At 48.7% G+C, this 144,179-nt stretch overlaps 2 protein-coding genes and 2 pseudogenes across 2 annotated transcripts; 1 reads left to right on the top strand and 3 right to left on the bottom strand.

Moving 5' to 3' along the window:
• Positions 1 to 37,407: 37,407 nt before the first annotated feature.
• Positions 37,408 to 85,653, bottom strand: LOC147118581 (uncharacterized; annotated as a pseudogene).
• A 6,625-nt stretch (positions 85,654 to 92,278) lies between these two features.
• Positions 92,279 to 98,351, bottom strand: LOC147118580 (uncharacterized). Its single transcript, XM_085984483.1, has one exon. It carries the CDS (start codon positions 98,241 to 98,243, stop codon positions 97,026 to 97,028), a length of 1,218 nt encoding a protein of 405 aa, XP_085840609.1. The 5' UTR covers positions 98,244 to 98,351; the 3' UTR covers positions 92,279 to 97,025.
• A 4,732-nt stretch (positions 98,352 to 103,083) lies between these two features.
• Positions 103,084 to 106,860, bottom strand: LOC147118579 (uncharacterized; annotated as a pseudogene).
• Positions 106,861 to 113,827: 6,967 nt separating this feature from the next.
• Positions 113,828 to 140,456, top strand: LOC147118578 (uncharacterized). Its single transcript, XM_085983938.1, has 3 exons — positions 113,828 to 113,920; positions 138,608 to 139,243; positions 140,433 to 140,456. The coding sequence occupies exons 1-3, from the start codon at positions 113,828 to 113,830 to the stop codon at positions 140,454 to 140,456; spliced, it is 753 nt and encodes a 250-aa protein (XP_085840064.1).
• Positions 140,457 to 144,179: the final 3,723 nt, after the last annotated feature.

Raw genomic sequence — 144,179 nt, 5'->3', positions numbered from 1 at the left:
CCCTGGGATTGTTTGATGGGACAATGTAGAGGGAGCTTTACTCTGTATCTAACCCGTGCTGTATCTGCCCTGGCAGCGTTTGATGGGAGAGTGTAGAGGGAGATTTACTCTGTATCTAACCCGTGCTGCCCCTGCCCTGGGAGTGTTTGATGGGAAAGTGTAAATGGAGCTTTACTCTGTATCGAACCCGTGCTGTACATGCCCCGGGAGTATTTGATGGGCCAGTGTAGAGGAAGCTTTACTCTGTATCTAACCCGTGCTGCACCTGCCCTGGGAATGTTTGATGGGAGAGTGTAGAGGGAGCTTTACTCTGTATCTAACCCGTGCTGTACCTGCCCCGGGAATATTTGATGGGACAATGTAGAGGAAGATTTACTCTGTATCTAACATTTGCTGTACCTGCCCTGGGATTGTTTGATGGGACAATGTCGAGGGAGCTTTAATTTGTATCTAACCCGTGCTGTACCAGCCCTGGGAGTCTTTGATGGGACAGTGTAGAGGGAGCTTTACTCTGTATCGAACCCATGCTGTACCTGCCCCGGGAGTATTTGATGGGACAGTGTAGCGGGAGCTTTACTCTGTATCTAACCTTTGCTGTACCTGCCCTGGGACTGTTTGATGGGTCAATGTAGAGGGAGCTTTACTCTGTATCTAACCCGTGCTGTACCTGCCCTGCGCGTGTTTAATGGGACAGTGTAGAGGGAGCTTTACTCTGTATCTAACCCTTGCTGTTCCTGCCCTGGGAGTGTTTGACGGGACAGTGTAGTGGGAGATTCACACTCTATCTAACCCGTGCTGTATCTGCCCTGGGAGCGTATAATGGGACAGTGTAGAGGGAGCTTTACTCTGTATCTAACCCGTGCTGTACCTGCCCCGGGAGTATTTGATGGGACAGTGTAGAGGGAGCTTTACTCTGTATCTAACCCATGCTGTACCTGCCCCGGGAGTGTTTGATGGGACAGTGCATAGGAAGCTTTACTCTGAATCTAATCCGTGCTGTACCTGCCCTGGGAGTGTTTGCTTGGACAGTGTCGAGGGAGCTTTACTCTGTATCTAACCCGTGCTGCACCTGCCCTGGGAGTGCTGATGGGACAGTGTAGAGGGAGCTTTACTCTGGATCTAACCCGTGCTGTACCTGCCCCGGGAGTATTGATGGAACAGTGTAGAGGGAGCTTTACTCTGTATCTAATCCGTGCTGTACCTGCCCCGGGAATGTTTGATGGGACAGTGTAGAGGAAGCTTCACTCTGTATCTAACCCGTGCTTTACCTGCCCTGGGATTGTTTAATGGGACAGTGTAGAGGGAGCTTTCTAACAATTGCTGTACCTGCCCTGGCATTGTTTGATGGGACAATGTAAAGGGAGCATTACTCAGTATCTAACCTGTGCTGTACCAGACCTGGGAGTCTTTGATGGGACTGTGTAGAGGGAGCTGTACTCTGTATCCAACCCGTGCTGTACCTGCCCTGGGAGTGTTTGATGGGACAGTGTAGAGGGAGCTTTACTCTGTATCTAACCCATGCTGTACCTGCCCCGGGAGTATTTGATGGGACAGTGTAGCGGGAGCTTTACTCTGTATCTAACCCGTGCTGTCCCTGCCCCGGGAGTGTTTGATGGGACAGTGTAGAGGAAGCTATACTCTGTATCTAACCTGTGCTTTACCTACCCTGGGAGTGTTTAATGGGACAGTGTAGAGGGAGATTTACTCTATATCTAACATTTGCTGTACCTGCCCTGGGATTGTTTGATGGGACAATGTAGAGGGAGCTTTACTCTCTATCTAACCTGTGCTATACTTGCCCTGGGAGTGTTTGATGGGACAGTGTAGAGGAACTTTTACTCTGTATCTAACCCGTGCTGCACCTTCCCTGGGAGTGTTTGATGGGACAGTGTAGAGGGAGTTTTACACTCTATCTAACCCGTGCTGTATCTGCCCTGGGAGCATTTGATGGGACAGTGTAGAGGGAGCTTTACTCTGTATCTAACCCATGCTGCACCTGCCCTGGGAGTGTTTGATGGGACAGTGTAGAGGTAGCTTTACTCTGTATCTAATCCGTGCTGTACATGCCCTGGGAATGTTTGATCGGACAGTGCAGAGGAAGCTTTATTCTGTATCTAACCCGTGCTTTACCTGCCCTGGGAGTGTTTAATGGGACAGTGTAGAGGGATCTTTACTCTGTATCTAACATTTGCTGTACCTGCCCTGGGAGTGTTTGATGGGACAGTTTAGAGGGAGCTTTACTCTGTATCTAACCCGTGCTGTACCTGCCTTGGGAGTGTTTGATGGGACTTTGTAGAGGGAGCTTTACTCTGTATCTAACCCGTGCTGTAGCTGCCCTGGGAGTGTTTGATGGGACAGTGTAGAGGGAGCTTTAATCTGTATCTAACCCGTGCTGTACCTGCCCTTGGAATCTTTGATGGGATGGTGTCGAGGGAGCTTTATTCTGTATCTAACCCATGCTGTACCTGCCATGGGAGTGTTTGATGGGACAGTTTAGAGGGAGCTTTACTCTGTATCTAACCCATGCTGTACCTGCCCTGGGTGTCTTTGATGGGACGGTGTCGAGGGATCTTTACTCTGTATCTAAGCCGTGCTGTACATGCCTGGGGAGTATTTGATGGGACAGTGTAGAGGGAACTTAACTTTGTATCTAACCCGTGCTGTCCCTGCCCTGCGAGTCTTTGATGGGACTGTGTAGAGGGAGCTTTACTCTGTATCGAACCCGTGCTGTACCTGCCCTGGGAGTGTTTGATGGGACAGTGTAGAGGGAGCTTTACTCTGTATCGAACCCGTGCTGCACCTGCCCTGGGAGTGTTTGATGGGACAGTGTAGAGGGAACTTTACTCTATCTAACCTGTGCTGTATCTGCCCTGGGTGCGTTTGTTGGGACAGTGTAGAGGGAGCTTTACTCTGTATCTAAACCGTGCTGTACCTGCCCCGGGAGTATTTGATGGGACAGTGTAGAGGGAGCTTAACTCTATTTCATCCGTGCTGTACCTGCCCCGGGAATGTTTGATGGGACAGTGTGGAGGAAGCTTTACTCTATATCTAACCCGTGCTTTACCTGTCCTGGGAGTGTTTAATGGGACAGTGTAGAGGTAGCTTTACTCTGTATCTAACACTTGCTGTATCTGCCCTGGGATTCTTTGATGGGACAATGTATAGGGAGCTTTACTCTGTATCGAACCGGTGCTGTACCATCCCTGGGAGTCTTTGATGGGACTGTGCAGAGGGAGCTTTACTCTGTATCTAACCCGTGCTGTACCTGCCCTGGGGGTGTTTGATGGGGCAGTGTAGAGGGAGCTTTACTCTGTATCTAACCGGTGCTGTACCTGCCCTGGGAGTGTTTGATGGGACAGTGTAGAGGGAGCTTTACTCTGTATCTAACCCATGCTGTACCTGCCCTCGGAGTGTTTAATGGGACAGTGTAAAGGGAGCTTTACTCTGTATCTAACCCATGCTGTACCTGCCCCGGGAGTATTTGATGGGACAATGTAGCGGGAGTTTTACTCTGTATCTAACCCGTGCTGTCCCTGCCCCAGGAGTGTTTGATGGGACAGTGTAGAGGAAGCTTTACTCTGTATCTAACCCGTGCTTTACCTGCCCTGGGAGTGTTAATGGGACAGTGTAGAGGGAGCTTTACTCTGTATCTAACCTTTGCTGTACCTGCCCTGGGATTGTTTGATGGGACAATGTAGAGGGAGCTTTACTCTGTATCTAACCCTTGCTGTTCCTGCCCTGGGAGTGTTTGACGGGACAGTGTAAAGGGAGCTTTACTCTGTATCTAACCCATGCTGTACCTGCCCCGGGAGTATTTGATGGGACAGTGTAGAGGGAGCTTTACTCTGTATCTAACCCGTGCTGTACCTGCCCATGGATTGTTTGATGGGACAGTGCAGAGGAAGCTTTACTTTGTATCTAACCCATGCTGTACCTGCCCTGGGAGGGTTTGATGGGACAGTGTAGAGGGAGCTTTACTCTATGTCTAACCCGTGCTGCACCTGCCCTGGGAGTGTTTGATGGGACAGTGTAGAGGGAGCTTTACTCTGTATCTAACCCGTGCTGTACCTGCCCCGGGAATATTTGATGGGACAGTGTAGAGGAAGATTTACTCTGCATCTCACATTTGCTGTACCTGCCCTGGGATGCTTTGATGGGACAATGTATAGGGAGCTTTACTCTGTATCTAACCCATGCTTTACCTGCCCTGGGAGTGTTAATGGGACAGTGTAGAGGAAGCTTTACTCTGTATCTAACCTTTGCTGTACCTGCCCTGGGATTGTTTGATGGGACAATGTAGAGGGAGCTTTACTCTGTATCTAACCCTTGCTGTTCCTGCCCTGGGAGTGTTTGACGGGACAGTGTAAAGGGAGCTTTACTCTGTATCTAACCCATGCTGTACCTGCCCCGGGAGTATTTGATGGGACAGTGTAGAGGGAGCTTTACTCTGTATCTAACCCGTGCTGTACCTGCCCATGGATTGTTTGATGGGACAGTGCAGAGGAAGCTTTACTTTGTATCTAACCCATGCTGTACCTGCCCTGGGAGGGTTTGATGGGACAGTGTAGAGGGAGCTTTACTCTATGTCTAACCCGTGCTGTACCTGCCCCGGGAATATTTGATGGGACAGTGTAGAGGAAGATTTACTCTGCATCTCACATTTGCTGTACCTGCCCTGGGATGCTTTGATGGGACAATGTAGAGGGAGCTTTACTCTGTATCTAACCCATGCTGTACCTGCCCCGGGAGTATTTGATGGGACAGTGTAGAGGGAACTTTACTCTGTATCTAACCCGTGCTGCACCTGCCCTGGGATTGTTTAATGGGACAGTGTAGAGGGAGCTATACTCTGTATCTAACATTTGCTGTACCTGCCCTGGGATGCTTTGATGGGACAATGTAGAGGGAGCTTTACTCTGTATCTAACCCATGCTGTACCTGCCCCGGGAGTATTTGATGGGACAGTGTAGAGGGAGCTTTACTCTGTATCTAACCCGTGCTGCACCTGCCCTGGGAGTGTTTGATGGGACAGTGTAGAGGGAGCTTTACTCTGTATCTAACTCGTGTTGTACCTGCCCCGGGAATATTTGATGGGACAGTGTAGAGGAAGATTTACTCTGCATCTCACATTTGCTGTACCTGCCCTGGGATTGTTTGATGGGACAATGTAGAGGGAGCTTTACTCTATATCAAACCCATGCTGTACCAGCCCTGGGTGTCATTGATGGGACAGTGTAGAGGGAGCTTTACTCTGTATCTAATCCGTGCTGTACCTGTCCCAGGAATGTTTGATGGGACAGTGTAGAGGAAGCTTCACTCTGTATCTAACCCGTGCTTTACCTGCCCTGGGATTGTTTAATGGGACAGTGCAGAGGAATCTTTACTCTGTATCTAAACCGTGCTGTACCTGCCCTGGGAGTCTTTGATGGAACGGTGTCGCGGGAGCTTTACTCTGTATCTAACCCATGCTGTACCTGCCCTGGGATTGTTTAATGGGACAGTGTAGAGGGAGCTATACTCTGTATCTAACATTTGCTGTACCTGCCTTGGGATGCTTTGATGGGACAATGTAGAGGGAGCTTTACTCTGTATCTAACCCATGCTGTACCTGCCCCGGGAGTATTTGATGGGACAGTGTAGAGGGAGCTTTACTCTGTATCTAACCCGTCCTGCGCCTGCCCTGGGATTGTTTAATGGGACAGTGTAGAGGGAGCTATACTCTGTATCTAACATTTGCTGTACCTGCCCTGGGATGCTTTGATGGGACAATGTAGAGGGAGCTTTACTCTGTATGTAACCCATGCTGTACCTGCCCCGGGAGTATTTGATGGGACAGTGTAGAGGGAGCTTTACTCTGTATCTCACCCGTGCTGCACCTGCCCTGGGAGTGTTTGATGGGACAGTGCAGAGGGAGCTTTACTCTGTATCTAACTCGTGTTGTACCTGCCCCGGGAATATTTGATGGGACAGTGTAGAGGAAGATTTGCTATGTATCTAACATTTGCTGTACTTGCCCTGGGATTGTTTGATGGGACAATGTAGAGGGAGCTTTAATCTGTATCTAAGCCGTGCTGTACTAGCCCTGGGAGTCTTTGATGGGACAGTGTAGAGGGAGCTTTACTCTGTATCGAACCCATGCTGTACTTGCCCTGGGAGTGATTGATGGGACAGTGTAGAGGAAGCTTTACTCTGTACCTAACCCGTGCTTTACCTGCCCTGGGAATTTCTAATGGGACAGTGTAGAGGGAGCTTTATTCTGTATCTAACCTTTGCTGTACCTGCCCTGGGACTGTTTGATGGGACAATGTAGAGGGAGCTTTGCTCTGGATCTAACCCATGCTGTACCTGCCCTGCGAGTGTTTAATGGGACAGTGTAGAGGGAGATTTACTCTGTATCTAACCCTTGCTGTTCCTGCCCTGGGAGTGTTTGACGTAACAGTGCAGTGGGAGCTTCACACTCTATCTAACCCGTGCTGTATCTGCCCTGGGAGCGTTTGATGGGACAGTGTAGAGGGAGCTTTACTCTGTATCTAACCCATGCTGCACCTGCCCTGGGAGTGTTTGATGGGACAGTGTAAAGGGAGCTTTACTCTGTATCTAACCCGTGCTGTACCTGCCCCGGGAGTATTTGATGGGACAGTGTAGAGGGAGCTTTACTCTGTATCTAACCCATGCTGTACCTGCCCCGGGAGTGTTTGATGGGACAGTGCAGAGGAAGCTTTACTCTGTATCAAATCCGTGCTGTACCTGCCCTGGAAGTATTGATGGGACGGTGTCGAGGGAGCTTTACTCTGTATCTAACCCGTGCTGCACCTGCCCTGGGAGTTTTTGATGGGACAGTGCAGAGGGAGCTTTACTCTGTATCTAACCCGTGCTGTACCTACCCCGGGAGTATTGATGGGACAGTGTAGAGGGAGCTTTACTCTGTATCTAATCCGTGCTGTACCTGCCCCAGGAATGTTTGATGGGACAGTGTAGAGGAAGCTTCACTCTGTATCTAACCCGTGCTTTACCTGCCCTGGGATTGTTTAATGGGACAGTGTAGAGGGAGCTATACTCTGTATCTAACATTTGCTGTACCTGCCCTGGGATGCTTTGATGGGACAATGTAGATGGAGCTTTACTCTGTATCTAACCCATGCTGTACCTGCCCCGGGAGTATTTGATGGGACAGTGTAGTGGGAGCTATACTCTGTATCTAACCCGTGCTGTCCCTGCCCCGGGAGTGTTTGTTGGGACAGTGCAGAGGAATCTTTACTCTGTATCTAAACCGTGCTGTACCTGCCCTGGGAGTCTTTGATGGAACGGTGTCGCGGGAGCTTTACTCTGTATCTAACCCATGCTGTACCTGCCCTGGGATTGTTTAATGGGACAGTGTAGAGGGAGCTATACTCTGTATCTAACATTTGCTGTACCTGCCCTGGGATGCTTTGATGGGACAATGTAGAGGGAGCTTTACTCTGTATCTAACCCATGCTGTACCTGCCCCGGGAGTATTTGATGGGACAGTGTAGAGGGAGCTTTACTCTGTATCTAACCCGTCCTGCGCCTGCCCTGGGATTGTTTAATGGGACAGTGTAGAGGGAGCTATACTCTGTATCTAACATTTGCTGTACCTGCCCTGGGATGCTTTGATGGGACAATGTAGAGGGAGCTTTACTCTGTATCTAACCCATGCTGTACCTGCCCCGGGAGTATTTGATGGGACAGTGTAGAGGGAGCTTTACTCTGTATCTCACCCGTGCTGCACCTGCCCTGGGAGTGTTTGATGGGACAGTGCAGAGGGAGCTTTACTCTGTATCTAACTCGTGTTGTACCTGCCCCGGGAATATTTGTAGGGACAGTGTAGAGGAAGATTTGCTATGTATCTAACATTTGCTGTACTTGCCCTGGGATTGTTTGATGGGACAATGTAGAGGGAGCTTTAATCTGTATCTAAGCCGTGCTGTACTAGCCCTGGGAGTCTTTGATGGGACAGTGTAGAGGGAGCTTTACTCTGTATCGAACCCATGCTGTACTTGCCCTGGGAGTGATTGATGGGACAGTGTAGAGGAAGCTTTACTCTGTACCTAACCCGTGCTTTACCTGCCCTGGGAATTTCTAATGGGACAGTGTAGAGGGAGCTTTGCTCTGGATCTAACCCATGCTGTACCTGCCCTGCGAGTGTTTAATGGGACAGTGTAGAGGGAGATTTACTCTGTATCTAACCCTTGCTGTTCCTGCCCTGGGAGTGTTTGACGGAACAGTGTAGTGGGAGCTTCACACTCCATCTAACCCGTGCTGTATCTGCCCTGGGAGCGTTTGATGGGACAGTGTAGAGGGAGCTTTACTCTGTATCTAACCCATGCTGCACCTGCCCTGGGAGTGTTTGATGGGACAGTGTAAAGGGAGCTTTACTCTGTATCTAACCCGTGCTGTACCTGCCCCGGGAGTATTTGATGGGACAGTGTAGAGGGAGCTTTACTCTGTATCTAACCCATGCTGTACCTGCCCCGGGAGTGTTTGATGGGACAGTGCAGAGGAAGCTTTACTCTGTATCAAATCCGTGCTGTACCTGCCCCGGAAGTATTGATGGGACGGTGTCGAGGGAGCTTAACTCTGTATCTAACCCGTGCTGCACCTGCCCTGGGAGTTTTTGATGGGACAGTGTAGAGGGAGCTTTACTCTGTATCTAACCCGTGCTGTACCTGCCCCTGGAGTATTGATGGGACAGTGTAAAGGGAGCTTTACTCTGTATCTAATCCGTGCTGTACCTGCCCCGGGAATGTTTGATGGGACAGTGTAGAGGAAGCTTCACTCTGTATCTAACCCGTGCTTTACCTGCCCTGGGATTGTTTAATGGGACAGTGCAGAGGGAGCTTTACACTGTATCTAACAATTGCTGCACCTGCCCTGGGATTGTTTGATGGGACAATGTAGAGGGAGCTTTACTCAGTATCTAACCTGTGCTGTACCAGACCTGGGAGTCTTTGATGGGACTGTGTAGAGGGAGCTTTACTCTTTATCTAACCCGTGCTGTACGTGCCCCTGGAGTGTTTGATGGGACAGTGTAGAGGAAGCATTACTCTGTATCTAACCCGTGCTTTACCTGCCCTGGGAGTGTTTAATGGGAGAGTGTAGAGGGAGCTTTACTCTGTATCTAAGCCGTGCTGTACCTGCCCTGGGAGTGTTTAATGGCACAGTGTAGAGGGAGCTTCACCCTGTATCTAACCCGTGCTGTATCTGCCCTGGGAGCATTTGATGGGACAGTGTAAAGGGAGCTTTACTCTGCTTCTAACCCGTGCTGCACGTGCCCTGGGAGTGTTTGATGGGACAGTATAAAGGGAGCTTTACTCTGTATCTATCCCGTGCTGTACCTGCCCCGGGAGTGTTGGATGGGACAGTGTAGAGGATGCTTTACTCTGCATCTAACCCGTGCTTTACCTGCCCTGTGAGTGTTTAATGGGACAGTGCAGAGGGAGCTTTAATCTGTATCTAACCTTTGCTGTACCTGCCCTGGGATTGTTTGATGGGACAATGTAGAGGGAGCTTTACTCTGCATCTAACCCGTGCTGTACTTGCCCTGGGAGTGTTTAATGTGACAGTGTAGAGGCAGTTTTACTCTGTATCTAACACGTGCTCGTCCTGCCCTGGGAGTGTTTGACGGGACAGTGTAGAGGGAGCTTTACTCTGTATCTAACCCGTGCTGTACCTGCCCCTGGAGTATTGATGGGACAGTGTAGAGGGAGCTTTACTCTGTATCTAATCCGTGCTGTACCTGCCCCGGGAATGTTTGATGGGACAGTGTAGAGGAAGCTTCACTCTGTATCTAACCCGTGCTTTACCTGCCCTGGGATTGTTTAATGGGACAGTGTAGAGGGAGCTTTACACTGTATCTAACAATTGCTGCACCTGCCCTGGGATTGTTTGATGGGACAATGTTGAGGGAGCTTTACTCAGTGTCTAACCTGTGCTGTACCAGACCTGGGAGTCTTTGATGGGACTGTGTAGAGGGAGCTGTACTCTGTATCCAACCCGTGCTGTACCTGCCCCGGGAGTATTTGATGGGACAGTGTAGAGGGAGCTTTACTCTGTATCTAACCCGTGCTGTACCTGCCCTGGGAGTGTTTGATGGGGCAGTGTAGAGGGAGCTTTACTCTGTATCTAACCCGTGTTGTACGTGCCCTGGGAGTGTTTGATGGGGCAGTGTAAAGGGAGCTTTACTCTGCTTCTAACCCGTGCTGCACGTGCCCTGGGAGTGTTTGATGGGACAGTATAAAGGGAGCTTTACTCTGTATCTAACTCGTGCTGTACCTGCCCCGGGAGTGTTGGATGGGACAGTGTAGAGGAAGCTTTACTCTGTATCTAACCCGTGCTTCACCTGCCCTGGGAGTGTTTAATGGGAGAGTGTAGAGGGAGCTTTACTCTGTATCTAACCCGTGCTGTACCTGCCCCGGGAGTGTTGGATGGGACAGTGTAGAGGAAGCTTTACTCTGCATCTAACCCGTGCTTTACCTGCCCTGTGAGTGTTTAATGGGACAGTGTAGAGGGAGCTTTAATCTGTATCTAACCTTTGCTGTACCTGCCCTGGGATTGTTTGATGGGACAATGTAGAGGGAGCTTTACTCTGCATCTAACCCGTGCTGTACTTGCCCTGGGAGTGTTTAATGTGACAGTGTAGAGGCAGTTTTACTCTGTATCTAACACGTGCTCTTCCTGCCCAGGGAGTGTTTGACGGGACAGTGTAGAGGGAGCTTTACACTTTATCTAACCCGTGCTATATCTGCCCTGGGAGCATTTGAGGGGACAGTGTAGAGGGAGCTTTACTCTGTACCTAACCCGTGCTGCACCTGCCCTGGGAGTGTTTGATGGGACAGAGTAAAGGGAGCTTTACACTCTATCTAACCCGTGCTGTACCTGCCCCGGGAGTATTTGATGGGACAGTGTAGAGGGAGCTTTACTCTGTATCTAACCCGTGCTGTACCTGCCCCGGGAGTGTTTGATGGGACAGTGTAGAAGAAGCTTTACTCTGTATCTAACCCGTGCTTTACCTGCCCTGGGAGGGTTTGATGGGGCAGTGTAGAGGGAGCTTTACTCTGTATCTAACCCGTGCTGTACCTGCCTGGGGAGTATTTCATGGGACAGTGTAGAGTGAGCTTTACACTGTATCTAACCCGTGCTGTACCTGCCCTGGGAGTCTTTGATGGGACAGCGTAGAGGGAGCTTTACACTCTATCTAACCCGTGCTTTATCTGCCCTGGGAGCGTTTGATGGGACAGTGTAGAGGGAGCTTTACTCTGTATCTAACCAGTGCTGTACCTGCCCTGGGAGTATGTGATGGGACAGTGTATAGGGAGTTTTACTCTGTATCTAATCCATGCTGTACCTGCCCCGGGAATGATTGATCAGACAGTGTAGAGGAAGCTTTACTCTGTATCTAACCCGTGCTTTACCTGCCCTGGGACTGTTTAATGGGACAGTGTAGAGGGAGCTTTACTCTGTACCTAACATTTCCTGTACCTGCCCTGGGATTGTTTGATGGGACAATGTAGCGGGAGCTTTACTCTGTATCTAACGCGTGCTGTACCTGCCCTGGGAGTGTTTGATGGGGCAGTGTAGAGGGAGCTTTACTCTGTATCTAACCCGTGCTGTACCTGCCCCTGGAGTGTTTGATGGGACAGTGTAGAGGAAGCATTACTCTGTATCTAACCCGTGCTTTACCTGCCCTGGGAGTGTTTAATGGGAGAGTGTAGAGGGAGATTTACTCTGAATCTAAGCCGTGCTGTACCTGCCCTGGGAGTGTTTAATGGCACAGTGTAGAGGGAGCTTCACCCTGTATCTAACCCGTGCTGTATCTGCCCTGGGAGCATTTGATGGGACAGTGTAAAGGAAGCTTTACTCTGCATCTAACCCGTGCTGCACGTGCCCTGGGAGTGTTTGATTGGACAGTATAAAGGGAGCTTTACTCTGTATCTAACCCGTGCTGTACCTGCCCCGGGAGTATTTGATGGGACAGTGTAGAGGGAGCTTTACTCTGTATCTAACCCGTGCTGTACCTGCCCTGGGAATGTTTGATGGGACAGTGTAGAGGGAGCTTCACTCTGTATCCATCCCGTTGTACCTGACCTGGGAGTCTTTGATGGAACAGTGTCGAGGGAGCTTTACTCTGTGTCTAACCCATGCTGTACCTGCCCTCAGAGTGTTTGATGGGACAGTGCAGAGGGATCTTTACTCTGTATCGAACCCGTGCTGTACCTGCCTGGGGAATATTTGATGGGACAGTGTAGAGGGAGCTTTACACTGTATCTAACCTGTGCTGTACCTGCCCTGGGAGTGTTTGATGGGACAGTGTAGAGGGAGCTTTACTCTGTATCTAACCCGTGCTGTCCCTGCCCTGGGAGCGTTTGATGGGACAGTGTAGAGGCAGCTTTACACTCTATCTAACCCGTGCTGTATCTGCCCTGGGAGCGTTTGATGGGACAGTGTAGAGGGAGCTTTACTCTGTATCTAACCTGTGCTGTACCTGCCCTGGGAGTGTTTGATGGGACAGTGTAGAGGGAGCTTTACTCTGCATCTAACCCGTGCTGTCCCTGCCCTGGGAGTGCTTGATGGGACAGTGTAGAGGGAGCTTTACATTCTATCTAACCGGTGCTGTACCAGCCCTGGGAGTCTTTGATGGGACAGTGTAGAGGGAGCTTTACTCTGTATCTAAGCCGGGCTGTACCTGCCCCAGGAGTGTTTGATGGGACAGTGTAGAGGAAGCTTTACTCTGTATCTAACCCGTGCTTTACCTGCCCTGGGAGTGTTTAATGGGAGAGTGTAGAGGGAGCTTTACTCTGTATCTAACACGTGCTGTACCTGCCCCAGGAGTATTTGCTGGGACTGTGTAGAGGGAGCTTTACTTTGTATCTAACCTTTGCTGTACCTGCCCCGGGAGTGTTTGATGGGACAGTGTAGAGGAAGCTTTACTCTGTATCTAACCTGTGCTGTACTTGCCCTGAGAGTCTTTGATGGGATGGTGTCGAGGGAGCTTTACTCTCTATCTAACCCATGCTGTACCTGCCCTGGGATTGTTTGATGGGACAATGCAGAGGTTGCTTTACTCTGTATCTAACCCGTGCTGTAGCTGCCCTGGGAGTGTTTGATGGGACAGTGTAGAGGGAGCTTCACTCTGTATCTAATCCGTGGTACCTGCCCTGGGAGTCTTTGATGGAACAGTGTCGAGGGAGCTTTACTCTGTGTCTAACCCATGCTGTACCTGCCCTCAGACCGTTTGATGGGACAGTGTAGAAGGAGCTTTACACTGTATCTAACCCGTGCTGTACCTGCCCTGGGAGTCTTTGATGGGACAGTGTAGAGGGAGCTTTACTCTGTATCTAACCCGTGCTGTACCTGCCCTGGGAGTGTTTGATGGGACAGTGTAGAGGGAGCTTTACTCTGTATCTAACCCATGCTGTACCTGCCCCGGGAGTATTTGATCGGACAGTGTAGCGGGAGCTTTGCTCTGTACCTAACCCGTGCTGTACCTGCCCCGGGAGTGTTGGATGGGACAGTGTAGAGGAAGCTTTACTCTGTATCTAACCCGTGCTGTACCTGCCCTGGGATTGTTTGATGGGACAATGTAGAGGGAGCTTTACTCTGCATCTAACCCGTGCTGTACTTGGCCTGGGAGTGTTTAATGCGACAGTGTAGAGGCAGTTTTACTCTGTATCTAACATGTGCTCTTCCTGCCCTGGGAGTGTTTAACGGGACAGTGTAGAGGGAGCTTTACACTCTATCTAACCTGTGCTATATCTGCCCTGGGAGCATTTGATGGGACAGTGTAGAGGGAGCTTTACTCTGTATCTAACCCATGCTGCACCTGCACTGTGAGTGTTTGATGGGACAGAGTAAAGGGAGCTTTACAATCTATCTAACCCGTGCTGTACCTGCCCCGGGAGTATTTGATGGGACAGTGTAGAGGGAGCTTTACTCTGTATCTAATCCGTGCTGTACCTGCCCCGGGAGTGTTTGATGGGACAGTGCAGAAGAAGCTTTACTCTGTATCTAACCCGTGCTGTACCTGCCTGGGGAGTACTTGATGGGACAGTGTAGAGGGAGCTTTGCACTGTATCTAACCCGTGCTGTACCTGCCCTGGGAGTCTTTGATGGGACAGTGTAGAGGGAGCTTTACTCTGTATCTAACCCGTGCTGCACCTGCCCTGGGAGTGTTTGATGGGACAGTGTAGAGGGAGCTTTACTCTGTATCTAACCCGTGCTTTACCTGCTGTGGGACTGTTTAATGGGACAGTGTAGAGGGAGCTTTACTCTGTATCTAACATTTGCTGTACCTGCCCTGGGATTGTTTGATGGGACAATGTAGAGGGAGCTTTACTCTGTATCTAACCAGTGCTGTACCTGCCCCGGGAGTGTTTGATGGGACAGTGTAGAGGAAGCTTTACTCTGTATCTAACCCGTGCTTTACCTGCCCTGGGAGTGTTTAATGGGACAGTGTAGAGGCAGCTTTACTCTGTACCTTACATTTCCTGCACCTGCCCTGTGATTGTTTGAAGGGACAATGTAGCGGGAGCTTTACTCTGTATCTAACACGTGCTGTACCAGCCCTGGGAGTCTTTGATGGGACTGTTTAGAGGGAGCTTTACTCTCTATCTAACCCGTGCTGTACCTGCCCTGGGAGTGTTTGATGGGACAGTGTAGAGGGAGCTTTACTCTGTATCTAACCCGGGCTGTACCTGCCCCTGGAGTGTTTGATGGGACAGTGTAGAGGAAGCTTTACTCTGTATCTAACCCGTGCTATATCTGCCCTGGGAGCATTTGATGGGACAGTGTAGAGGGAGCTTTACTCTGTATCTAACCCATGCTGCACCTGCACTGTGAGTGTTTGATGGGACAGAGTAAAGGGAGCTTTACAATCTATCTAACCCGTGCTGTACCTGCCCCGGGAGTATTTGATGGGACAGTGTAGAGGGAGCTTTACTCTGTATCTAACCCGTGCTGTACCTGCCCCGGGAGTGTTTGATGGGACAGTGTAGAAGAAGCTTTACTCTGTATCTAACCCGTGCTGTACCTGCCTGGGGAGTACTTGATGGGACAGTGTAGAGGGAGCTTTACACTGTATCTAACCCGTGCTGTACCTGCCCTGGGAGTCTTTGATGGGACAGTGTAGAGGGAGCTTTACTCTGTATCTAACCCGTGCTGCACCTGCCCTGGGAGTGTTTGATGGGACAGTGTAGAGGGAGCTTTACTCTGTATCTAACCCGTGCTTTACCTGCTCTGGGACTGTTTAATGGGACAGTGTAGAGGGAGCTTTACTCTGTATCTAACCCGTGCTTTACCTGCCCTGGGAGTGTTTAATGGGAGAGTGTAGAGGGAGCTTTACTCTGTATCTAAGCCGTGCTGTACCTGCCCTGGGAGTGTTTAATGGCACAGTGTAGAGGGAGCTTCACCCTGTATCTAACCCGTGCTGTACCTGCCCTGGGAGTCTTTGATGGGACAGTGTAGAGGGAGCTTTACTCTGTATCTAACCCGTGCTGCACCTGCCCTGGGAGTGTTTGATGGGACAGTGTAGAGGGAGCTTTACTCTGTATCTAACCCGTGCTTTACCTGCTGTGGGACTGTTTAATGGGACAGTGTAGAGGGAGCTTTACTCTGTATCTAACATTTGCTGTACCTGCCCTGGGATTGTTTGATGGGACAATGTAGCGGGAGCTTTACTCTGTATCTAACCCGTGCTGTACCTGCCCTGGGAGTGTTTGATGGGACAGCGTAGAGGGAGCTTTACTCTGTATCCAACCCGTGCTGTACCTGCCCCTGGAGTGTTTGATGGGACAATGTAGAGGAAGCATTACTCTGTATCTAACCCGTGCTTTACCTGCCCTGGGAGTGTTTAATGGGAGAGTGTAGAGGGAGCTTTACTCTGTATCTAAGCCGTGCTGTACCTGCCCTGGGAGTGTTTAATGGCACAGTGTAGAGGGAGCTTCACCCTGTATCTAACCCGTGCTGTATCTGCCCTGGGAGCATTTGATGGGACAGTGTAAAGGAAGCTTTACTCTGCATCTAACCCGTGCTGCACGTGCCCCGGGAGTGTTTGATTGGACAGTATAAAGAGAGCTTTACTCTGTATCTAACCCGTGCTGTACCTGCCCCGGGAGTATTTGATGGGACAGTGTAGAGGGAGCTTTACTCTGTATCTAACCCGTGCTGTACCTGCCCCGGGAGTGTTTGATGGAACAGTGTAGAGGAAGCTTTACTCTGTATCTTACATTTCCTGCACCTGCCCTGTGATTGTTTGAAGGGACAATGTAGCGGGAGCTTTACTCTGTATCTAACCCGTGCTGTGCCTGCCCTTGGGTTGTTTGATGGGACAATGTAGAGGGAGCTTCACTCTGTATCCATCCCGTTGTACCTGCCCTGGGAGTCTTTGATGGAACAGTGTCGAGGGAGCTTTACTCTGTGTCTAACCCATGCTGTACCTGCCTGGGGAGTATTTGATGGGACAGTGTAAAGGGAGCTTTACATTCTATCTAACCCGTGCTGTATCTGCCCTGGGAGCGTTTGATGGGACAGTGTAGAGGGAGCTTTACTCTGTATCTAACCAGTGCTGTACCTGCCCCGGGAGTGTTTGATGGGACAGTGTAGAGGAAGCTTTACTCTGTATCTAACCCGTGCTTTACCTGCCCTGGGAGTGTTTAATGGGACAGTGTAGAGGCAGCTTTACTCTGTACCTTACATTTCCTGCACCTGCCCTGTGATTGTTTGAAGGGACAATGTAGCGGGAGCTTTACTCTGTATCTAACACGTGCTGTACCAGCCCTGGGAGTCTTTGATGGGACTGTTTAGAGGGAGCTTTACTCTCTATCTAACCCGTGCTGTACCTGCCCTGGGAGTGTTTGATGGGACAGTGTAGAGGGAGCTTTACTCTGTATCTAACCCGGGCTGTACCTGCCCCGGGAGTGTTTGATGGGACAGTGTAGAGGAAGCTTTACTCTGTATCTAACCCGTGCTTTACCTGCCCTGGGAGTGTTTAATGGGAGAGTGTAGAGGGAGCTTTACTCTGTATCTAACACGTGCTGTACCTGCCCCAGGAGTATTTGATGGGTCAGTGTAGAGGGAGCTTTACTTTGTATCTAACCCGTGCTGTACCTGACCCGGGAGTGTTTGATGGGACAGTGTAGAGGAAGCTTTACTCTGTATCTAACCTGTGCTGTACTTGCCCTGAGAGTCTTTGATGGGACGGTGTCGAGGGCGTTTTACTCTCTATCTAACCCATGCTGTACCTGCCCTGGGATTGTTTGATGGGACAATGTAGAGGTGGCTTTACTCTGTATCTAACCCGTGCTTTAGCTGCCCTGGGAGTGTTTGATGGGACAGTGTAGAGGAAGCTTTACTCTGTATCTAACCCGTGCTGTACCTGCCTGGGGAGTACTTGATGGGACAGTGTAGAGGGAGCTTTACACTGTATCAAACCCGTGCTGTACCTGCCCTGGGAGTCTTTGATGGGACAGTGTAGAGGGAGCTTTACATTCTATCTAACCCGTGCTGTACCTGCCCTGGGAGCATTTGATGGGACAGTTTAGACGGAGCTTTACTCTGTATCTAACCCGTGCTGTACCTGCCCTGGGAGTGTTTGATGGGACAGTGTAGAGGGAGCTTTAATCTGTATCTAACCTTTGCTGTACCTGCCCTGGGATTGTTTGATGGGACAATGTAGAGGGAGCTTTACTCTGCATCTAACACGTGCTGTACTTGCCCTGGGAGTGTTTAATGTGACAGTGTAGAGGCAGTTTTACTCTGTATCTAACACTTGCTCTTCCTGCCCTGGGAGTGTTTGATGGGACAGTGTAGAGGGAGCTTTACTCTGTATCTAACCCGTGCTGCACCTGCGCTGGGAGCGTTTGATGGGACAGAGTAAAGGGAGCTTTACAATCCATCTAACCCGTGCTGTACCTGCCCCGGGAGTATTTGATGGGACAGCGTAGAGGGAGCTTTACTCTGTATCTAACCCGTGCTGTACCTGCCCCGGGAGTGTTTGATGGGACAGTGTAGAAGAAGCTTTACTCTGTATCTAACCCGTGCTGTACCTGCCTGGGGAGTACTTGATGGGACAGTGTAGAGGGAGCTTTACACTGTATCTAACCCGTGTTGTACCTGCCCTGGGAGTCTTTGATGGGACAGTGTAGAGGGAGCTTTACTCTGTATCTAACCCGTGCTGCACCTGCCCTGGGAGTGTTCGATGGGACAGAGTAAAGGGAGCTTTACAATCTATCTAACCCGTGCTGTACCTGCCCTTGGAATGTTTGATGGGGCAGTGTAGAGGGAGCTTTACTCTGTATCTAACCCATGCTGTACCTGCCCTGGGAATCTTTGATGGGATGGTGTCGAGGGAGCTTTACTCTCTATCTAACCCGTGCTGTACCTGCCTGGGGAGTATTTCATGGGACAGTGTAGAGTGAGCTTTACACTGTATCTAACCCGTGCTGCACCTGCCCTGGGAGTGTTTGATGGGACAGTGTAGAGGGAGCTTTACTCTGTATCTAACCAGTGCTGTACCTGCCCCGGGAGTATTTGATGGGACAGTGTATAGGGAGTTTTACTCTGTATCTAATCCATGCTGTACCTGCCCCGGGAATGATTGATCAGACAGTGTAGAGGAAGCTTTACTCTGTATCTAACCCGTGCTTTACCTGCCCTGGGACTGTTTAATGGGACAGTGTAGAGGGAGCTTTACTCTGTATCTAACATTTCCTGTACCTGCCCTGGGATTGTTTGATGGGACAATGTAGCGGGAGCTTTACTCTGTATCCACCCCATGCTGTACCAGCCCTGGGAGTCTTTGATGGGACTGTGTCGAGGGAGCTTTACTCTCTATCTAACCCGTGCTGTACCTAGCCTGGGAGTGTTTGATGGGACAGTGTAGAGGGAGCTTTACTCTGTACCTAACCCGTGCTGTACCTGCCCTGGGAGTGTTTAATGGCACAGTGTAGAGGGAGCTTCACCCTGTATCTAACCCGTGCTGTTCCTGCCCTGGGAGTGTTTGACGGGACAGTGTAGAGGGAGATTTACACTCTATCTAACCCGTGCTGCACCTGCCTTGAGAGTCTTTGATGGGACAGTGTAGAGGGAGCTTTCCTCTGTATCTAACCCGTGCTGTACCTGCCCTGGGAATGTTTGATGGGACAGTGTAGAGGGAGCTTCACTCTGTATCCATCCCGTTGTACCTGCCCTGGGAGTGTTTGATGGGACAGTGTAGAGGGAGCTTTACTCTGTATCTAACCCGTGCTGTACCTGCCTGGGGAGTATTTGATGGGTCTGTGTAGAGGGAGCTTTACTCTGTATCTAACCTGTGCTGTACCTGCCCTGGGAGTGATTGATGGGACAGTGTAGAGGGAGCTTTACATTCTATCTAACCCGTGCTGTATCTGCCCTGGGAGCGGTTGATGGGACAGTGTAGAGGCAGCTTTACACTCTATCTAACCCGTGCTGTATCTGCCCAGGGAGCGTTTGATGGGACAGTGTAGAGGGAGCTTTCATCTGTATCTAACCCATGCTGCACCTGCCCTGGAAGTGTTTGATGGAACAGTGTAGAGGGAGCTTTACTCTGTATCTAATCCATGCTGTACCTGCCCCGGGAGTGATTGATCGGACAGTGTAGAGGAAGCTTTACTCTGTATCTAACCCGTGCTTTACCTGCCCTGGGAGTGTTTAATGGGACAGTGTAGAGGCAGCTTTACTCTGTATCTAACATTTCCTGCACCTGCCCTGGGATTGTTTGATGGGACAATGTAGCGGGAGCTTTACTCTGTATCTAACATGTGCTGTACCAGCCCTGGGAGTTTTTGGTGGGACTGTGCAGAGGGAGCTTTACTCTCTATCTAACCCGTGCTGTACCTGCCCTGGGAGTGTTTGATGGGACAGTGTAGAGGGAGCTTTACTCTGTATCTAACCCGGGCTGTACCTGCCCCGGGAGTGTTTGATGGGACAGTGTAGAGGAAGCTTTACTCTGTATCTAACCCGTGCTGTACCTGCCCCGGGAGTATTTGATGGGACAGTGTAGAGGGAGCTTTACTTTGTATCTAACCCGTGCTGTACCTGCCCCGGGAGTGTTTGAAGGGACAGTGTAGAGGAAGCTTTACTCTGTATCTAACCTGTGCTGGACTTGCCCTGAGAGTCTTTCATGGGACGGTGTCGAGGGAGCTTTACTCTCTATCTAACCCATGCTGTACCTGCCCTGGGATTGTTTGATGGGACAATGTAGAGGTTGCTTTACTCTGTATCTAACCCGTGCTGTACCTGCCCTGGGAGTGTTTGATGGGACAGTGTAGAGGGAGCTTCACTGTGTATCTAACCCGTGGTACCGGCCCTGGGAGTCTTTGATGGAACAGTGTCGAGGGAGCTTTACTCTGTGTCTAACCCATGCTGTACCTGCCCCCAGACTGTTTGATGGGACAGTTTAGAGGGAGCTTTACTCTGTATCTAACCCGTGCTGTACCTGCCTGGGGAGTACTTGATGGAACAGTGTAGAGGGAGCTTTACACTATCTAACCCATGCTGTGCCTGCCCTGGGAGTCTTTGATGGGACAGTGTAGAGGGAGCTTTACTCTGTATCTAACCCGTGCTGCACCTGCCCTGGGAGTGTTTGATGGGACAGTGCAGAGGGAGCTTTACATTCTATCTAACCCGTGCTGTACCTGCCCTGGAAGCATTTGATGGGACAGTGTACAGGGAGCTTTACTCTGTATCTAACCCGTGCTGCACCTGCCCTGGGAGTGTTTGATGGGACAGTGTAGAGGGAGCTTTACTCTGTATCTAACCCGTGCTGTACCTGCCCCGGGAGTATTTGATGGGACAGTGTAGAGGGAGCTTTACTGTGTATCAAATACATGCTGTACCTGCCCCGGGAATGTTTGATGGGACAGTGTCGTGGAAGCTTTACTCTGTATCTAACCCGTGCTGCACCTGCCCTGGGAGTATTAAATGGGACAGTGTAGAGGGAGCTTTACTCTGTATCTAACCCGTGCTGTACCTGCATTGGGAGTCTTTGATGGGACTGTGTAGAGGGAGCTTTACTCTGTATCTAACCCATGCTGTACCTACCCTGGGAGTGTTTGATGGGACAGTGTAGAGGGAGCTTTACTCTGTATCTAACCCTTGCTGTGCTTGCCCTGGGAGTCTTTGATGGGATGGTGTCGAGGGAGCTTTACTCTGTATTTAACCCGTACTGAACCTGCCTGGGGAGTATTTGATGGGACAGTGCAGAGGGAGATTTACACTGTATCTATCCCGTGCTGTACTTGCCCTCGGAGTCTTTGATGGGACAGTGTAGAGGGAGCTTTACACTCTATCTAACCCGTGCTGCTCATTCCCTGGGAGTGTTTGATAGGACAGTGTAAAGGGAACTTTACTCTGTATCTAACCCGTGCTGTAACTGCCACGGGAGTATTTGATGGGACAGTGTAGAGGGAGCTTTACTCTGTATCTAACCTGTGCTGTACCTGCCCCGGGAGTGTTTGATGGGACAGTGTAGAGGAAGCTTTACTCTGTATCTAACCCGTGCTGTACCTGCCCTGGGAGTGTTTTGATGGGACAGTGTAGAGGGAGCATTACTCTGTATCTAACCCATGCTGTACCTGCCCTGGGAGTGTTTGATGGGACAGTGTAGAGGAATTTTTACTCTGTATCTAACCGATGCTGTACCTGCCTGGGGAGTATTTGAAGGGACAGTGTAGAGGGAGCTTTACACTGAATCTAACCCGTGCTGTACCTGCCCTGGGATTCTTTGATGGGACTGTGTAGAGGGAGCTTTACTCTGTGTCTAACCCGTGCTGTACCTGCCCTGGGAGTGTTTAATGGGACAGTGTAGAGGGAGTTTTACTCTGTATCTAACCCGTGCTGTATCTGCCCTGGGAGCGTTTGATGGGACAGTGTAGAGGGAGCTTTACTTTGTATCTAACCCGTTCTGCATCTGCCCTGGGAGTGTTTGATGGGACAGTGTAGAGGGAGCTTTACTCTATATCTAACCCGTGCTGTACCTGCCCCGGGAGCATTTGATGGGACAGTGCAGAGGGAGCTTTACTGTGTATCTAATCCGTGCTGTACCTGCCCCGGGAATGTTTTATGGGACAGTGTAGAGGAAGCTTTGCTCTGTATCTAACCCGTGCTTTACCTGCCCTTGGAGTATTTAATGGGACAGTGTCGAGGGAGCTTTACTCTGGATCTAACATTTGCTGTACCTGCCCTGGGATTGTTTGATGGGACAATGTAGAGGGAGCTTTACTCTGTATCTAACCCGTGCTGTACCAGCCCTGGGAGTCTTTGATGGGACTGTGTAGAGGGAGCTGTACTCTGCATCTAACCCATGCTGTACCTCCCCTGGGAGTGTTTGATGGGACACTGTAGAGGGAGCTTTACTCTGTATCTAACCCATGCTGTACCTGCCCTGGGAGTCTTTGATGGGACTGTGTAGAGGGAGCTTTACTCTGTATCGAACCCGTGCTGTACCTGCCCTGGGAGTATTTGATTGGACAGTGCAGAGGAAGCTTTACTCTGTATCTAACCCGTGCTTTACCTGCCCTGTGAGTGTTTAATGGGACAGTGTAGAGGGAGTTTTACTCTGTATCTAACCCGTGCTGTATCTGCCCTGGGAGCGTTTGATGGGACTGTGTAGAGGAAGCTTTACTCTGTGTCTAACCCGTGCTGTACCTGCCCTGGGAGTGTTTAATGGGACAGTGTAGAGGGAGTTTTACTCTGTATCTAACCCGTGCTGTATCTGCCCTGGGAGCGTTTGATGGGACAGTGTAGAGGGAGCTTTACTCTGTATCTAACCCGTTATGCATCTGCCCTGGGAGTGTTTGATGGGACAGTGTAGAGGGAGCTTTACTCTGTATCTAACCCGTGCTGTACCTGCCCCGGGAGCATTTGATGGGACAGTGTAGAGGGAGCTTTACTGTGTATCTAATCCGTGCTGTACCTGCCCCGGGAATGTTTTATGGGACAGTGTAGAGGAAGCTTTGCTCTGTATCTAACCCGTGCTTTACCTGCCCTTGGAGTATTTAATGGGACAGTGTCGAGGGAGCTTTACTCTGTATCTAACATTTGCTGTACCTGCCCTGGGATTGTTTGATGGGACAATGTAGAGGGAGCTTTACTCTGTATCTAACCCGTGCTGTACCAGCCCTGGGAGTCTTTGATGGGACTGTGTAGAGGGAGCTGTACTCTGCATCTAACCCATGCTGTACCTCCCCTGGGAGTGTTTGATGGGACACTGTAGAGGGAGCTTTACTCTGTATCTAACCCATGCTGTACCTGCCCTGGGAGTCTTTGATGGGACGGTGTCGAGGGAGATTTACTCTGTATTTAACCCGTGCTGTACCTGCCTGGGGAGTATTTGATGTGGCAGTGCAGAGGGAGCTTTGCACTGTATCTAACCCGTGCTGTACCTGCCCTGGGAGTCTTTGATGGGACTGTGTAGAGGGAGCTTTACTCTGTATCGAACCCGTGCTGTACCTGCCCTGGGAGTATTTGATTGGACAGTGCAGAGGAAGCTTTACTCTGTATCTAACCCGTGCTTTACCTGCCCTGTGAGTGTTTAATGGGACAGTGTAGAGGGAGCTTCACTCTATCTAACCTTTGCTCTACCTGCCCTGGGATTGTTTGATGGGACAATGCAGAGGGAGCTTTACTCTGTATCTAACCCGTGCTGTACCTACCCTGGGAGTGTTTGATGGGAAACTGTAGAGGGAGCATTAATCTGTATCTAACCCGTGCTGTACCTGCCCTGGGAGTGTTTGATGGGACAGTATAGAGGGAGCTTTACTCTGTACCTAACCTGTGCTGTACCTGCCCTGGGAGTGTTTGATGTGACAGTGTAAAGGGAGCTTTACTCTGTATCTAACCCCGTGCTGTAACTGCCCTGGGAGTGTTTGATGGGACAGTATAGAGGGAGCTTTACTCTGTACCTAACCTGTGCTGTACCTGCCCTGGGAGTGTTTGATGTGACAGTGTAAAGGGAGCTTTACTCTGTATCTAACCCCGTGCTGTACCTGCCCTGGGAGTGTTTGATGGGGCAGTGTAGATCAGGGGTTCTCTGAGGCCCCTCTTGTGTTATAAAAGTTCCCCGGACTCCCTGTAACACAACACAAGTATTTATTGGCTGTAAAGCGCTTTGGGACATCCTGAGATCACAGCAGCCTCTCTATCAATGCAAGTCTTTGCATTTCAAATCACTGTGCTTTATTTTTTGAAATAAATAGTTATTTGGCGATTAAGTGCGGTAATAGTATGTTTTAAACTCCCTCCTCCTTGATTCTCCAATACAAGAGGCCCAGTGACCTCACAAGCTGCCTTGTGGCCGCCTTCCTTCCAGCCCACGTGATCTGCTCACCTGAGCAAAGCCCAGCTCTCAGCCGGAGGCGGGGAGAGCACTAATTGGTCCTTTATCGCCCCGCCCACCCCGCACCCACCAATCGGAGAGTGAGCAGGGTGCAGTGGGCGGGGCTGACCTTTGATTGACAGTTTGAACTCCCGCTCGCGGCGTTTTGAATTTCGCCCCAACAATGGCCGGCGGTTGGAGGCGGGACTTGGGCCAAGCAGATTGGCTGCTGGCCTTTGATTGACGTTTGACAGGACCAATCCCCGGGGCCGCGGGCTGTCCTGCGCAGTGGCGCTCCCTGGTGTGAGGGCAAGCGGCGGCTGGAGCTGCGGGTCCCGCAAACTGCGCCTGCGCACTGCACCTGTTCCAGTGTGAGAAGGTGGTCAACGGGCTGGGCTCCTGGGATTGGGAATGGCCCCACCCTCCAATAAACCCCAGCCTGGATTTATAGGGGGGAAGGGGGGAGATGGGGGCAACAGGCTGGATGGAGATGATGGGAATCTGGATCAACCCAATTGGCAGCGAGCGAGTGAGGGGCGGCTTCCGCAGCCTTGGCCCCATCGCGCCCCACATCGCTTCCCCCGCGGCTGCTCAATGGGAACTGAGCCGGCGCCCGGTGTGAGGGCTGCTTGTGGGAGAAAGAATGAAAGAGGGAGAGAGTCATAACGGCACAGAAGGAGGCCATTCAGCCGATCGAGTCCGTGCCAGCTCTCTGGAGAACAATCCAGTCAGTCCCATTCCCCCGCTCTATCCCCGTAGCCCTGCAAGTTTATTTCCCTCAAGTGCCTATCCAGTCTCCCCTTGAAAACATCGCGTCTCTCCGCTTCCACCACTTCCGTCGGCAGCGAATTCCAGGTCATCACCACTCGCTGCGTAAAAAAGTTTTTCCTCACGTCCCCTCTGTATCTCTTGCCCAAACGTTAAATCTGTGTCTCCTAGTCCTTGTACCATCAACTAGTGGGAACAGCCTTTCCCCGTCTAGCCTATCCAAACCCGTCATAATCTTGTACACCTCCATCAAATCACCCCTCAACCTCCTTTGCTCTAATGAAAACAAATCCAGCTTCTCCAATCTGTCCTTGTAGCTAAGATCCCCCATCCCTGGAACCATTCTGGTCAATCTCCTCCGCACCCTCTCGAGGGCCTTCACATCCTTCCTAAAGTGTGGTGGCCAGAACTGGACGCAATCCTCCAGTTGTGGCCTAACCAGCACTTTATAAAGTTTCAGCATAATTTCTCTACTTTTGTCCTCAATACCTCTATTTATGAAGCCCAAGATACCATATGCTTTGTTAACCACTCTCTCAATATGTCCTGCCACCTTCAGGGACCTATGCACATTAACTCCCAGGTCCCTCTGTCCCTGCACACTCTTTAAAACTGTGCCATTAAGTGTATATTGCCTCTCCCTGTTCCTTCTGCCAGAATGCATCACCTCACTCTTCTCTGTATTAGATTCCATCTGCCACTTGTCTGCCCATTCTGCTAGCCTTTCTATGTCCCGTTGCAGTTGATTGGTATCATCATCACTGTTTGCCACACCCCCAAGTTTGATGTCATCAGCAAATTCCAATATCCAGGTCATTTATATATATCAAAAAGCAGTGGCCCCAGCACTGACCCTTGGGGAACACCACTGTCTGCCATCCTCCAGTCTGAAAAACAGCCATTTACCACAATTTGCTGTTTTCTGTCCTTAAACCAATTCCTTATCCAAGATGCCACTGACCCACCTACTCCAAGAGCCTCAATTTTGTTAGCGAGCCTTCTATGTGGTACTTTCTCAAACGCCTTCTGAAAATCCAAACAGACATTGCATTCCCTTCATCAATCCTCCCTGTTACTTCATCAAAAAATTCAATTAGATTAGTCAAACACGATCTTCCTTTTACAAATCTGTGCTGGCTCTCCTTAATTAGCTTAAACCTCTCCAAGTGCCCGTTAATTTTTTCTTGATTATTGTTTCTAAAACTTTACCCACCACTGATGTTAAACTGACCGACCTGTAGTTACTGGGATTGTTCTTACACCCTTTCTTGAACAATGGTGTCACATTTGCCACTTTCCAATTCTCAGGCACCTCCCCCCCCCCCCCCCCGCGCATCTCGGGAAGATTGGAAAATTATGGCAAGCCCTTCTGCTATCTCCTCCCCCAATTCCCTTAGCAACGTGGGATGCAAGCCATCTGGACCAGGCGACTTGTCCACTCTAAGCATACCGAGCCTTTCTAGTACATCCTGTTTATTAATTTTCACCCCTTCCATTGCTTCGACCTTTTCCACTTCTACCGATATTTTGTCAGCATCCACCTCCTTAGTAAACACCGATACAAAGTACTCATTGAGTATTCTAGACTTGCCCTGCGTCTCTAAGCATATATCACCTTCTTTGTCTCTAATAGGCCCCACCCCGCCTTACGACCCGCTTACTGTTTACATGCCGGTAGAAGATTTTTGGGTTCCCTTTTATGTCGACTGCCATTCTACTCTAATATTCTCTATTTGCCAATCTTATTTTCATCTTCACATCCCCTCTCAACTTATTGTATTTGGCCTGTTGAGGTGTAACCCATCCGGCTTGTACAGATCCCACCTTCCCCAGAAATGGTCCCAATGCCTCAGGAATCTAAAGCCCTCCCTCCTGCACCATCTCTCCAGCCACACATTCATCTGTTCTATCCTCCTATTCCTGAACTCACTAGCACATGGCTCCAGGAGTAATCCAGAGATTACTACCATTGAGGTTCTGCTTTTTAATCTCTCTCCTAGCTCCCTAAACTCTGCCTGCAGGACCTCATCCCTCTTTCTGCCTATGTCGTTGGTACCGATATGGACAACTTCTGGCTGTTCACCCTCCCCTCTCAGAGTGTCCTGCAGCTGCTCAGTGACATCCTTCACCCTGGCACCAGGGAGGTAACATACCATCCTGGAGTCACGTCTACGCCCGCAGACACACTGGTCTGCTCCCCTAACTATTGAATCCCCTACCACTATTGCTCTTCCACTCTTTTTCCTCCCCCCCCTGTGCAGCTGAGCTACCCGTGGTGCCGTGGACTTGACTCTGGCTGCACTCCCCAGAGGAACCATCACCCTCACCAGTACTCAGAACAAAATGCTGGTTGGAGAGTGAGATGCACTCCAGGGACTCCTGCACTACCTGCCTGGTCCTCCTCTTGTCTGGCGGTCACCCATTCCCTCTCTGCCTCCATACTCTTAAGCTGTGGGGTGACCACCTCTAGAAACGTGCTACCCGCGTAACTCTCAGCCTCGCGGGAGAGAATTTCAGGGCAGACCTCTTGAAACCTTCTCAAGGGCTCCCAGTTGCAACCCTCTGATCGACGAGATGCACTGCAGCAACTCACCAAGGCTTCTTCGGCAGCACCTCCCAAACCTGCCACCTAGAAGGACAAGGGCAGCAGGCGCATGGAACGTCATCACCTCCAAGTCACACACCATCCGGACATGGAAATTATCGCTGTTCCTTCATCGTCGCTGGGTCAAAATCCTGGAACTCCATCCCTAACAGCACATTTGTAGCTCTCGGCTTCATTCTCCTGATTTCAGCAATTCTCCCTATTTCATTCTACACTGGAGTTAAAGGATGTTCTTTGCAGGCAAAAGTGGCAGTCAGAGAAATCAACGGTTTAAATCAAATGTGGCCACAGTAAATAATAATTCTAATAGGTCTAAGAGCGTTAAAAAAACAAGCCTGAAGGCTTTGTGTCTTAATGCGAGGAGCATTTGTAATAAGGTGGACGAATTGGCTGCACAAATAGAGGTAAACAAATATGATTTGGTTGGGATTACGGAAACGTGGCTCAAGGATGGCCAAGACTGGGAACTCAACATCCAGGGGTATTCGATATTCAGGAAAGATAGGCAAAAAGGAAAGGGAGGTGGGGTAGCATTACTGGTTAAAGAAGGGATTAATACATTTGTAATGAAGGATATTAGCTCTGATGATGTGGAATCTGTATGGGTAGAATTGAGAAATACTAAGGGGAAAAAAACATTAGTGGGAGTGGTATATAGACCTCCAAACAGTAAGGCGGAGGTTGGGGATGGCATGAAAAGGGAAATTAAAGAAGCGTGCAATAAGGGCACACCAGTCATCATGGGTGACTTTAATCTACATATAGATTGGGCCAACCAAATTAGGAACAACACTGTGGAGGAGGAATTCCTGGAGTGTTTACGGGATGGTTTCCTGGACCAATATGTTGAGGAACCAACCAGAGATCAGGCCATCTTAGACTGGGTATTATGTAACGAGAAAGGATTAATTAGCAATCTTGTTGTAATAGGCCCCTTGGGTCTGAGTGATCATAATGTGATCGAATTCTTCATTAAGATGGAGAATGAAGTAGTTGACTCAGAGACTAGGGTCCTCAATTTAAATGGGACAGTGTCGAGGGAGCTTTACTCTGTATCTAACATTTGCTGTACCTGCCCTGGGATTGTTTGATGGGACAATGTAGAGGGAGCTTTACTCTGTATCTAACCCGTGCTGTACCAGCCCTGGGAGTCTTTGATGGGACTGTGTAGAGGGAGCTGTACTCTGCATCTAACCCATGCTGTACCTCCCCTGGGAGTGTTTGATGGGACACTGTAGAGGGAGCTTTACTCTGTATCTAACCCATGCTGTACCTGCCCTGGGAGTCTTTGATGGGACGGTGTCGAGGGAGATTTACTCTGTATTTAACCCGTGCTGTACCTGCCTGGGGAGTATTTGATGTGGCAGTGCAGAGGGAGCTTTGCACTGTATCTAACCCGTGCTGTACCTGCCCTGGGAGTCTTTGATGGGACTGTGTAGAGGGAGCTTTACTCTGTATCGAACCCGTGCTGTACCTGCCCTGGGAGTATTTGATTGGACAGTGCAGAGGAAGCTTTACTCTGTATCTAACCCGTGCTTTACCTGCCCTGTGAGTGTTTAATGGGACAGTGTAGAGGGAGCTTCACTCTATCTAACCTTTGCTCTACCTGCCCTGGGATTGTTTGATGGGACAATGCAGAGGGAGCTTTACTCTGTATCTAACCCGTGCTGTACCTACCCTGGGAGTGTTTGATGGGAAACTGTAGAGGGAGCATTAATCTGTATCTAACCCGTGCTGTACCTGCCCTGGGAGTGTTTGATGGGACAGTATAGAGGGAGCTTTACTCTGTACCTAACCTGTGCTGTACCTGCCCTGGGAGTGTTTGATGTGACAGTGTAAAGGGAGCTTTACTCTGTATCTAACCCCGTGCTGTAACTGCCCTGGGAGTGTTTGATGGGACAGTATAGAGGGAGCTTTACTCTGTACCTAACCTGTGCTGTACCTGCCCTGGGAGTGTTTGATGTGACAGTGTAAAGGGAGCTTTACTCTGTATCTAACCCCGTGCTGTACCTGCCCTGGGAGTGTTTGATGGGGCAGTGTAGATCAGGGGTTCTCTGAGGCCCCTCTTGTGTTATAAAAGTTCCCCGGACTCCCTGTAACACAACACAAGTATTTATTGGCTGTAAAGCGCTTTGGGACATCCTGAGATCACAGCAGCCTCTCTATCAATGCAAGTCTTTGCATTTCAAATCACTGTGCTTTATTTTTTGAAATAAATAGTTATTTGGCGATTAAGTGCGGTAATAGTATGTTTTAAACTCCCTCCTCCTTGATTCTCCAATACAAGAGGCCCAGTGACCTCACAAGCTGCCTTGTGGCCGCCTTCCTTCCAGCCCACGTGATCTGCTCACCTGAGCAAAGCCCAGCTCTCAGCCGGAGGCGGGGAGAGCACTAATTGGTCCTTTATCGCCCCGCCCACCCCGCACCCACCAATCGGAGAGTGAGCAGGGTGCAGTGGGCGGGGCTGACCTTTGATTGACAGTTTGAACTCCCGCTCGCGGCGTTTTGAATTTCGCCCCAACAATGGCCGGCGGTTGGAGGCGGGACTTGGGCCAAGCAGATTGGCTGCTGGCCTTTGATTGACGTTTGACAGGACCAATCCCCGGGGCCGCGGGCTGTCCTGCGCAGTGGCGCTCCCTGGTGTGAGGGCAAGCGGCGGCTGGAGCTGCGGGTCCCGCAAACTGCGCCTGCGCACTGCACCTGTTCCAGTGTGAGAAGGTGGTCAACGGGCTGGGCTCCTGGGATTGGGAATGGCCCCACCCTCCAATAAACCCCAGCCTGGATTTATAGGGGGGAAGGGGGGAGATGGGGGCAACAGGCTGGATGGAGATGATGGGAATCTGGATCAACCCAATTGGCAGCGAGCGAGTGAGGGGCGGCTTCCGCAGCCTTGGCCCCATCGCGCCCCACATCGCTTCCCCCGCGGCTGCTCAATGGGAACTGAGCCGGCGCCCGGTGTGAGGGCTGCTTGTGGGAGAAAGAATGAAAGAGGGAGAGAGTCATAACGGCACAGAAGGAGGCCATTCAGCCGATCGAGTCCGTGCCAGCTCTCTGGAGAACAATCCAGTCAGTCCCATTCCCCCGCTCTATCCCCGTAGCCCTGCAAGTTTATTTCCCTCAAGTGCCTATCCAGTCTCCCCTTGAAAACATCGCGTCTCTCCGCTTCCACCACTTCCGTCGGCAGCGAATTCCAGGTCATCACCACTCGCTGCGTAAAAAAGTTTTTCCTCACGTCCCCTCTGTATCTCTTGCCCAAACGTTAAATCTGTGTCTCCTAGTCCTTGTACCATCAACTAGTGGGAACAGCCTTTCCCCGTCTAGCCTATCCAAACCCGTCATAATCTTGTACACCTCCATCAAATCACCCCTCAACCTCCTTTGCTCTAATGAAAACAAATCCAGCTTCTCCAATCTGTCCTTGTAGCTAAGATCCCCCATCCCTGGAACCATTCTGGTCAATCTCCTCCGCACCCTCTCGAGGGCCTTCACATCCTTCCTAAAGTGTGGTGGCCAGAACTGGACGCAATCCTCCAGTTGTGGCCTAACCAGCACTTTATAAAGTTTCAGCATAATTTCTCTACTTTTGTCCTCAATACCTCTATTTATGAAGCCCAAGATACCATATGCTTTGTTAACCACTCTCTCAATATGTCCTGCCACCTTCAGGGACCTATGCACATTAACTCCCAGGTCCCTCTGTCCCTGCACACTCTTTAAAACTGTGCCATTAAGTGTATATTGCCTCTCCCTGTTCCTTCTGCCAGAATGCATCACCTCACTCTTCTCTGTATTAGATTCCATCTGCCACTTGTCTGCCCATTCTGCTAGCCTTTCTATGTCCCGTTGCAGTTGATTGGTATCATCATCACTGTTTGCCACACCCCCAAGTTTGATGTCATCAGCAAATTCCAATATCCAGGTCATTTATATATATCAAAAAGCAGTGGCCCCAGCACTGACCCTTGGGGAACACCACTGTCTGCCATCCTCCAGTCTGAAAAACAGCCATTTACCACAATTTGCTGTTTTCTGTCCTTAAACCAATTCCTTATCCAAGATGCCACTGACCCACCTACTCCAAGAGCCTCAATTTTGTTAGCGAGCCTTCTATGTGGTACTTTCTCAAACGCCTTCTGAAAATCCAAACAGACATTGCATTCCCTTCATCAATCCTCCCTGTTACTTCATCAAAAAATTCAATTAGATTAGTCAAACACGATCTTCCTTTTACAAATCTGTGCTGGCTCTCCTTAATTAGCTTAAACCTCTCCAAGTGCCCGTTAATTTTTTCTTGATTATTGTTTCTAAAACTTTACCCACCACTGATGTTAAACTGACCGACCTGTAGTTACTGGGATTGTTCTTACACCCTTTCTTGAACAATGGTGTCACATTTGCCACTTTCCAATTCTCAGGCACCTCCCCCCCCCCCCCCGCGCATCTCGGGAAGATTGGAAAATTATGGCAAGCCCTTCTGCTATCTCCTCCCCCAATTCCCTTAGCAACGTGGGATGCAAGCCATCTGGACCAGGCGACTTGTCCACTCTAAGCATACCGAGCCTTTCTAGTACATCCTGTTTATTAATTTTCACCCCTTCCATTGCTTCGACCTTTTCCACTTCTACCGATATTTTGTCAGCATCCACCTCCTTAGTAAACACCGATACAAAGTACTCATTGAGTATTCTAGACTTGCCCTGCGTCTCTAAGCATATATCACCTTCTTTGTCTCTAATAGGCCCCACCCCGCCTTACGACCCGCTTACTGTTTACATGCCGGTAGAAGATTTTTGGGTTCCCTTTTATGTCGACTGCCATTCTACTCTAATATTCTCTATTTGCCAATCTTATTTTCATCTTCACATCCCCTCTCAACTTATTGTATTTGGCCTGTTGAGGTGTAACCCATCCGGCTTGTACAGATCCCACCTTCCCCAGAAATGGTCCCAATGCCTCAGGAATCTAAAGCCCTCCCTCCTGCACCATCTCTCCAGCCACACATTCATCTGTTCTATCCTCCTATTCCTGAACTCACTAGCACATGGCTCCAGGAGTAATCCAGAGATTACTACCATTGAGGTTCTGCTTTTTAATCTCTCTCCTAGCTCCCTAAACTCTGCCTGCAGGACCTCATCCCTCTTTCTGCCTATGTCGTTGGTACCGATATGGACAACTTCTGGCTGTTCACCCTCCCCTCTCAGAGTGTCCTGCAGCTGCTCAGTGACATCCTTCACCCTGGCACCAGGGAGGTAACATACCATCCTGGAGTCACGTCTACGCCCGCAGACACACTGGTCTGCTCCCCTAACTATTGAATCCCCTACCACTATTGCTCTTCCACTCTTTTTCCTCCCCCCCCTGTGCAGCTGAGCTACCCGTGGTGCCGTGGACTTGACTCTGGCTGCACTCCCCAGAGGAACCATCACCCTCACCAGTACTCAGAACAAAATGCTGGTTGGAGAGTGAGATGCACTCCAGGGACTCCTGCACTACCTGCCTGGTCCTCCTCTTGTCTGGCGGTCACCCATTCCCTCTCTGCCTCCATACTCTTAAGCTGTGGGGTGACCACCTCTAGAAACGTGCTACCCGCGTAACTCTCAGCCTCGCGGGAGAGAATTTCAGGGCAGACCTCTTGAAACCTTCTCAAGGGCTCCCAGTTGCAACCCTCTGATCGACGAGATGCACTGCAGCAACTCACCAAGGCTTCTTCGGCAGCACCTCCCAAACCTGCCACCTAGAAGGACAAGGGCAGCAGGCGCATGGAACGTCATCACCTCCAAGTCACACACCATCCGGACATGGAAATTATCGCTGTTCCTTCATCGTCGCTGGGTCAAAATCCTGGAACTCCATCCCTAACAGCACATTTGTAGCTCTCGGCTTCATTCTCCTGATTTCAGCAATTCTCCCTATTTCATTCTACACTGGAGTTAAAGGATGTTCTTTGCAGGCAAAAGTGGCAGTCAGAGAAATCAACGGTTTAAATCAAATGTGGCCACAGTAAATAATAATTCTAATAGGTCTAAGAGCGTTAAAAAAACAAGCCTGAAGGCTTTGTGTCTTAATGCGAGGAGCATTTGTAATAAGGTGGACGAATTGGCTGCACAAATAGAGGTAAACAAATATGATTTGGTTGGGATTACGGAAACGTGGCTCAAGGATGGCCAAGACTGGGAACTCAACATCCAGGGGTATTCGATATTCAGGAAAGATAGGCAAAAAGGAAAGGGAGGTGGGGTAGCATTACTGGTTAAAGAAGGGATTAATACATTTGTAATGAAGGATATTAGCTCTGATGATGTGGAATCTGTATGGGTAGAATTGAGAAATACTAAGGGGAAAAAAACATTAGTGGGAGTGGTATATAGACCTCCAAACAGTAAGGCGGAGGTTGGGGATGGCATGAAAAGGGAAATTAAAGAAGCGTGCAATAAGGGCACACCAGTCATCATGGGTGACTTTAATCTACATATAGATTGGGCCAACCAAATTAGGAACAACACTGTGGAGGAGGAATTCCTGGAGTGTTTACGGGATGGTTTCCTGGACCAATATGTTGAGGAACCAACCAGAGATCAGGCCATCTTAGACTGGGTATTATGTAACGAGAAAGGATTAATTAGCAATCTTGTTGTAATAGGCCCCTTGGGTCTGAGTGATCATAATGTGATCGAATTCTTCATTAAGATGGAGAATGAAGTAGTTGACTCAGAGACTAGGGTCCTCAATTTAAATAAAGGAAACTACGATGGTCTGAGGAGCGAGTTGGGTAGGATTGATTGGGGAATGGCACTCAAAGGGTTGACGGTGGATAGGCAATGGCAAACATTCAAAGACCGAATAGATGAGCTACAGAATTTGTTCATCCCAGTTTGGCATAAAAATAAAACAAAAAAGGTGACTCAACCGTGGCTAACAAGGGAAATTAGGGATAGCATAAGATCCAAGGAGATGACATATAAATTGGCCAGAAAAAGCAATAATCCTGAGGATTGGGAGCAGTTTAGGATTCAACAAAGGAGGACAAAGGGATTAATTAAGAAAGGGAAAATAGAATATGAGAGTAAGCTTGCAGGGAACATAAAATCTGACTGTAAAAGCTTTTATAGATATGTGAAGAGAAAAAGATTGGTGAAGTCAAGCGTAGGTCCCTTGCAGTCAGAATCAGGGGAATTTATAATGGGAAACAAAGAAATGGCATTCCAACTAAATTCATACTTTGGTTCTGTCTTCACAAAGGAGGACACAAATAACCTCCCAGAGATGCCGGGGAACATAGGCCCTGATGAAAGGGTGGCACTGAAAGAAATCAGTATTTGTAGGGAAATGGTGTTAGGAAAATTGATGGGACTGAAGGCCGATAAATCCCCAGGGCCTGATAATCTACATCCCAGGGTACTTAAGGAAGTGGCCCTAGAAATAGTAGATGCATTGCTGGTCATCTTCCAGAACTCGATAGACTCTGGAACAGTACCTAATGTTACCCCACTATTCAAAAAAGGTGGTGGAGAAAAAGCGGGGAATTATAGACTGGTAAGCCTGACATCGGTAGTGGGGAAAATGCTAGAATCTATTATAAAAGATGTAATAGCAGAGCACTTGGTAAGCAGTGACAGGATCGGACAAAGTCAACATGGATTTACAAAAGGTAAATCATGCTTGACTAATCTACTGGAATTTTTTGAGGATGGAACTGGTAAAATAGATAAGGGAGAACCAGTGGATGTGGTGTCTTTGGACTTTCAGAAGGCTTTCGATAAGGTCCCACATAACAGATTAGCGTGCAAAATTAAGGCACATGGGATTGGGGGCAAGGTATTGACTTGGATAGAGAACTGGTTGGCGGACAGGAAGCAGAGTTGGAATAAACGGGTCATTTTCCGAGTGGCAGGCAGTGACTAGTGGGGTACCGCAAGGATCGGTCCTAGGACCCCAGCTGTTCACAATATATATTAATGATCTGGACGAGGGAATTGGGTGTAGTATCTCCAAATTTGCAGACGACACAAAGCTGGGTGGGAGGGTAAGCTGTGAGGAGGATGTCGTGAAACTCCAGTACGATTTGGACAGATTGGGTGATTGGGCAGAAACATGGCAAATGCACTATAATGTGGATAAATGTGAGGTTATCCACTTTGGTGGCAAAAATAGGAAGGCAGATTATTATTTGAATGGCAATAGATTGGGAGAAGGGGAAGTGCAAAGAGACCTGGGTGTTCTTGTGCACCAGTCGCTGAAGCATGCAGGTGCAGCAGGCGGTTAAGAAGGCAAATGGTATGTTGGCCTTTGTAGCAAGAGGGTTCGAGTACAGGAACAAGGATGTCTTGCTACAGTTGTACAGGGCCTTGGTGAGACCGCACCTTGAGTATTGTGTGTAGTTTTGGTCGCCTTACCTGAGGAAGGACGTTCTTGCCATGGAAGGAGTGCAGCGAAGATTCACCAGGCTGATACCTGGGATGGCAGGAATGATGTATGAGGAGAGATTGTGTCGATTGGGCTTATACTCACTGGAGTTTAGAAGATTGAGAGGGGATCTCATCGAAACCTATAAAATTCTGTCAGGCCTGGACAGACTAGATGCAGGAAGGATGTTTATGATGGCCGGGGAGTCCAGAACCAGGGGTCATAGTCTAAGGATAAGGGGTAAGCCATTTAGGACCGAAATGAGGATGAATTTCTTCACCCAGAGAGTGGTGAACCTGTGGAATTCTCTGCCACAGAGGACGGTGGAGGCCAGTTCATTAAATATATTCAAAAAAGAGTTGGATATATTTCTTAAGGCTAAAGGGATCAAGGGATATGGGGAGAAGGCAGTGACAGGGTACTGAATTTGGATGATCAGCCATGATCTCATTGAATGGCGGAGCAGGCTCGAGGGGCTGAATGGCCTACTCCTGCTCCTATCTTCTATGTTTCTAATTCAAGGTCTTAACAAGGTCTCCCTCCCTAACCTTCACCACACGGACTGCAGCGGTTCAAGGTAGCGGCTCACCACCCCCTTCTCAAGGGCAACTAGGGATGGGCAATAAACGCTGGGCCATCCAGCGACATCCACATCCCATGAATGAATATATAAGTCTTTCCTAACACAGTCGTTAACTATAGGAATAACATATCTTCTCCAACTTTCACTAGTTTATCCTGTCTGATATAAACCAACCCCACAGTCACTGACACCAATCTCCTCCTGTCTGATATAAACCAACCTCACAGTCACTGACACCAATCTCCTCCTGTCTGATATAAACCAGCCCCAGTCACTGACACCAATCTCCTCCTGTCTGATATAAACCAGCCCCACAGTCACTGACACCAATCTCCTCCTGTCTGATATAAACCAACCCCACAGTCACTGACACCAATCTCCTCCTGTCTGATATAAACCAACCCCACAGGCCCAGTAAGATTAAACTCAGCCCGTTACTTTGACTGGACTTGTCTCCATTCCCATGCCGAGGGGATTGCTGTACCAGACGGGAGGGGCAACATTTGGGGATTCTCGATTCTCCACCAATTCCCATTCCCCTTCTTTCTGGTGGATAATGGAGGTGCCACTGTGTGTAATGTGCAAGTCAGTAAGAATCGTCAGCGAGGATTAATCAGCACTTTCTAATTGGAGATGTTAATCAGTGGAACTTTTCAGACACTGATTTGTAGATTTTGTACCAAAAATCAGTTTAAGTTGAAGTAAAAGTTAATAATTTTATTGTAAGATAATTTCTGGTGAGAGTCCCTGAATTAAGGGGAACGATCACAGAGAGCGGTTCTTAAAGGGACACTGCAGCCGAGAACAAAATCAGCTACATCTCCAGAATATTAAACTTCAGCCAGTTATAGGGTTATTAACATCAGCAGAAACAAACTACAACTGTCAGAATGAACATGGTTCAGCCCCGGATGTGATTAACAGCAGCAACAACAGCAGAATCCAACCCCTGCAGTCACATGTGAACTCTTTTGTGTGTCAGCAGGTTGGATGACTGAGTGAATCCCTTCCCACACACGGAGCAGGTGAACGGTCTCTCCCCAGTGTGAACTCGCTGGTGTGTCAGAAGGCTGGATGACTGAGCGAATCCCTTCCCACACACAGAGCAGGTGAACGGTCTCTCCCCATTGTGAACTCGCTGGTGTGTCAGCAGGGTGGATGATTGATTGAACCCCTTCCCACATACGGAGCAGGTGAACAGCCTCTCTACAGTGTGAATGCAATGATGTGACAGCAGGTCGGATGGTACAGTGAATCCCTTCTCACACCTGGAGCAGGTGAACGGCCTCTTGGTGTGAACTCGCTGGTGTCTCAGAAGGTTGGATGAATGAGTGAATCCCTTCCCACACTCAGCGCAGGTGAACGGCCTCTCCCCAGTGTGAACACGCTGGTGTGTCAGAAGGTTGGATGATTGAATGAATTCCTTTCCGCACACGGAGCAGGTGAACGGCCTCTCTCCAGTGTGAACTCGCTGGTGTATCAGCAGGGTGGATGACTGATTGAATCCCTTCCCACACACGGAGCAGGTGAACGGTCTCTCCCCAGTGTGACTGTGTCGATGAGTTTCCAGCTTGGATGGGTAACTGAATCCCTTCCCACAGTCCCCACATATCCACGGTTTCTCTGTGGTGCGGGTGTCCTTGTGTCTCTCCAGGTTGAACGATCAGTTGAAGCCTCGTCCACACACAGAACAGGTGTACGGTTTCTCCCCGCTGTGAACGGTGCGATGTTTTTTCAGGCTGTGTAACTGGTTAAAGCTCTTTCCAGTCAGTGCACAGGAACGCTCTCATTCGGGTGTGTGTGTCTCGGTGCTTTTCCTGTCACACCGATGTTTGAAATCTTTTCCCACAGAAAGAACAAACAAACATTTCCCCTTCTATGTTCAAAGGCTGATGATATTCAGGTCCTGACGTGATGTTTGGTTTCAGTGACCCGTCTCTAAATCCTCTGCTTCTAGTACTCTCTAAAAGGAGTTTACAAAAGTCATCACTAAGTACAGGATAGAAATTCAGAACAGACAATTCCAGTTTCTATGGAAGATTCTTTCCTCTCTCGTTCTGCCATAGCTGTGAATCCCCGTCCCACACACTCTCCCTCCTCCCTGTGCTGAAATCCATGCCATCGCACCATCTCCAACATTTCTTTCCTCCACTCCCAGTTTTCTCCCTCGATGCAGATGGGTTGAGTTCCACATTCACTGGTTCCCCTCCCTCTCCTCCCCTGAAGGTGCTGACTCTGGCTGGGTTCAGTTCTACACTCACTGGTTCCCCTCCCTCTCCTCCCCTGAAGGTGCTCACTCTGGCTGGGTTCAGTTCCACACTCACTGGTTCCCCTCCCCCTACTCCCCTGAAGGTGCTGACTCTGGCTGGGTTCAGTTCTACACTCACTGGTTCCCCTCCCTCTCCTCCCCTGAAGGTGCTGACTCTGGCTGGGTTCAGTTCTGCACTCACTGGTTCCCCTCCCTCTCCTCCCCTGAAGGTGCTGCCTCTGGCTGGGTTCAGTTCCACACTCACTGGTTCACCTCCCTCTCCTCCCCTGAAGGTGCTGACTCTGGCTGGGTTCAGTTCTACACTCACTGGTTCCCCTCCCTCCTGAAGGTGCTGACTCTGGCTGGGTTCAGTTCTACACTCAATGGTTCCCCTCCCTCTCCTCCCCTGAAGGTGCTGACTCTGGCTGGGTTCAGTTCTACACTCACTGGTTCCCCTCCCTCTCCTCCCCTGAAGGTGCTGACCCTGGCTGGGTTCAGTTCTACACTCACTGGTTCCCCTCCCTCTCCTCCCCTGAAGGTGCTGACTCTGGCTGGGTTCAGTTCTGCACTCACTGGTTCCCCTCCCTCTCCTCCCCTGAAGGTGCTGCCTCTGGCTGGGTTCAGTTCTACACTCACTGGTTCCCCTCTCTCTCCTGCCCTGAAGGTGCTGACTCTGGCTGGGTTCAGTTCTACACTCAATGGTTCCTCTCCCTCTCCTCCCCTAAAGGTGCTGACTCTGGCTGGGTTCAGTTCTACACTCACTGGTTCCCCTCCCTCTCCTCCCCTGAAGGTGCTGACCCTGGCTGGGTTCAGTTCTACACTCACTGGTTCCCCTCCCTCTTCTCCCCTGAAGGTGCTGACTCTGGCTGGGTTCAGTTCTGCACTCACTGATTCCCCTCCCTCTCCTCCCCTGAAGGTGCTGACTCTGGCTGGGTTCAGTTCCACACTCACTGGTTCCCCTCCCTCTCCTCCCCTGAAGGTGCTGACTCTGGCTGGGTTCAGTTCTACACTCACTGGTTCCCCTCCCTCTCCTCCCCTGAAGGTGCTGACTTTGGCTGGGTTCAGTTCTACACTTGTACAAAAGTAAAATACTGCGGCTGCTGGAAATCTGAAATAAAACAGATAATACTGGAAATACTCAGGGCAGCATCTGTGGAGAGAGAAACAGAGTTAACGTTTCAGGTCAATGACGTTTCATCAGAACTGTAAAATGTTAGCAATGTAACAGGTTTTAAGATGGACCTCATAGACGAGGGAAGGATGGAAATTGGAAATAAAGTTGAAGAAGTTTTCCAGTTTGGAGCGAGAGCAGGAACCGACACCAATACAGTCATCAATGTACCGGAAAAAGAGGTGAGGGAGGGGACCTGACCAGGACTGGAACAAAGAGTGTCCCACATGTCCCATGAAAAGGCAGGCATCGCTCGGACCCATGCGGGTTCCCATAGCAACGCCTTTATTTGGAGGAAGTGAGTTGATTCAAAGGAGAAGTTGTTCAATGTGAGAACAAGTTCAGCCAGGCGGAGGAGGGTGGTGGTGGATGGGGACTGGTCGGGCCTCTGTTCAAGGGAGAAGCGGAGCGCCCTCAGGCCATCCTGGTGGGGGATGGAGGTGTAGAGGGATTGGACGTCCATGGTGAAAAGGAGGAGGAGTGAAAGGGGCCAGGAAACTGGTAAATGTTAAAGTGGCGGAGGGCGCTTACACCCTGGTCCACTCTTCAATCATCTCCAACACAGGAGCTCCTCAGGGCAGTGTCCTATTCCCAGCCATCTTCAGCTGCTTTATCAATGGCCTTCCCTCCATTGTAGGGTCAGAAGTGGGGATGTTCGCTGATGACTGCACATTGTTCAGTTCCATTTGCAATTCCTCAGGTAATGAAGCAGTTCGTGTCTGCCTGACGACATTCAGCTTTGGGCTGATAAATGCAAAGGAACATTCGCGCCACACAAGTGCCAGGCAATGTCTATCTCCAACAAGAGAGTCTAACCACCACCCCTTGACATTCAACAGCATTACCATCACCAAATCCCCCACCATCAATATCCTGGAGGGTCACCATTGACCAGAAACTTAACTGGACCAGTCACATAAATACTGTGGCTACAAGAGCAGGTCAGAGGCTGGGTATTCTGTGGCGAGTGTCTCACCTCCCGACTCCCCAAAGCCTTTCCACCATCTACAAGGCACAAGTCAGGAGTGTGATGGAATACTCTCCACTTGCCTGGATGAGTGCAGCTCCAACAACACTCAAGACGCTCGACACCATCCAGGACAAAGTAGCTCACTTGATTGGCACTCCATCAACCACCTTCAACATTCACTCCCTCCACCACCGGCATACTGTGGCTGCAGTGTGTACCATCTACATAATGCACTGCAGCAACTCGCCAAGGCTTCTTCAACAGCACCTCCCAAACCCGCGACCTCTTCCACCTAGAAGGACAATCCAAAACTAGGGTCCTAAATCTAAACAAAGGAAACTACGAAGGTATGAGGAGTGAGTTGGCTATGATAGATTGGGGAGCTTCATTAAAAGGCATGACGGTGGATAGGCAATGGCTAACATTTAAGAAACAAATGCTTGAATTGCAACAGTTATACATTCCTTTCTGGCGCAAAAACACAAAAGGAAAACGGCCCAACCATGGCTAACAAAAATAAATTAAGGAAAGTATTAGATATAAAGAGCAGTCATATAAAGTTGCCAGGAAAAGTAGCAAGCCTGAGGATTGGGAGCAGTTTAGAGTTCAGCAAAAAAGGACAAAGAGATTGATTAAATGGGGAAAAATAGAGTATGAGAGTAAACTTGCAAGGAACATAAAAGCGGACTGTAAAAGCTTCTACAAGTATGTAAAAAGGAAAGGATTAGTGAAGACAAATGTAGGTCCCTTACAGTCAGAAACGGGAGAATTTATAATGGGCAACAAGGAAATGGCAGAGCAATTAAACAAATACTTTCGTTCTGTCTTCACGGAAGAGGACACAATTAACTTTCCAGAAATGCTAGGAAACCAAGGGTCTAGTGAGCAGGAGGAATTAAAGGAAATTAGTATTCGTAAAAAAATAGTGCTGGAGAAATTAATGGGACTGAAAGCCGATAAATCCATAGGGCCCGATAATCTGCATCCCAGAGTGCTAAAAGAGGCAGCCATGGAATTAGTGGATGCATTGGTTGTCATCTTCCAAAATTCTACAGATTATGGAACAGTTCCTGCAGATTGGACGGTGGCAAATGTAACCGCACTATTTAAAAAAGGAGGGAGAGAGAAAACAGGGAACTACAGACCGGTTATCCTAACATCAGCAGTAGGGAAAATGCTAGACTCGATTATAAAGGATGTGATAACAGGACACTTAGAAAATATCAACAGGATTAGACAAAGTCAACCTGGATTTATGAAAGGGAAATCGTGTTTGACAAACCTACTGGAGTTTTTTGAGGATGTAACTGGTAGAATAGATAAGGGAGAACCAGTGGATGTGGTGTATTTGGATTTTCAGAAGACCTTTGATTAAAGTCCCACATAAGAGGTTAGTGTGCAAAATTAAAGCTCATGGGATTGGGGGTAATATACTGGCATGGATTGAAAATTGGTTAACAGACAGGAAACAGAGAGTAGGAATAAATGGGTCTTTTTCGGGGTGGCAGGCGGTGACTGGTTGGGTACCGCAGGGATCAGTGCTTGGGCCCCAGCTATTCACAATATATATCAATGATTTGGATGAGAGAACCAAATGTAATATTTCCAAGTTTGCTGACGGCACGAAACTAGGTGGGATTGTGAGTTGTGAGGAGGATGCAAAGAGGCTTCAAGGCGATTTAGACAAGTTGAGTGAGTGGGCAAATACATGGCAGATGCAGTATAATGTGGATAAATGTGAAGTTATCCACTTCGGTAGGAAAAAGAGAAAGGCCATTATTTAAATGGTGATAAGATTGGGAAATGCTGATGTACAAAGGGACCTGGGTGTACTTGTACACCAGTCACTGAAAGCAAACATGCAGGTGCAGCAAGCAGTTAGGAAGGCAGATGGTATGTTGGCCTTCATTGCAAGAGGATTTGAGTAACATAGAAACATAGAAGATAGGAGCAGGAGTAGGCCATTCGGCCCCTCGAGCCTGCTCCGCCATTCAATGAGATCATGGCTGATCATCCAAATTCAGTACCCTGTCCCTGCCTTCTCCCCATATCCCTTGATCCCTTTAGCCTTAAAAATATCCAACTCCTTCTTGAATATATTTAATGAATTGGCCTCTACTGCCTTCTTTGGTAGAGAATTCCACAGGTTCACCACTCTCTGGGTGAAGAAATTCCTCCTCATCTCTGTCCTAAATGGCTTACCCCTTATCCTTAGACTGTGACCCCTGGTTCTGGATTCCCCGACCATCGGTGAGATCCCCTCTCATTCTTCTAAACTCCAGCGAGTACAAGCCCAATTGACCCAATCTCTCCTCATATGTCAATTACTGCAGTAAGGAGGGATGATATATTAGCAGGGTCCTCTAATGAGGCCATATGGGTGGAGCTTAAAAACAAAAAGGGGGCAAGCACTTTGCTGGGAGTGTACTATAGGCCTCCAAACAGTCAGGGGGAGATAGAGGAACAGATATGTAGGCAAATCTCAGAAAATTGTGCAAATAATAGGGTAATAATAATGGGGGATTTCAACTTCCCCAATATTAACTGGGATAGTCAGAGTGTGAAAGGCTCAGAGGGTGTAGAATTCTTAAAGTGCATCCAGGAGAGCTTTTTGAGCCAGCATGTAGAAAGTCCTACAAGAGAGGGGGCGGTACTGGACCTAATTCTAGGGAATGTGGCCGGCCAAGTGGAAAAAGTGCTAGTAGGTGAGCACTTTGGTGATAGTGACCATAATATGGTAAGATTTAAGGTGGCCATGGAAAAGGACAGGGATGGGCCGGAAATAAAGGTTCTAAATTGGGGGAAGGCCGATTTTAATAGGATAAGGCAGGATCTGGCCAAAATGGACTGGGATCAGCTACTTGTAGGAAAATCCGCATCGGAGCAATGGGAGGCTTTCAGAAGGGAGATTGAGATCATACAATGGCAACATGTTCCCGTAAAGGTCAAGGGTGGTTCCAAAAACCACAGGGAACCTTGGATGTCAGGGGATATACGAGAATGGATTAGGAAAAAAAGGAGGGCTTTTGGTAGATACAAAAGGCTAAAGACGGAGGAAGCCCTAGAGGAGTACAAAAAGTGCAGGGGGATACTTAAAAAAGAAATTAGGAGATCAAGGAGGGGCCATGAAATAACACTGGCAAGCAAAATAAAGGAAAATCCGAAGATGTTTTATAAGTATATTAAGGGTAAGAGGATAACTAGGGAAAAAATAGGGCCCATTAGGGACAAAAGTGGCAATCTGTGTGTGGAGCCGGAAGATGTAGGAGGGGTTCTAAATGAATTTTTTGCATCTGTTTTCACTATGGAGAAGGACGATGTAGACATAGAAATAGGGCGGGGGGACTGTGATATGCTCGAACATATTAACATCGAGAGGGAGGAGGTATTGGCGGTTTTAGCTGGCCTAAAAATGGATAAATCCCCAGGCCCGGATGAAATGTATCCCAGGCTGCTGTGTGAGGCAAAGGAGGAGATTGCGGGGGCTCTAACACATATATTCAGGACCTCTCTGGCCACAGGGGATGTGCCAGAGGACTGGAGAACCGCTAATGTAGTACCATTATTCAAGAAGGGTAGTAGGGAAAAACCGGGGAACTACAGGCCAGTGAGCCTAACATCAGTGGTAGGAAAATTATTGGAAAAAATCCTGAGGGACAAAATTTGTCTCCACTTGGAGAGGCAAGGATTAATCAGGGATAGTCAACATGGCTTTGTCAAGGGAAGATCATGTCTGACTAATTTGATTGAATTTTTTGAGGGGGTGACTAGGTGTGTGGATGAGGGTAACGCAGTGGATGTGGTATACATGGATTTCAGTAAGGCCTTCGATAAAGTCCCGCACAGGAGACTGGTCAAGAAGGTAAGAGCCCATGGAATCCAGGGTGCCTTGGCACATTGGATACAAAACTGGCTTAGTGGCAGAAGGCAGAGGGTGATGGTCGAAGGTTGTTTTTGTGACTGGAAGCCTGTGGCCAGTGGGGTACCACAGGGATCGGTGCTGGGTCCCTTGCTGTTTGTGGTCTACATTAATGACTTGGATATGAATGTAAAGGGTATGATCAGTAGGTTCGCGGATGATACAAAAATTGGTAGGGTGGTAAATAGCGAGGAGGGTAGCCTCAGTCTGCAGGACGATATAGATGGGTTGGTCAGATGGGCGGAACAGTGGCAAATGGAATTTAACCCAGAAAAGTGCGAGGTGATGCACTTTGGGGGGACTAACAAGGCAAAGGAATACACAATGAATGGAAAGACCCTAGGCAAGACGGAGGGTCAGAGGGATCTGGGTGTGCAGGTACACAGATCCCTGAAGGCGGCGGAACAGGTGGATAAGGTGGTAAAAAAGGCATATGGGATACTTGCCTTCATTAGCCGAGGCATTGAATATAAGAGCAAGGAGGTTATGATGGAGCTGTATAAAACACTGGTTAGGCCACAGCTGGAATATTGTGTGCAGTTCTGGTCGCCACACTACAGGAAGGATGTGATCGCGTTAGAGAGGGTGCAGAGGAGGTTCACCAGGATGTTACCAGGGCTGGAGCGCTTCAGCTATGAAGAGAGACTGGGCAGGTTGGGTTTGTTTTCCTTGGAGCTGAGGAGGCTGAGGGGGGACATGATTGAGGTGTACAAAATTATGAGGGGCATAGATAGGATGGATGCTGAGGAGCTTTTTCCCTTAGTAGAGGGGTCAATAACTAGGGGGCATAGATTCAAGGTAAAGGGCGGGAGGTTTAGAGGGGATTTGAGAAAGAACTTTTTCACCCAGAGGGTGGTTGGAGTCTGGAACTCACTGCCTGAAAGGGTTGTGGAGGCAGAAACCCTCACAACATTTAAGAAGCATTTGGATGTGCACTTGAAATGCCATAGCATACAAGGCTACGGGCCAAATGCTGGAATATGGGATTAGATTAGACAGGGCTTGATGGCCGGCGCGGACACGATGGGCCGAAGGGCCTCTATCCGTGCTGTATTACTCTATGACTCTATGTCATTCCTGCCATCCCAGGTATCAGCCTGGTGAATCTTCGCTGCACTCCTTCCATGGCAAGAACATCCTTCCTCAGATAAGACATCCTTGTTCCTGTACTAAAGCCCTCTCGCTACGAAGGCCAACATACCATTTGCCTTCTTAACCGCCTGCTGCACCTGCATGCTTACTTTCAGCGACTGCTGCACAAGGATGCCCAGGTCTCGTTGCACTTCCCCTTCCCCCAATCTATTGCCATTCAGATAATAATCTGCCTTCCTGTTTTTGACACCAAAGTGGATAACCTCGCATTTACCCACGTTATATTGCATCTGCCATGCTTCTGTCCAATCACCCAACCTGTCCAAATCATACTGGAGTTTCTCGGCATCCTCCTCACAGCACACACGCCCACCCAGCTTTGTGTCATCTGCAAACTTGGAGATATTACATCTAGTTCCCTCGTCCAGATCATTAATATATATTGTGAATAGCTGGGGTCCAAGGACCGATCCCTGCAGTACCCCACTAGTCACTGCCTGCCACTCGGAAAAAGAGCCGTTTATTCCAACTCTTTGCTTTCTGTCTGCCAACCAGTTCTCCATCCAAGTCAATCCCTTGCCCCCAATCCCATGTGCCTTAATTTTACATGCTAATCTCTTATGCGGGACCTTATCGAAAGCCTTTTGAAAGTCCAAATACACCACATCCACTGGTTCTCCCTTATCTATTTTACCAGTTACATCCTCAAAAAATTCTAGTAGATTAGTCAAGCACGATTTACCTTTTGTAAATCCATGTTGACTTTGTCCGATCCGGTCACTTTTTTCCCCAAGTGCTCTGCTATTACATCCTTTATAATGGACTGTAGCACTCTCCCCACTACCGATGTCAGGCTTACCGGTCTGTAATTCCACGTTTTCTCTCTACCACCTTTTTGAACAGTGGGGTAACTTTAGCTACCCGCCAATCCATAGGTACTGTTCCAGAGTCTATCGAATTTTGGAAGATGACCAGCAATAAATCTACTATTTCTAGGGCCACTTCCTTAAGTACCCTAGGATGTAGATCATCAGGCCCTGGCGATTTATCGGCCTTCAATCCCATCAATTTCCCTAACACCATTTCCCTACAAATACTGATTTCTATCAGTTCCTCCCTTTCATTAGACCCTATGTTCCCCGACATCTTTCGGAGGTTATTTGTGTCCTCCTTTGTGAAGACAGAACCAAAGTATGTATTTAATTGGTCTGCCATTTCTTTGTTCCCCATTATAAATTCCCCTGATTCTGACTGCAAAGGACCTATGCTTGACTTCACCAATCTTTTTCTCTTCACATATCAGTCAGTTTTTATGTTCCCTGCAAGCTTACTCTCATACTCTATTTTCCCCCTCTGAATTAATCCCTTTGTCCTCCTTTGTTGAATCCTAAACTGCTCCCAATACTCAGGTTTACTGCTTTTTCTGGCCAATTTATACATCCTCTCCTTGGATCTTATGCTATCCCTAATTTCCCTTGTTAGCCACGGTTGAGTCACCTTTTTTGTTTTATTTTTATGCCAAACTGGGATGTACAAATTCTGTAGTTCATCCATGCGATCTTTGAATGTTTGCCATTGCCCATCCACCGTCAACCCTTTGAGTGACATTCCCCAATCAATCCTACCCAACTCGCACCTCATAGCATCGTAGTCTCCTTTATTTAAATTCAGGACCCTAGTCTCTGAGTCAACTATTTCACTCTCCATCTTAATGAAGAATTCTATCATATTATGATCGCTCCGACACAAGGGGCCTCACACAAGATTGCTAATTAATCCTTTCTCATTACATAATACCCAGTCTAAGATGGCCTGATCTCTCGTTGGTTCCTCGACATATTGGTCCAGGAAACCATCCCGTATACACTCCAGGAATTCCTCCTCCACAGTATTGTTACTAATTTGGTTAGCCCAATCTATATGTAGATTAAAGTGACCCATGATAACTGCTGTGCCCTTATTGCACGCTTCCCTAATTTCCCATTTAATGCCATCCCCGACCTCCGCATTACTGTTTGGAGGTCTATATACCACTCCCACTAACGTTTTCTGCCCCTTGGTATTTCTCAGTTCTACCCATACAGATTCCACATCATCAGAGCTAATAGACTTCCTTTGAATTGTGTTAATCCCCTCTTTAACCAGCAATGCTACCCCACCTCCTTTTCCTTTTTGCCTATCTTTCCTGAATATTGAATATTGAGTACAGGAGCAAGGATGTCTTACTGCAGTTATACAGGGCCTTGGTGAGACCACACCTGGAGTACTGTGTGCAGTTTTGGTCTCCTTACCTAAGAAAGGATGTACTTGCCATGAAGGGAGTGCAGCGAAAGTTCACCAGACTGATTCCTGTGTTGGCAGGACTGTCGTAGGAGGAGAGATTGGGTCGACTAGGCCTGTATTCACTAGAGTTTAGAAGAATGAGAGAGGATCTCATTGAAACGTATAAAATTCTGACAGGGTTAGACAGACTGGATGCAGGGAGGATGTTTCCCCTGGCTGGGGGGTCTAGAACGAGGGGGTCACAGTCTCAGGATACGGGGTAGGACATTTAGGACAGAGATGAGGAGAAATGTCTTCACTCAGAGGGTGGTGAACCTGTGGAATTCTTTACCACAGAAGGCTGTGGCGGCCAAGTCACTGAATATATTTAAGAAGGAGATAGATAGATTTCCAGACACAAAAGGCATCAAGGGGTATGGGGAGAGAGCAGGAATATGGTATTGAGATAGAGGATCAGCCATGATCATATTGAATGGTGGAGCAGGCTCAAAGGGCCGAATGGCCTACTCCTGCTCCTATTTTTCTATGTTTCTAAAGGCAGCAGGCACAGGGGAACACCACCAGCTGCAAGTTCCCCTCCAAGTTACACACCATCCTGACTTGGAAATATAACGCCATTCCTTCATAGTTACTGGGTCAAAATCCTAGGGATGGGCAATAAACGCTGGCCTTTCTAGTGATGCCCACATCCCGTGAACCAATAATAAAAAAGCGACAGCCCCTCCCCTTCCCATGCAAGCACAGCAGATCCAACACATTGGCTGTAAAGCGCTTTGGCACCTCCGGTGCTCTTGAAAGGCGCTATATAAATGCAAGTCTTTCTTCTTTTCTCTCTCCATAGATGCTGCCTAACGTGGAGTATTTCCAGCGTTTTCTGTTTTTATTTCAGATTTCCAGCATCCGCTGTATTTTGCTTTTGTGTTGAGATGTTGAGAAACCCGCTGTGTGCAGAGTGAGATTAAAATAAATGAGTCAATAATTTTCTCCCCTGGTCACTGGGACCCTGAAGCCCCGTCCACACACTGTTCCTTTACAAAGATGGCCGCGCAGACGCTCCATGAATCAAAATGGCGGCGCAGTTAAACTTCAAGCTTTCATTTATAAATATGGCGGCGTTAACGGGGCCTGTTACCGGGGAAAAGCCCCGGATCAGCAAACGCGGAACCTACATGTCCTTATTCGGGGCTTGCGGCCTACACCAGGTGCTTATGAAGCCCACCCCCCGGATCCATTACTCCCCTGCGACCACCACCTCTCACCTGCTGCGAAACTGTGTCTCCGGCCTGTGTCCGCTTCCAGCTCTCGCCCAACACTGATCGAAGTCACATTGCGCATGCTCCAAACACTGTCCCGCACCGCGCCTGCGCTCTGGTCTCCTGTAGTGTGAATAGGGCACATTCTGCCCCGCGGAGAATGTTGGGTAATAGACCAACCATTGAAAGCCCCAAACAGTGACTGGAGAATGATTTTCTGTGAACCGATTGAGATAAAATTAATAAATAATTCATACAGAAACCCAAGTGCACGGACCCTCTGCCATCGTTCAATCTTGGATAACAGCAGATTCCAAGCTCAAGTCACTTGTGAACTCACTGCTGTCTCAGCAGGTGGGGTGAATTTTTCCCCACACACAGGATATTGAAACAGCCTCTCTCCAGTATGAATGCGCTGATCGTGCGTCAGTTGCTTTCAACTTTGAAAGCTTTACTCACAGTAAGAGTATTTAAAGTAACAGTTCTCCATGTGGACACTCTGGAGTATCAACAGTTGGGATAATGCAGTGAATCCTGGCCCACGTGAAGTTTCTAAACGGTCTCTCTCCGGTGTGACTGTGCTGGTGTGTCATAAATGGGATGATCCACATACAGAGCAGTGAATGGATTCTCCACATTACAAACTTGCTAGTGTGATAGTAGGTGAGATGAGCGAGTGAATGTCTTTCCACACTCAAATAGTGAACAGCCTCTCCCTGGTGTGACTATCTATGCATTTCCACCTCAGACCGGCAACTGAATCCAATTCCACAGTCGCCACATTTACACTGTTGATTCAGTTGGGCACACAAGTCTCACAGGTTGGACGATTGGTTGAAGGTGCGTTCACACACAGAACACATGTTCTGTTTCTCCCCACTGTGATTGGTGTTTTTTCGTTCTATATCCAATGCCCGATGATATTCAGGTCCTGATGAATCCGGTGAATCTGTCAGATCTTGATGTGACATTCACTGGCTAGACCAAACAAAGGACTCGGGGAAGAATAGAGGGAGTGGAGTATGCTTCATGATCAACAACTCCTGGTGTTCTGATGTGGAACTACTTACATCTTCTTGTTCACCCGACCTCAAACACCTGATGATCAAATGCCGACCCTTCTACATCCCGAGAGAGTTCTCATCCGTGATCGTTATAGCTGTGTATGTTCCACCACAGGCCAACGCAAATAGGGCACTAAACGAGCTGTCTGGGACCATTAACAGGCTTGAAACTTCCCATCCAGAGGCTGCATTCATCGTGGCTGGCGATTTCAACAAAGCCAATCTGAAGAAAGTACTGCCTAAGTACCATCAGCATATCACCTGCCCAACGCGAGCCAAGAACACACTCCATTCCAGGATGGATACAAGGCCCTCCCCCGCCCTCCCTTCGGCAAATCAGATCATGACTCCATCCTGCTGCTACCCATCTATAGGCAGAAACTGAAACAGGAAAAGCCTGTGATGAGATCTCTACAACGCTGGTCGGATCAATCAGATGCTATGTTACAAGACTATTTTGATTCCACTGACTGGGATATGTTCCGGAATGCCTCGGACAATGACATCAACACATATACAGATTCAGTCATTAGTTTCATAAACAAGTGCATAGATGACGTTGTTCCGATGATTGTTGTACGAACATTTCCCAACCAGAAACCATGGGTAAATGGCGATATCCGTGCCATGCTAAAAGCACGGTCCATCGCATTCAACTCTGGGGACATGGATGAGTACAAGAAATCAAGGTACGACCTCAGAAAAACCATCAAAAATGCAAAAAGACAATACACGGACAAAGTGGAGTCACACTATCATAGCTCAGATTCGCGAAGGATGTGGAGTGGACTACAATCTATTACGGACTACAAAGGGAAACCCAACTGTGTCATGCCCAGCAATGCCTCTCTCCCGGACGAGCTCAACACTTTTTACGCCCGGTTTGAGGCCAACAACAACTGGCCTGTTACAAGGGCGCCAGCAGCTCAGGACGACTGGGTCTTTTCAATCTCCATGGCTGACATGAGCAAGACTTTTAAGAGAGTGAACACCCACAAAGCACCCGGTCCAGATAGAATCCCTGGGCGTGTCCTTAGAGCATGCGCTGACCAGCTGGCAGCCATGTTAACGGATATATTCAACCATTCACTGTACCAGTCTGTAGTCCCCACCTGCTTCAAGATGACGTCGGTTATTCCAGTCCCCAAAAAAACAAAAGTAACCTGTTTAAACGACTATCGCCCCATAGCACTCACTTCTGTCATCATGAAGTGCTTTGAGAGGCTGGTTAAAACCCTTAAAACTCCTTACTACCTGACACACTGGACCCACTCCAATTTGCCTACCGCCCAAACAGATCTAGGGATGATGCCATCACCACTGTACTGCACACTGCCTTATCACACCTGGATAAGAGGAACACCTATGTGAGAATGTTGTTCATTGATTATAGTTCAGCATTCAATACCATTATCCCCTCCAAGCTTGTCAACAAGCTCAGTGAGCTAGGACTTAACACCTCCCTATGCAACTGGATTCTGGACTTCCTGATGGGCAGACCCCAGGTGGTGAAAATAGGCAGTAACACCTCCTCCACACTGATCCTGAACACGGGAGCTCCCCAGGGTTGGGCGCTCAGCCCCCTTCTGTACTCCCTGCTTATTCACGATTGCGTGGCCATGCACAACTCCAACTCCATCATCAAGTTTGCTGATGACACTACCGTTGTAGGCCTGATCACAGATGGCAACAAGACAGGCTACAGGGAGGAGATAAGAGCCCTAGCAGAATGGTGCAAGTATAACAACCTCTCCCTCAACATCAGCAAAACAAAGGAGATGATCATGGACTACAGGAAGCGGCAGGGGGAGGGACACACCACAATCTACATCGAAGGGGCTGAGGTGGCGAGGGTTAGCAGCTTCAAATTCCTGGGTGTATTCATTACGGAGGACTTAACGTGGTCCCATCACATCGATGTCGTAAACAAGAAGGCATGCCAATGCCTGTTCTTCCTCAGGAGACTGAAGAAATTTGGAATGGCCCCCCAGATTCTCACCATCTTCTACCGGTGCACCATCGAGAGTATCCTGTCCAGCTGCATCACTACCTGGTATGGCAACTGCACCGCCATAGACTGCAAGGCTCTACAGATGGTGGTGAAAGCTGCACAACATACTATAGGAATTAAACTACCTGCTGTGCAGGATATCTACCCCGAGAGGTGCTGGGGGAAGGCCCTGAGAATCATCAAAGATGCGAGCCACCCCAGCCACAACCTCTTCACCCTGCTCCCGTCCGGTAAGAGATACTGAAGCATACGGTCTCGTGCCAGCAGGTTTCAAAACAGCTTCTACCCCCAGGCCATAAGACTCATGAACGAATAATTTATTATTTATTACTGTTGTTTTATTTATTATTGCTGTATTTCTATTAGTATTTTATCATTGCTATGCCATATTTATTCCAATGTTGGGAGGACTCATAAAAATCAACATTTCATTGTGCAGTACACACGTCTGCTGCATATATGACAAATAAAATTGAATTGAATTGAATTGAATTGATGTTTGGTTTGAGTTTCCCATCTGCAGATCTTCCCCTGCAAATGGTGTTTACAATTGGATTGAAATTCAGAACAGACAACTTTAGTTTCTACGGAACATTCTGTCTCTTCCTGTTCCTCCTAAGCTGTAAATTTCACATTCTACACACTCTCCCTCCATCCTCACTGTCTGAAAACAAAGTTCACTACTCCATCTGGGATTTTTTTCCCCCTTCTCTCCAGAAGTTGCTGAATCTGGCTGGGTGCAAGTCCACAGACATTAGTTAACCTCTGGTGCCTCACCATCAGCCGGCACAGTGAGTGTCAGCAGGATTTCCACTGTGGATGGCATCACAGCCGAGTCCAATCCTGTCCTCAATTGACATTCAAACACTTCCCAGCTGAGGTCACTGGATCGGCATCAAGAGCAGGGGCACTGGCTGATTTTTACTTTTATTTAGATTAGTGGCCCTGAACTGCTGCCTTGGCTGAGATCAACTAACAGCACAGATCAAGGATTGAACTTGGGATCTTCCCAGTCAGTAGTGCAGAGTATTTTAAAGTGGGGAGGGAGGTTAGAACAGAATATTTTGAAACAAATGTCACTGCACCTTTAAACAAAACCTTCGACAAACTGCAAAATTCTAAAGTCTTTCAAAATTACACAAGCAAGTCAAATGGATCTTCAAAAATAGTGAGATATTTTAGAAAGGCTCAAGTCACTAAAATAGACAGATTTACAATCACTGCACGAGTACAGAAGGGAGTGACTCTTAACAGGAGCTCTGTCAGTGAAGTCCTCCGACACTCCAAGATAAACGAGACTGTCCCTTTAACTATAAATATGCAAAGAAAAGGGGGTCACTGTCCATTTAAATATCTGCCCCATTCCCCCAGGCAATGGGAGGAGGAACAGTGCACGGTCTCTTTATAACCTGACCCAGCAGGCCTCATGCAGGAACCCACTCTATGTGGGGATGGCACCTCGGGAACCAGCTCTATGTGGGGCGGGGCCTTGAGAACCAGCTCCATGTGGGGATCACTTACACTGAGCCACCAAATCCAGGGACCACTTACATTGAGACACCAAATCCAGGGATCACTTACACTAAGACACCAAATCCAGGGACCATTTACAGTGTGGCACTAAATGAAAATGGACGTGTCCAGTGACACTGGCATCGCCAATAGTTGTTTCTATAAGCCCTAATCTTAACCTGTAAACATAACCACGAACCTCGAATCCTAACTACTAACCCCTAGTCCTAACCACAACCACTAACCCATAACCATAACCACAAACCCCGAAGTGTAACATCTGCCCTGAACCCCAAGACCCCGACCACGTTGTTGTGTATGTACCTTTAAGAGAGAACTGATTTTATACTGCAGTACCGGCAGTGACCACACCTGTATATAAAGCCATAGCAGGCTTCTGTACTTCAGTTTTAAGCTTACCCTCTGTTCAGTAAATACCTGTTATTATTGTTCTCCTGCAGTCCGTGTATTATTGATACTCGGACACTACACTGGCGACGAGCAGGTTCGAACTCACCTGCAGTACTGCATCACCTCACGGGGATCTTTCCCTGAAAAGAAGCTTCTTGGAGGTCGAAGTCAGAGCAACAGGCGTCGACCGCGGTCAACCGCCCAGGGATCCATCGGAGTTCGGAGAATTGCAGGGGAGGCTGTGGAGAGCTGGGCTTGGCTCCCCAGTCGAGGTGTTCCAGCAAATCGTGCTGGTAGCAGGTAGTGCGCTGATCCTTCCGGACTGCGGTGGGCTCGAGCTCGATCGAGCGGCTCTGCAAAGGGGCCGTGCAGCGTCGTCAGGAGGAAAAGAGAGAGAGAGAGGGTGGAGCGCACAGGGCGCGGTTGGTGCTCAAGAACCGGGCAGCGTAGAGAAAATAAAATGAGGGGAAGGAAAAGTGAGACGTGCCGAAGCCGCGACGCCGCCATTACCCTGTAGAATGCTAGGAGCAGCGTGGCAGCAAGGGGAAGAAGGAAAAGCGCAGGAGGCGCCATTTTATTCCATTGGGGAAGAAGAAAAAGCGCGGGAGGTGCCATTTTAACCCATTGGGGAAGAAGAAAAGGCGTGGGAGGCGCCATTTTAAACCACCCAAGATGCCGAAGAGTGGCAGTATCACTGCTTTCGACAATGAGGTAGAAGACTGGACCACGTAAGTGGAAAGAATTGAAGTGTACTGCAAGGCAAATGAGGTGGCCGATGGAAAGAAGGCGTCGGTATTATTAAATTTGATGGGCGCGAGAACGTACGGCCGATTGCGGAATTTAATTACCCCAGCTAAACCAATGGAGAAAAGTTTTGAAGAGATTGTTAATATCTTACAGGAACACCTAAACCCTACACCGCTGCTGATAGCAGAAAGATTCAAGTTCCATAAAAGAAACCAGCACAAAGATGAGAGCAATGCTGACTATCTTACGGAACTACGCAAGTTATCGAAGCACTGCCAGTTTGGAGCAGGACTGGCAGACACCTTAAGGGATAAGTTTGTCTGCGGGCTCCAGAGTGAAGGAACCCAGAAACGACTACTTTCGGAAAAGGACCTGACGCTAGAACAGGCTTCCAGCGTGGCAGTATCCTACGAAGCAGCAGCACGGGGAGCTGCGGAAATACAGCAGAAACCACAAGAATACAGCGCTAACGAAATGGCGTATGGAGCAGAAAAGTGCTATCGCTGCGGCAGAACAACCCATGATCAGAAGGACTGCTGGTTTAAGGACAAAGTATGCAGGCAATGTGGGAAAATGCGACACATAGCAAGAGTCTGCAGGTCGGGAAAGAAAACCAACACTAAAAGAACTACAAAGGAAAAGTACAAGAAAATAAAAAAAATGACAGACAGTATTTCAGATGATCAGGAGAGTGATAATGACTCCGGGAACAGGAGACTAAGTTGACTAAAGTTACACAACGTGATCGCAAAGGAGGATCACCGAACCATTTGGGTCACCCTCATGATAGCAGGGTCCCAAATAAAGATGGAATTGGACACAGGATCAGCCCTAACTGTCATGAATCGACGAGACTATGAGTGGCTATTCTCACAAATACCCTTGAAGGACATGTCCATTGTATTGAAGACATACACGGGGCAAAAAGTCTACCCCAGAGGAAAAATAAGGGTGCCAGTTAAATACAACGGCAAGGAAACACAGAAACTGTATCTATATATACTACAAGATGGAGGAACACCATTATTGGGACGTGAATGGATCCGAAAAATACAATTGGATTGGCATTCCATTCAGGCGCTAACTGTAACTGACAAAAAGGATGATGATGTCACACCTGGACAACTGTCAAAAATTCTAACTGACGCAAAAGAGGTGTTCCAACAAGGGCTTGCGACTCTAAAAGGAGTAATGGCAATGATAAAAATCGAAGATAACGCAAACCCAAATTTTTTTAAGGCCAGACCGTTACCGTACGCGATCCGCCCAGCCGTTGAAGCAGAGCTGGAGAGTCTGGAGCATTCGGGTGTGCTGTCCAAGGTGGACTGGAGCAAGTGGGCCACACCCATCGTTCCTGTAATGATGAAATCATTGAGCAGCACGCCTGGGGAGCCGCAGAAGGTTCGCATCTGTGGGGACTTCAAGGTAACTGTGAACCCAGTCCTGCACACAGTACAATATCCACTTCCACAGATAGAAGATATTTTCGCCTCACTATCTGGAGGGAAACGCAACCAACTGGTATTCAGGGTAGCATCAGCCCCGGCTATTTGGCAGAGGGCGATGGAACAAGTCCTGCAAGGGATCCCGGGGACCCAGTGTTATTTGGATGACATCCTAGTTACGGGCGAAAATGACAGTGAACACCTTGCCAACGTGGAGCAGGTGCTCACTAGATTACAAGAATATGGGCTACGAGCCAACCGCCCCAAATGCGAGTTCTTCAGGAGACAAATCTCGTATTGTAGCCACATGATTGATGAGGAAGGGTTGCATAAGTCCACAGACAAGATTGAGGCTGTAGTCAAGGCTCCAGCACCGGAAAATGTGCCGCAACTGAGGTCGTTTCTCGGGTTGGTGAACTACTACCATAAGTTCTTGCCGAATTTATCAACAATTCTGCACCCACTGAACGCCCTGCTGCAAACTGGAGTAACATGGAAATGGAGTGATGAGTGTAAGCGTGCCTTTCAGAAATGTAAATGGCTAATCACTTCAAAAGAAGTATTGGCCCACTACAATCCAACACTACCGATTCGGTTGGCATGTGATGCATCTCCCTACGGCATTGGAGCGGTGCTGTCACACAAATTCCTTGATGGTTCAGAGAGGCCACTAGCCTTTGCGTCGCGCTCGTTAACCTCAGCCGAGCGTAACTACGCCCAGATTGACAGGGAGGCCTTCAGCCTGGTGTGGGGGGTGAAGAAGTTCAATCACTATCTGCATGGGCAGAAATTCACCCTACTGACTGATCATCAGCCCCTGGTTTCCATTTTTATCCCAAAGAAGGGCGTTCCGGTGATGACGGCGCAACGGCTGCAAAGATGGTCACTTTTTCTAGGGGTACTTCAGTACGACATGGAGTACAAGGGTACGAAACAGCATGGAAATGCTGATGGGCTGTCGTGCCTACCGTTGCCTATGGTGGAGGAAGCACCTGCAGTGGACCCTGTTGAGATATTCCATTCGACCATAGTCGAATTTCTACCTGTTACAAACTCAAGTATAGAGAAGGAAACCCGAAATGACCTGACACTCTCTCGGGTCTATGATTTGACGGTGAAGGGATGGCCAGCTCATGGCGACTCACTGTTGCCAGCATTCTTGCCAAGGAGAGAACAGCTGTCAGTGTGCCGGGGGACCTTGATGTGTGGATCCCGAGTAGTAATTCTACCCAAGTTGAGAGATAGAGTGCTCAATGAACTTCATGAGGGTCATCTGGGAGGGGTAAAAATGAAGAGCCTAGCCAGGGCGTTTGTGTGGTGGCCGGGAATCAATAAAGAAATCGAGGATATGACCAAGAGATGCACAGGATGCCAGAAGGTCCAAAACGCTCCACCACAGGCCCCGCTACACACATGGGAGTGGCCCTCATCTCCATGGCAACGGGTACACATTGATTTTGCTGGTCCATTTATGGACTCAATGTTTCTAATCGCCGTGGATGCCCATTCGAAATGGCCAGAGGTCATCAAAATGTACTCCACCACCACGGAGAAAACTATTGCAGTCCTACGGACCATCTTCACCAGGAATGGCTTGCCAGAACAGATTTGCTCCGACAATGGGCCACAGTTTGTGTCAGAGGATTTCCGGAGGTTTCTGAGGAATAATGGGGTGAAACATTACACATCTGCCCCATATCATCCAGCCACAAATGGATTGGCTGATAGGTTTGTTCAGACCTTTAAAAAGGTAATAAAGGCGATGTATAATGACGACATACCACTACAACACAAGGTGGATAATTTCTTGTTTGCTTACCGGAATGCGACACATGCAGTCACCAACCAAGCTCCAGCCATAATGTTCTTCAACCGAAGGCTAAGAGGTTCTTACTCCTTGTGAGGGCGGGAGCGGGGACTGCAGGGAGGATGAGCAACCTGGCCACAGCACCGTGGTACAGGGGGCCATTCAAGTGGAGGGAGTAAAAAAAAATGTTGTAGTGGTAGGGGATAGTATCATTAGGGGGATAGATAGGGTTCTCTGCAGTCAAGAGCGGGAGTCCCGAAGGCTGTGTTGCCTGCCTGGTGCCAGGGTTAAGGACATCTCTTCTGGGCTGGAAAGAAACTTGCAGTGGGAGGGGGAGGATCCAGTTGTCGTGGTCCATGTTGGTACAAACGACGTAGATAGGACAAGGAAGACGGTTCTGTTAAAGGAGTATGAGCAGCTAGGGGTCAAATTAAAAAACAGAACCTCAAGGGTAATAATCTCTGGGTTATTACCTGAGCCACGAGCGAATTTGGCTAGGATAAATAAAATTAAAGAGTTAAATGCGTGGCTCAAAGACTGGTGTGGGAGAAATGGGTTTTGCTTCTTGGGACACTGGCACCAGTACTGGGACAGGAGGGAGCTGTTCTGTTGGGACGGACTCCACTTGGCCAGTGCTGGGACTAGAGTCCTGGCGAATCATATAACTAGGGCTGTAGAGAGGGCTTTAAACTAATTAGTGGGGGGGAGGTTTCTAGAGAGCAAATAATAGAAATGACAACAGAGAAGGTCATAGACTTAGGTAGCAGTGGGGGAATTAAAAAACAGAATGTGTCAGGAAGGGACAGAAGGTATGGAGTAAAAAGTAAAGTAATAAAAAGGGAAAAAACAGGAACTAAGTGTTACAAAACATATTTGAAAGTTCTTTATCTGAATGCACGTAGCATTCGTAACAAAATGAATGAGTTAACGGCACAAATAATGACATATGGGTATGATCTTGTGGCCATTACAGAAACATGGCTGCAGGGTGACCATGACTGGGAATTAAACATACCAGGTTATTTAACAATCAGGAAGGACAGGCAGGAAGGGAGAGGAGGTGGGGTGGCTATGTTAATAAAGGAAGGAATCACTATAATACAGAGAAATGATATTGGGTCAAAGGAGCAGGATAGTGAAACAGTTTGGGTGGAGGTAAGGAATAATAAGGGGAAAAAAACACTAGTGGGTGTAGTCTATAGGCCTCCGAACAGTTGCAACTCTGTTGGACGGAGTATTAATCAGGAAATAGTTGAGGCTTGTAATAAGGGAACAGCTATAATTATGGGGGATTTTAATTATCATATTAACTGGACAAATCAAATTGGGCAGAGCAGCCTTGAGGAAGAGTTCATTGAGTGTATTAGGGATGGGTTTCTTGAGCAGTATGTAACTGAACCGACCAGGGGGCAAGCAACCTTAGATCTGGTCCTGTGTAATGAGACGGGATTAATTAAAAATGTCCTAGTAAAGGATCCCCTTGGAATGAGTGACCATAACATGGTTGAATTCCATATTCAATTAGAGGGTGAGAAGGTTGGATCTCAAACAAGCGTGCTGAGCTTGAATAAAGGAGACTATGAAGGTATGAGAGCAGAATTAATTAGAGTGGACTGGGAAAATAGATTAAAGGGTAAGACGGTACATGACCAGTGGTGTACATTTAAGGAGTTATTTTACAACTTCCAAAAAAAATATATTCCACTGAGGAAAAAAGGGTGTAAAAGAAAAGATAGCCATCCGTGGCTAAGTAAAGTAATTAAGGATAGTATCCGACTTAAAACACGGGCATATAAGGTAGCCAAATCTAGTGGGAGGATGGAAGATTGGGAAGTCTTTAAAAGACAGCAAAAAATAACAAAAAGATTGATTAAGAAAGGGAAGATAGATTATGAAAGTAAATTAGCAAAAAATATAAAAACAGACAGTAAAAGTTTCTATAGTTATATAAGAAGAAAAAGGGTGGCTAAAGTAAATGTTGGTCCCTTAGAGGATGAGACCGGGAAATTAATGGTGGGAAACATGGAGATGGCAAAAACACTGAACAATTATTTTGTATCAGTCTTTACAGTAGAGGACACTAAGAATATCCCAACACTGGACAAACAGGGGGCTCTAGTGGGGGAGGAACTAAATACAATTAAAATCACTAAGGAAGTGGTACTTGGTAAAATAATGGGACTCAAGGCGGATAAATCCCCTGGACCTGATGGCTTGCATCCTAGGGTCTTGAGGGAAGTAGCGGTAGGGATTGTGGATGCATTGGTAATAATTTTCCAAAACTCACTGGACTCAGCAAAGGTCCCGGCAGATTGGAAAACTGCTAATGTAACACCCTTATTTAAAAAGGGTAGTAGGCAGAAGGCTGGAAACTATAGACCTGTTAGCCTAACATCTGTGGTTGGTAAAATGTTAGAGTCCATTATTAAGGAGACAGTAACGGGACATTTGGATAAACATAATTTAATAGGGCAAACTCAGCATGGTTTCATGAAGGGGAAGTCATGTTTAACAAATTTGCTTGAGTTTTTTGAGGAAGTAACATACAGGGTGGATAAAGGGGAACCAGTGGACGTAGTGTATTTAGACTTCCAAAAGGCATTTGACAAGGTGCCACACAAAAGATTATTGCTCAAGATAAAAAATCACGGGATTGGGGGTAATATTCTGGCGTGGGTGGAGGATTGGCTCTCTAACAGAAAGCAGAGAGTTGGGATAAATGGTTCGTTCTCAGATTGGCAACCAGTACCTAGTGGTGTTCCGCAGGGGTCAGTGCTGGGTCCCCAACTCTTTACAATCTATATTAATGATTTGGAGGAGGGGACCGAGTGTAACATATCAAAGTTTGCAGATGATACAAAGATGGGACGGAAAGTAGTGAGTGAGGAGGACATAAAAAACCTGCAAAGGGACATAGACAGGCTAAGTAAGTGGGCAGAGATTTGGCAGATGGAATACAATACTGGAAAGTGTGAGGTTATGCACTTTGGCAGGAAAAATCATAGAGCAAGTTATTATCTTAATGGCAAGAAACTGGAAAGTACTGTAGTACAAAGGGATCTGGGGGTCCTGGTGCACGAAACTCAAAAAGTTAGTATGCAGGTGCAGCAAGTGATTAAGAAGGCCAATGGAATGTTGGCTTTTATTGCTAGGGGGTTGGAATATAAAAACAGGGAGGTATTGCTGCAGTTGTACAAGGTATTGGTGAGGCCGCACCTGGAATACTGCATACAGTTTTGGTGTCCATACTTAAGAAAAGACATACTTGCTCTCGAGTCAGTACAAAGAAGGTTCACTCGGTTAATCCCGGGGATGAGGGGGTGGTCATATGAGGAGAGGTTGAGTAGATTGGGACTCTACTCATTGGAGTTCAGAAGAATGAGAGGCGATCTTATTGAAACATATAAGATTGTGAAGGGGCTTGATCGGGTGGATGCGGTGAGGATGTTCCCAATGATGGGTGAAACTAGAACTAGGGGGCATAATCTTAAAATAAGGGGCTGCTCATTCAAAACTGAGATGAGGAGAGACTTCTTCACTGAGAGGGTGGTAGGTTTGTGGAATTTGCTGCCCCAGAAAGCTGTGGAAGCTACATCATTAAATAAATTTAAAACAGAAATAGATAGTTTCCTAGAAGTAAAGGGAATTAAGGGTTACGGGGAGCGGGCAGGAAATTGGACATGAGTCTAGGTTCGGAATGGTCATGGCCCTGTGGGTAGTGGAGTGGGCCCAGGGGCCATGTAGCCTTGTTCTGCTCCTACTGTGTTCTAATTCTGTTAGATTTCAGGAGATGGTTTTATTCCTGTTCCTGGCTGGGGTGGAGATCGCCTTTACAGAAGGTAAGTACTGTAGAAAATATAGGGACAGAGTGATCTCCTGGAAGAATTTCGATCGCCTAGATGGGTCGGAGAGCAATTTCCCAGATTTTTTTCTCCCAAATTGGCCATTGGGTCTTTATCTGGTTTTTCGCCTCTCCCGGGAGATCACATGGGTTCGGGTGGATGCAGAGTGATAGAAGATTTGAGGTTAGGATCAGATCAGCCATGATCTTATTGAATGGTGGAGCAGGCTCGAGGGGCCGATTGGCCTACTCCTGCTCCTATTTCTTATGTTCTTATGTTCTTATGTCGCCTGGATTTGCTCAAACCAAACATAAGACGAAATGTTGAGGATAAGCAATTCCAGCACATCAATGAGAAGCCAACCAGGAGCTTCAAGAAAAGGCAACCAGTCTTGGCCCGCGACTACCGAACAGAAAAATGGCAGCCAGGAACGATATGCACACAGCAGGGACCACTAATGTACACAGTGGACGTTGGAGAGAGCATTGTGAGATGCCATGCTGACCAGATTCTAGAGTCACAGGAACTAGCCAAACCCAAACCACGAGCATGTGCACCTGGTAATGAACCCGAAGTACAGATTGCGTCTACCTCAGAATCAGTGGTATTGGAAGCTGACGAACCAACCAATGACAATGAGCCAGAATCGAATCCGCCGCAAGAACAGGATACTCGAGAAAGGCGCTATCCAGTCAGAATCAGGAAGCCTCCTCAAAGACTGAACTTATAAATGATTATTTCAGTTGATGTATATAGTACAGAGAAAATTGTAATTGTAATTAGTTATTATTTAGTTGTTAAATGAATGTTATGTACTGTTTATCTGAAAGGGGAGGAATTGTTGTGTATGTACCTTTAAGAGAGAACTGATTTTATACTGCAGTACCGGCAGTGACCACACCTGTATATAAAGCCATAGCAGGCTTCTGTACTTCAGTTTTAAGCTTACCCTCTGTTCAGTAAATACCTGTTATTATTGTTCTCCTGCAGTCCGTGTATTATTGATACTCGGACACTACACACGTACCCTAAATCATTCAACGTCAATGGTCATTGTGATGTCACCGGTGATGCAGGTTGGTCGTGTTGTCAATAGTCATTGTGATGTCACCAATGATGCAGGTCGGCCGTGTTGTCAATATTCTGAACTGCGGGAAAAGGTCACCAAAGAAACCTTGAAAGGAGCCCGCAGGGAGTGACTTTATTTGAAGAGTAAAGGTTACAGAGTAAAGCACGCAGATTGTCGTGGGAAGGAAGGGCATCTCTTTTCCCCTCTTCTTGCAGTTTACCTCCTCACTGTGGAGGTCCAGAGATAATGTTTACAAGGTGTGTGCAGCAGAGAGTGTTGTGTGCTTGTGGTTTATCTAATCATCACTGAGGCAGCCAGTTGTGTTTGTAAACAGATCAGGACTACAGGAAGTTAAACAAGACAAGTGCATTGCTGACCAGAATGGTAAGTGGATCAGTCTCAGGCCCATTCTGACTTTGTGTCCTTTCTGTTCGGACTCGACCTTCTCATATTCAACACATATTCCAGGGTGATGATAGAAATGTTTAAAATGATGAAAGGTGGGATGGGATAGATAGAAGCAGGCTGTTTCCAGTGATTGAGGGCTCAAGACAAGGAGCCAGAGATACAAGATTAAATGTAGGAGATTTGGAAGAATGATCGAGAGAACCTTCTTCACACAGAGAGTTGTGAGGCTGTGGAATTCACTTCCAGGGTCAGTGGTTGGGTAACAAGTTTCTGTGGTGACAAGTGGTCCTCATGTTTTTATCCAGGATAGGCCTCAGCCCAGTCACTTGCTCCAAATGTTGATGCAATGGTTCAAACATAGAAACATAGAAGATAGGAGCAGGAGTAGGCCATTCGGCCACTCGAGCCTGCTCCGCTATTCAATGAGATCATGGCTGATCATCCAAACTCAGTACCCGGTCCCTGCTTTCTCCCCATACCCCTTGATCCCTTTAGCCTTAAGAAATATATCCAACACCTTCTTGAATATATTTAATGTATTGGCCTCTACTGCCTTCTGTGGTAGAGAATTCCACAGGTTCACCACTCTCTGGGTGAAGAAATTCCTCCTCATCTCTGTCCTAAATGGCCTACCCCTTATCCTTAGACTGTGACCCCTGGTTCTGGACACCCCGACCATTGGGAACATCCTTCCTGCATCTAGTCTGTCCAGTCCTGTCAGAATTTTATAAGTTTCAATGAGATCCCCTCTCATTCTTCTAAACTCCAGCGAGTACAAGCCCAATTGACCCAATCTCTCCTCATACGTCATTCCTGCCATCCCAGGTATCAGCCTGGTGAATCTTTGCTGAACTCCTTCCATGGCAAGAACATCCTTCCTCAGAAAAGGCGACCAAAACTGCACACAATACTCAAGATGTGGTCTCACCAAGGCCCTGTACAACTGCAGCAAGATATCCTTGCTCCTGTACTTGAACCCTCTCGCTATGAAGGCCAACATGCCAATTGCCTTCTTAACCATCTGCTGCACCTGCATGCTTACCTTCAGCGACTGGTGCACAAGGACACCCAGGTCTCGTTGCACTTCCCCTTCTCCCAATCTATTGCCATTCAGATCATAATCTGCCTTCCTGTTTTTGCCACCAAAGTGGATAACCTCACATTTATCCATGTTATATTGCATCTGACATGCTTTTGCCCAATCACCCAACCTGTCCAAATCATCCTGGAGTTTCTCGGCATCCTCCTCACAGCACACACGCCCACCCAGCTTTGTGTCGTCTGCAAATTTTGGAGATATTACATCTAGTTCCCTTGTCTAGATCATTAATATATATTGTGAATAGCTGGGGCCCAAGGACCGACCCCTGCGGTACCCCACTAGTCACTGCCTGCCACTCGGAAAAAGAGCCGTTTATTCCAACTCTTTCCTTTCTGTCTGCCAACCAGTTCTCTATCCAAGTCAATACCTTGCCCCCAATCCCATGTGCCTTAACTTTACACGCTAATCTCTTATGCGGGACCTTATTGAAAGCCTTCTGAATCTCCAAATACACCACATCCACTGGTTCTCCCTTATCTATTTTACCAGTTATATCCTCAAAAAATTCCAGTAGCTTAGTCAAGCACAATTTACCTTTTGTAAATCCATGTTGACTTTGTCTGATCCTGTCACTGTTTTCCAAGTGCTCTGCTATTACATCTTTTATAATGGACTCTAGCATTTTCCCCACTACCGATGTCAGTCTGTAATTCCCTGTTTTCTCTCTACCACCTTTTTTGAATAGTGGGGTAACATTAGCTACCCTCCAATCCATGGGTACTGTTCCAGATTCCATCGAAAGCTGGAAGATGACCAGCAATGCATCAACTATTTCTAGGGCCACCTCCTTAAGTACCCTAGGATGTAGATTTTCAGGCCCTGGGGATTTATCGGCCTTCAATCCCATCAATTTCCCTAACACCATTTCCTTACAAATACTGATTTCTTTCAGTTCCTCCCCTTCATCAGACCCTATGTTCCCCGACATCTCTGGGAGGTTATTTGTGTCCTCCTTTGTGAAGACAGAACCAAAATATGTATTTAATTGGTCTGCCATTTCTTTGTTCCCCATTATAAATTCCCCCAATTCTGACTGCAAGGGACCTACGCTTGACTTCACCAATCTTTTTCTCTTCACATATCTATAGAAGCTTTTACAGTCAGTTTTAATGTTCCCTGAAAGCTTACTCTCATATTCTATTTTCCCCTTCTTAATTAATCCCTTTGCCCTCCTTTGTTGAATCCTAAACTGTTCCCAATCCTCAGGTTTACTGCTTTTTCTGGCCAATTTATATGTCCTCTCCTTGGATCTTATGCAATCCCTAATTTCCCTTGTTAGCCATTGTTAGATCCGTGGTTCAGTGGATAAATAATTACACGGATGCTGTACATAAACAAATAACAGGTCTTTACTGGAGGAGGGTAATCTCTAGACTGGGGTACAGAGGCATGCGCACAGCTTATATACCGGTGTGGTTACTGCCAGTACTACAGTATACAGGAGCTGTAAAAAGCAGTTCTGACTTAAAGCACATACACTGCAATTCCTCCCTTTTTAGATTAATAATACCCCCTTAATATTCAAATAACAATTACATTTTTACATGTACATTCAATAACAAAAGTCCATTTATAGATTCAGTCTTTGGGGCAGCTTCCTGGCCCTTTCGGGATAGCGCCTTTCCGGAGGTTCTTGTTCTTGGTGCAGAGGCGATTCTGACCCCCTTTCATTGGGTAGTTCATCGGGTTCCACTGCTACTGGGTCTGAAGTAGATGCTATCGGTATGTCGGGTTCATCCCCAGGTACTCGAGACATGGGGTTGACGCATTCCTGTTCTGCTAAGATCTGATCGACGTGGCGTCTCACAATGTACTCCCCGACATCTACTGTGTACATTAATGGCCCCTGCCTTGTACATATCGTTCCGGGTTGCCACTTCTCTGTTCGATAGTCCCGGGCCAAGACTGGTTGCCCTACATTGAAGCTCCTTGTCGGCTTCTCGTTGATGTGCTGGAATTGTTTGTCCTCAACATTTCTTCGCACATTTGGTCTGAGCAAGTCCAGACGAGATCTCAACCTTCGGTTAAAGAACATCATGGCCGGGGTTTGGTTGGTAACTGCATGTGTCGCGTTTCGGTAGGCTAATAAGAAATTGTCCATCTTATGCTGTAGTGGAATTTCCTCATCGCACATGGCCTTTATCGCCTTCTTAAAGGTTTGTACGAACTTCTCAGCCAATCCATTGGTGGCTGGGTGATATGGGGCGGATGTGTAATGCCTTACCCCATTCCTTTTCATGAATTTTTGGAACTCGTCGGACACAAACTGTGGTCCATTATCAGAGCAGATCTGCTCTGGCAAACCGTTTCTGGCGAATATGGTCCGTAGGACTGCAATCGTTTTCCCTATAGTGGTTGAAGACATCTTTATTACCTCAGGCCACTTTGAATGAGCATCCACTGCTATTAAGAACATTGAGTCCATGAATGGACCAGCGAAATCAATGTGCACCCGTTGCCATGGAGAGGAGGGCCACTCCCATGGGTGTAGAGGGGCATGTGGTGGTGCATTTTGGACCTTCTGGCATCCTAAGCAGCTCTTAGTTAGGTCTTCGATTTGTTGATCGATTCCCGGCCACCACACATAAGCCCTAGCTAGGCTTTTCATTTTCACTCCCCCCAGATGACCTTCATGTAGCTCATTTAGCACTCTCTCCCTTAACTTGGGTGGAATCACCACTCTGGATCCACACATCACTGTCCCCTGGCATACTGACAGCTGTTCTCTTCTGGATGAGAATGCTGTGTTGGCCATCCCCTCACCATCAATTCATATACCCGTGACAGCGTCGGATCATTGCGGGTCTCCTTCCCTATATCCGTGTTTGTTACTGGCAATCGTTCAATTATCGACGAATAAAATATCTCGATAGGGTCCACTGCTGGTGCTTCCTCCACAGTAGGCAGTGGCAGGCGCGATAGCCCATCAGCGTTCCCATGCTGTCTCGTGCCTTTATATTCTATTTCATATTGATTCACCCCTAGAAACAGGGACCATCTTTGTAACTGCTGTGCAGTCATTACTGGCACGCCCTTCTTAGGATTAAAGATGGAGACAAGTGGTTGGTGGTCAGTCAGCAAGGTGAACTTCTGTCCATGCAGATAGTGGTTGAATTTTTTTACTCCCCATACTAGGCTGAGGGCCTCCCTGTCAATCTGGGCGTAGTTGCGCTTGGCTGAGGTTAGTGACCAAGACGCAAAGGCCACTGGCCTCTCCAACCCGTCTGGGAATTTGTGCGACAGCACCGCTCCAATGCCGTAGGGTGATGCATCACATGCCAAACGAATTGGTAGTGCTGGGTTGAAATGGGCCAACACCTCTTTTGATGTGATCAATTCTTTACACTTCTGGAAAGCTCATCTACGTTCGTCATCCCACTTCCATGGTACCCCTGTTTGCAGTAGGGTGTTCAGCGGGTGTAATACCGTAGACAAATTTGGTAAGAACTTGTGGTAATAGGTTACCAGCCCAAGGAATGACCTCAGTTGCGACACATTTTCCAGTGCTGGAGCCTTGACTACTGCCTCAATCTTGTCAGGGGACTTATGTAACCCCTCTTCATCGATGACGTGGCCGCAATACGAGATCTGTTTCTGGAAAAACTCGCACTTGTGGCGATTAGCTCGTAGCCCATATTCCTTTAATCTGGCCAGCACCTTCTTCAAGTTAGCGAGGTGATCACCGTCATTGTCGCCCGTGACCAAGATGTCGTCCAAATAACACTGGGTCCCTGGAATCCCTTGCAGGACCTGATCCATCGCTCTTTGCCAGATAGCCGGAGCCGAGGCTACTCCAAACACCAGCCGGTTGTATTGATAGACACCTTTATGGGTGTTGATCGTAAGGTAATGTTTCGAAGCTTCTTCTACCTCCATTTGCAAGTACGCCTGGGCTAGATCAATTTTGGTGAAGCGTTTACCACCAGATAGCGAGGCGAAAATATCAATTCGTGGAAGCGGATATTGCACCGTGTGAAGGACTGGGTTCACTGTCACCTTAAAATCCCCACAGATGCGGACCTTCTTTGGTTCCCCAGGCATATTACTCAATGACCTCTTCATTACAGGAATGATGGGTGTAGCCCACTCGCTCCAGTCCACTTTGGACAGTACTCCTGAACATTCCAACCCTTCCAACTCTGCTTCAACCACTGGTCTGATCGCATAAGGCACTGGTCTGGCCTTCAGAAACGTTGGGCTTGCATTATCCTCTATTTTAATTGTTGCTGTTATTCCTTTTAGTGTTCCTAGTCCCTCCTGGAACACTTCTTTTGCGTCAGTTAGCATTTTTGACAGTCGTCCAGGTGTGACGTCATCATCCTTTTTGGCCTCCACCTTCAGTGCCTGTATGGAATGCCAATCTAAATTTATCTTCCGGATCCATTCACGTCCTAGCAGTGGTGGTCCTCCATTTGGCAATACATATATATCCATTTTAGGTATTTCCTGACATTTATATGTCACTTTCACCCTTATTTTCCCTTTGCGGTAGACTTTTTGCCCCATATATGTCTTCAAGACAATCTCTGTAGCTTTCAAGGGTATGTGTGAAAATAGCCGCTTGTAGTCTCTTTGATTTATGACTGTTAGAGCTGACCCTGTGTCCAATTCCATTTCCACTTGGACTCCGTCTATCTTGAGTGTAACCCAGATAGTCTGGTGATCCTCCATTTCGGTTACATTATGTAGTTTCAGACAACCCAGCTCCTTGCTTCCGGAGTCTGTGTCACTTTTCTGTTCGTCTGAACCACTGTCCATCACCTGGTGTACCTTTTTGTACTTCTCCTGTGGAGATTTCTTACTGTTGGTTTTCTTCCCAGACCTGCAGACTCTTGCTATGTGTCCTGCTTTCCCACACTGTCTGCACACTTGGTCCTTGAACCAACAATCTTTCTGGTCATGTGTTGTTCTGCCGCAGCGATAGCACTTCCCTGTTCCATAGGTCATTTCGTTGGTGCCATATTCTTGCGGTCTCCATTGTATCTCTGCAGCGCCCCTTGCGGCTGCTTCGTGTGATACTGCCATACTGAAAGCTTTGTCCAGCGTAAGGTCCTTTTCTGATAGAAGCCATTTCTGGGTTCCTTCACTTTGTAGCCCACACACAAACTTGTCCCTTAACATGTCTGCTAGTCCCGCTCCAAACTGGCAGTATTTCGATAGCTTGCGCAGTTCCGTTAGGTACTCAGCATTGCTTTCGTCTTTGTGTTGGTTCCTTTTATGGAACTTAAATTGTTCTGCTATCAGCAGTGGTGTGGGGTTTAAGAGGTCCTGTAGGATTTCTACTATGCTTTCAAAATTCTTGTTTACCGGCTTCTCTGGAGTTATTAGATTTCGCAGTAACCCATAAGTTTTTGCACCCATGGAATTTAACAGAACCAGTGCTTTATTAGCGTCTGGCACTTCATTCGCCCTGCAGTACACCTCAATACGTTCCACATATGTCGCCCAATCTTCGACTTCATTGTCGAACGTAGAGATACTGCCACTCTTCGGCATCCTTGGCTGTGCATTAACTATCACCAATGGCGCCTCCGGCACCTCCCCTTCTTCTCCACTGGCACAAAATGGCATCTCCCGCGCTTTCCTTCCTTCCCGCGCTCGCCCGTCTTCTCCGCTACGGCTTCGCAAAATGGCGTCTCCCGCGCTCTTCCTTCTTCTCTGCAGCTCAACGGTGCCTCCCGTGCTTTCGCTGCTTCTCCGCGGCTCAATGGCGTCTCCCGCGCTCTCCCTGCTTCTCCGCGGCTCAGTGGCATCTCCCCTTGCTTCGCCCCGCGGACCCTGATCAGCCCGTGATCCCTGGCTGTGCTCTGCGCGTTCTTCTCTTGATATTTGTCGACGCCGCTCAGTCTAGAACCCGACTGTTTCTTACCCTCTCTCTCTCCGGTTTGCAGTATTTTTCCTCGACGCCGCTCGGTGATCAACCCCCGGCTGCGCCCTGCTCTCTTCACCCTCTTTCTTACCCCGTCAATGCTGCTTGACTCTCTCTCTCTGCCATCGGTCGGCTCCAGCCGCCGCTGCTCGGGAAGGGTCTGCTCTCGACCTGTCGTCGGTCTCTTACTGCTCGTCGTGGCTGTGGAACCAAGCCCGGCTCTCCACAGTCTCCCCAGCGAAGTTGGATCTCTGCCTGACTGCTGGGCGGTTGCTCGTGGTCAACGCCCGTGTTCCTGGACTCGACTATTTTTTTTTTTTATGTTGCAGGTAGATTCGCATCAACACTCGTCGCCACTGTTAGGTCCGTGGTTCAGTGGATAAATAATTACACGGATGCTGTACATAAACAAATAACAGGTCTTTACTGGACGAGGGTAATCTCTAGACTGGGGTACAGAGGCATGCGCACAGCTTATATACCAGTGTGGTTACTGCCGGTACTACAGTATACAGGAGCTGTAAAAAGTAGTTCTGACTTAAAGCACATACACTACAGCCACAGTTGAGTCACCTTTTTTGTTTTATTTTTATGCCAAACTGGGATGAACAAATTCTGTAGTTCATCCATGCGGTCTTTGAATGTTTGCCATTGCCTATCCACCATCAACCCTTTGAGTGACATTCCCCAATCAATCCTACCCAACTCGTGCCTCAGACCGTCATAGTTTCCTTTATTGAAATTCAGGACTCTAGTCTCTGAGTCAACTAGTTCATTCTCTATCTTAATGAAGAATTCTATCATATTATGATCGCTCTGACCCAAGGGGCCTCGTACAACAAGATTGCTAATTAAATCTTTCTCATTACATAATACCCAGTCTAAGATGGCCTGATCTCTGGTTGATTCCTCGACATAATTGGTCCAGGAAACCATCCCGTAAACACTCCAGGAATTCCTCCTCCACAGTATTGTTACTAATTTGGTTAGCCCAATCTATTTGTAGATTAAAGTCACCCATGATGACTGCTGTGCCCTTATTGCATGGTTCTGTAATTTCCCTTTTAATGCCATCCCCAACCTCCGCATTACTGTTTGGAGGTCTATATACCACTCCCACTAACGTTTTCTGCCCCTTGGTATTTCTCAGTTCTACCCATACAGATTCCACATCACCAGAGCTAATATCCTTCCTTACAATTGTGTTAATCCCTTCTTTAACCAGCAATGCTACACCACCTCCTTTTCCTTTTTGCCTATCTTTCCTGAATATTGAATACCCCTGGATGTTGAGTTCCCAGCCTTGGCCACCCTGGAGCCATGTTTCCGTAATCCCAATCAAATCATATTCGTTTACCTCTATTTGTGCAGCTAATTCATCCACCTTATTCCGAATGCTCCTCGCATTAAGACACAAAGTCTTCAGGCTTTGACCTTTTAGAATTATTATTTACTGTGGCCATGTTTGATTTAAACCGTTGATTTCTCTGACTGCCACTTTTGTTTTTCCCCTTCCTATCTTTTGCTTTTATCCTTGTTTCCCTTTCCTCTGTCCCCCTGCTCAGGTTCCCAACCCCCTGCCATTTTAGTTTAAACCCTCCCCCAGAGCACATCGGTCCCGGCCCTGCCCAGGTGCAAACCGTCCGTCCCAACTCCCCCAGAACTGGTTCCAATGTCCCAGGAACTTGAATCCCTCCCCCTACACCATTCCTCTAGCCACGTATTCATCTGAAATAGCCTTCTATTTCTACTCTGACTGGCACGTGGCACTGGTAGCAATCCTGAGATGACTACCTTTGAGGTCCTATTTTTTAATTTACCTCCTAACTCCCTATATTCAGCTTTTAGGATCTCATCCCATTTTTTACCCATATTGTTGGTGCCTATATGCACCATGACAACTGGCTGTTCACCCTCCCCTTCCAAAATGTTCTGCAGCTGCTCTGAGACATCCTTGACCCTTGCACCAGGGAGGCAACACACCAGCCTGGAGTCTCGTTTGCGGCTACAGAAACACCTATCTATTCCCCTTACAATAGAATCCCCTATTACTATAGCTCTCCCGCTCTTTTTCCTCCCGTCCTGTGCAGCAGAGCCACCCCTGGTGCCAGGAAGTTGGCTGCTGCTGCCTTCCTCTGATAAGCCATCCCCCCCAACAGTACTCAAAGTGGTTTGAGTTTCCTGTCTGTAAACCCTCCCCTTCTAATACCCTGTAAAAGGAGTTTACAAAAGACATCACTGTGAGTACAGGATAGAAATTCAGAACAGATAATTCTAGTTTCTATGGAACATTATTTCGTCTCTTTTCCCCAAAGCTGTAAATCCCCATCCCACACACCCTCCCTCCTCCCTGCGCTGAAATACAAACCCATCACACCATCTCCAACATTTTTCCTTTCAATCGACTTTTCTTCCTCCCCCTGAAGGTGTTGACTCTGATGGGTTCAGTTCTACACTCATGAGGGACTGGAAGCCAGCACCCTGTGGGGCCCGGACTCTGTCATAAAATAATGGCTTCAGAAGAGAAATTGAAGAAACTATTTGAAAGAAGGTGTGGTGGTGAAATGTTGGGCGGGTGCTCAGCATCTCACACATTGTGTAAGATTAACATTCCACATGTCTGAACCTTTCATTCCGTCCCTGATTTGGGAATCTCTTGAGCTGCACTTCTTGTCCCATTATACTGAGTTGGTGCAACAGGAGAGCCAGGGATCAGGGGGATATTGGACAGGAAGCACACAGCACGGACATTACACTGCAGGTGGGATATGTGAGAGTGTTACAGTGAGGGCTTCGGGCACTTTATTAAACACACACACAGCAGAAGCACATTAATCTGATGGGAGATCACTGACACACGAGCAGCCAGCGGTGTGGAGCCTCCTGAGAGTCCGGTCCCTTTACAGCCAGTATTTACAGGAGCTGGGACACAGAAAGAGTCTCATTAAAATCACTGATATATTTGTTCACACAAACCAACCCCCAAAAAATGCTGAATGATTTCTCCCAGACAAGTCACCATTTCTCCTCCATTTACAGACGCTCCCTGACCAGTCACCATTTCTCCTCCACTTACAGATGCTCCCTGACCAGTCACCATTTCTCCTCCATTTACAGACGCTCCCTGACCAGTCACCATTTCTCCTCCATTTACAGACGCTCCCTGACCAGTCACCATTTCTCCTCCATTTACAGACGCTCCCTGACCAGTCCCCATTTCTCCTCCATTTACAGACGCTCCCTGACCAGTCACCATTTCTCCTCCATTTACAGACGCTCCCTGACCAGTCACCATTTCTCCTCCATTTACAGATGCTCCCTGACCAGTCACCATTTCTCCTCCATTTACAGACGCTCCCTGACCAGTCACCATTTCTCCTCCATTTACAGACACTCCCTGACCAGTCACCATTTCTCCTCCATTTACAGACGCTCCCTGACCAGTCCCCATTTCTCCTCCATTTACAGACGCTCCCTGACCAGTCACCATTTCTCCTCCATTTACAGACGCTCCCTGACCAGTCACCATTTCTCCTCCATTTACAGATGCTCCCTGACCAGTCACCATTTCTCCTCCATTTACAGACGCTCCCTGACCAGTCTCCATTCCTCCATTTACAGACGCTCCCTGGCTCACTTCCTGTCTGTCCCGGAGTTTGGCGCTTTTTTGAGATTCGGGCCGGAGCGAAACGGGAACCCGCGGGTGGGGGTGGATAATGTTCACTGCTCTTATAATCGGGCCTGGGGCCGCACTCGGGGAGTGTGAAGCCCGTGTCCCCCCAGGGTTCATTTTTTTTTAATTAATCATATTTATTTAAATATGGTAGTACTTGTTACAACTCATCAATTACATAATAAATCCATAACATTCATTAGCCGCAATAAAACAAAGCCTTAAAAACAGCTTTAGGGTTAACAGTATAAATGCAGTGGTAAATTTTACAGATAAACCAATAATATTAACAGTACAGGTACCCATAGTGAAAAACAATTTTACACCAGTCCTATTTAATAAATCAACTTTATTGTCATTGCACAAGTACTCTTTGTTTTTGCTTGGTATTACCCGTTGTCCATTTTTTTTAACATTCAAGTACAACAGTACTTATACAACTCACCAATTACATAGTGAATCCATTACATTCATTGACCACAATAAAAAGGATAAAGCCTCAAAAACAGCTTTATGGTCAACAATATAAATACAATAATAAATTTTTACAGGTAAATCAATAATGTTTACGGTACAAACTGCCACTATTTAATTAACCAAGAAAAAAATAGAACCCGTATACGCCAGTCCAACTGGCATCGCTCAATCATTCGGTCATTCATTCCTCCATTCGTTCGTTCGCTCAAGCGTAAATTCCGTTGTGCATGTCTGCGTGCGTGTGTGTTATTTGTCTACCTGCGTGCATGCGTGCGTTCATTCATCCATCCAGGCAGGCCTCACGCTCACCCAATAGGATGCCGGCCTTCATCCTGGGGAGCGAGGGCCCTTCATTCGGTAGAATGTGAGTTCCATTGTGTATGCATGTGTGCGTATTACTTGTGTCCACATGCGTGCGTTCACTTGAGCGTTCGTTCATCCGTACATTGAGGAAGGCTTTAATACTAAATAACACCACAATATACAAAGTCCTCCCGTATAGGTCAGTCCTACTGGCATCGCTCAATAATTCAGTCATTCATTCCTCCGTTCGTTCGTTCGCTCAAGCGTAACTTCCATTGTGCATGTCTGCGTGCGTGCGTGTCATTTGTCTACCTGCGTGCATTCATTCATCCGTCCAGGCAGGCCTCACGCTCACCCAATAGGATGCCGGCCATCATCCTGGGGAGCGAGGACCCTTCAATCGATCGAACGTAAGGTCCATTGTGTATGCGTGTGTATTATTTGTGTCCGCATGCGTGCGTTCACTAGAGCGGTCGTTCGTTCGATTAAGGAAGGCTTTAACACTAAATAACACCACAATATACAAAGTCCCATAACCATATCAGAAATCAATTAAAGCTTCAAGTTTTAACCAGAACCCGAAACTTCTTCAACAAAACAAGTGAATACCAGTTCTACGCCAGTCCAATTGGCACTCTAATAACTCCTAGTCTTCACTTGATGTTATCCAACCATATAATGTCATAATCCTTATCCACAGTCTTCAACCTTTCCACAGAAAAGAAGCTGACCACTTTCTCAAATCTCGTAAAAGAAGAAAACGACTACTGAAATTTCCTTCTTCTTGCTGTTATCACTCACAGGACCCAGCCATCAAGACATTCGTTATTCCTTGCCGATATACCTTGTTTTGTCTTTTATTTTCCTTTTTCACTATTACGTTCTCTTTTCCCATCTTATGGCCACTCAAGCGCCATACTATAGATAAGAACAGTCTGTCTTTCCTCCACCAAATGGCAGCGCACAAACCGGCCCACGTCACCGAAACAAAGCCTCACAGCTGCCACCAAACGGAGCACAGACGAGGCCGCTGGAACTCATTCGGGCCGGAGACCGTTCTTCACCTTTAGAAACCGTGCAGCATGCTCACCCACAGCATCTCCCGACTCCGCTTCTGTCAACCAGCCGCTCTGCCCTAGGCCCCCCGCCTAGGGTCCTCCATGCTGGGCCTCCCGCCTAGGACACTCTCCTCTGGGTCTTCCACCCTGGGCCTTCTGCACTGGGCCCTCCGCACTGGCATTCCCCGTGAGCAGCCGGGGTGTGGAGCAGCCCGTTCACACAGCACCGAGCAGAGCTGAGCTGCTGAGAATCTCGCAGCCTCCCCCGGGGTTCATGAACCCGCTCCCTGAGCTCGGGGTGTGAGCGGCCCGCGTCCCCCCAGGGTTCATGAACCCGCTCCCTGAGCTCGGGGTGTGAGCAGCCCGCGTCCCCCCGGGGTTCATGAACCCGCTCCCTGAGCTCGGGGTGTGAGCAGCCCGCTTCCCCCCGGGGTCCATGAACCCGCTCCCTGAGCTCGGGGTGTGAGCGACCCGCGCCCCCCCGGGGTTCATGAACCCGCTCCCTGAGCTCGGGGTGTGAGCAGCCAGCGTCCCCCCAGGGTTCATGAACCCGCTCCCTGAGCTCGGGGTGTGAGCAGCCCGCGTCCCCCCGGGGTTCATGAACCCGCTCCCTGAGCTCTCTCACCTGATGTGTCAGCGGCTGCTGCCAAGGTCCGCGCATGCTCAGCTCACACTGCCCGGGTGATTGACGGGAGCTCCGGACCAATAGGGAGCGAGCGGGCTGGGGCTGGAGGAGCAAGCCGGCGGCGGGTCCTCCAACCAATCGGGGGGCCCGAGGGGTGGGACTAGCGCCGGCTGATTGTCTGATCCGCAGGGCAGCGAGTTTCTCCAGTCCCTTGTTCCGGGGCCAGGGGAGGCTGTGGGCCTTTCTTCCCCTTATTGGACATAAGGCTCTTTGTCTCACAACACACTGGCTCAGGTTTTAATACAGACTTTTTAAATTCATCAATAAAAGCAGATAAACTTCGTGGAACAATATATTTAATATTTGGGAGTAAAAATACTGTTATTTTCCTCTGGAGAATTTGTTAGTTTCAGACAATAACAACAACTTGTATTTATATAATGTTGAAAAAACTCCCAACGCACTTCACATTATAAAACAAAATCTAACACCGGGTACAAACCAAGCATATTCCCATAAGGAGGAAAGATGGGGCGTCCAAAGCTCGAGCTCCCGATGACAAAGGATATAGAGGTTAGAATAAAACAGAAAAAGGAGGTTTACGACAAATGTCAGGTACAGAATACAGTCAAAAACCAGGAGAATACAGAGTGCGGGGGAAATTGAAAAAGGATATATGAAAAAAAGACTTGCATTTATATGGCGCCTTTCACGACTACTAGACATCTCAAAGTCACTGTTGTAATGTGGGAAACACAGCAGCCAATTTGCGCTCAGCAAGCTCCCACAAACAGCAATGTTTTTGTTATGTTGATTGAGGGATAAATATTGGCCAAGACACCGGGGATAATTCCCCTACTCTTCTTCAAAATAGTGCCATGGGATCTTTTACATCCACCTGAGAGAGCAGACGGGACCTCAGTTTAAAGTCTCATCAGAAAGACAGCACCTCTGACAGTGCAGCATTCCCTCAGCACTGCACTGGAGTGTCAGCCTAGCTTTATGTGCTCAAGTCCCTGGAGTGGGACTAGAACCCACAACCTTCTGATTCAGAGGCGAGTGTGCTACCCACTGAGCCACAAGGGAGAGAATACAAGAAACGATTAGTGGGTAACGTAAAAGGGAACCCAAAAATCTTTTATAAACGTATGAAAAGTAAAAGGATAGTTAAAGGAATGGTGGGGCCGATTAGGGACCAAATAGGAGCTCATCATACGGAGGCAGAGGGCGTGGCTGAGGTACTGAATGAGTACTTAGCATCTGTCTCCACAAAAGAAGAGGATGAAGTTAATGTCACAGTAGAGGAGGGGGCAGTAGAGAAATTGGATAAAAATAGATAGAAAGGAGGTGCTCAATAGGTTGTCATCACCCAAAGTTAACAAGTCACCCAGTCCAGAAGGGATCATCCTAGATTGCTGAGGGAAGCTAGGGTAGAGATAGCAGAAGCTCTGACCACAATCTTTCAATCTCCCTCAGATATATGGGAGTGGTGCCAGAAGACTGGAGGATTGCAAATGTTACACCCCTGTTTAAAAAAGGGGAGAGATAAACCTGGTAACTACAGGCCAATCAGTCTAATGTCAGTGTGGGTGAACGACTAGAGACCATTGTCAAGGGCAAAATTAATTCTCACTTGGAGAAGCATGGGTTAATAAGAGGCAGCCAGTATGGATTTGTTAAAGGTAAATCGTGTCTGACTAACCTGATTGAGTTCTTTGATGAAGTAACAGAGGGTTGATGAAGGTAGTGCAGTAGATGTTGTATATATGGACTTTCAAAAAGCATTTGATAAAGTACCACATAAGAGACTTACTCGCAGAATAGAAGCAGAGGCAATTAAGGGGCTGATGGTAATTTGGGTATAATTGGCTAAGGGAGAGGAGGCAGTGAGCAGTGCTGAGGGATGTTTTTCTGACTGGAGGGAAGTATGCAGTGGGTACCCCAGGGGTCGGTATTAGGACCATTGCTTTTCTTGTTATATATAACTGACCTCGACTTGGGTATAGGTGTAAAATTTCAAAGTTTACGGATGATACAAAACTTGGCAATGTAGTAAATAGTGAACATAGTAGTAGCAGACTTCAGAAGGACAGAGACAGACTGTGAAATGAGCAGACACAAGACAGATGAAATTAAATGAGGATAAGTGTGAAGTGATGCACTTTGGGAGAAACAACAGGGAGAGGCCGTATAATCTAAATGGGACTATTTTGAGGGGGTGCAAGAGCAGAGGGACCTGGGGGTCCATATTCACAAATCTTTGAAAGTGCCACGGCAAGTTGGTGAGGCGGTTCAGAAGGCGTATGGGATACTTGGCTTTGTAAATAGGGCCATTGAATACAAAAACAAGGAAGCTACACTAAACCTTTACAAATCACTAGTTAGGAACATAGGACAGGAGGAGGCCATTCAGCCCCTCGAGTCTGTTCCGCCATTCAATGAGATCATGGCTGATCTGTGACCTAACTCCATACACCCGCCTTTGGCCCATATCCCTTAATACCTTTGGGTAACAAAAACCGATCAATCTCAGATTTAAAATTAACAATTGATCTCGCATCAATTGCCGTTTGCGGAAGAGAGTTCCAAACTTCTACCACCCTTTGTGTGTAGAAGTGTTTCCTAATTTCACTCCTGAAAGGTCTGGCTCTAATTTTTAGACGATGTCCCCAGTCCTAGAATCCCCAACCAGCGGAAATAGTTTCTCTCTATCTACCCTATCTGTTCCCCTTAATATTCTGAAAACATCGATCAGATCACACCTTAACCTTCTAAATTCCAGGGAATATAACCCTAATTTGTGTAATCTCGCCCCGTAACTTAACCCTTGAAGTCCGGGTATCATTCTGGTAAACCTACGCTGCACTCCCTCCAAGGCCAATATATCCTTCCTAAGGTGTGGTGCCCAGAACTGCTCACAGTACTCCAGGTGTGGTCTAACCAGGGTTTTGTACAGCTGCAGGGTTTTGGCCTCAGCTGGAGTCTTGTGTACAGTTCTGGGCACCACACTTTTGGAAGGATGTCAAGGCCTTGGAGAGGGTACAGTGGAGGTTGACCAGGATGGTACCATGGATGAGGGACTTCAGTTATGTGGAGAGATTGGAGAAGTTGGGATTGTTCCCCTTAGAGCAGAGAAGGTTAAGAGGAGACCTAATAGAGGTGTTCAAATTGATGAGGAGTTTTCATCGAGCAAGTAGAGTCATAGAGTCATAGAGTAATACAGCACGGATAGAGGCCCTTCGGCCCATCGTGTCCGCGCCGGCCATCAAGCCCTGTCTAATCTAATCCCATATTCCAGCATTTGGCCCGTAGCCTTGTATGCTATGGCATTTCAAGTGCTCATCCAAATGCTTCTTAAATGTTGTGAGGGTTTCTGCCTCCACAACCCTTTCAGGCAGTGAGTTCCAGACTCCAACCACCCTCTGGGTGAAAAAGTTCTTTCTCAAATCCAGTCTAAACCTCCCGCCCTTTACCTTGAATCTATGCCCCCTAGTTATTGACCCCTCTACTAAGGGAAAAAGCTCCTCAGCATCCATCCTATCTATGCCCCTCATAATTTTGTACACCTCAATCATGTCCCCCCTCAGCCTCCTCTGCTCCAAGGAAAACAAACCCAATCTGCCCAGTCTCTCTTCATAGCTGAAGCGCTCCAGCCCTGGTAACATCCTGGTGAACCTCCTCTGCACCCTCTCTAACGCGATCACATCCTTCCTGTAGTGTGGCGACCAGAACTGCACGCAGTATTCCAGCTGTGGCCTAACCAGTGTTTTATACAGCTCCATCATAACCTCCTTGCTCTTATATTCAATGCCTCGGCTAATGAAGGCAAGTATCCCATATGCCTTTTTTACCACCTCATCCACCTGTTCCGCCGCCTTCAGGGATCTGTGTACTTGCACACCCAGATCCCTCTGACCCTCCGTCTTGCCTAGGGTCTTTCCATTCATTGTGTATTCCCTTGCCTTGTTAGTCCCCCCAAAGTGCACCACCTCGCACTTTTCCGGGTTAAATTCTATTTGCCACTGTTCCGCCCATCTGACCAACCCATCTATATCGTCCTGCAGACTGAGGCTACCCTCCTCGCTATTCACCACCCTACCAATTTTTGTATCATCCGCGAACTTACTGATCATACCTTTTATATTCATATCCAAGTCATTAATGTAGACCACAAACAGCAAGGGACCCAGCACCGATCCCTGTGGTACCCCACTGGCCACAGGCTTCCAGTCACAAAAACAACCTTCGACCATCACCCTCTGCCTTCTGCCACTAAGCCAGTTTTGTATCCAATGTGCCAAGGCACCCTGGATTCCATGGGCTCTTACCTTCTTGACCAGTCTCCTGTGCGGGACTTTATCGAAGGCCTTACTGAAATCCATGTATACCACATCCACTGCGTTACCCTCATCCACACACCTAGTCACCCCCTCAAAAAATTCAATCAAATTAGTCAGACATGATCTTCCCTTGACAAAGCCATGTTGACTATCCCTGATTAATCCTTGCCTCTCCAAGTGGAGACAAATTTTGTCCCTCAGAATTTTTTCCAATAATTTTCCTACCACTGATGTTAGGCTCACTGGCCTGTAGTTCCCCGGTTTTTCCCGACTACCCTTCTTGAATAATGGTACTACATTAGCGGTTCTCCAGTCCTCTGGCACATCCCCTGTGGCCAGAGAGGTCCTGAATATATGTGTTAGAGCCCCCGCAATCTCTTCCTTTGCCTCACACAGCAGCCTGGGATACATTTCATCCGGGCCTGGGGATTTACCCATTTTTAGGCCAGCTAAAACCGCCAATACCTCCTCCCTCTCGATGTTAATATGTTCGAGCATATCACAGTCCCCCCGCCCTATTTCTATGTCTACATCGTCCTTCTCCATAGTGAAAACAGATGCAAAAAATTCATTTAGAACCCCTCCTACATCTTCCGGCTCCACACACAGATTGCCACTTTTGTCCCTAATGGGCCCTATTTTTTCCCTACTGATCCTCTTACCCTTAATATACTTATAAAACATCTTCGGATTTTCCTTTATTTTGCTCGCCAGTGTTATTTCATGGCCCCTCCTTGATCTCCTAATTTCTTTTTTAAGTATCCCCCTGCACTTTTTGTACTCCTCTAGGGCTTCCTCCGTCTTCAGCCTTTTGTATCTACCAAAAGCCCTCCTTTTTTTCCTAATCCATTCTCGTATATCCCCTGACATCCAAGGTTCCCTGTGGTTTTTGGAACCACTCTTGACCTTTACGGGAACATGTTGCCATTGTATGATCTCAATCTCCCTTCTGAAAGCCTCCCATTGCTCCGATGCGGATTTTCCTACAAGTAGCTGATCCCAGTCCATTTTGGCCAGATCCTGCCTTATCCTATTAAAATCGGCCTTCCCCCAATTTAGAACCTTTATTTCCGGCCCATCCCTGTCCTTTTCCATGACCACCTTAAATCTTACCATATTATGGTCACTATCACCAAAGTGCTCACCTACTAGCACTTTTTCCACTTGGCCAGCCACATTCCCTAGAATTAGGTCCAGTACCACCCCCTCTCTTGTAGGACTTTCTACATGCTGGCTCAAAAAGCTCTCCTGGATGCACTTTAAGAATTCTACACCCTCTGAGCCTTTCACACTCTGACTATCCCAGTTAATATTGGGGAAGTTGAAATCCCCCATTATTATTACCCTATTATTTGCACATTTCTCTGAGATTTGCCTACATATCTGTTCCTCTATCTCCCCCTGACTGTTTGGAGGCCTATAGTACACTCCCAGCAAAGTGCTTGCCCCCTTTTTGTTTTTAAGCTCCACCCATATGGCCTCATTAGAGGACCCTGCTAATATATCATCCCTCCTTACTGCAGTAATTGACTCCTTAATTAATATTGCGGCACCCCCTCCTCTTATACCTCCCCCTCTGTCTTGCCTGAAGATTCTGTACCCCGGAATATTGAGCTGCCAGTCTTGCCCCTCCCTCAACCATGTCTCCGTGATAGCAACAATATCATACTCCCATGTGTTTATCAACACCTTCAGTTCATCCACCTTATTTGCAAGATTCCTTGCATTAAAATAGATGCCATCCAGCCTTGCCCTTATATATTTGCCCTGTCTACCAAGCTGACTTGTTTTATTCTCTATAATTGGCAGCACATCACCCCCTATTTCAGCTCCCCTCTGTATCCCATCCCCCTGCCAAGTTAGTTTAAACCCCCCCCAACAGTGCTAGCAAACCTCCCCGCAAGAATATTTGTCCCGCTCTGGTTCAGGTGCAACCCGTCCGACTTGTACAAGTCCCACCTTTCCCAGAAGCAGGCCCAGTGATCCAGGAAAGTAAAACCCTCCCCCCTACACCAACTCTTTAGCCACGCATTCATCTGCTCTATCCTCCCATTCCTATACTTACTAGCATGTGGCACTGGGAGTAATCCAGAGATTACAACCTTTGAGGTCCTGCTCTTTAATCTGTTACCTAGCTCCCTAAATTCTTGATGCAGGACCTCATCCCCCTTCCTTCCTATGTCGTTGGTCCCAATGTGGACCACGACCTCTGCCTGCTCCCCCTCCCCCTTAAGAATGCCCTGTAGCCGCTCAGTGACATCCCAGACCCTGGCCCCAGGGAGACAACAAACCATCCTGGAGTCACGTTTGCGGCCACAGAAGTGCCTATCTGTTCCCCTTACGATAGAATCCCCTACCACTATTGCTCTCCCACTCTTTTTCCTCCCTTTCTGAGCAGCAGAAGCATCCCTGGTGCCAGGAAGCTGGCTGCTGCTGCCTTCCCCTGGTGAGTCATCCCCCTCAACAGTATCCAACTTGGTATACTTGTTTGAAAGGGGGATGTCCGCAGGGGTTCCCTGCACTTCCTGCCTGCCTCTGTTGCTCCGCCTGATGGTCACCCCCTGAGGCGTGAACAACTCGCTAAACGCGCTATCCACGACCCTCTCAGCATCGCGCATGCTCCAAAATTCATCCACCCGCAGCTCGAGCGCCGCAATGCGGTCTACAAGTAGCTGCAGCTGGATGCATTTCCCGCACACATGGTCGTCAGCGACACTGGCAGCATCCCTGATTTCCCACATGGAGCAAAAGGAGCAGAACACGGGTCTGAGCTCTCCTGCCATGACTTACTCCTTTAATTAATTTAAAAATTTATTCAATACCCCAGTTACAGGTATACTCTAGGGCGCTTTATTTACCAACTGTCCCCACTACACCAGAGACCCTAGAAATTTAACACCACAGAAGTCAAGCTTGTATTGAAAAGAGAGAAATACTCACCAACCAATCACTTACCTGCTCCCTGGTGACTTCACACTCTGATTACTTTTTACCTCTCTCCTCTGCTGTTGATTTGGTAAGCCTCGCTGCTCCCTGTGGTCGGGCCTCGTTGGTGGAGCCGGTTTTTAAGCCGGGCTCCGCCTCACCTCGCCTCGCTGCTCCCTGTGGTCGGGCCTCGTTGGTGGAGCCGGTTTTTAAGCCGGGCTCCGCCTCACCTCGCCTCGCTGCTCCCTGTGGTCGGGCCTCGTTGGTGGAGCCGGTTTTTAAGCCGGGCTCCGCCTCACCTCGCCTCGCTGCTCCCTGTGGTCGGGCCTCGTTGGTGGAGCCGGTTTTTAAGCCGGGCTCCGCCTCACCTCGCCTCGCTGCTCCCAAGTAGGGAGAAACTGTTCACTCTGGCAAGTGGGTCGGTAACCAAAGGTCACAGATTTAAAATAGTTGCTAAAAGATCTAGAGGGGAATGAGGAGAATTGTTTTCACACAGAGGGTTGTTAAGATCTGGAACGCACCATCTGAAAGGATGCTGGAATCAAGTTCCACAGGAACTTTCAAACAGTAATTGGACATGTACTTGAAGAGGACTAGTTTGCAGAGTTCTGGGACTGAATTGGACAGCTCTTTCAAAGAGCCGGCACAGACACGATGGGCCGAATCACCTCCTTCTGTGCTGTTAGATTCTATGATCAGTGTGAAGTCGCTGGTGTCTCTTAAGGATGTTAGAGCTTTTAAAGCTCTTCCCACAGTCAGAACATTGAAAGGGTCTCTTGTCAGTGTGAACTCGCTGGTGTTCCTTCAGTTCCCAGGGGCTTTTAAAGCTCTTCCCACAGTCAGAACATTTAAAGGGTCTCTCGTCATTGTGAACTCGCTGATGTGCCAGCAGGTGGGATGACTGAGTGAATCCCTTCCCACACACAGAGCAGGTGAACAGCCTCTCCCCAGTGTGTAGGTGTTGGTGTTGCTTGAGCTCCCGGGGGCTTTTAAAACTCTTCCCACACTCAGAACATTTAAAGAGTCTCCTCCCAGTGTGAACTCGCTGGTGTCCCTTCAGCTCCCCGGAGCTTTTAAAGCTCTTCCCACAGTCAGAACATTTAAAGGGCCTCTCGTCAGTGTGAACAAGCTGGTGTCTCAGCAAGGTGGATGATTCAGTGAATCCCTTCCCACATTCAGAGCAGATGAACGGCCTCTCCCCAGTGTGGAGGCGCTGATGTTGCTTGAGCTCCCGGGAGATTTTAAAGCTCTTCCCACACTCAGAACATTTAAAGGGTCTCTCGTTAATGTGAACTCGCTGGTGTCCCTTCAGATCCCCGGAACTTTAAAAGCTCTTCCCACAGTCAGGACAGTTAAACGGCCTCTCATCAGTGTGAGCTCGCTGGTGTTGCTTCAGTTCCCCGGGGCTTTTAAAGCTCTTCCCACAGTTAGGGCACGGAAATGGTCTCTCATCAGTGTGAACAAGCTGGTGTCGCTTCAGCTCCCGGGGGCTTTTAAAGCTCTTCCCACAGTCAGAACATTGAAATGGTCTCTCATCGGTGTGAGCTCGCTGGTGTCCCTTCAGCTCCCGGGGGCTTTTAAAGCTCTTCCCACAGTCAGAACATTGAAATGGTATCTCCCCAGTGTGAACTCGCTGATGTACCAGCAGGTTGGATGACACAGTGAATCCCTTCCCACACACGGAGCAGGTGAACGGTCTCTCCCCAGTGTGAACTCGCTGGTGTGTTTGCAGGTGGGATGAACAAACAAATCCCTTTCCACACACGGAGCAGGTGAACGGACTGTCCCTGGTGTGACTGCGCCGTTGAACTTCCAATGCAGACGGGAAACTGAATCCCTTCCCGCCGTCCCCACCTTCACCCGGTTTCTCCCCGGTGTGACGGTGCATGTGTCTCGCCAGGTCAGGCGATCGGCTGAATCCGCGTCCACACACCGAACTCGTGTGCGGTTTGTCATCGCTGCGATCGCTGCTTTCTCCTTCCATGTGCAAAGGCCGATGATATTCAGCTCCTGATGAATCAAGCGACTCTGTCAGATCTTGACATGACATTTGGTCAGAGCTTCCCACCTGTAACTGCTCCGCTTCTATAACCCTGTAAATTGAGATCAGAAAAGGATCAGAGGCAAACTGTTGTTTAATTTTCCCCTTTCCGACCCTAGGGGCAGTGAAGCTGATTTTCAGGCTCCAGCTGCTGCACAGGTTGGTTGAAAGGATCAGCAGTAATGGCGGCTGTAATACCCACAAGCCCCGGCGCTGCAGAAAGCACTCTGTTGACGCGGAGTCCCGCGCATGTGCTCATGGCCCCCGCGCTCTCCCTCCTGCTCCACAATCGCCCGTCCCGATCGGTCCATAAGGCGCATGCTCAGCGCACAAAACCCCACAGTTGGAACATCGGGCGCGCATGCGGAGCCGCAACATCTGGTACGCGTGCGCGGCTCAGGTGGGGGCGAGTCGGTGTTTCGCCTCAGCCACCAGGGAGGTGCGCATGCGCAGGATGACACAACATTCTTCCTGTCAGCAATCACTCCCTCATTTCTTTAATAAAAACAGAAACTGCTGGAAATACTCAGCAGGTCAGGCAGCATCTGTGGAGACAGAAACAGAGTTAACGTTTCAGGTCAATGACCTTTCGTCAGAACTGCTTGTCCTGTAGTGTCAGCCAGTGGCTCAGTGGGTAGCACTCTCACCTCTGAGTCAGAAAGTTGTGGGTTCAAGTCCCACTCCAGAGACTTGAACACAAAAATCTAGGCCGACGCTCCAGTGCAGTGCTGAGGGAGTGCTGCACTGTCGGAGGTGCCGTCTTTCAGATGAGACGTTAAACTGAGGCTCCGTCTGCTCTCTCAGGTGGATGTAAAAGATCCCATGGCACTATTTCAAGAAAGAAAGACTTGCATTTATATAGTGCCTTTCATGACCACCAGATGTCTTGAAGTGCTTTACAGCCAATGAAGTAGTCACTGTTGTAATGTGGGAAAGAGCAGGGCAGTTATCCCCAGTCTCCTAGCCAATGTTTATCTCTCAACCAACATAAAAAGATAGATTATCTGGCGATTATAACATTGCTGTTTGTGGGAGCTTGCTGTGTGCTAATTGACTACCGCATTTCTTACATTACAACAGTGACTACACTTCAAAAGTACTTAATTGGCTGTAAAACACTTTGGGATGTCCAGTGGTGGTGAAAGGCGCTATATAAATGCAAGTCTTTCTTTCTTCACTGGTCTCACCAGCGACCTCTTCTTCTAGCTAATGGTTGACTGACATTACAAGAGGATTTGAGTACAGGACTAAAGAAGTCTTACTCCAATTATATAGGGCCTTGGTGAGACCACACCTGGAGTACTGTGTACAATTTTGGTCTCCTTACCTAAGGAAGGATATACTTGCCACAGAGGGAGTGCAACGAAGGTTCATGAAATAACAACAGAAAATGCTGGAAAAACTCAGCAGACCAGGCAACATCGGTAGAGAGAAATTAGAGTCGACGTTTCGGGTCTAATCCTTTTTCAAAACTGGAAAGGAAATGAAATAGATCGAAAGGCAGGGCTGGGAGAGAACAAAAGTAGTGAAGAGACATTAAGAGGTATTCAAAACGAGACGAGATGGTGATAGGACAGTGGAGACAAAAGACGGCTCAGGTTAGGTGTGAAATGTTCTGGCAGAATAGGCGACAGCTGCCATGTGGGACAGAGGAAAAAAAGGGAAAAGGGGGGGGGGCGGGGAAAGCCAAAACAAAGATGTGGGTAAAATATAAGCAAAAATGTAATGGGGGCCGAGGTTATGATCTGAAATTGTTGAACTCGATGTTGAGTCCGGAAGGCTGTAAAGTGCCTAATCGGAAGATGAGGTGCTGTTCCTCGAGTTTACGCTGAGCTTCATTGGAACAATGCAAGAGGCCGAGTACAGTGAGGTCTGAGTGGGAATGGGGCGGTGAATTAAAATGACAGGCGACTGGACACTCGGGGTCACCCTTACGGACTGAACGATCGTGAGATTGATTCCTGGGATGGCAGGACTGTCGTATGAGAAGAGATTGAGTAAACTAGGCCTGTACTCTCTTGAATTCAAAAGAATGAGAGGGGATCTCATTGAAGCATACAAAATTATTACAGGGCTTGATAGGGTGAAACATAGAAACATAGAGATAGGAACAGGAGTAGGCCATTCGGCCCTTCGAGCCTGCTCCGCCATTCAATGAGATCATGGCTGATCTTCGTCTGAGATCATAGCTGATCTTACCAGTTCAGTACCCCGTCCCCGCCTTTTCTCCGTAACCCTTAATCCCCTTAGCCTTCAGAAATATATCCAATTCTCTCTTGAAAATATTTATTGAATTAGCCTTCACAGCCCTCTGTGGCAGGGAATTCCACAGGCTCACCACTCTTTGAGTGAAGAAATTCTTCCTCATCTCTGTTTTAAATGATTTGCCCGCTATTTTTAGACTGTGGCCCCTGGTTCTGTGCTCCCCGGCCATTGGAAACATTCTCTCTGAATTCAGCCTGTCCAGGCCTGCCATAATTTTATATGTTTCGATGAGATCCCCTCTCAATCTTCTAAACTCCAGTGAGTACAAGCCCAAACTGGATGCTGGGAGAATGTTTCCCTTGGCTGGGGAGTCGAGAACCAGGGGCCACAGCCTCAGGATAAAGGGTCGGCCATTCAGGACTGAGATGGGAAGACATTTCTTCACACAGAGGGTGGTGAATCTTTGGAATTCTCTACCCCAGAGGGTTGTGGAGGCTCAGTCATTGAGTATATTTAAAACAGAAGTCGATAGATTTCTGACCAGTAAGGGCATCAAGGGATGTGGCGATCGGGCCGGTGAATGGAGTTGAGGCAGAAGATCAGCCATGATCTCATTGAATGGTGGAGCAGGCTCGAAGGGCCGAATGGCCACTCCTGCTCCTATTGGGGACAGCAAGAGTCCGCGCATGCGCACACGGGACTGCAGTTTGGGCCGAGTCCGGCACAGCGACCCCTCCCGGTCACCAAGGACAACAACCGCGCATGCCCAGAGGACACCAACCCCCTCCCCCACTCGGACCTGCGCCTGCGCACTCGGATCCTGCCGGACGGAGTCGGCGCGGGTCATTCCGGGAAAGGCCTTGGTGTCGGTTCCAGAGTCGCGATCGGCGATGCAAAGTGAGTTTTCTCCGCTCCGATTGGGTGGAGAATCGCGCGGGGTGGGGGGAGGGGTGGTATGGGAGAGAATAAAGAGAAATAGAAAAACCTGAGAGTCCGCGAGACCCCGGACCGAACGGCGTCAGTTGGATGGAGCACGTGATCTCCTCGGGGACAGGTGACCCGGGCCCGCGGCCTGATTGAGGGGAGATTCCGACCAATAGGGAGCGAGCGGGGCAGGACTGGAGGAGGAAGCCGGAGGCGGGTCCTCCAACCAATCGGGGAGCCCGAGGGGCGGGACTAGCGCCGGCTGATTGTCTGATCCGCAGGGCAGTGAGTTTCTCCAGTCCCTTGTTCAGGGCCCGGGGCCAGGGGAGGCTGTGGGCCTTTATTCCCCTTATTGGACACAAGGTTCTTTGTCTCACGCACAGGGTGACGTCGCACTGAACTTTCCTCCCTCCTTTACACAGATGGCTGCCGTTAACCTGGGCCTGTAAGGGGAAGAAATCCCCGCAACTGCAAACATGGGATCTTCAGGTTATTATTCGGGGCTTGCCTCCTGCACGAGTTGTTTATGAAGCCTCCCCACCTACCTACCGGTCCATTACTCCCCTCCATCGCGATTCTTACCCACTCCACCATCGCGCTCCCAGCTTCAGCTCCTCTCCGTCCTTCTCCAGGAGTGCACTGCGCATGCTCAATATACCGGCCCCTCCCGCGCCTGCGCACTGGGCTCCTGTAGGCCGGGTGCGGCACGTGGTCCACCGTGGGGAATGCTGGGTAAAAGCCCCCCATTGAAAGACCAGATTAGTGAATGGAACATGATTTACTGTGATCGGATTGAGGACTGAACCATGTTCATTCCAGTAGTTATGGTTTGTTTCTGCTGATCTTAATAACCCCTGTACCTGCGCTGGAGATTAATATTCTGTATAAATAGTGAATAAATAAAGCTCGAGGAACAGCACCTCATCTTTCGATTAGGCACTTTATAGGCTTCTGGACTCATCTCGTTCGCCTTCCACCACGTCAAAACCCAAGCTTGCTCCGTTTGAGTACACGACTTGTGGGCGTCATAGAATGAACTGTAGTGTCTCACTTACACTCATCTGCCATCAATTGGTCCAGGCAGCTGGCGGACGAGGGGGTCGTTCGACCTGACTGCCAGTGCGCATGCTCGGGGGCAGTGGGGTCCCAGGACCAGCCGCTAGTGCGCATGCTCAGGGGCAGCAGAGTCCCAGAACCAGCTGCTAGTGGGGATGCTCAGGGACAGAGTCCCAGGACCAGCTGCTAGTGGGCATGCTCAGGACCAGCAGTGTCCCAGGACCAGCTGCTAGTGGGCATGCTCAGGGGCAGCAGAGTCCCAGGACCAGCTGCTACTGGGCATGCTCAGGGGCAGAGTCCCAGGACCAGCTGCTAGTGGGCATGCTCAGGGGCAGAGTCGCAGGACCAGCTGCTAGTGGGCATGCTCAGGGGCAGAGTCCCAGGACCAGCTGCTAGTGCGCATGCTCAGGGGTAGCAGAGTCGCAGGACCAGCTGCTAGTGGGTATGCTCAGGGGCCCAGAGTCCCAGAACCAGCTGCTAGTGCACATGCTCAGGGGCAGAGTCCCAGGAGCAACTGCTAGTGCGCATGCTCAGGGGCAGAGTCCCAGAACCAGCTGCTTGTGGGCATGCTCAGGGGCAGCAGAGTCCCAGAACCAGCTGCTAGTGGGCATGCTCAGGGGCAGCAGAGTCCCAGGACCAGCTGCTAGTGGGCATGCTCAGGGGCAGCAGAGTCCCAGAACCAGCTGCTAGTGGGCATGCTCAGGGGCAGCAGAGTCCCAGAACCAGCTGCTAGTGGGCATGCTCAGGGGCAGCAGAGTCCCAGGACCAGCTGCTAGTGGGCATGCTCAGGGGCAGCAGAGTCCCAGAACCAGCTGCTAGTGGGCATGCTCAGGGGCAGCAGTCCCAGGACCAGCTGCTTGTGCGCATGCTCAGGGGCAGAGTCCCAGAACCAGCTGCTAGTGCACATGCTCAGGGGCAGAGTCCCAGGAGCAACTGCTAGTGCGCATGCTCAGGGGCAGAGTCCCAGAACCAGCTGCTTGTGGGCATGCTCGGGGGCAGAGTCCCAGAACCAGCTGCTAGTGGGCATGCTCAGGGGCCCAGTCCCAGGACCAGCTGCTAGTGGGCATGCTCAGGGACAGCAGAGTCCCAGGACCAGCTGCTAGTGGGCATGCTCAGGGGCAGAGTCCCAGGACCAGCTGCTAGTGGGCATGCTCAGGGGCGACACACTGGGTAACGGTCGTTAACGGTTGAAGAGTCGGAATTACCGGCGGAAAGCGAGTTTTCTCAGCTGGGCAGACGAGCGGAGAGAGACGGGGAAATAAATGGCGGTAAACACAAACCTGGGAGCCCGAGGGTCCCGGGAATCGAATGGAGCGGATTTAGCCTCCGGAGCGGGTCAGACTGCCTCAGCGACACGTGACCCGGGCCCACGGCCTCAGTGACGTCACGACATCCGGGACACGTGACCGTGGCCCTCGGCCTGATTGACGGGAACTTCCGACCAATAGGGAGCGAGCGGGGCGGGACTGGAAGAATGAGCCGGCGGCGGGTCCTCCAACCAATCGTGGAGCCCGAGGGGCGGGACTAGCGCCGGCTGATTGTCTGATCTGCAGGGCAGCGAGTTTCTCCAGTCCCTTGTTCAGGGCCCGGGGCCAGGGGAGGCTGTGGGCCTTTATTCCCCTTATTGGACACAAGGCTCTTTGTCTCACAACACACTGGCTCAGGTTTTAATAGAGACTTCTTAAATCCATCAATAAAAGCAGATAAACCTGGATGCTTCTGTAGAATAAACTTTTTAATATTTGGGAGTAAAAGTACAAGTTTTTTCCCCTCTGGGGAATTTATTATTAGTTTCAGGAAACAACAACAACCACTTGTATTTATAAAGCGCCTTTAATGTAGTGAAACCGCCCAAAGCTCTTCACAGGAGTGTTAGAAAACAAAATTTGACACCAAGCCACATAAGAAGATATTCGGGCACATGACCAAAAGCTTGGTGAAAGAAGTAGGTTTTAAGGAGCATCTTAAAGAAGGAGAGAGAGGCAGAGAGATGGAGAGGTTAGGGAAGGAATTCCAGAGCTTAGGGCCCAGGCAACTGAAGGCACGGCCACCAATGGTGGAGCGATTAAAATCGGGGATGCTCAAGAGGCCAAAATTAGAGAAGCGCTAATATCGCGGAAGGTTGTAGGGGCTGAAAGAAATTACAGGGATAGGGAGGGGCGAGGCCACGGAGGGATTTGAAAACAAGGATGAGAATTTTAAGGATGAGACACTTGAGGAAAAGCAGGGAGTGGGGGAGGGTCACTAATTCTGTTCTGCGACAGTTACTGGGACAGACTGTATCTCCCTCTCTCCTCCACACAGGGATTTGTGGTAGTTAAAGGGACAGTGATTCTCCTTGTTCTGTGAGATTGTAATTAAAGGGTCACTACTCTGAGATGGCTGCGAACCTTTAGTGCCGCCAGCCTTTCTAAAACATCTTCCTTTCTTTGAAGATCTGTGTGAACTCGCTGGTGACTCAGCAGGTTGGATGAACTCTGAAACCTCTTTGCACAGTCAGAACATTTAAAGGGTCTCTCATCGGTTCTGGGGCAGGAGGGATCTGGTTAACAGTGATCACAATATCATTAGGTTTAAAGTAGTTATGGAAAGGGGCAAAGAAAAATCAACGGTGAAAATACCCAGCTGGAAGAGAGCCAATTTCAGTGATTTGAGAAGGGATTGAGCACAGGTGGACTGGAAACAAAGATTGTCCAGGAAAACAGTAAATGACCAATGGCAGGCCTTCAAGGCTGAGATAGTTCAGGTACAAACCAAGCATATTCCCATAAGGAGGAAAGATGGGGCATCCAAAGCTAGAGCTCCTGATGACAAACGATATAGAGGTTAAATTAAAAGAAAAAAAGGAGGTTTACAACAAATGTCAGGTACAGAATATAGTCAAAAAACAGGCAGAATACAGAGAGTGCGGGGGGAAATGAAACAGGGTGTAAGAAGGGCAAAGAGAGAATATGAGAAAAGGTTAGCGGGTAACATAAAAGGGAACCCAAAAATATTCTATAAACATATGAAAAGTAAAAGGACAGTTAAAGGAATGGTGGGGCCGATTAGTGGAGCTCATCATAAGAACATAAGAAATAGGAGCAGGAGTCGGCCATTTGGCCCCTCGAGCCTGCTCCGCCATTCAATGAGATCATGGCTGATCTGATCTTGGGCTCAGCTCCATTTCCCTGCCCGCTCCCCATAACCCTTCACTCCCTTATTGGTCAAAAATCTGTCTATCTCCACCTTAAATATATTCAATGATGACTCCACATTGTCAGTGCAAAGAAGGTTCACTCGGTTAATCCCGGGGATCAGGGGATGGACATATGAGGAGAGGTTGAGTAGATTGGGACTCTACTCATTGGAGTTCAGAAGAATGAGAGGCGATCTTATTGAAACATATAAGATTGTGAAGGGGTTGGATCGGGTGGATGCAGGGAAGATGTTCCCGGTGATGGGTGAAACTAGAACTAGGGGGCATAGTCTTAGAATAAGGGGCTGCTCTTTCAAAACTGAGATGAGGAGGAACTACTTCACTCAGAGGGTGGTAGGTCCATGGAATTTGCTGCCCCAAAAAGCTGTAGAAGCTACATCATTACATAAATTTAAAACAGAAATAGACAGTTTCCTAGAAGTAAAGGGAATTAAGGGTTACGGGGAGCGGGCAGGAATTTGGACATGAGTCTAGGTTCAGATCGGTCATGGCCCTGTGGGTAGCGGAGCGGGCCCAGGGGCTGTGTAGCCTGATCCTGCTCCTATTTCGTGTGTCTAATTCTGTTAGATTCAGGAGATGGTTCTGTGATAGTGGATTGGCGGTTAGGATCAGATCAGCCATGATCTTATTGAATGGCGGAGCAGGCTCGAGGGGCCGATTGGCCTACTCCTGCTCCTATTTCTTATGTTCTTATGTCCACCTCCACAGCTCTCTGGGGCAGAGAATTCCACAGATTTACGACCCTCTGTGAGAAGAAATTCCTCCTCATATCAGTTTTAAAAGGGCAACCCTTTATTCTGAAACTATGCCCCCGAGTTCTAGATTCCCCCACGAGGGGAAACATCCTCTCTGCATCGACCTTGTTGAGCCCCCTCAGTATCTTATATGTTTCAATAAGATCACCTCTCATTCTTCTAAACTCCAATGAGTATAGGCCCAGCCTGCTCAACCTTTCTTCATAAGTCAACCCCCTCATCTCAGGAATTAACCTCGTGAACCTTCTCTGAACTGCCTCCAATGCAAGTATATCCCTCCTCAAATAAGGAGACCAAAACTGTACGCAGTACTCCAGGTGTGGTCTCACCAATACCCTGTACAGTTGTAGCAGGACTTCCCTGCTTTTATACTCCAGCCCCCTTGCAATAAAGGCCAACATTTCATTTGCCTTCCTGATTATTTGCTGTACCTACATGCTAACTTTTTGTGTTTCATGAACAAGGACCCCCAGGTCCCTCTGTACTGTAGCATTTTGTAATCTCTCTCCACTTAAATAATAATTAGCTTTTTTGTTTTACTTAGTTTGCCAACCGGAAAATGACTCATTTATCCCGACTCTCTGTTTTCTGTTAGTTAGCCAATCCTCTATCCATGCTAATATATTACCCCCAACCACGTGAGCTCTTATCGTGTGCAGTAACCTTTTATGTGGCACCTTATCGAATGCCTTCTGGAAATCTAAATGCACCACATCCACTGGTTCCCCTTTATCCACCTTGCTTGTTACATCCTCAAAGAACTCCAGCAAATTTGTCAACATGATTTCCCTTTCATAAAACCATGCTGACTCTGCTTGACTGTATTATGATCACACGGAGGCAGAGGGCGTGGCTGAGGTAGTGAATGAGTACTTTGCATCTGTCTTCACAAAAGAAGATGATGAAGTTAATGTCACAGTAGAGGAGGGGGAGTAGAGAAATTGGATAAAAATGGATAGAAAGGAGGTGCTAAATAGGTTGTCATCACTCAAAGTTAACAAGTCACCCGGTCCAGATGCGATGCATCCTAGGTTGCTGAGGGAAGCTAGGGTGGAGATAGCAGAAGCTCTGACCACAATCTTTCAATCTCCCTCAGATATATGGGAGTGGTGCCAGAGCACTGGAGGATTGCAAATGTTACACCCCGGTTTAAAAAAGGAGGGATAAACCTGGTAACTACAGGCCAATCAGTCTAATGTGAGTGATGGGTTAACGACTAGAGACCATTGTCAAGGACAAAATTAATTCTCACTTGGAGAAGCCAGTGTGGATTTGTTAAAGGTAAATCGTGTCTGACTAACCTGATTGAGTTCTTTGATGAAGTAACAGAGGGTTGATGAAGGTAGTGCAGCAGATGTTATATATATGGACTTTCAAAAGGCATTTGATAAAGTACCACACAAGAGACTCACTCGGAAAATAGTAGCAAAGGGAATTAAAGGGCTGATGGTAATAATTGGCTAAGGGAGAGGAGGCAGTGAGCAGTGCTGAGGGATGTTTTTCTGACTGGAGGGAAGTATGCAGTGGGTTCCCCCAGGGGTCGGGATTAGGACCATTGCTTTTCTTGTTATATATAACTGACGTGGACTTGGGTATAGGTGTACAAGTTTGAAGTTTACGGATGATACAAAACTTGGCAACGTAGTAAATAGTGAGCATAGTAGTAGCAGACTTCAGGAGGACAGAGACAGACTGTGAAATGAGCAGACACAAGGCAGATGAAATTAAATGAGGATAAGTGTGAAGTGATGCACTTTGGGAGAAACAACAGGGAGAGGCCGTATAATCTAAATGGGACTATTTTGAGGGGGTGCAAGAGCAGAGGGACCTGGGGGTGCATATTCACAAATCTTTGAAAGTGCCATGGCAAGTTGGTGAGGCGGTTCAGAAAGCGTATGGGATACTTGGCTTTGTAAATAGGGCCATTGAATACAAAAACAAGGAAGTTACACTAAACCTTTACAAATCACTAGTTAGGCCTCAGCTGGAGTCTTGTGTACAGTTCCGGGCACCACACTTTAGGAAGGATGTCAAGGCCTTGGAGAGGGTACAGAGGAGGTTGACCAGGATGGTACCAGAGATGAGGGACTTCAGTTATGTGGAGAGATTGGAGAAGCTGGGATTGTTCCCCTTAGAGCAGAGAAGGTTAAGAGGAGACCGAATAGAGGTGTTCAAAATGATGAGGGGTTTTGATCGAGCAAGTAGGGAGAAACTGTTCACTCTGGCAAGTGGGTCGGTAACCAAAGGTCATAGATTTAAAATAGTTGCTAAAAGAACTAGAGGGGAAATGAGGAGAATTGTTTTCACACAGAGGGTTGTTAAGATCTGGAATGCACCATCTGAAAGGATGCTGGAATCAGGTTCCACAGGAACTTTCAAACAGTAATTGGACGTGTACTTGAAGAGGACTAGTTTGCAGAGTTCTGGGGATAAAGCTGGGGTTTGGGACTAAATTGGACAGCTCTTTCAAAGAGCCGGCACAGACACAATGGGCCGAATCACCACCTTCTGTGCTGTTAGATTCGATGATCAGTGTGAACTCGCTGGTGTCTCTTAAGGCTCTTAGAGCTCTTAAAACTCTTCCCACAGTCAAAACATTTCACGGATCTCTCATCAGTGTGAACAAGCTGGTGTGACAGGAGGGTGGATGAATGATTGAATCCCTTCCCACACACTGAGCAGGTGAACGGCCACTCTCCAGTGTGAAATCGTTGGTGTCCATTCAGCTCCCGGGAGCTTTTAAAGCTTTTCCCACAGTCAGAACATTTAAAGGGTCTCTCGTCAGTGTGAACTCGCTGATGTACCAGCAGGTTGGAGGACCGAGCGAATCCCTTCCCACACACAGAGCAGGTGAACGGTCTCTCCCCACTGTGTAGGTGCTGGTGTCGCTTCAATTCCCGGGAGCGTTTAAAGCTCTTCCCACAGTTAGAACATTTAAAGGGTCTCTCGTCAGCGTGAACAAGCTGGTGTGACAGGAGGGTGGATGAATCAGTGAATCCCTTCCCACATTTGGAGCAGGTGAACGGCCTCTCCCCAGTGTGGAGGTGCTGGTGTCTCAGCAGGTTGGTTGACCGAGTGAATCCCTTCCCACACAAAAGGCAGATGAATGGCCTCTCCCCAGTGTGAGCTCGCTGGTGTCCCTTCAGCTCCCCAGAGCTTTTAAAGCTTATCCCACAGTGGGAACATTTAAATGGTCTCTCATCAGTGTGAGCAAGCTGGTGTCTCAGCAGGGTAGATGATCCAGTGAATCCCTTCCCACACACGGAGCAGGTGAACCGCCTCTCCCCAGTCTGAGCACGCTGGTGTGTCATCAGATCCCGGAAACTTTTAAAGCTCTTCCCACAGTCAGAACACGTAAACGGTCTCTCATCAGAGTGAATAAGCTGGTGTCCCTTCAGATCCCCGGAACATTTAAAGCTCTTCCCACAGTCAGAGCATTTACACGGTCTCTCATCAGTGTGAACAAGCTGATGTCTCAGCAGGGTGGATGACAGAGTGAATCCCTTCCCACACTCGGAGCAGGTGAACGGACTGTCCCCGGTGTTACTGTGCCAATAAGCTTCCGACACAAACGGGGAACTAAAACCCTTCCCGACATCCGCACCTTGACCCAGCTTCTCCCCGGTGTGACGGTGCACATGTCTCGCCAGGTCAGGCGATCGTCTGAATCCGCGGCCACACACAGAGCACGTGTGCGGTTTGTCATCGCTGCGATCGCTGCTTTCTCCATCCATGTGCAAAGGCCGATGATATTCAGGTCCGGATCAATCGAGCGATTCCGATCTTGATGTGATGTTTGGTCTGAGCTTCCTGTCTGTAAATTCTCCACTTCTAAAACCCTGTAAAATAATTAGAAAGGGTTAAGAGGGAGAAGGGTGTGTCAAGACACCGCGCATGCGCCACATGACCCCGCCCTCACCCGGCCCGCACCATGCATGCTCAGTACACTACCCCTCCCCCACTGTTTCACATGTCTCTCCTGCGCCTGCGCCGATTCTTGGCCGAGGCCGGTGTCGGTTCCCAGTCGGAAGGCGGGGGGTGAAAGTGAAGTTCGCTAAACATCCGAATGCGATCCCAGCGAGGCGGAAAATCCGCACCTCAAGAGTCAGTGGCGGCCTAACCCGGCCCCGAGCCGCCGAGTCCGTCACCCCGCAACCCGCTCACCGCCTGATTGACGGCAGCTTCCGACCAATAGGGGGACAGTGGGCGGGGCTGGAGGACCAGTAGAGGACGGCGGGTCCTCCAACCAATCCGGGGGCCCGAGCAGCGGGGCTTCAGGGAGCTTCACTCAGCGTCAGAGCAGCACCTGCCCTGGGAGTGTTTGATGGGACAGTGTAGAGGGAGCTTTACACTGTATCTAACCCGTGCTGTACCTGCCCTGGGAGTGTTTGATGGGACAGTGTAGAGGGAGCTTTACTCTGTATCTAACCCGTGCTGTATCTGCCCTGGGAGTGTTTGATGGGACAGTGTAGAGGGAGCTTTACTCTGTATCTAACCCGTGCTGTACCTGCCCTGGGAGTGTTTGATGGGACAGTGTAGAGGGAGCTTTACTCTGTATCTAACCTGTGCTGTACCTGCCCTGGGAGTGTTTGATGGGACAGCGTAGAGGGAGCTTTACTCTGTATCTAACCTGTGCTGTACCTGCCCTGGGAGTGTTTGATGGGACAGTGTAGAGGGAGCTTTACTCTGTATCTAACCCGTGCTGTACCTGCCCTGGGAGTGTTTGATGGGACAGCATAGAGGAAGCTTTACTTTGTATCTAACCTGTGCTGTACCTGCCCTGGGAGTGTTTGATGGGACAGTGTAGAGGGAGCTTTACTCTGTATCTAACCCATGCTGTACCTGCCCTGGGAGTGTTTGATGGGACAGTGTAGAGGGAGCTTTACTCTGTATCTAACCCATGCTGTACCTGCCCTGGGAGTGTTTGATGTAACAGTGTAGAGGGAGCTTTACTCTGTATCTAACCCTTGATGTACCTGGCCTGGGAGTGTTTGAAATATATCGCCGATCCTTCATCGTCGCTGGGTCAAAATCCTGGGCCTCCCTCCCTAACAGCACTGTGGGTGGACCTTCACCACACGGACTGCAGCGGTTCAAGAAGGCAGCTCACCACCACCTCTCAAGGGCAATTAGGGATGGCCAATAAATGCTGACCTTGCCAGTGCCACCCACATCCCAGGAATGATTTTTTTTTTTTTTTTTAATTCCTACCACAGTCGTTAATATAGGAATAACACTATTTAATTTAATATATATATAAATCCATAAGTATATAAATATATAGACATAAATATAGATACAAAAATACATTTGACAACTTTGACTAGTTTCTCCTGCCTGATATAAACCAACCCCACAGTCACTGACACCAATCTCCTCCTGTCTGATCTAAACCAACCCCAGTCACTGACACCAATCTCCTCCTGTCTGATATAAACCAACCCCACAGTCACTGACACCAATCTCCTCCTGTCTGATCTAAACCAACCCCAGTCACTGACACCAATCTCCTCCTGTCTGATATAAACCAGCCCCACAGTCACTGACACCAATCTCCTCCTGTCTGATATAAACCAACCCCACAGTCACTGACACCAATCACCTCCTGTCTGATATAAACCAACCCCACAGTCACTGACACCAATCTCCTCCTGGCTGATATAAACCAACCCCAGTCACTGACACCAATCTCCTCCTGTCTAATATGAAGGTACGAAGGTGGACATACAATGGCTAACATTCAAGGAAATAATGCATAATTTGCAACAAACATATATTCCTCCAGGGCATAAAAACCCAAAAGGAAAAGTGATGCAAACATGGCTAACAAAAGAAATTAAAGCTAGTACAGGAAACTTTCGTTTAAACGGCAGTTAAATATCCGGAACGCTCTATCCACCAGCAAAATTCAGGAGTCGGTTCAGTTAACTTTTTTTACTTTTAGTTATTTTTTTACTCATTTGTGGCTGTGCAAGCGTCTAGCTGAAGCAGTTGCTAAGCTACAGAGACGCTTGCAAGCTGAGCCAATTATTTTGAAGCTGTTGCTAAGCAACAGGGTTTGTTGCTTCAGACGGAGCTCAGAAGCTCCGTATGTTTTAACTATAGCGCTCAGTTCTCCGGCAGTTTTGATGGGCCGGCACCAGCTCGATCCCGTCCGTGCCGGATACCAGAAAGTTTCCTGTAATAAGTCAAAGGAGGAAGCTTATAAAGTTGCCAGAAAAAGCGGTCAGCCTGAGAATTGGGATCTTTTTAGAAATCAGCAAAGGGGGACCAAGAAATTGATAAAGGGAAAATGGAATATGAGCACAAACTAGCGAAAAATATAAAAACGTATTGTAAAAGCTTCTATAGGTATGTGAAAATGAAAAGACTGGCGAAGGTAAATGTAGGTCCTTTACAGTCAGAGATGGGAGAATTTATAATGGGGAATGAGGAAATGTCAGAGAAATTAAATAAATATTTTGTTTCTGTCTTCACGGAGGAAGACACAAAAAACCTCCCAGGAATACGAGCAAACCAAGGGTGTGGCGAGAATGAGGAACTTAAAGAAATTATTATTAGTAAATAAACAATACTAGCAAAATTAATGGGACTAAAAGTCGATAAATCCCAAGGACTGGATGACCTACATCCTAGTGTTTTGAAAGAGGTGGCCATTGGGATAGTGGACGCATTGGTTGTAATCTTCCAAAATTCTATAGATTCTGGAACGGTTCCTGCAGATTGGAGGATAGCAAATGTAACCCTGCTATTTAAGAAAGGAGGTAGAGAGAAAACGGGGAACTATAGACCTGTTAGCCTCACATCAGCAGTTGGGAAAACGCTGGAATCTATTATAAAGGATGCAATAACTGTGCACTTCGAAACTAATTGTAAGATGTAAGAGAATGTTTCCCTTGGCTGGGGAGTCCAGAACCAGGGGCCACAGCCTCAGGATAAAGGGTCGGCCATTCAGGACTGAGAGGAGAAGAAATTTGTTCACACAGAGGGTGGTGAATCTTTGGAATTCTCTACCCCAGAGGCCACAGCCACAGGATAATTGTAAGATTGGGCAGAGTCAACATGGATTTATGAAAGGGAAATCCTATTGGAGTTCTTTGAGGATGTAACTAGTGGAGTAGACAAAGGGGAACCAGTAGATGTGGTGTATTTGGATTTTCAGAAGGCCTTCGATAAGATCCCACACAAGAGGTTGGTGAACAAAATTAGGGCACATGGAATTGGGGGTAATATACTGGCATGTATTGAGAATTGGTTAACTGACAGAAAACAAAGAGTTGGGATAAACAGGTCTTTTTCAGGATGACAGGCTGTGAATAGTGGGGTACCGCAAGGATCGGTGCTTGGGCCCCAGCTATTCACAATCTATATCAATGATTTGGATGAGGGGACTAAAAGTAACATTTCCAAATTTGCTGATGACACAAAGCTAGGTGGCAGTGTCAGTAGTGAAAAAGATGTGAAGAGGCTTCAAGGGGATCTCGACAGGCTCAGTGAGTGGGCGAGAACATGGCAGATGGATTATAATGTGAAGTTATCCACTTTGGTAGAAAAAACAGAAAGGCAGTGTATTTCCTAAATGGTGAAAGATTGGGGAATGCAGATGCTCAAAGGGACCTGGGTGTCGTTGTACATGAGTCACTGAAAGTGAATGTGCAGGTGCAGCAAGCCATTAGGAAGGCAAATGGTATGCTGGCCTTCATTACAAGAGGATTTGAGTACCGGAATAAAGAAGACTTACTCCAATTATATAGGGCCTTGGTGAGACCACAGCTGGAGTACTGTGTACAATTTTGGTCTCCTTACCTAAGGAAGGATATACTTGCCATAGAGGGAGTGCAACAAAGGTTCACGAGATTGATTCCTGGAATGGCGGGACTGTCGTACGAGAAGAGATTGAGTAAACTAGGCCTGTAGTCTCTTGAATTCAAAAGAATGAGAGGGGATCTCATTGAAGCATACAAAATTATTACAGGGCTTGATAGGGTGGAATCTATTATAAAGGATGCAATAACTGGGCAGTTAGAAACTAATTGTAAGATGTAAGAGAATGTTTCCCTGGGGAGTCTAGAACCAGGGGCCACAGCCTCAGGATAAAGGGTCAGCCATTCAGAACTGAGATGAGAAGAAATTTCTTCATATAGTGGGTGGTGAATCTTTGGAATTCTCTACCCCAGAGGGCTGTGGAGGCTCAGTCATTGGGTATATTCAAAACAGAAGTCGATAGGTGTCTGACTAGTAAAGGCATCAAGGGATATGGCGATAGGGCCGGTGAATGGAATTGAGGCAGAAGATCAGCCATGATCTCATTGAATGGCGGAGCAGGCTCAAGGGGCCGAATGGCCTGCTCCTGCTCCTATTTCTTATGTTCTTAGAATCCAACTCCTGCAGTCACTTGTGAACTCGCTGGTGTCTCAGTAGACTGGATGACTGAGTGAATCCCTTCCCACACATGGAGCAGGTGAACGGCCTCTCGGCGATGAGTTTCCAGTTGGGTCAGGGAACTGGATCCTTTACCACAGTTCCCACATTTCCAAGGTTTCTCCGTACTTTGGGTGTCCTTGTGTCTGTCCAGGTTGGATGATCGGTTGTAGCCGCGTCCACACACAAAAATACGTGTACGGTTTCTCCCCGCTGTGAACGGTGCGATGTTTTTCCAAGCTGTCTAACTGGTTAAAGCTCTTTCCACAGTCAGTGCACTGGAACACTTTCACTCGGGTGTGTGTGTTCGGTGCTTTTCCAGTCACACTGATGTTTGAAATCTTTTCCCACAGACAATCATTTCTCCTTCCACATTCAAAGGCCGATGATATTTGGGTCCTGATGAATGGGGTGACTCTGTCAGATCTTGATGTGATGTTTGGTTTGAGCTTGCGGTGTGTAAATGCTGCCCTTCTCACAGCCTGTAAAAGGAGTTTACAAAATCCATCACTGTGAGTCCAGGATAGAAATTGACACGATTCTCTCCTCCTGGTTCCTGGCCAAGGAGGCCGCGCATGCGCCCTGCTGCCCCCTGAGCCTCTCAAGATGGCGGCCGTTAACCCGGGCCTGTCACCGGGCGAAAGCCCCGCATCTGCCGCCCCGCTCGGGGCAAATGCCCGGCCCGGAGGCTCTTGTTCGGGGCCTGAGGCCCACCCCGGGTGTGTGTGAAGCGGATAATGTTGAGAGTTTTAATAATGGGGCCTGGGGCCGCACTCGGGCTGTGTGAAGCCCACGCCCCCCCGGGGTTTATTAACCCGCACCCTCCACCCATCTCTCACCTGCTGCCTCATCCACAGTCGCCACCGTCGCCCGCGCACGCTCAGCTCACACTGCCCGGGTGATTGACGGGAGCTCTGGACCAATAGGAAGAGCAGGGCGGGGCTGGAGGACCGAGCAGGCGGCGGGTCCTCCAAACAATCGGAGTGTGTGAGGGGCGGGGCTTGCGGCACCCTGGGTCATGGTGACCATAGAAACATAGAAGATAGGAGCAGGAGTGGCCATTCAGCCCCTCGAGCCCGCTCCGCCATTCAATGCGATCATGGCTGATCATCCAGGTTCAGTACCCAGTCCCTGCTTTCTCCCCATGCCCCTTGATCCCTTTAGCCTTAAGAAATATATCCAACTCCTTCTTGAATATATTTAATGAACTGGCCTCTACTGCCTTCTGTGGTAGATAATTTCACAGGTTCACCACTCTCTGGGTGAAGAAATTCCTCCTCATTTCTGTCCTAAATGGCTTACCCCTTATCCTTAGACTATGACCCTTGGTTCTGGACTCCCCGACCATCAGGAACATCCTTCCAGCATCTAGTCTGTCCAGTCCTGCCAGCATTTTATAAGTTTCAATGAGATCCCTTCTCATTCTTCTAAACTCCAGCGAGTACAAGCCCAATCGTCCCAATCTCTCCTCATACGTCATTCCTGCCATCCCAGGTATCAGCCTGGTGAATCTTCGCTGAACTCCTTTCATGGCAAGAATATCCTTCCTCAGATAAGGCGACCAAAACTGCACACATTACTCAAGATGTGGTCTCACCAAGGCCCTGTACAACTGCAGCAAGACATCCTTGTTCTTGTACTCAAACCCTCTCGCTACAAAGGCCAACATACCATTTGCCTTCTTAACCGCCTGCTGTACCTGCATGCTTACCTTCAGCGACTGGTGCACAAGGACACCCAGGTCTCGTTGCACTTCCCCTTCTCCCAATCTATTGCCATTCAGATAATAATCTGCCTTCCTGTTTTTGACACCAAAGTGGATAACCTCACATTTATCCACGTTATATTGCATCTGCCATGCTTCTGCCCAATCACCCAACCTGTCCAAATCATCCTGGAGTTTCTCAGCATCCTCCTCACAGCACACACGCCCACCTAGCTTTGTGTCATCTGCAAATTTGGAGATATTACATCTAGTTCCCTTGTCTAGATCATTAATATATATTGTGAATAGCTGGGGTCCAAGGACCGATCCCTGTGGTACCCCACTAGTCACTGCCTGCCACTCGGAAAAAGACCTGTTTATTCCAACTCTTTGCTTTCTATCTGCCAACCAGTTCTCTATCCAAGTCAATACCTTGCCCCCAATCCCATGTGCCTTAACTTTACACCACCATTAAACCATCACAAACACTGTCAGCGCAGGCAGCTGGTGAGAGAACCAACACGCGGGAATAACCTACTTGACCTTGTCCTCAGCAATCTACCTGTTGCAGATCCATCTGTTTATGACAGTATTAGTCGGAGTGACCACTACACAGTCCTTGTGGAGACCAAATACTGTCCACACACTGAGGATCCCCACCATCGTATCGTGTGGCACTACCACCGTGCGAAGTGGGATAGATTAAGACCAGATCTAGCAGCTCAAAACTGGGCATCCATGAGGCGCTGTGGGCCCACAGCAGCAACTGAATTGTGTTCCACCAAAATCTGTAAACTCATGGCCCTCACTCCTCCATCACCATCAAGGCAGACAACCAGCCCTGGTCAATGAGTGTAGAAGATTCAACCCGGCCAATTACCGTCCTGTCAGCCTGCTCTCAATCATCAGAGTGATGGAAAGAGTCATCAAGCAGCACCTAGTAACCAATAAGGGGTGGAAGCGATGTTACAGCTGTACAGAGCTCTGGTTAGACCCGATCTGGAGCACTGGATTCAGATCTGGGCTCAGCCCCTCAGGAAGGATATATTGGCCTTGGAGAGGGAGCAGCGCAGATACACCAGAATGATCCCGGGGCTAAAAGGGATAAATTATGAGCATAGTTTGCATGGACTCGGCTTGTATTCCACTAAAGATCGAAGATTAAGCGGTGATCCAAACTAGGTTCACTGTAAGACAGTTCAACAAGTCAGACGTTAATCACCTCTAGACCTATGCTGGCAGGTAAAACCCCAGACGGTTTATCCAGAATAATAAGAACCCCTGTAACTGAGCTGGAGTTTAAGATCAGCAGAAATGAAACCCAACCGTTAGAGTGAACATGGTTCACTTCTGGATGTGATTAACAGCAGCAATAACAGCAGAATCCAACTCCTGCCGTCACGTGAACTCGCTGGTGTTTTAGCTGGTCGGATGAATGGGTGAATCTCTTCCCAGACAGGGAGCAGGTGAACGGCCTCTCCCCAGTGTGAGTGCGTTGGTGTGTCAGCAGATCCCTTGTGCTTTTAAAGGTCTTCTCACAGACAGAACATTACAAGGTCTCTCAGCAGTGTGAACCAGTTGGTGTCTCAGCAGATCCTTTGTGGTTTTAAAGGTCTTCTCGCAGACAGAACAATTAAAAGGTCTCTCGTCACTGTGAGCAAGTCGGTGTCTCAGCAGGTTGGATGACCAAGAGAATCTCTTCCCACACACGGAGCAGGTGAACGGCCTCTCCCCAGAGTGAGTGCGTTGATGTGTCAGCAGATCATTTTTACTTTTATACTTGTTCTCACAGTCAGAACACTGAAAAGGTCTCTCATCAGTGTGAACAAGGTGGTGTGTCTGGAGCTTACACAACTCTGTGAATCCCTTCCCACACACAGAGCAGGTGAACGGCCTCTCCCCGGTGTGAATTCGCTGGTGTGTCACAAGGCTGGATGATTTAGTGAATCCCTGCCCACACACAGAGCAGGTGAACGGTCTCTCTCCGGTGTGACTGTAATAATGAGTTTCCAGCTGGGACGGGTATTTGAATCCCATCCCACAGTCCCCACATTTCCACGGTTTCTCCATGGAGTGGGTGTCCACAAGTCTCTCCAGGTTGGCTGATCAGTTGAAGCCTTGTCCACACACAGAACACGTGTACGGTTTCTCCCCGCTGTGAATGGTGCGATGTTTTTTCAGGCTGTGTAACTGGATAAAGCTCTTTCCACAGTCAGTGCACTGGTACACTCTCACTCAGGTGTGAGAGTCTTGGTGCTTTTCCAGTCACACTGATGTTTGAAATCTTTTCCCACAGAGAGAACAGACAAACATTTCTCCTTCCACATTCAAAGGCCGATGATATTTGGGTCCTGATGAATGGAGTGACTCTGTCAGATCTTGATGTGATGTTTGGTTTGAGTTTGCAGTGTGTAAATGCTGCCCTTCTCACAGCCTGTAAAAGGAGTTTACAAAAGCCATCACTGTGAGGCCAGGATAGAAATTGACAAGATTCTCTCCTCCTGGTTCCTGGCTAAGGGGGCCACGCATGCGCCCTGCTGCCACCTGAGCCTCTCAAGATGGCAGCCGTTACCCCGGGCCTGTCACCGGGAGAAAGCCCCGCAGCTGCCACCCCGCTTGGGGCAAACGCCCGGCCCGGAGGCACTTGTTCAGGGCCTGAGGCCAACCCCGGGTGTTTGTGAAGCAGATAATGTTGAGTGTTTTAATAATGGGGCCTGAGGCCGCACTCGGGGTGTGAGCGGCCCGCGTCCCCCGTCCCCCCGGGGTTCATGAACCCGCTCCCTGAGCTCGGGGTGTGAGCGGCCCGCGTCCCCCCGGGGTTCATGAACCCGCTCCCTGAGCTCGGGGTGTGAGCGTCCCCCGTCCCCCCGGGGTTCATGAACCCGCTCCCTGAGCTCGGGGTGTGAGCGGCCCGCGTCCCCCCGGGGTTCACGAACCCGCTCCCTGAGCTCGGGGTGTGAGCGGCCCGCGTCCCCCCGGGGTTCACGAACCCGCTCCCTGAGCTCGGGGTGTGAGCGGCCCGCGTCCCCCCGGGGTTCACGAACCCGCTCCCTGAGCTCGGGGTGTGAGCGGACCGCGTCCCCCCCGGGGTTCATGAACCCGCTCCCTGAGCTCGGGGTGTGAGCGGCCCGCGTCCCCCCGGGGTTCATGAACCCGCTCCCTGAGCTCGGGGTGTGAGCGGCCCGCGTCCCCCCGGGGTTCATGAACCCGCTCCCTGAGCTCGGGGTGTGAGCGTCCTGCGTCCCGCGTCCCCCCGGGGTTCATGAACCCGCTCCCTGAGCTCTCTCACCTGATGTGTTAGCGGCTGCTGCCAAAGACCGCGCATGCTCAGCTCACCATCTGTTGTTCCGGTTTAAAGGTGAAGCACTGCCCCTCACACACTCCGATTGATTGGAGGACCCGCCCCCCTCTTCCTATTGCTCCAGAGCTACCGTCAATCTCCCGGGCAGTGTTAGCTGAGCATGCGCGGGTCTTGGCAGCAACCGCTGACACATTAGGTGAGAGAGCTCAGGGAGCGGGTTCATGAACCCCGGGGGGACGCGGGCCGCTCACACCCCGAGCTCAGGGAGCGGGTTCATGAACCCCGGGGGGACGCGGGCCGCTCACACCCCGAGCTCAGGGAGCGGGTTCATGAACCCCGGGGGGACGCTCACACCCCGAGCTCAGGGAGCGGGTTCATGAACCCCGGGGGGACGCGGGCCACTCACACCCCGAGCTCAGGGAGCAGGTTCACGAACCCCGGGGGGACGCGGGCTGCTCACACCCCGAGCTCAGGGAGCGGGTTCATGAACCCCGGGGGGACGTGTGCTGTTCACACCCCGAGCTCAGGAAGCGGGTTCATGAACCCCGGGGGGACGCGAGCCGCTCACACCCCGAGCTCAGGGAGCGGGTTCACGAACCCCGGGGGGACGCGGGCTGCTCACACCCCGAGCTCAGGGAGCGGGTTCATGAACCCCGGGGGGACGTGTGCTGTTCACACCCCGAGCTCAGGGAGCGGGTTCACGAACCCCGGGGGGGACGCGGGCTGCTCACACCCCGAGCTCAGGGAGCGGGTTCATGAACCCCGGGGGGACGTGTGCTGTTCACACCCCGAGCTCAGGGAGCGGGTTCACGAACCCCAGGGGGGACGCGGGCCGCTCACACCCCGAGCTCAGGGAGCGGGTTCACGAACCCCGGGGGGACGCGGGCTGCTCACACCCCGAGCTCAGGGAGCGGGTTCATGAACCCGGGGGGACACGGGCTGCTCACACCCGGAGTGCGGCCTCAGGCCCCATTATTAAAACACTCAACATTATCCGCCCGCCGCTTCCCGGTTTCTCCCGATTCGCTCAGCAAAGGGGCCCCGCGCCAAACTCCGGGACAGACAGGAAGTCAGGGAGCATCTGTAAATGGAGGAGAAATGGAGACTGGTCAGGGAGCGTCTGTAAATGAAGGAGAAATGGAGACTGGTCAGGAAGTGTCTGTAAATGTAGGTGAAATGGAGACTGGTGAGGGATTGTCTGTAAATGGAGGAGAAATGGAGACTGGTCACGGAGCGTCTGTAAATGAAGGCGAAATGGAGACTGGTCAGGAAGTGTCTGTAAATGTAGGTGAAATGGAGACTGGTGAGGGATTGTCTGTAAATGGAGGAGAAATGGAGACTGGTCACGGAGCGTCTGTAAATGAAGGCGAAATGGAGACTGGTCAGGAAGTGTCTGTAAATGTAGGTGAAATGGAGACTGGTGAGGGATTGTCTGTAAATGGAGGAGAAATGGAGACTGGTCACGGAGCGTCTGTAAATGAAGGAGAAATGGTGACTGGTCAGGAAGTGTCTGTAAATGGAGGAGAAATGGAGACTGGTCACGGAGCGTCTAAATGGAAGCGAAATGGTGACTGGTCAGGGAGTGTAAATGAAGGAAAATGGAGACTGGTCAGGGAGCGTCTGTAAATGAAGGAGAAATTATTCATTATTTTGGGGCTTGGTTTGTGTGAATAAATATATCACTAATTTCAATTAGACTTTTCCGTGACCCAGCTCCTGTAAATACTGGCTGGAAAGGGGCCAGACTCTCAGGAGGCTCCACACCGCTGGCTGCTCCTGCGTAAGTGATCTCCCATTAGATTAATGTGTGTCTGCTGTGTGTGTGTTTAACAAAGTGCCCAAAGCAGTTCATAAGGTGGGGAACCAGTGAGTGTAGAACTGAACCCAGCCAGAGTCAGCACCTTCAGGGGAGGAGAGGGAGGGGAACCAGTGAGTGTAGAACTGAACCCAGCCAGAGTCAGCACCTTCAGGGGAGAAGAGGGTGGGGAACCAGTGAGTGTAGAACTGAACCCAGCCAGAGTCAGCACCTTCAGGGGAGGAGAGGGTGGGGAACCAGTGAGTGTAGAACTGAACCCAGCCAGTCAGCACCTTCAGGGGAGAAGAGGGTGGGGAACCAGTGAGTGTAGAACTGAACCCAGCCAGAGTCAGCACCTTCAGGGGAGGAGAGGGAGGGGAACCAGTGAGTGTAGAACTGAACCCAGCCAGAGTCAGCACCTTCAGGGGAGAAGAGGGTGGGGAACCAGTGAGTGTAGAACTGAACCCAGCCAGAGTCAGCACCTTCAGGGGAGGAGAGGGTGGGGAACCAGTGAGTGTAGAACTGAACCCAGCCTAGGCACTTTGCAGCCTTCCGGACTCAATATCGAGTTCAACAATTTCAGATCCTAACCTCGGCCCCTATTACTTTTTTACTTGTAATTTTTCCACCCCTTTGTTTTGGGTCCTCCTTCCCCCCCCCCCATTCCTTTTGTTTCTCTCTCTCACCTGGCAGCTGTCCTTATCCTGCCAGTACACCGCACCTAATCTCAGCTGCCTTTTGTCTCCACGGGCCTGTTACCATCTCGTCTGGCTTCGAATACCTTTTATTGTCTCTTTTGTTCAATCGCAGCCCTGCTTTCGATCTATTTTATTTTCTTTGCAGTTTTGAAGAAGGGTTTCGACCCGAAACGTCAACTCAAATTTCTCTCCACGGATGTTGCCTGACCTGCTGAGTTTTTCCAGCATTTTCTGTTGTTATTTCAGTCTGTCTTCAACTATTTATTGTACTACCAATAACATACAAATGTCAATGCACTATTCCCTTATAACTCCAAACGATACCAACATACAGCGTTCCCTTTAACTATTTATTTTCTCACACCACTCACCCCGGCGATCAAGTGGAGGAGTCTGTTTCCATCTGTATGGGTGATCAAACCCTCCGCAGTTTTCCTTGCAAGTTGTCCTGTTCCCTTTCTAAACACCCTTTTATAATACAAAAGATCAAAGCCCATGACAATAGATTGACACAAACCCTTCCCCTTTTGATTGTACCATCTTAATCTCGTTTTTCTGCCATTCTGTTCAATTTCAAACCATACAATAAAAAAAGGAAATGTCTTCATCCTGGAAAAATTCAGCAGGTCAGGCAACATCCGTGGAGAGAAATTTGAGTTGACGTTTCGGGTCAAAACCGTTTTTCAAAACGAAAGGAAATAAAATAGATCGAAGGCAGGGCTGCGATCGAACAAAAGAAGTAAAAGAGACATTAAAAGGTATTCAAAACCGGTCGCCTGTCATTTTAATTCACCGCTCCATTCCCACTCGGACCTCACCGTCCTCGGCCTCTTGCATTGTTCTGCGGAAGCTCAATGTAAACTCGAGGAACAGCACCTCATCTTCCGATTAGGCACTTTGCAGCCTTCCGGACTCAATATCGAGTTCAACAATCTCAGATCATAACCTTGGCCCCTATTACTTTTTTACTTATTTTTTTCCACCCCTTTGTTTTGGGCCCTCCTTTCCCCCCCCGCCCCCTTTCCTTTTGTTTCTCTCTCCCACCTGGCAGCTGTCTCTTATCCTGCCAGTACACTTCACACCTAATCTCAGCTGCCTTTTGTCTCCACTGGCCTGTTACCATCTCGTCTGGTTTTGAATACCTTTTAATGTCTCTTTTACTTCTTTTGTTCGATCGCAGCCCTGCCTTCGATCTATTTTATTTCCTTTCCAGTTTTGAAAAAGGGTTTCGACCCGAAACGTCAACTCAAATTTCTCTCCACGGATGTTGCCTGACCAGCTGAGTTTTTCCAGCATTTTTTGCTATTTTGGATTTCCAGCATCTGCAGTATTTTGCTATCGTACTAATGTCTTCATCCTGTTGGATGTTCGACCATTATCACACACAGAAATGTCTTGATTAGACACTTCCTTGCTTATCATCAGTTTGAAAGGTTCTTCTTCTTCTTAGGCAGTCCCTCGGAACCGAGGATAACTTGCTTCCACATTAACAATGAGTTCTCTGGTGGCCGATGAGTCCAATGCGGGACCTACAGTCTCTGTCACAGGTGGGGCAGACGGTGGTTGAAGGGGCGGGTGGGTGGGGTGCTGGGGTTGACGTGCACTCCTTGCGCTGCCTGCGCTTACAATACAGAAAGAAATGTCTTCATCCTGTTGGATGTTCGACCATTATCACACAAAGAAATGTCTTGATTCGACACTTCCTTGCTTATCATCAGTTTGAAAGGTTCGTCTTCTTAGGCAGTCCCTCGGAACCGAGGATGACTTGCTTCCACACTAAAGGTTAGTGAATGGGTTTCAATCCAGCAACAATCCTGGAATTAACATTTCCAAAAGATGTTCCAGACTTGGTGGAGCCAATTGTAAGTCTGGTTAACAGCTGGAGTGAGGAGTTTCGCTGGACAGGACAGTCAGTTGAATTTACACAAACACAGGCCATTGTGTGGTTCGATTGTTCCAGCCACTTCCTTGATTCGCATATTCATGAAGTAAAAGGAGTCGTGTCTGTGGTTCTTATGCTGTTTAATCCAGAGCGTGTATTACACGTTCCCTTTAAAAGTCTTGCTGGTTCCTCAGGTGATGCTGGGATACGAAGTTTGGTCAGTTTCTTATGATTGGTCAATTTCACAAAACTGCCTTTACAGACCAGCCGTTTGACATTTAATGTTGGTATCATTTGAGTTAAATGCGTTCTTGCTGCAGGAACTGGCTACACTCTGAGTTTCTTGTACGAGGACACCTAAATCTCTCTAAACACCAACATTTAATACAATAGCAAAATACTGTGGATGCAGGGAATCTGAAATAGCAACAGAAAACGCTGGAAAAACTCAGCAGGCCAGGCAGCATCAGTGGAGAGAGAAACAGAGTTAACGTTTCAGGTCCAATATTTAATAGTTTCTCACTTTAACAATATTCTGTTTTCCTATTCTTCCTACCAAAGTGAATAACCTCACATTTCCCCACATTATACTCCATCTGCCACCTTACTGCCCACTCACTTAGTCTATCTATATCCCTTTGCAGACTCTGTGTTCTCCTCACAGCTTACTGTCCCACCTAGCTTTGTATCATCAGCAAACTTGGATACATTACACTCAGTCCCTTCATCTAAGTTATTGATATAGATTGTAAATAGCTGAGGCCCCAACACTGATCTTTGCGGCACCCCACTAGTTACAGCCTGCCAACTGGAAAATGACCCATTTCTCCCTACTCTCAGTTTTCTGTCCGTTAACCATTCCTCTCTCCATGATAATACATTACCCCCAACCCCATGCGTAACAACCTTTTATGTGGCACCTTACCGAATGCCTTTTGGAAATCCAACTACACCCACCGGTTCCCCTTTATCTACCCTGCTAGTTACATCCTCAAAAAACTCTAATAAATTTGTCAAACATGATTTCCCTTTTATAAAACCATGTTGACTCTGCCTAAATCATATTATCATTTTCTAAGTGCCCTGTTCCACTTCCTTAATAATGGATTCCCGCATTTTCCCGATGACTGATGTCAGGCTAACTGCCCTGTAGATCCCTGTTTTCTCTCTCCCTCCTTTCTGGAATAGCGGGGTTACATTTGCTACCTTCCAATCCACGAGGACCTTTCCAGAATCCAGTGAATTTTGGAAGATCACGACCAATGCATCCACTATCTCTGCAGCCACCTCTTTTAGAACCCTCGGATGTAGGCCGTCAGGTCCAGGGGATTTGTTGGCTTTTAGTCCCGTTAGTTTCTCAAGTACTTTTTCTCGACTGATATGAATTACTTTAAGTTCCTCACTCTCATTAGCCCCTTGGTTCCCACTATTTCTGGAATCTCACCTTCTCCAGTGTAGCTCACGCAGCTCCAGCTCGCTCAGCCTAAGCCTGGGCTGTGCGCAGTGCGGCCGCAACATGCCCGTAGACTTGCACGAGTTGTCGGGACCTCTCGTCCTGACCAAGGTGGACGAGAAACCTGCGCAGCCCCTCCGTGTCAAGTATGACAACGTGGGCAGAGATGTGCTGGGTAAAGTGCTGAGCCTGGCCCAGGTACTGACTGCAGCTGAGAGCCGAACACACAGGAACCGCTCCAGTGCCTGGAGCCAGCAACAAGAGGCAACAAAAGCAAGGAAGGCACAGAGTACAAAAGCAAGGAAGTTATGATGAACCTTCATAAAACACTGGTTCGGCCTCAACTGGAGTATTGTGTCCAATTCTGTGCACCGCACTTCAGGAAGGATGTGAAGGCCTTAGAGGGGGTGCAGAAAAGATTTACGAGAATGATTCCAGGGATGAGGGACTTCAGTTACGTGGATAGACTGGAGAAGCTGGGGTTGTTCTCCTTAGAGCAGAGAAGGTTGGGAGGAGATCAGATAGAAGTATTCAAAATCATGAGGGGTCTGGACAGAGTAGATAGAGAGAAACTGTTCCCATTGGTGGAAGGGTCGAGAACCAGAGGACACAGATTTCAGGTGATTGGCAGAAGAACCAAAGGCAACATGAGGAAAAACTTTTTTATGCAGCGAGTGGTTAGGATCTGGAATGCACTGCCTGAAAGGGTGGTGGAGGCAGATTCAATCACAGCTTTCAAAAGGGAATTGGATAAGTTCCTGAAGTAAAGACATTTGCAGGGTTACGGGGAAAGGGAGGGGAGTGGGAGTGGCTGAAATGGTCTTGCAGAGAGCCTCGACGGGCCGAATGGCCTCCTTCTGTGCTGTAACCATTCTATGATTCTATAAAATATTAGAAAGTTTGTGCCACAGAAGCACGGGTTTTATCTGCTTCTATTGATGAATTTAAAAAGTCTCTATTAAAACCTGAGCCAGTGTGTTGTGAGACAAAGAGCCTTGTGTCCAATAACGGGAATAAAGGCCCACAGCCTCCCCTGGCCCTGAACAAGGGACTGGAGAAACTCGCTGCCCTGCGGATCAGACAATCAGCCGGCGCTAGTCCCGCCCCTCGGGCTCCCCGATTGGTTGGAGGACCCACCGCCGGCTCGCTCCTCCAGCCCCGCCCCGCTCCCTCCGTATTGGTCGGCAGCTCCCGTCAATCAGGCCGTGAGCCCGGGTCACGTGTCTCCGAGGAGATCACGAGCTCCGTCCAACTGACGCCGCTCGGTCCAGGGCCTCGCGGACTCTCAGGTTTTTCTATTTCTCTTTATTCTCTCCCGATCCACCCCTCCCCTGCACCCCGCGCGATTCTCCACCCAATCCGAGCGGAGAAAACTCACTTTGCGTCACCGATCGCGACTCTGTAACCGACACCAAGGCCTTTCCCCGGAATGCCCCGCGTAAGACAGGATCCGAGTGCGCAGGTGCAGCTCCGAGTGGGGGAGGGGTTTGGTGTCCTCTGGGCATGCACGGTTATTACCCTTGGTGACCGGGAGGGGGCGCTGTGCTGGACTCGGCCAAAACCACCGCTCCCGTGTGCGCATGCGCGGAATCTGGCTGTCCCCAGTAGGAGCAGGAGTGGCCATTCGGCCCCTCGAGCCTGCTCCACCATTAAATGAGATCATGGCTGATCTTCTGCCTCAACTCCATTCACCGGCCCTATCGCCATATTCCTTGATGCCCTTACTAATCAGGAATCTATCGACTTCTGTTTTGAATATACCCAATGACTGAGCCTCCACAGCCCTCTGGGGTAGAGAATTCCAAAGATTCACCACCCTCTGTGTGAAGAAATTTCTTCTCATCTCAGTCCTGAATGGCCTACCCTTTATCCTGAGGCTGTGGCCCCTGGTTCTAGACTCCCCAGCCAAGGGAAACATTCTCCCAGCATCCACCCTATCAAGCCCTGTAATAATTTTGTATGCTTCAGTGAGATCCCCTCTCATTCTTCTGAATTCAAGAGAATACAGGCCTAGTTTATGTAGTGTCCACGTAGCAATAATACACGGGCTGCAGGAGAACAATAATAACAGGTATTTACTGAACAGAGTGTAAGCTTAAACTGCAAGTACAGAAGCCTGCTATGGCTTTATATACAGGTGTGGTCACTGCCGGTACTACAGTATAAAGTCAGTTCTCTCTTAAAGGTACATACACAACAATTCCTCCCCTTTTAGATAAACAGTACATAACATTCATTTAACAATTAAATAATAACTAATTACAATTACAATTTTCTCTGGACTATATACATCAACTGAAATAATCATTTATAAGTTCAGTCTTTGAGGAGGCTTCCTGATCCTGACTGGATAGCACCTTTCTCGAGTATCCTGTTCTTGCGGCAGAGTCGATTCTGGCTCATTGTCATTGGTTGGTTCGTCAGCTTCCAATACCACTGATTCTGAGGTAGACGCAATCTGTACTTCGGGTTCATTACCAGGTGCACATGCTAGTGGTATAGGTTTGGCTTGTATCTGTGATTCTAGAATCTGGTCAGCATGGCATCTCACGATGCTCTCTCCAACGTCCACTGTGTACATTAGTGGTCCCTGCTGTGTGCATATCGTTCCTGGCTGCCATTTTTCTGTTCGGTAGTCGTGGGCCAAGACTGGTTGCCCTATTTTGAAGCTCCTGGTTGGCTTCTCATTGATGTGCTGGAATTGCTTATCCTCAACATCTCGTCTTATGTTTGGTTTGAGCAAATCCAGGTGACATCTTAGCCTTCGGTTGAAGAACATTATGGCTGGAGCTTGGTTGGTGACTGCATGTGTCGCATTCCGGTAAGCAAACAAGAAATTATCCACCTTGTGTTGTAGTGGTATGTCGTCATTATACATCGCCTTTATTGCCTTTTCAAAGGTCTGAACAAACCTCTCAGCCAATCCATTTGTGGCTGGATGATATGGGGCAGATGTGTAATGTTTCACCCCATTATTCCTCAGAAACCTCCGGAAATCCTCGGACACAAACTGTGGTCCATTGTCGGAGCAAATCTGTTCTGGCAAGCCATTCCTGGCGAAGATGGTCCGCAGGACTGCAATAGTTTTCTCCGTGGTGGTGGAGTACATTTTGATGACCTCTGGCCATTTCGAATGGGCATCCACGGCAATTAGAAACATTGAGTCCATAAATGGACCAGCAAAATCAATGTGTACCCGTTGCCATGGAGATGAGGGCCACTCCCATGGGTGTAGCGGGGCCTGTGGTGGAGCGTTCTGGACCTTCTAGCATCCTGTGCATCTCTTGGTCATTTCTTCGATTTCTTTATCGATTCCCGGCCACCACACAAACGCCCTGGCTAGGCTCTTCATTTTCACCCCTCCCAGATGACCCTCATGAAGCTCATTGAGCACTCTTTCTCTCAACATGGGTGGAATTACCACTCGGGATCCACACATCAAGGTCCCCCGGCACACTGACAGCTGTTCTCTCCTTGGCGAGAATGCTGGCAACAGTGAGTCACAATGTGCTGGCCACCCCTTCACCGTCAAATCATAGACCCGAGAGAGTGTCGGGTCATTTCGGGTCTCCTCTATACTTGAGTTTGTAACAGGTAGACATTCGACTATGGTCGAATGGAATATCTCAACAGGGTCCACTGCAGGTGCTTCCTCCACCATAGGCAATGGTAGGCACAACAGCCCATCAGCGTTTCCATGCTGTTTCGTACCCTTGTACTCTATGTCATACTGATGTGCCCCTAGAAAAAGTGACCATCTTTGCAGCCGTTGCGCCGTCATCACCGGAACGCCCTTCTTTGGGTTAAAAATGGAGACCAGAGGCTGATGATCAGTCAGTAGGGTGAATTTCTGCCCGTGCAGATAGTGATTGAACTTCTTCACCCCCCACACCAGGCTGAGGGCCTCCCTGTCAATCTGGGCTTAGTTACGCTCGGCTGAGGTTAACGAGCGCGACGCAAAGGCTATTGGCCTCTCTGAACCATCAAGGAATTTGTGTGACAGCACCGCTCCAATGCCGTAGGGAGATGCATCACATGCCAACCGAATCGGTAGTGTTGGATTGTAGTGGGCCAATACTTCTTTTGAAGTGATTAGGCATTTACATTTCTGAAAGGCACGCTTACACTCATCACTCCAGTTCCATCTTACTCCAGTTTGCAGCAGGGTGTTCAGTGGGTGCAGAATTGTAGATAAATTTGGCAAGAACTTATGGTAGTAGTTCACCAACCCGAGGAACGACCTCAGTTGCGACACATTTTCCGGTGCTGGAGCCTTGACTACTGCCTCAATCTTGTTTGGGGACTTATGCAACCCTTCCTCATCAATCATGTGGCCGCAATATGAGATTTGTCTCCTGAAGAACTCGCATTTGGGGCGGTTGGCTCGTAGCCCATATTCTTGTAATCTAGTGAGCACCTGCTCCAGGTTGGCAAGGTGTTCACTGTCATTTTCGCCCGTAACCAGGATGTCGTCCAAATAACACTGGGTCCCCGGGATCCCTTGCAGGACTTGTTCCATCGCCCTCTGCCAAATAGCCGGGGCTGATGCTACCCCGAATACCAGTTGGTTGTACTGGTAAAGACCTTTGAGTGTTTATCGTGAGGTATTTCCTAGATGCTTCTTCCACCTCCATTTGTAGATACGCTTGGGCCAGATCAATCTTCATAAAGCGTTTCCCTCCAGATAGTGAGGTGAAAATATCTTCTATCCGTGGAAGTGGATATTGTACTGTGTGCAGGACTGGTTTCACAGTTACCTTGAAGTCCCCACAGATGCGAACCTTCTGCGGCTCCCCAGGCGTGCTGCTCAATGATTTCTTCATTACAGGAACGATGGGTGTGGCCCACTTGCTCCAGTCCACCTTGGACAGCACACCCGAACGCTCCAGACTCTCCAGCTCTGCTTCAACGGCTGGGCGGATCGCGTACGGTACCGGTCTGGCCTTAAAGAAATTTGGGTTTGCGTTATCTTCGATTTTTATCATTGCCATTACTCCTTTTAGAGTCGCAAGTCCTTGTTGGAACACTTCTTTTGCGTCAGTTAGAATTTTTGACAGTCGTCCAGGTGTGACGTCGTCATCCTTTTTGTCAGTCACAGTTAGCGCCTGAATGGAATGCCAATCCAATTGTATTTTTCGGATCCATTCACGTCCCAATAATGGTGGTCCTCCATCTTGTAGTATATATAGATACAGTTTCTGTGTTTCCTTGCCGTTGTATTTAACTGGCACCCTTATTTTTCCTCTGGGGTAGACTTTTTGCCCCGTGTATGTCTTCAACACAATGGCCGTGTCCTTCAAGGGTATGTGTGAGAATAGCCGCTCATAGTCTCATCGATTCATGACAGTTAGGGCTGATCCTGTGTCCAATTCCATCTTTACTTGGGACCCTGCTATCATGAGGGTGACCCAAATGGTTCAGTGATCCTCCTTTGCGATCACGTTTTGTAACTTTAGACAACTTAGTCTCCTGCTCCCGGAGTCATTATCACCCTCCTGACCTTCTGAACTACTGTCTGTCATTTTATTTACTTTCTTGTACTTTTCCTTAGTAGTTCTTTTAGTGTTGGTTTTCTTTCCCGACCTGCAGTCTTTTGCTATGTGTCCCATTTTCCCACATTGCCTGCATACTTTGTCCTTAAACCAGCAGTCCTTCTGATCATGGGTTGTTCTGCCGCAGCGATAGCACTTTTCTGCTCCATACGCCATTTCGTTAGTGCTGTATTCTTGTGGTTTCTGCTGTATTTCCGCAGCTCCCCGTGCTGCTGCTTCGTAGGATACTGCCAAGCTGAAAGCCTGTTCTAGCGTCAGGTCCTTTTCCGAAAGTAGTCATTTCTGGGTTCCTTCACTCTGGAGCCCGCAGACAAACTTATCCCTTAAGGTGTCTGCCAGTCCTGCTCCGAACTGGCAGTGCTTCGATAACCAGCGTAGTTCTGTAAGATAGTCAGCATTGCTCTCATCTTTGTGCTGGTTTCTTTTATGGAACTTGAATCTTTCTGCTATCAGCAATGGTGTAGGGTTTAGGTGTTCCTGTAAGATATTAACAATCTCTTCAAAACTTTTCTCCATTGGTTTAGCTGGGGTAATTAAATTCTGCAATAGGCCGTACGTTCTCGCGCCCATCAAATTTAATAATACCGACGCCTTCTTTCCATCGGCCACCTCATTTGCCTTGCAGTACACTTCAATTCTTTCCACATACGTGGTCCAGCCTTCTACCTCGTTGTCGAAAGCAGTGATACTGCCACTCTTCGGCATCTTGGGTGTTTTAAAATGGCACCTCCCGTGCTTTTTCTTCTTCCCCAATGGATTAAAATGGCGCCTCCCGCGCTTTTCCTTCTTCCCCAATGGAATAAAATGGCGCTTCCCGCGCTATTCCTTCTTCCCCTTGCTGCCAACGCTGCTCCTAGCGTTCTACAGGGTAATGGCAGCAACCCGCAGCTTCGGCGCGTCTCATTTTTCCTTCCCCTTGTTTAATTTTCTCTACGCTGCCTGGTTCTTGAGCACCGACCGCGCCCTGTGCGCTCCACCCTCTCTCTCTCTCTTTTCCTCCCGACGACGCTGCACGGCTCCTTTTGCAGAGCCGCTCGATCGAGCCCGAGCCCGCTGCAGTCCGGAAGGGTCAGCGCACTACCTGCTACCAGCACGATTTGCTGGAACACCTTGACTGGGGAGCCAAGCCCAGCTCTCCACAGCCTCCCCTGCAATTCTCCGAACTCCGATGGATCACTGGGCGGTTGCCCGCGGTCGACGCCCGTTGCTCTGACTTTGACCTCCAAGAAGCTTCTTTTCAGGGAAAGATCCCCGTGAGGTGATGCAGTACTGCAGGTGAGTTCGAACCTGCTCGTCGCCAGTGTAGTGTCCGCGTAGCAATAATACACGGACTGCAGGAGAACAATAATAACAGGTATTTACTGAACAGAGGGTAAGCTTAAACTGCAAGTACAGAAGCCTGCTATGGCTTTATATACAGGTGTGGTCACTGCCGGTACTACAGTATAAAGTGAATTCTCCCTTAAAGCTACTTACACAACAGTTTACTCAATCTCTTCTCATACGACAGTCCCGCCATCCCAGGAATCAATCTCGTGAACGTTCGTTGCACTCCCTCTATGGCAAGTATATCCTTCCTTAGGTAAGGAGACCAAAATTGTACACAGTACTCCAGGTGTGGTCTCACCAAGGCCCTATATAATTGGAGTAAGACTTCTTTACTCCTGTACTCAAATCCTCTTGTAATGTCAATCAACCATCAGCTAGAAGAGGTCGCTGGTGAGACCAGTGAAGAAAGAAAGACTTGCATTTATATAGCGCCTTTCACCACTACCGGATGTCCCAAAGTGTTATACAGCCAATGAAGTAGTGTTTGAAGTGTAGTCACTGTTGTAATGTAGGAAACATGGCAGTCAATTAGCGCACAGCAAGCTCCCACAAACAGCAATGTGATCATGACCAGATAATCTATATTTTTATGTTGATTGAGAGATAAACATTGGCTAGGAGACTGGGGATAACTGCCCTGCTCTTTCCCACATTACAACAGTGACTACTTCATTGTAGTACTTCATTGGCTGTAAAGCACTTCAAGACATCTGGTGGTCATGAAAGCACTGTATAAATGCAAGTCTTTCTTGAAATATTGCCATGGGATCTTTTACATCCACCTGAGAGAGCAGACGGGGCCTCAGTTTAACGTCTCATCCGAAAGACGGCACCTCCGACAGTGTAGCACTCCCTCAGCACTGCACTGGAGTGTTAGCCTAGATTTGGTGTTCAAGTCTCTGGGCTGGGACTATGAACCCGCAACTTTCTGACTCAGAGGCGAGAGTGCTACCAACTGAGCCACTGGCTGACAATAACGAACAAGCAGTTCTGACGACAGGTCATTGACCTGAAACGTTAACTCTGTTTCTGTCTCCACAGATGCTGCCTGACCTGCTGAGTATTTTCAGCAGTTTCTGTTTTTATTAAAGAAACGAAGGAGTGATTGCTGACAGAATGTTGGGTCATCCTGCACATGCGCACCTCCCTGGCGGCTGAGGTGAAACACCGACTCGCCCCCACCTGAGCCGCGCACGCGTACCAGATGTTGCGGCTCCGCATGTGCGCCCAGTGTTCCAACCGCGGGGTTTTGTGCGCTGAGCATGCGCATTGCGGACCGATCGGGATGGGCGATTGTGGAGCAGGAGGGAGAGCGCAGGGGCCATGAGCACATGCGCGGGACTCAGAGTCAACAGAGCGCTTTCTGGAGCATGGGGGCTTGTGGGTATTGCAGCCGCCATTACTGCTGATCCTTTCAACCAACCTGTGCAGCAGCTGGGGCCTGAAAATCAGCTTCACTGCCCTTGGGTTCGGAAAGGGGAAAATTAAACAACAGTTTGCCTCTGATCCTTTTCTGATCTCAATTTACAGGGTTATAGAAGTGGAGCAGTTACAGACGGGAAGCTCAGACCAAACATCACGTCAAGCTCTGACAGAGTCACTCGATTCATCAGGACCTGAATATCATCGGCCTTTGCACATGGAAGGAGAAAGCAGTGATCGCAGCAATGACAAACCGCACACGTGTTCAGTGTGTGGACGCGGATTCAGCCGATTGCCTGACCTGGTGAGACACGTGCACCGTCACACCGGGGAGAAACCGGGTAAAGGTGGGGATGGCGGGAAGGGATTCAGTTCCCCATCTGCATTGGAAGCTCAACAGCGCAGTCGCACCAGGGACAGTCCATTCACCTGCTCCGTCTGTGGAAAGGGATTTGTTTGTTCACCCCACCTGCAAACACATCAGCGAGTTCACACTGGGGAGAGACCATTTCAGTGTTTTGACTGTGGGAAGAGCTTTAAAAGCTCCGGGGATCTGAAGAAACACCAGCTTGTTCACACTGATGAGAGACCATTTCAGTGTTCTGACTGTGGGAAGAGCTTTAAAAGCCCCGGGGATCTGAAGGAACACCAGCTTGTTCACACTGGTGAGAGACCATTTCAATGTTCTGACTGTGGGAAGAGCTTTAAAAGCCTCAGGAATCTGAAGCGACACCAGCTTGTCCACACTGGTGAGAGACCATTTCAATGTTCTGACTGTAGGAAGAGCTTTAAAAGCCTCAGGGGACTGAAGGGACACCAGCTTGTTCACACTGATGAGAGGCCGTTTAACTGTCCTGACTGTGGTAAGAGCTTTAAAAGCTCCGGGCAGCTGAAGGGACACCAGCGAGTTCACACTGGAGAGAACCCCTTTAAATGTTCTGACTGTGGGAAGAGCTTTAAAAGCCTGGGGGAACTGAAGGGACACCAGCTTGTGCACACTGACGAGAGACCATTTCAATGTTCTGACTGTGGGAAGAGCTTTAAAAGCCCCCAGGATCTGAAGGGACACCAGCGAGTTCACACTGATGAGAGACCATTTCAATGTTCTGACTGTGGGAAGAGCTTTAAAAGCCCCCAGTATCTGAAGGAACACCAGCTTGTTCAGACTGACGAGAGACCATTTCAATGTTCTGACTGTGGGAAGAGCTTTAAAAGCCCCCAGGATCTGTAGGGACACCAGCGAGTTCACACTGATGAGAGGCCGTTTAACTGTCCTGACTGTGGTAAGAACTTTAAAAGCTCCGGGGATCTGAAGGGACATCAGCTTGTTCACACTGACGAGAGACCCTTTAAATGTTCTGACTGTGGGAAGAGCTTTAAATGCTCCGGGGAGTTGAAGAGACACCAACACCTACATACTGGGGAGAGGCCGTTCACCTGCTCTGAGTGTGAGAAGGGATTCACTGAGTCATCCCACCTGCTGGTACATCAGCGAGTTCACACTGGGGAGAGACCGTTCACCTGCTCCGTGTGTGGGAAGGGATTCACTCGGTCCTCCAACCTGCTGGTACACCAGCGCGTTCACACTGCCGAGAGACCCTTTAAATGTTCTGACTGTGGGAAGAGCTTTAAAAGCCCCTGGGAACTGAAGGAACACCAGCGAGTTCACACTGGGGTGAGGGCTTTCACCTGCTCTGTGTGTGGGAAGGGATTCACTCAATCATCCCACCTCCTGTCACACCAGCTTGTTCACACTGACGAGAGACCCTTTTAATGTTCTGACTGTGGGAAGAGCTTTAAAAGCTGTAACATCCTTAAGAGACACCAGCATGTTCAAACTGATCATAGAATCTAACAGCACAGAAGGAGGTGATTCGGCCCATCGTGTCTGTGCCGGCTCTTTGAAAGAGCTGTCCAATTTAGTCCCAAACCCCAGCTTTATCCCCGGAACTCGGCAAACTAGTCCTCTTCAAGTACATGTCCAATTACCGTTTGAAAGTTCCTGTGGAACCTGATTCCAGCATCCTTTCAGATGGTGCGTTCCAGATCTGAACAACCCTCTGTGTGAAAACAATTCTCTTCATTTCCCTCTAGTTCTTTTAGCAACTATTTTAAATCTGTGATCTTTGGTTACCGACCCACTTGCCAGAGTGAACAGTTTCTCCCTACTTGCTCGATCAAAACCCCTCATCATTTTGAACACCTCTATTAGGTCTCCTCTTAACCTTCTCTGCTATAAGGGGAACAATCCCAGCTTCTCCAATCTCTCCACATAACTGAAGACCCTCATCCCTGGTACCATCCTGGTCAACCTCCTCTGTACCCTCTCCAAGGCCTTGACATCCTTCCTAAAGTGTGGTGCCCAGAACTGTACACAAGACTCCAGCTGAGGCCAAAACCCTGCAGCTATACAAAACCCTGGTTAGACCACACCTGGAGTACTGAGAGCAGTTCTGGGCACCACACCTTAGGAAGGATATATTGGCCTTGGAGGGAGTGCAGCGTAGGTTTACCAGAATGATACCCGGACTTCAAGGGTTAAGTTACGAGGAGAGATTACATAAATTAGGGTTGTATTCCCTGGAATTTAGAAGGTTAAGGTGTGATCTGATCGAAGTTTTCAGGATATTAAGGGGAACAGATAGGGTAGATAGAGAGAAACTATTTCTGCTGGTTGGGGATTCTAGGACTGGGGGCATCGTCTAAAAATTAGAGCCAGACCTTTCAGGAGTGAAATTAGGAAACACTTCTACACACAAAGGGTGGTAGAAGTTTGGAACTCTCTTCCGCAAATGGCAATTGATGCGAGATCAATTGTTAATTTTAAATCTGAGATTGATAGGTTTTTGTTACCCAAAGGTATTAAGGGATATGGGCCAAAGGCGGGTGTATGGAGTTAGGTCACAGATCAGCCATGATCTCATTGAATGGCGGAACAGGCTCGAGGGGCTGAGTGGCCTCCTCCTGTCCTATGTCCCTAACTAGTGATTTGTAAAGGTTTAGTGTAACTTCCTTGTTTTTGTATTCAATGGCCCTATTTACAAAGCCAAGTATCCCATACGCTTTCTGAACCGTCTCACCAACTTGCCGTGGCACTTTCAAAGATTTGTGAATATGGACCCCCAGGTCCCTCTGCTCTTGCACTCCCTCAAAATAGTCCCATTTAGATTATACGGCCTCTCCCTGTTGTTTCTCCCAGAGTGCATCACTTCACACTTATCCTCATTTAATTTCATCTGCCTTGTGTCTGCTCATTTCACAGTCTGTCTCTGTCCTCCTGAAGTCTGCTACTACTATGCTCACTATTTACTATGTTGCCAAGTTTTGTATCATCCGTAAACTTCAAAATTGTACACCTATACCCAAGTCCACGTCAGTTATATATAACAAGAAAAGCAGTGGTCCTAATCCCGACCCCTGGGGGAACCCACTGCATACTTCCCTCCAGTCAGAAAAACATCCCTCAGCACTGCTCACTGTCTCCTCTCCCTTAGCCAATTATATACCCAAATTACCATCAGCCCTTTAATTCCCTGTGCTTCTATTTTCCGAGTAAGTCTCTTGTGTGGTACTTTATCAAATGCCTTTAGAAAGTCCATGTATACAACATCTACTGCACTACCTTCATCAACCCTCTGTTACTTCATCAAAGAACTCAATCAGGTTAGTCAGACACGATTTACCTTTAACAAATCCATACTGGCTGCCCCTTATTAACCCATGCTTCTCCAAGTGAGAATTTTGTCCTTGACAATGGTCTCTAGTCGTTCACCCACCACTGACATTAGACTGATTGGCCTGTAGTTACCAGGTTTAGCCCTCTCCCCTTTTTTAAACAGGGTGTAACATTTGCAATCCTCCAGTCGTCTGGCACCACTCCCATATATCTGAGGGAGATTGAAAGATTGTGGTCAGAGCTTCTGCTATCTCCACCCTAGCTTCCCTCAGCAATCTAGGATGCATCCCATCTGGACTGGGTGACTTGTTAACTTTGAGTGATGACAACCTATTTAGCACCTCCTTTCTATCCATTGTTATCCTATCCAATTTCTCTACTCCCCCTCCTCTACTGCGACATTAACTTCATCCTCTTTTGTGGAGACAGATGCTAAGTACTCATTCAGTACCTCAGCCACGCCCTCTGCCTCCGTATGATGAGCTCCTATTTGGTCCCTAATCGGCCCCACCATTCCTTTAACTATCCTTTTACTTTTCACATGTTTATAGAAGATTTTTGGGTTCCCTTTTACGTTACCCACTAATCTTTTCTTGTATTCTCTCCCTTGTGTCAGCTCAGTGGGTAGCACACTCGCTTCTGAGTAAGAAGGTTGTGGGTTCTAGTCCCACTCCAGGGACTTGAGCACATAAAGCTAGGCTGACACTGCAGTGCTGAGGGAATGCTGCACTGTCGAAGGTGCCGTCTTTCTGATGAGACTTTAAACTGAGGCCCCGTCTGCTCTCTCAGGTGGATGTAAAAGGTCCCATTGCACTATTTGAAGAAGAGTAGGGGAGTTATCCCTGGTGTCCTGGACAATATTGATCTCTCAACCAGCATAACAAAAACAGATTACCTGGTAAATATCACATAGCTGTTTGTTGGATCTTGCTGAGCACAAATTGGCTGCTGTGTTTCCCACGTTACAACAGTGACTCCACTTCAAAAGTACTTCATTGGCTGTGAAGAGCTTTGAGATGTCTGGTGGTTGTGAAAGGCGCTATATAAATGCAAGTCTTTCTTTCTTATATCCTTTTTCAATTTCCCCCACTCTCTGTATTCTCCTGGTTTTTGTCTGTATTCTGTCTCTCCTTTTTCTGTTTTATTCTAACCTCTACATCCTTTGTCATCGGGAGCTCGAGCTTTCGACGCCCCATCTTTCCTCTTTATGGGAATATGCTTGGTTTGTACCCAGTGTCAAATTTTGTTTTTAACGTGAAGCGCGTTGGGACATTTTACTGCATTAAAGACGTTATATAAATACAAGTTGTTGTTATTGTCTGAAACTAACAAATTCCACAGAGGAAAAATAACAGTATATTTACTCCCAAATATTAAATATTTTGTTCCACGAGGTTTATCTGCCTTTATTCATGAATTTTAAAAGTCTCTATTAAAACCTGAGCCAGTGTGTTGTGAGACAAAGAGCCTTGTGTCCAATAAGGGGAATAAAGGCCCACAGCCTCCCCTGGCCCCGGGCCCTGAACAAGGGACTGGAGAAACTCGCTGCCCTGCGGATCAGACAATCAGCCGGCACTAGTCCCGCCCCTCGGGCTCCCCGATTGGTTGGAGGACCCGCCGCCGGCTCGCTCCTCCAGCCCCGCCCCGCTCACTCCCTATTGGTCAGAATCTCCCGTCACCCACCTGGGCAGTGTGAGCTGAGCATAGAAACATAGAAACATAGAAGATAGGAGTAGGAGTAGGCCATTCGGCCCTTCGAGCCTGCTCCGCCATTCAATGAGATCATGGCTGATCATCCAGATTCAGTACCCGGTCCCTGCCTTCTCCCCATATCCCTTGATCCCTTTAGCCTTAAGAAATATATCCAACTCTTTCTTGAATATACTTAATGAACTGGCCGCCACCGCCCTCTGTGGCAGAGAATTACACAGGTTCACCACTCTCTGGGTGAAGAAATTCCTCCTCATTTCAGTCCTAAATGGCTTACCCCTTATTCTTAGATTATGACCCCTGGTTCTGGACTCCCCGGCCATCAGAAACATCCTTCCTGCATCTAGTCTGTCCAGGCCTGACAGAATTTTATAGGTTTCGATAAGATCCCCTCTCAATCTTCTAAGCTCCAGTGAGTATAAGCCCAATCGACACAATCTCTCCTCATACGTCATTCCTGCCATCCCAGGTATCAGCCTGGTGAATCTTCGCTGCACTCCGTCCATGGCAAGAACGTCCTTCCTCAGGTAAGGCGACCAAAACTGCACACAATACTCAAGGTGTGGCCTCACCAAGGCCCTGTACAACTGCAGCAAGACATCCTTGTTCCTCTACTCGAACCCTCTTGCTACGAAGGCCAACATACCATTTGCCTTCTTAACCGCCTGCTGCACCTGCATGCTTACCTTCAGCGACTGGTGTACAAGAACACCCAGGTCTCTTTGCTCTTCCCCTTCTCCCAATCTATTGCCATTCAAATAATAATCTGCCTTCCTGTTTTTGCCACCAAAGTGGATAACCTCACATTTATCCACATTATAGTGCATTTGCCATGTTTCTGCCCAATCACCCAACCTGTCCAAATCGTACTGGAGTTTCACGACATCCTCCTCACAGCATACCCTCCCACCCAGCTTTGTGTCGTCTGCAAATTTGGAGATATTACATCCAATTCCCTCGTCCAGATCATTAATATATATTGTGAACAGCTGGGGTCCTAGGACCGATCCTTGCGGTACCCCACTAGTCACTGCCTGCCACTCGGAAAACGACCCGTTTATTCCAACTCTTTACTTTCTGTCCGCCAACCAGTTCTCTATCCAAGTCAATACCTTGCCCCCAATCCCATGTGCCTTAATTTTGCACGCTAATCTCTTATGCGGGACCTTATCGAAAGCCTTCTGAAAGTCCAAATACTCCACATCCACTGGTTCTCCCTTATCTATTTTACCAGTTACATCCTCAAAAAATTCCAGTAGATTAGTCAAGCATGATTTACCTTTTGTAAATCCATGTTGACTTTGTCCGATCCAGTCATTGCTTTCCAAGTGCTCTGCTATTACATCTTTTATAATGGACTCTAGCATTTTCCCCACTACCGATGTCAAGCTTACCAGTCTATATTTCCCCGCCTTTTCTCTACCACCTTTTTTGAATAGTGGGGTAACATTAGCTACCCGCCAATCCATGGGTACCGTTCCAGAGTCTATCGAGTTCTGGAAGATGACCAGCAATGCATCTACTATTTCTAGGGCCACTTCCTTAAGTACCCTGGGATGTAGATTATCAGGCCCTGGGGATTTATCGGCCTTCAGTCCCATCAATTTTCCTAACACCATTTCCCTACAAATACTGATTTCTTTCAGTTCCACCCTTTCATCAGACCCTATGTTCCCTGGCATCTCTGGGAGGTTATTTGTGTCCTCTTTTGTGAAGACAGAACCAAAATATGTATTTAGTTGGTCTGCCATTTCTTTGTTCCCCATTATAAATTCCCCCGATTCTGACTGCAAGGGACCTACGCTTGACTTCACCAATCTTTTTCTCTTCACATATCTATAAAAGCTTTTACAGTCAGTTTTTATGTTCTCTGCAAGCTTACTCTCATATTCTATTTTCCCTTTCTTAATTAATCCCTTTGTCCTCCTTTGTTGAATCCTAAACTGCTCCCAATCCTCAGGATTATTGCTTTTTCTGGCCAATTTATATGCCCTCTCCTTGGACCTTATGCTATCCTTAATTTCCCTTGTTAGCCACGGTTGGGTCACCTTTTTTGTTTTATTTTTATGCCAAACTGGGATGAACAAATTCTGTAGCTCATCCATTCGGTCTTTGAATGTTTGCCATTGCCTATCCACCGTCAACCCTTTGAGTGACATTCCCCAATCAATCCTACCCAACTCGCTCCTCAGACCATCGTAGTTTCCCTTATTTAAATTGAGGACCCTAGCCTCCGAGTCAACTACTTCATTCTCCATCTTAATGAAGAATTCGATCATATTATGATCGCTCCGACCCAAGGGTCCTCATACAACAAGATTGCTAATTAATCCTTTCTCGTTACACAATACCCAGTCCAAGATGGCCTGATCTCTGGTTGGTTCCTCGACATATTGATCCAGGAAACCGTCCCGTAAACACTCCAGGAATTCTTCCTCCACAGTATTGTTACTCATTTGGTTGGTCCAATCTATATGTAGATTAAAGTCACCCATGATGACTGCTGTGCCCTTATTGCACGCTTCTTTACTTTCTCTTTTAATGCCATCCCCAACCTTCGCCTTACTGTTTGGAGGTCTATAAACTACTCCCACTAACGTTTTTTTCCCCTTAGTATTTCTCAATTCTACCTCTGCAGATCGGTGAAATTCTCTTTCACAGTGATGTGAACAGTGGAAGGTTCAGGAATGGGGACAATTCGCTCTTGGGCCACTTGAACTTCTGCCCTGGGCTTGAAACAGAAGCTGCTGTCACTAACCGGACACCAACCGTGCTGTCCATGTTGGTAGTGGGGCACTGCAGTGGTGACACAGTATGTCCCACCTCCTATATATGCCACCTGCGGGGGCACATGGCCTTGTGCCATTGCCTCCATGGTGCAATTTATAGGCTTCGCGCCAGCAGTTCTGAACCCGCACTATGGTTTTGAATGGGCATTCAAGTGCTGGGGACACAGGATGATGTGTGCTCCCCGGCTCCGGCACCCTGAGAGGTCGGTACCCGTCATTGCATGCTCCCATCGAATGACGTAAGGTGGGACCCCTGTGTAGCGAATGTGCGCACCCCCCTGAATGACTCCAATGTTCTCCACCCTGTATACCGGGGCGGGTTTTGCTGTCTTTCCCATCACCGGCATTCTTACCACTATACCCATAATGGTGTGATTAGACCGTCCACAGTCCACTGGGATTGGGTAGGCCTCTGAAGCCAGTCTGAGCTGGCACGGACTCAATGTATTCTCAAAAGGGTGGAGGGCTGCGAGGTGCTTGTTGCTGATCCAGGAGGGGACTAAACCTTGCTTTAAATCCTCCAGATTACTGCGGCCCTCGCCCAGTAACCACGCCCCGTATAGTACACAAGCTTCGTTCTGCACAGCCTGATCGGACGCATTCCGATTCTCCCTGATGAGAGCTTTTACCATTCTGGCGTGTTTCTCCAGCTCAGCTATTATCTCTTTTAAGTGTAGTGTCATGGCCTGGTCCTCATGTAACTCAGAACCCACTACCTTATTCTCATCAGTCAGTATCTTTCTTAACTGTGTTTTTAAACCATTAATTTGGGTTTGCAGCTCCACTTCATCCAGTGTGTTGATGACGGAAGTTCCTGTATTAAAAGCTGTGAAAATATCATTTACTGCACCCTTTCTTTGTCTCCCTATTCTGTCCAAGACCTCATGTGGTGTGGTGTACAATTCGGCTCTGTCGACATCGGCAAAGTCGAATTCGTAAAACTGTTTAAACATGTTTGTTAACAGGACCTGGTATAATTGCTCCGTTTCCCTGGGGCACCACTCTGGCAATCGTACCTCGGTGAGGTTTAAAATCACCGAAGCCACCATGTAGTGCACCCCTTGGTACAGCACCTGACCTGTGGGTACCAATACCAATCCATTCCCGGGTCCCTTTGTTGTGGTGGGGCAGCCTTCCTTGAGGGCTTTAGCTACCGGAACTGTGGGCAGGGGCTTGCGGAGTCGGGTGATGAGCTCAGTGGCGTTTACTGGGATCTGAGAGTATGGGATTCCACACGCCCGTGTGCTGACATCCCACCTCATTCCTTGTCCAGCATCCTGCCACTGTCTTTGGAAAAAGATGGAGATGCCTGTGGGGCAAGTGCTTTCTGAACCCTACATACAGATGTAGATCCCCTCAACTGGTTCCCACCATTTGTCCCAACAGACACTCAACCCCCCGTGAGTTCCCGTTATTGTCCGACGGGTGTTGTTACCCAATCTCTCCCATTCCACAGTGGAGTTCTTCATGGTGCTGCTCAACTTGCGCAGCCACCACCAACGGTCCAACGGTACATGTCCCAAACAGTTCAAGCAAATCTTCTTGCCCACGGTGACGCTGATCCTGGGTGCAATGATCCGCACCCTGGGGCACATCAGAGACGTTTCTCTGTACGCAAACCCCATCTGGCTAGAGTATTCAGTAGAGTTCGACTCCAGCCAGCCTGGCCATCTCCCTTCATGGAAGTAGGCAGCAGTCTCTTCAGCATCCCGTGAGCCGGTTCCGTCAGTCGCGATGGGGCCTCTATTTCCAGAGCACCCATAAATCGTGGAGTCCTTGGTGCGGCCCCGATAGGCCCAGCTCCATCCGATTATCACGAACGCGACGAGGATCCCTCTCATCTTTCTCCTGGTTCCTGCAATAAATCAAACAATATAGCCAGGCTCCCGAGAGATTCTGGCTTAGGTGACGGCATGATCGGGTCTTTCGACCTCGATCCAAAAACACACACATACTGGGCAGATTTTAAAACGACTTAAACTCTAATCATTTTAATATTTACACACCTTAAACTTAAACCTAAACTTATGTACAGCGCCGCCCGTCCCCGGGCAGCTTGCCTAATCCCTGATTGGACTGCAGCTTGCCGCTCCCTGTGGCGGGGCTGCAGTGACCTGTGGCTCGGGTTCCCCGCAGCCTTTTGCTGTTAATCGGGGACTGTGTTTTTTCGTGGATTTCTGAAGTCGGCGTCTACTGGGAGCGGGGGAATCGGGCCAAGGTTTTACAGGCTGAGGCGTTCGAGTCGACCTGCGAAAAGGTACTTTGGGCATGGCTCCCTTAGCGAGTGGACCTTCGGGTGGGACTTTAGCTCTCACAGTCCGTGGCTCTTCCACGACTGTAGGCTTCGGCTCCCTTCCCTCAGGCTCCGCCCCTTTGGGATTTGGGCAGGCTCCCTTGGCGAGTGGACCTTCGGGTGGGACTTCAGCTCTCACAGCCCATGGCTCTTCCACGACTGTGGGCTTCGGCTCACTCCCCTCAGGCTCCGCCCCTTCGGGATTTGGGCCTGTGGCAGACGGCTCCTCCTCACCTGTCCCTACAGGTGGAGAATCTCTGCCCCCAATTTCTACCTCCCCCACGCTCGAGTCGAGGGCAGGATCTCCGTCCTCCGACTCCACCTCTTCCAGAATCGTGTCGAGGGCGGGACCTTGTTGTTCGGGCCCCTCCTCGTCCGAGTCCCAGGCCATCGGGGAAACCTCCCCCCAGGTGGGCGGGACAGCTTCTCCTTCCAAGCAGGCTACGACGCCAGCTTGTGTGGTCTGTGACTCATCGCGCACCTCAGGCTGAGAATCTTTATCCTCAGACCTGGCTTCGGTTGCTGATGCTCTTGCACCCGGTTTAAACAGTTTGCACTGATTGATGTGAAACCATTTAGTGCACCGGGGCAACTTCACTGCGTATACCATGGGGCTGGCCTTGCCTACAATCTTGTAGGGTCCCCTGTACAGTGGTTCTGAACTCCCCACTCGGGCAGAGTCTCCTACCATGACCTTATCTCCTACTTCCCACTCCTGGGCTCCGGTGGTGGGGATCGATAGATCTTGCACCGATTCCCGCCTGGCCTTATCTATGGCTCTCTCACCGGCGCGGATGGTCAGACCCAGGAATTTCACTTCCTGCTGGCTGATCCGTGCCTTCTTTGGGTTTACTTTGAAACCCTTTCTTCCTAACAGCTCCAATAACTCGGCCAATAGTGGGCCATGCTCCTCTCTCGAGTCTGTGAACAGGAGCAGGTCGTCCACGTACTGCACTAGCTGATTGGGCTGGCTGAACTCTTTTAAACTCCCTGCCATGCATTGATGGAAAATGCTGGGGCTGTTGTGGAAACCCTGTGGCAAGCAGTTCCAGGTGTACTGTTGCCCTTTAAACGTAAAGGCAAACTTGTACTGATCCTCCCTCCATAAAGGGATGGACCAAAACCCATTAGAAATATCCAGTACCGTGAACGTGGTCGCGGAGGCTGGAATACTTCCTATCAGGTTGGCAACTGCTGCTACTGTCGGCGCGCAGGCTGGGATGTTGCTATTGAGGACTCTGTAGTCCACCGTGGCTCTCCAGGAATCGTCCGGCTTCCTCACCGGCCATAACGGAGAGTTCACATGGGTGACTATCGGTCTCAACACGCCCTGCTGCACCAGTGAAGATATTGCTGTCTCCATGTCGGGCTCCGCTTCCCGGTGGAAGTTGTACTGTTTTTGGGGTCGGGCCATGGGGTCCCCGTCTACGCTAACCTCAAACCCGGTAACCCTCCCGCAATCATGCTTGTGAGTGGCAAATGTCATCAGGTGATCGCACACGAATGCCTGCAAATCTTGTGGGACACCCATGACCATGAGTTCACGGTCGTAGCCCTCTTTTGGCTTCACGGTACACAGGGTCCCTCTTTCTCCTTCCCCTGGGATGACGACTACCTTGCCCGGCTCACCCTTACCCGCTCCCCAAAGACAATGGTTTCTTAGGTCCACGAGGATCCCGTGTTCGACCAAGAAATCAGACCCGAGGATCCCTTTCCCATTCTCCACCTCCCACTTCATCAGTAAACACCTCCACTTGGTGCGGAGTGGTCCTGAATGAATGGAGAGGGGAATGGAATGTGCGCCAGCCTGTTCCTTGCCTGTGAAGCCCGACAGAATATATGGAACCCCGGTGGACAGAGGCGAGGTGGCGGGGTTATCTGTGTGGATCACGGTGCACGATGCCCCCGTATCCAACAAATAGGTCCCTTTTACCTCCTGCACTTCCATCTCCACGAGGGGTCGCCTCCATATATCATATCGCAGCGCACACAAGTAAACGGGCTGCACCGGCTCTAGTCACTTGGGTACAGTGGTTGGGGTTTCGGGAGCGACAAGACCGGTGGTGACAGCTATTTTCCCCTGCGAAATCATCAGAGACCGCATTGTCTCTAAAATTGATTCGATCGCAGCGGGATCCATAACTGCACCAGCTCCTTGTGCTGGGGCAGGAGCTATGGCTTGGGTTTGGGCTGGTGCTGGGGCGGCGGTCTGGGCTTGGGCTTGGGCTGCGGGAAATCTCCCTTTATTATCCTTCCACGGATTTCTACAGTCCTTGCGCCAATGTCCATCCTTCCCACACCCGTAGCAATTGAGCTTGGCTTGGACAGGGCGATTCCCCTCCTGACACCACTCCTTCTTGCTTGGGGCTGCGTGTTTTGCCTCATGCACCTTTCCCTTCTGGGGAGGTGTTTCGTGACCTCTACAATTCTTGTACGCTACATTAAGCTGACGGAGTACCGTCTCCTCCGTGATGCCGGGACCTTGGGGATCGAACCAAGATCTGGCTAGGGCCCGTATCTCTGGCAAGCTGTTGGTAACCAAGCAACGGAGCCAATGAACCCGCTGTTTGTTGCTCATTATAGCCCATTCAGGCATACCCGGACAGCTGCGTCGATACACTGGCCACAGCCTTTCTGTGAAAACCCGTGGGGGTTCTCCAGATAGCTGCACGGTCCCTTCTACATGGTCAAACGGACTACCGTCGTCCACTCCCATCACTTCTAAAACTTCCCCCCTGAGATCCGCATACCCTTTCCGTCCCCTCTTACTATCCTCTGAGAGGCACTGAAGGATTGTGCAATCCAGGGAGAAAAGCAACAGTTTCACCTGTTCCTGATCATCACAGTCATTAATGGCTGCTGTTTCCTCTATCTCCCTGAAATGAACCGAGGGATCTCCCTTTACTGTGAGTCGTGCGAGGTGGCTCACCATGGACCTTAACTGCGGGCCAGCGTAGGGCACCATGAGCTGGTTCTGGTGGGGTCCGATACTGCCATCGGCAGCATTGGAACCGAAGCTCTGGTGCCGAGCGGGACACATTGGTGCTGGTCCTGGCTTTGCGACCAGTGGTTCTTCCACACACTCCACCTCGGCTACCTCCTCTTTCACTACCCCCTCCTTTTCCGGCCAAGTCTCACTATAGCTCGGTGGTGCTGAGGGCTCGGTGGCTGGTACCACAATTACCTCAGCTGGAATCGGCTGTTTTGATTCCTTTAAAAAGTCCATGTGACTAGCTTTTGGGCTGACGAGACACACCATGTCTTTTGCCTTAACCAGGACCGTTCTTAGGTCCTCTATGGTCTTTTGGCAGGGGCCGTGGCCTGTGCTCTCAAACCAGTGCTCGAGGGCTAGCTTGTAAGCTGCCTTAACCTCCACTACTCTCTCCTCCTGCGCTCTTAGCTGTTGTGCGAGGCGGGCATTTTTCTCCCGTATCCTCGTTTCATTAATCTTTGCCTCAGTAACCTGGCACTCCAGGTACTTTATCCTGGCCTGATGTTGACTAGCTACCACTTGGCATTCCTGATTCAGCGCGTGAAGCGCTGTGATGAGTTTTTCCCCTCCCATGGCCTTTTCCTCTATCTCTGCTGCCTGGGCTGTGATCTTGGCTGCCTGTGCTGCAACGACCCGGTCCAAGATCTGGACCTGCTTCTTGTAACACATCAGCCACACTGCCTTCTCCACTGACTTCTTATGCTCTTTGCTCTCTGTCCACCTGATGGCTGCGTCCACCGGACGCCCATCCAGCAAGAGATCGGAAATCCACTGTTTAGTGAGATATACCTTGCCAAAGACATAATCCGCTATCCTCTCATCCATTGCATTTCGACCATTCAAACTTGGATCTACTACATTGCAATCCTGCTGCCAGAGTCCTGCCGCGGTCGCCATTTTCTGTAAGGAGTTTTCCTGAGAGATGTCCCCGAGGTTTCTCTCTCTAGAGGCCTCTCTCTCTTGCACAGTAAAACCTTGAGTGGTTCGACCCACTCGCCCCTTAGATTCTATACTCTGGCCTTTGGGGCAGGAACTACAATGTAGAGAAAACTCTTGTAGACCAAGTTTGATGAAACAAAATGAAATTTCATTGCATAAGGAAAAATATCAAATCAAATGCAAGCAGATAAGAGAGTACATGGAAGGGAAAAACACAAAACAAATCATAACGACACAGTACTAAGGCAAATACAGGCATCTTATACTCTACAAAGATCATCATGAAATAAGGAAACACATGGAACATCGAGGGACAGCAACTCATGTTAATTGTACCCTTAAATCCACCCCCTTATTAAACCTATCTAGATCTGATTGTGAAGGGCCAGAAACATGCTCACCAATCCCACCAGGAAGTGCAAGGTTTTGAAAACGAGTCTGTGTTTGGTCCTTTCAGGCGTTTCATCTCCACGTGGATCGTGGAGCCCCAGCGAGCTGTGCCACACCTCTCTCCTGAGGTGGGGGTCGGGGGTGGCTGGACACCGGCGGGCCTGGATGTCGACGGGGTTGAGGATTGTCGGCTCGACCCTAGTCAGAGGAGCCTTGGGCTGGCTCCCATCGCTTCTTCAGTTTGTTTTTATCTCTTCTCCTTCCAACCGGGGTGGCTGGAAGGTTTCTTCTCTTGGGGTTTTTATTTTTTTGCTTCTTCTCCCAAGTTGGGTCGATGGCCTCTCGTTCTGGCAATGGCCCGGGGATGGTCGATGATCTCCCGATGTGTTTCCCCGGGGCGGGACGCTGGCTTCGAGACAGCCTTCTTGGTGTTGGCTTTCTTCTTCCTCCCGTGAGTGCCTGCTTCTTCTTCTGAGTGTCCGGATTCAAGCTCTCTCTCCCACCAGTGTCTGTGTTCAAGCTTTTTCTCCCCAACTGCCGAAAAGTCTTCCAGATATACCTTTCTCCCAGAAGCTTCCGTCTCCCACCCAAAATCAGGTTAGTCTTTGTTTAACTTTTGGCGGGCTGGGAGCACAGCGGGGTAGTTATTATATTTTAAAATGTTCTCGATGGCCGGTAAAGGCCCATCTCTGGTCTGGAATGACCTTCATTGTTTTTAATGTCCTGCTGATCTCGTTATCTAGTCCTTGGTGTTGTTCTCATGAATATGAAATTGTCCCCTTTTGTCTGGGTCAACATTTTGATGGCCTCTGTCTCCAGGCCGATCTTGACTGGATCTGCATCTAATCCATATGCATACGTGTGGGTCTGGTTTCGTTCTCTCAGAAACGGCTTCCAGAACTTTCTGTGAGTTGAATCCACAAAGCTGTCTGAGGTTGCGCAGGAACCATTTTAAAGTGTCCCAATAAGCTGGTCACATGGTATGGTGGCCATTTTGTATGCCCTTTTTCTGGGCTTCTTTTAAAACAGTCTTTAAAATCACAGCCTCTTCTGCCATTTGACCCTTATTAATACAAAGTCCAATTTTGCGAATCCTACACACGAAAGAGGCAACAGTGCTCATTGGCTGCCCAGGAAAGTCCTATTTAGATTAAACTCCTTCACCCAGAGAGTGCTGAGAATGTGGAACTTGCTGCCACAGGGAGTAGTTGAGGCGAAGAGCATGGATGTATTTAAGGGGAAGCTGGATAAACACATGGGAGAAAGGAATAGAAGGAGATGCTGATAGGGTGAGATGAAGAGAAATGGGAGGAGGCTCGTGTGGAGCATAAACACCGCATGGACCAGTTGGGCCAATTGGCCTGTTTGTGTGCTGTACAATCTATGTAACTCTATGTAATAAGAGAGGAAAGAATGTTCCATAGAAACTGGAATTATCTGTTCTGCATTTTTATCCTGAACTTACAGCGATGACTTTTGTAAACTGCTTTTACAGGGAATATCATCAGCCTTTGAATGTGGAAGGAGAAATGTTTGCCTGTTCTATCTGTGGGAAAAGATTTCAAAAATCAGTGTGACTGGAAAAGTACCGAGACACACACACCCGAGTGAGAGTGTTCCAGTGCATTGATTGTGGAAAGAGCTTTAACCAGTTATACAGCCTGAAAAAACATTGCACTGTTCACAGCGGGGAGAAACCATACACGTGTTCTGTGTATGGACGAAGCTTCAACTGATCGTCCAACTTGGAGAGACACAAGGACACCCGCACCACGGAGAAACCGTGGAAATGTGGGGACTGTGGGAAGGGATTCAATTACCCATCTGAGCTGGAAACTCATCGACGCAGTCACACTGGGGAGAGGCTGTTCACCTTCTCCATGTGTGGGACGGGATTCACTCAGTCATCCAAACTGCTGAGACACCAGCGAGTTAACACTGGGGAGAGGCCATTCACCTGTTCTGAGTGTGGGAAGGGATTCACTCAGTCATCCCAACTGCTAACACACCAGCGAGTTCACACTGATGAGAGTCCGTTCACTTGCCCCGTGTGTGGGAAGGGATTCACTTGTTCATCCAGCTTTATTGAACACCAACTTGTGCACTCTGATAAGAGACCATTTAAATGTTCCGACTGTGAGAAGAGCTTGAAAAGCACAAAAGATCTGTTGAGACACCAACACACTCACACTGGGGAGAGACCGTTCACCTGCTCTGTGTGTGGGAAGGGATTCACTTATTCATCGAACTTAATTGAACATCAACTTGTTCACTCTGACAAGAGACCATTTAAATGTTTTGACTGTGAGAAGAGCTTTAAGCGCACAAATGACCTGCTAAACACCAACGTACTCATACTGGGGAGAGGCCATTCACCTGTTCCGCCTGTGAGAAGGGATTCACTAACTCCTCCAGCCTCATTGAACACCAACTTGTTCACTCTGATAAGACACCATTTAAATGTTCTGACTGTGAGAAGAGCTTTAAAAGCGCAAAGGATCTGTTCAGACACCTACGCACTCACACTGGGGAGAGGCCATTCACCTGCTCCGTCTGTGGGAAGGGTTCACTGATTCATCCAACCTGCTGATACACCAGCCAGTTCACACTGGGGAGAAGCCTTTCACCTGCTCCGTGTGTGGGAAGGGATTCACTCGTACATGCAACTTGCTAACACACCAGCGAGTTCACACTAGGGAGAGGCCATTCACTTGCTCCGAGTGTGGGAAGGGATTCAGTCAGTCATCCACCCTACTGAGACACCAGTGAGTTCACAAGTGACTGCAGGGGTTAGATTCTGCTTTTATTGCTGCTGTTAATCACATCCAGGATTGTTCACTCTGTGACAGTTGGGGTTTGTTTCTGCTGATGTTAATAACCCTATAACTGGGCTGGAGTTTAATATTCTGTATAAATGTCAAATAAATCAGCTTTGTTTCAAACACACTTTGTGTCGAGTCTGTGATGTCTCCATGATAAGAGGAGACTAATTGATGTCCTGTTGCTGACTGCTCCATTTTTGGGCCGTTTCTCCTTTCTTACACTGGATTATTTCGGTTCTGATCTAATTGGCCTTCTACCATCCTGGGAGTCCCATGATACAACGATAATGGAGTTGTTGACTAATCACAGCGATCAATCTCTATTAATGAGTCTACAACAGGCCCAGACATGAGGTGAGGAAAACCCCAGTGGTGGAGAGCTTTAGGCGCCATCGGACCAAAGTCACCTCTTCCTCCCGAGCATTCTACACTGACCACATGTCATGTCTCAAAGTACTCACATACTGTGGCCCAAAATCTTATTCTATGAATGAAATCGATCCAATTTACATTTGAATGAATCAACACTAACTGCTTCCACCATCTCCCTAGGGAGCCTGTCCCAGAGATTGACCACTCACTGAAATATTGTTTCCACAGATTGGATTTGAATTTACCCCCTTCAAGCGTAGGCCGTGTCCTCTGGTTCTACAGTTCTGGACAGGGTGAAATAACTTGTCGTGCTCTACATTATCCAGTCCCTTTAGAATCCTAAAAACAGCAATCCTATCACCTCTCGACCTTCTCTTTCCAGTGTGATCAGGCCCAGTTTACATAACCTGGACATGTTGGCTCGATACTCAGTTAAATTCTGACACAAATCCTTTGATGCTTCTTAAATTGCATTAACCGACACTTCACAGAATCCTAGAATGACACAGCACAGAAGGAGGCCATTCGGCCCATCGTGCCTGTGCAGCTCTCTGAAAGATCCATCCAATTACAAAATCAAAATACTGCTGATGCTGGAAATCTGAAATAAAGAGAGAAAATGCTGGAAATCCTCAGCAGGTCAGGCAGCGTCTGTGGAGAGAGAAACAGAGTTAACGGTGCAGGTCACAGACCGTCTGTCAGAACCTTTCATCACACATTATAATCTAATGTATTACTCACTCTGGTTTAAGCTTATATTGTGGTTAATAACGGCAAACTCTGTTGTTTCTCCTGATCTGATTACAGTTTCCAACCAGTCGATTCAGTGGAATGTCCTATCAGTGTTGCCATGGCGACCTGTCTGTAGTGAAATGCCCGTTTGACTTCTTGAAAGTGCAAAGTAACTGCGGACACACCAACACACTCACACTGGGGAGAGACCGTTCACCTGCTCCGTGTATGGGAAGGGATTCAGTCTATCATCCAACCTGCGGACATACCAGCAAGTTCACACTGGGGAGAGGCTGCTCACCTGCTCCGTGTGTGGGGAGGGATTCAGTCTATCATCCAACGTGCGGACACACCAACACACTCACACTGGGGAGAGGCCGTTCACCCGCTCCGTATGTGGGAAGGGATTCAGTCTATCATCCAACCTACTGAGACACCAGCGAGTTCACACTGGGGAGAGGCCATTCACCTGCTCCGTGCGTGGGAAGGGATTCAGTCTATCATCCAACCTGCTGACACACCAGCGAGTTCACAAGTGACTGCAGGGGTTGGATTCTGCTGTTATTGCTGCTGTTAATCACATCCAGGACTGAACCATGTTCATTCTGACAGTTGGGGTTTGTTTCAGCTGATGTTAGTAACCCCTATAACTGGGCTGGAGTTTAATCTGTATCAATGTCAAATAAATGAGCTTTGCTTCACACCACACACACGCAGTGTGTCGAGTCCTTGATGTCTCGACAATAAGACGAGCTGATTGAGGACTTGTTACAAACTGAGTGGAATCCACCTGAGAACTGAGTTCCCACAACTTGTTAAAAGATGGATCTACAAGATGTCCAAGTCTGACAGGACAGAAAATGTTATTATATCACAGGGTCCACTTCAGCCATCCAGGGCAGTGAGCCCCTGTAACATTGGATTTTAACCTATGGGAAATATTCTGATAATCTGTTATTGTCACGGGGCAAAGCAGCCTTGTTACTTTAACATCAGTTTAATCAAACTCAATGGACAATCCGATCTCCAAAGGGAAACGTCTCCTTAAAGCTGACGGTGTCGGCAGTTCTGCAGCTCATTTCTCAGTGTGAGCGTGTCAGAGTTGTTGTGTATGTACCTTTAAGGGAATAACTGGTCTCAGACTGCAGTACCGGCAGTGACCACCCCTGTATAAAAGGCCCTAGCAGGCTTCTGTAGTTTCAGTTTCCAGCTTGTCTCCATTCAGTAAAGACTTGTTATAATCAACTCCTGCAGTCCGTGTCTCAATTATACACGGACATAATACTGGCGACGAGTAAGAAACGAACTTACCTGCAACTCGGCAGCACCTCAGACGTCGTTATTGAAGGTCGGAGCCAGAAGAAAGAAAAAAAAAATAATCCAAGGAAACTCGAGAAACGGGCGTCGACCATGGGCAACCGCCCTCCAAATCATCGAATTGAAAAAATTGCAGGAGAGACTGTCGAGAGCCAGGCTTGGCTCTCCAGTCTGTGGTTTCCCAGCTAATCGGGCTGGTGGCAGGTAGTGCACTGATCCTTCCTGGGCTGCGGCGGGCTAGAGCTCGATCGGGTGGCTCTGCAACGGGGCAGGGCAGCGAGTCGGGAAGCAAAGAGAGAGAGAGAGGGTGGAGCACTCAGGGCGCGGCCGGTGCTTCGAAGCCGGGCAGCGTTCGGACCTAAGAAGAGGGAGGGAAGTGTCCCAGAGGGTCCGCTCCACGACGGGAACGGTTCTTCAATTAACGGAGCAAATATTGAAGCACGATAGAAAAATAAAATACCGTGGAGAGCGGCGTTGGCAGCAGCGATCGGGGAGACGCGAAGACCATAGGGCGTCGCCATTACAGGATAGTAAAATAAATATAATCACCAGCAACAGCATTGACAGCAGCGGCAGCGGCGGGAAAGCGTGGGAGGCACCATCTTAACTCGGCGGGGAAGAAGGAAAAGCGCGGGAGGCGCCATCTTAACTTGGCGGGGAAGAAGGAAAAGCGTGGGAGGCGCCATCTTAGATTTTCAAGATGCCAAAGACTGGCGATATCACTGCCTTCGATAATGCAATTGAAGACTGGACCACGTATGTGGAAAGAGTCGAGGTATATTGCGAGGCAAACGAAATAGCCGATGAGAAAAAGGCATCGGTATTGCTAAATTTAATGGGCGCAAGAATGTCCGGCCTATTGCGGGACCTGACTACTTCAGCCAAATCGAAGGCGAAGAGATTTAACGAAATTGTTGCTATCCTACAGGAACACCTAAATCCTACACCGCTGCTGATAGCAGAAAGATTTAAATTCCACAGGAGAAATCAGCATAAAAATGAGAGCAATGCTGATTACCTTACGGAACTACGCAAGCTATCAAAGCACTGCCAGTTTGGAGCAGGACTGGCAGATACCTTACGGGACAAATTTGTCTGTGGACTCCTGAGTGAAGGAACCCAGAAGAGGTTACTCTCAGAGAAAGAGCTGACGCTAGATAAGGCTTTCAGCGTGGCAGTATCATACGAAGCAGCAGCAAGGGGAGCTGTGGAAATACAACAAAAGCCACAGGAATACGGCACCCACGAAATGACACGGGGATTTGCAAAATGTTATCGCTGTGGCAGAACAAACCATGACCAGAAGGACTGCTGGTCCAAGGACAAAATATGCAGGCAATGCGGAAAGATGGGACACATTGCACGAGTTTGCAGGTCTGGGAAGAAGACCAACGACAACAAAAAGGCTACTAAGGAACCGTACAGGAAAGTAAAAAAGATGACGGACAGTAGTTCCGAAGACAAGATGAGCGATAGTGAATCCGGGAACAAGAGACTAAGCTGTCTCAAACTTCACAACGTAATCACAAAAGAGGATCACCGAACCATTTGGGTCACCCTCACGATAGCAGGGTCCCAAGTCAAAATGGAATTGGATACAGGATCAGCTCTAACTGTCATGAATTGACGAGACTACGAGCGGCTATTCTCACACATACCCTTGAGAGAGACATCCATTGTCTTGAGGACATATACGGGGCAAAACGTATACCCCAGAGGAAAAATAAGGGTACCTGTCAAATACAACGGCAAGAAAATACGGAAATTGTATCTCTACATTCTGCAAGATGGTGGACCACCGTTATTGGGACGTGAATGGATCAGAAAGATAAGTTTAGACTGGCACTCCATTCAGGCACTGACGGTGGCTGGTAAAAAGGATGACGATGTCACTCCTGGACGATTGTCAACAATCTTAGCTGACGCCAAAGAGGTATTTCAACAAGAACTGGGCACTCTTAAAGGCGTAACCGCCGCGATAAAAATAGAGGAGAATGCAATTCCCAAGTTTTTCAAAGCAAGACCGGTACCATATGCAATTCGCCCAGCCGTCGAGGCAGAGCTGGAGAATCTGGAGAAT

The sequence above is a fragment of the Somniosus microcephalus genome, chromosome 4, assembly GCF_052327205.1.
Source record: "Somniosus microcephalus isolate GS21.2 chromosome 4, FLI_Smic_1.0, whole genome shotgun sequence".
Taxonomy (NCBI): domain Eukaryota; kingdom Metazoa; phylum Chordata; class Chondrichthyes; order Squaliformes; family Somniosidae; genus Somniosus; species Somniosus microcephalus.
The sequence above is the reverse complement of the archived record's forward strand: the minus strand, read 5'-3'. Positions and strand labels throughout refer to the sequence as shown.

What these genes read in the sequence shown, in the direction of transcription:
- LOC147118578 (XM_085983938.1), top strand. Translation starts at nt 113,828, where the DNA reads ATGCCCGTAGACTTGCACGAGTTGTCGGGACCTCTCGTCCTGACCAAG. An exon ending in TCCGTGTCAAGTATGACAAC is followed by an intron (nt 113,921 to 138,607) that starts GTGGGCAGAGAT and finishes TCCAACTTGGAG; the next exon opens with AGACACAAGGACACCCGCAC. An exon ending in GCCATTCACCTGTTCCGCCT is followed by an intron (nt 139,244 to 140,432) that starts GTGAGAAGGGAT and finishes TTCTCTTTCCAG; the next exon opens with TGTGATCAGGCCCAGTTTAC.
- LOC147118580 (XM_085984483.1), bottom strand. Translation starts at nt 98,243, where the DNA reads ATGGATGGAGAAAGCAGCGATCGCAGCGATGACAAACCGCACACGTGC.